The sequence below is a fragment of the Convolutriloba macropyga genome, chromosome 15, assembly GCF_964194025.1.
Source record: "Convolutriloba macropyga chromosome 15, txConMacr16.3, whole genome shotgun sequence".
NCBI classification, from domain to species: Eukaryota; Metazoa; Xenacoelomorpha; order Acoela; family Convolutidae; genus Convolutriloba; species Convolutriloba macropyga.
The window spans coordinates 47,393,730-47,537,908 of NC_134482.1; the positions used below are offsets into that span (position 1 = coordinate 47,393,730).

The 144,179-nt window shown below is 35.8% G+C and overlaps 1 protein-coding gene across 2 annotated transcripts; it reads left to right on the top strand.

Moving 5' to 3' along the window:
- Positions 1-29,547: 29,547 nt before the first annotated feature.
- On the top strand, positions 29,548-106,498 carry LOC142354372 (uncharacterized). 2 transcript variants are annotated; one of them, XM_075406648.1, is made up of 19 exons: positions 29,548-29,799; positions 29,868-30,083; positions 30,553-30,635; positions 30,893-31,203; positions 31,650-31,898; positions 51,725-51,812; positions 52,415-52,455; positions 59,927-60,205; positions 69,985-70,940; positions 71,184-71,512; positions 77,458-78,713; positions 83,695-84,039; positions 94,182-94,364; positions 100,498-100,794; positions 102,545-102,805; positions 103,994-104,068; positions 104,514-104,632; positions 105,090-105,295; positions 105,913-106,498. In XM_075406648.1, the coding sequence occupies exons 1-19, from the start codon at positions 29,626-29,628 to the stop codon at positions 106,025-106,027; spliced, it is 5,583 nt and encodes a 1,860-aa protein (XP_075262763.1). In that variant the 5' UTR covers positions 29,548-29,625; the 3' UTR covers positions 106,028-106,498. The 2 variants fall into 2 exon arrangements, with proteins under 2 accessions (XP_075262763.1, XP_075262764.1); XM_075406649.1 differs by lacking the exon at positions 29,868-30,083.
- The last annotated feature ends 37,681 nt before the right edge of the window (positions 106,499-144,179 follow it).

A 144,179-nucleotide genomic window follows, 5' to 3' on the forward strand; every position in this document is an offset into this window, starting at 1 on the left:
AGAGCCAAATTGGGGAATGTAAATCCGTAGATAGTTTATCTGCTCGTTCTTAAAACTTATGGACACGACAGATTTTGATTTTAAAATAGTATTGTACCTTTTTTCTGGGTTTCCGTTTTTGCTTTATTAGGTGTACTGACTCCTCTAAAATATAGCCTCTTTTTTCGCAAATATCTCTCTAAGTTGGGTTTTTTCGGGCTTTTGACGTTCAGTACCTGTTGTTTATCACTAGTAGACGTATCTAAGCCAAAAAAGTACCATACTTAGGCAGAAAAGGCTCCAAGAAAAGAAAGGCTTTCTCTATGTTTCAAAAAAGTCTTCTCTCGAAATTCTTCTAAATGTCGAGATCTCTTGAATCTGAGATATTTTGGTTTTTTTGGTAAAATATGGTGTTCTTTCATCTGTACCCACTATTTGCACTGCAAATAACGTAAAAATTCCGCAGAATTTCGAAATTTCTTTAAAATGGTAGGATTTTTGAAGAAAAGTCGACTTCGGAAAAAAGAATGCTCTTTTTTTACTTTTTCTCGGCCACCTAGAGCCAAATTGGGGAATGTAAATCCGTAGATAGTTTATCTGCTCGTTCTTAAAACTTATGGACACGACAGATTTTGATTTTAAAATAGTTTTGTATCTTTTTTCTGGGTTTCCGTTTTTGCTTTATTAGGTGTACTGACTCCTCTAAAATATAGCCTCTCTTTTCGCAAATATCTCTCTAAGTTGGGTTTTTTTCGGGCTTTTGACGTTCGGTACCTGTTGTTTATCACTAGTAGACGTATCTAAGCCAAAAAAGTACCATAATTTAGGCAGAAAAGGCTCCAAGAAAAGAAAGGCTTTCTCTATGTTTCAAAAAAGTCTTCTCTCGAAATTCTTCTAAATGTCGAGATCTCTTGAATCTGAGATATTTTGGTTTTTTTGGTAAAATATGGTGTTCTTTCATCTGTACTCACTATTTGCACTGCAAATAACGTAAAAATTCCGCAGAATTTCGAAATTTCTTTAAAATGGTAGGATTTTTGAAGAAAAGTCGACTTCGGAAAAAAAATGCTCTTTTTTTACTTTTTCTCGGCCACCTAGAGCCAAATTGGGGAATGTAAATCCGTAGATAGTTTATCTGCTCGTTCTTAAAACTTATGGACACGACAGATTTTGATTTTAAAATAGTATTGTATCTTTTTTCTGGGTTTCCGTTTTTGCTTTATTAGGTGTACTGACTCCTCTAAAATACAGCCTCTTTTTTCGCAAATATCTCTCTAAGTTGGGTTTTTTCGGGCTTTTGACGTTCGGTACCTGTTGTTTATCACTAGTAGACGTATCTAAGCCAAAAAAGTACCATACTTTAGGCAGAAAAGGCTCCAAGAAAAGAAAGGCTTTCTCTATGTTTCAAAAAAGTCTTCTCTCGAAATTCTTCTAAATGTCGAGATCTCTTGAATCTGAGATATTTTGGTTTTTTTGGTAAAATATGGTGTTCTTTCATCTTTACCCACTATTTGCACTGCAAATAACGTAAAAATTCCGCAGAATTTCGAAATTTCTATAAAATGTTAGGATTTTTGAAGCAAAGTCGGTTTTTGAAAAAAAAGTGGTCATTTTTACTTTTTCTCGGCCACATAGAGCCAAATTGGACAATGTAGTTTCGTAGATAGTTTGTCTACTCGTTCTTAAAACTTATGGACACCACAGATTTTGATTTTAAAGTCGTATCGTATCTTTTTCCTAGGGTTCCGTGTTTGCTTTATTAGGTGTACTGACTCTTCAAAAATATAGCCTCTTTTTTCGCAAATATCTCTCTGAGTTGGATTTTTTTCGGGCTTTTGACGTTCGGTACCTGTTGTTTATCACTAGTAGACGTATCTAAGCCAAAAAAGTACCATACTTTAGGCAGAAAAGGCTCCAAGAAAAGAAAGGCTTTCTCTATGTTTCAAAAAAAGTCTTCTCTCGAAATTCTTCTAAATGTCGAGATCTCTTGAATCTGAGATATTTTGTTTTTTTTGGTAAAATATGGTGTTCTTTCATCTTTACCCACTATTTGCACTGCAAATAACGTAAAAATTCCGCAGAATTTCGAAATTTCTATAAAATGTTAGGATTTTTGAAGCAAAGTCGGTTTTTGAAAAAAAAAAGTGGTCATTTTTACTTTTTCTCGGCCACATAGAGCCAAATTGGACAATGTAGTTTCGTAGATAGTTTGTCTACTCGTTCTTAAAACTTATGGACACGACAGATTTTGATTTTAAAGTCGTATCCTATTTTTTTCCTAGGGTTCCGTGTTTGCTTTATTAGGTGTACTGACTCCTCTAAAATATAGCCTCTTTTTTCGCAAATATCTCTCTAAGTTGGTTTTTTTTGGGCTTTTGACGTTCGGTACCTGTTGTTTATCACTAGTAGACGTATCTAAGCCAAAAAAGTACCATACTTTAGGCAGAAAAGGCTCCAAGAAAAGAAAGGCTTTCTCTATGTTTCAAAAAAAGTCTTCTCTCGAAATTCTTCTAAATGTCGAGATCTCTTGAATCTGAGATATTTTGTTTTTTTTGGTAAAATATGGTGTTCTTTCATCTTTACCCACTATTTGCACTGCAAATAACGTAAAAATTCCGCAGAATTTCGAAATTTCTATAAAATGTTAGGATTTTTGAAGCAAAGTCGGTTTTTGAAAAAAAAGTGGTCATTTTTACTTTTTCTCGGCCACATAGAGCCAAATTGGACAATGTAGTTTCGTAGATAGTTTGTCTACTCGTTCTTAAAACTTATGGACACCACAGATTTTGATTTTAAAGTCGTATCGTATCTTTTTCCTAGGGTTCCGTGTTTGCTTTATTAGGTGTACTGACTCTTCAAAAATATAGCCTCTTTTTTCGCAAATATCTCTCTGAGTTGGATTTTTTTCGGGCTTTTGACGTTCGGTACCTGTTGTTTATCACTAGTAGACGTATCTAAGCCAAAAAAGTACCATACTTTAGGCAGAAAAGGCTCCAAGAAAAGAAAGGCTTTCTCTATGTTTCAAAAAAAGTCTTCTCTCGAAATTCTTCTAAATGTCGAGATCTCTTGAATCTGAGATATTTTGGTTTTTTTGGTAAAATATGGTGTTCTTTCATCTTTACCCACTATTTGCACTGCAAATAACGTAAAAATTCCGCAGAATTTCGAAATTTCTATAAAATGTTAGGATTTTTGAAGCAAAGTCGGTTTTTGAAAAAAAAAAGGTGGTCATTTTTACTTTTTCTCGGCCACATAGAGCCAAATTGGACAATGTAGTTTCGTAGATAGTTTGTCTACTCGTTCTTAAAACTTATGGACACGACAGATTTTGATTTTAAAGTCGTATCCTATTTTTTTCCTAGGGTTCCGTGTTTGCTTTATTAGGTGTACTGACTCCTCTAAAATATAGCCTCTTTTTTCGCAAATATCTCTCTAAGTTGGGTTTTTTTTGGGCTATGGACGTTCGGTACCTGTTGTTTATCACTAGTAGACGTGTCTAAGCCGAAAAAGTGCTATATTTTAGGCAGAAAAGGCTCCAAGAAAAGAAAGGCTTTCTCTATGTTTCAAAAAAGTCTTCTCTCGAAATTCTTCTAAAATTAGAGATCTCTTGGATCTGAGATGTTTTATTTTTTTGGTCAAATACGGTGTTCATTCAACTGTACCCACTATTTGCAGTGCAAATGGTGCAAAAAATCTGCGGAATTTCAAAATTTCTATATAATGTTAGGATTTTTGAAGCAAAGTCGGTTTTGAAAAAAAAAGTGGTCATTTTTACCTTTTCTCGGCCACATAGAGCCAAATTGGACAATGTAGTTTCGTAGATAGTTTGTCTACTCGTTCTTAAAACTTATGGACACGACAGATTTTGATTTTAAAGTTGTATTGTATCTTTTTTCTAGGGTTCCGTGTTTGCTTTATTAGGTGTACTGACTCTACAAAAATATAGCCTCTTTTTTCGCAAATATCTCTCTGAGTTGGGTTTATTTCGGGCTATGGACGTTCGGTACCTGTTGGCTATCACTAGTAGACGTGTCTAAGCCGAAAAAGTGCTATATTTTAGGCAGAAAAGGCTCCAAGAAAAGAAAGGCTTTCTCTATGTTTCAAAAAAGTCTTCTCTCGAAATTCTTCTAAATTTAGAGATCTCTTGAATCTAAAATATTTTAGTTTTTTGGTCGAATACGGCGTCCATTCAACTGTACCCACTATTTGCAGTGCAAGTGGTGCAAAAATTTGGCGGAATTTCAAATTTCCTATATAATGTTAGGATTTTTTAAGAAAAGTCAGTTTTTAAAAAAAAAAAGTGGTCATTTTTACTTTTTCTCGGCCACTTAGAGCCAAATTGGGCAATGTAGTTTCGTAGATAGTTTGTCTACTCGTTCTCAAAACTTATAGACACGACGAATTTTGATTTTAAGGTCGTATTGTATCTTTTTTCTAGGTTTGCGTGTTTGCTTTATTAGGTGTACTGACTTCAAAAATATAGCCTCTTTTTTTCGCAAATATCTCTCTAAGTTGGGTTTATTTCGGGCTATGGACGTTCGGTACCTAATGGTTATCACTAGTAGACGTGTCTAAGCTGAAAAAGTACCATACTTTAGGCAGAAAAAGCTCCAAGAAAAGATAGGGCTTCTCAATGTTTCAAAAAAGTCTTCTCTCGAAATTCTTCTAAAAGTAGAGATCTCTTGAATCTGAGATATTTTGGTTTTTTTGGTCAAATACGGTGTTCATTCAACTGTACCCACTATTTGCAGTGCAAATGGTGCAAAAATTCTGCGGAATTTTAAAATTTCTATATAATGATAGGATTTTTGAAGAAATGTCGGTTTTTGAAAAAAAAAAGTGGTCATTTTTACTTTTTCTCGGCCACTTATAGCCAAATTGGACAATGTAGTTTCGTAGATAGTTTGTCTACTCGTTCTTAAAACTTATGGACACGACAAAATTTGATTTTAAAGTCGTATCGTATATTTTTTCTAGGTTTCCGTGTTTGCTTTATTAGGTGTACTGACTCTTCAAAAATATAGCCTCTTTTTTCGCAAATATCTCTCGAAGTTGGGTTTATTTCGAGCTATGGACGTTCGGTACCTGTTGGTTATCACCAGTAGACGTGTCTAAGCTGAAAAAGTACCGTACTTTAGGCAGAAAAAGCTCAAAGAAACGATAGGGCTTCTCAATGTTTCAAAAAAGTCTTCTCTCGAAATTCTTCTAAATTTAGAGATCTCTTGGATCTAAGATATTTTATTTTTTTTTGGTCAAATACGGTGTTCATTCAACTGTACCCACTATTTGCAGTGCAAATGGTGCAAAAATTCTGCGGAATTTCAAAATTTCTATATAATGATAGGATTTTTGAAGAAAAGTCGGTTTTTGAAAAAAAAGTGGTCATTTTTGCTTTTTCTCGGCCACTTATAGCCAAATTGGACAATGTAGTTTCGTAGATAGTTTGTCTACTCGTTCCTAAAACTTATGGACACGACAAAATTTGATTTTAAAGTCGTATCGTATCTTTTTTCTAGGGTTCCGTGTTTGCTTTATTAGGTGTACTGACTCTACAAAAATATAGCCTCTTTTTTCGCAAATATCTCTCTGAGTTGGGTTTATTTCGGGCTATGGACGTTCGGTACCTGTTGGTTATCACTAGTAGACGTGTCTAAGCTGAAAAAGTGCTATATTTTAGGCAGAAAAGGCTCCAAGAAAAGAAAGGCTTTCTCTATGTTTCAAAAAAGTCTTCTCTCGAAATTCTTCTAAATTTAGAGATCTCTTGAATCTAAAATATTTTAGTTTTTTGGTCGAATACGGCGTCCATTCAACTGTACCCACTATTTGCAGTGCAAGTGGTGCAAAAATTTGGCGGAATTTCAAATTTCCTATATAATGTTAGGATTTTTTAAGAAAAGTCAGTTTTTGAAAAAAAAAGTGGTCATTTTTACTTTTTCTCGGCCACTTAGAGCCAAATTGGGCAATGTAGTTTCGTGGATAGTTTGTCTACTCGTTCTCAAAACTTATAGACACGACGAATTTTGATTTTAAGGTCGTATTGTATCTTTTTTCTGGGTTTCCGTTTTTGCTTTATTAGGTGTACTGACTCCTCTAAAATATAGCCTCTTTTTTCGCAAATATCTCTCTAAGTTGGGTTTATTTCGGGGTATGGACGTTCGGTACCTAATGGTTATCACTAGTAGACGTGTCTAAGCTGAAAAAGTACCATACTTTAGACAGAAAAAGCTCCAAGAAAAGATAGGGTTTCTCAATGTTTCAAAAAAGTCTTCTCTCGAAATTCTTCTAAAAGTAGAGATCTCTTGAATCTGAGATATTTTGGTTTTTTTGGTCAAATACGGTGTTCATTCAACTGTACCCACTATTTGCAGTGCAAATGGAGCAAAAATTCTGCGGAATTTTAAAATTTCTATATAATGATAGGATTTTTGAAGAAATGTCGGTTTTTGAAAAAAAAGTGGTCATTTTTACTTTTTCTCGGCCACTTATAGCCAAATTGGACAATGTAGTTTCGTAGATAGTTTGTCTACTCGTTCTTAAAACTTATGGACACGACAAAATTTGATTTTAAAGTCGTATCGTATATTTTTTCTAGGTTTCCGTGTTTGCTTTATTAGGTGTACTGACTCTTCAAAAATATAGCCTCTTTTTTCGCAGATATCTCTCGAAGTTGGGTTTATTTCGAGCTATGGACGTTCGGTACCTGTTGGTTATCACCAGTAGACGTGTCTAAGCTGAAAAAGTACCGTACTTTAGGCAGAAAAAGCTCAAAGAAACGATAGGGCTTCTCAATGTTTCAAAAAAGTCTTCTCTCGAAATTCTTCTAAATTTAGAGATCTCTTGGATCTAAGATATTTTATTTTTTTTTGGTCAAATACGGTGTTCATTCAACTGTACCCACTATTTGCAGTGCAAATGGTGCAAAAATTCTGCTGAATTTCAAAATTTCTATATAATGATGGGATTTTTGAAGAAAAGTCGGTTTTTGAAAAAAAAAGTGGTCATTTTTACTTTTTCTCGGCCACTTATAGCCAAATTGGACAATGTAGTTTCGTAGATAGTTTGTCTACTCGTTCCTAAAACTTATGGATACGACAAAATTTGATTTTAAAGTCGTATCGTATCTTTTTTCTAGGGTTCCGTGTTTGCTTTATTAGGTGTACTGACTCTACAAAAATATAGCCTCTTTTTTCGCAAATATCTCTCTGAGTTGGGTTTATTTCGGGCTATGGACGTTCGGTACCTGTTGGTTATCACTAGTAGACGTGTCTAAGCCGAAAAAGTGCTATATTTTAGGCAGAAAAGGCTCCAAGAAAAGAAAGGCTTTCTCTATGTTTCAAAAAAGTCTTCTCTCGAAATTCTTCTAAATTTAGAGATCTCTTGAATCTAAAATATTTTAGTTTTTTGGTCGAATACGGCGTCCATTCAACTGTACCCGCTATTTGCAGTGCAAGTGGTGCAAAAATTTGGCGGAATTTCAAATTTCCTATATAATGTTAGGATTTTTTAAGAAAAGTCAGTTTTTGAAAAAAAAAAGTGGTCATTTTTACTTTTTCTCGGCCACTTAGAGCCAAATTGGGCAAAGTAGTTTCGTAGATAGTTTGTCTACTCGTTCTCAAAACTTATAGACACGACGAATTTTGATTTTAAGGTCGTATTGTATCTTTTTTCTAGGTTTGCGTGTTTGCTTTATTAGGTGTACTGACTTCAAAAATATAGCCTCTTTTTTTCGCAAATATCTCTCTAAGTTGGGTTTATTTCGGGCTATGGACGTTCGGTACCTAATGGTTATCACTAGTAGACGTGTCTAAGCTGAAAAAGTACCATACTTTAGGCAGAAAAAGCTCCAAGAAAAGATCGGGCTTCTCAATGTTTCAAAAAAGTCTTCTCTCGAAATTCATCTAAAAGTAGAGATCTCTTGAATCTGAGATATTTTGGTTTTTTTGGTCAAATACGGTGTTCATTCAACTGTACCCACTATTTGCAGTGCAAATGGTGCAAAAATTCTGCGGAATTTTAAAATTTCTATATAATGATAGGATTTTTGAAGAAATGTCGGTTTTTGAAAAAAAAAAGTGGTCATTTTTACTTTTTCTCGGCCACTTATAGCCAAATTGGACAATGTATTTTCGTAGATAGTTTGTCTACTCGTTCCTAAAACTTATGGACACGACAAAATTTGATTTTAAAGTCGTATCGTATCTTTTTTCTAGGGTTCCGTGTTTGCTTTATTAGGTGTACTGACTCTACAAAAATATAGCCTCTTTTTTCGCAAATATCTCTCTGAGTTGGGTTTATTTCGGGCTATGGACGTTCGGTACCTAATGGTTATCACTAGTAGACGTGTCTAAGCCGAAAAAGTGCTATATTTTAGGCAGAAAAGGCTCCAAGAAAAGAAAGGCTTTCTCTATGTTTCAAAAAAGTCTTCTCTCGAAATTCTTCTAAATTTAGAGATCTCTTGAATCTAAAATATTTTAGTTTTTTGGTCGAATACGGCGTCCATTCAACTGTACCCACTATTTGCAGTGCAAGTGGTGCAAAAATTTGGCGGAATTTCAAATTTCCTATATAATGTTAGGATTTTTTAAGAAAAGTCAGTTTTTGAAAAAAAAAGTGGTCATTTTTACTTTTTCTCGGCCACTTAGAGCCAAATTGGGCAATGTAGTTTCGTAGATAGTTTGTCTACTCGTTCTCAAAACTTATAGACACGACGAATTTTGATTTTAAGGTCGTATTGTATCTTTTTTCTAGGTTTGCGTGTTTGCTTTATTAGGTGTACTGACTTCAAAAATATAGCCTCTTTTTTTCGCAAATATCTCTCTAAGTTGGGTTTATTTCGGGCTATGGACGTTCGGTACCTAATGGCTATCACTAGTAGACGTGTCTAAGCTGAAAAAGTACCATACTTTAGGCAGAAAAAGCTCCAAGAAAAGATAGGGCTTCTCAATGTTTCAAAAAAGTCTTCTCTCGAAATTCTTCTAAAAGTAGAGATCTCTTGAATCTGAGATATTTTGGTTTTTTTGGTCAAATACGGTGTTCATTCAACTGTACCCACTATTTGCAGTGCAAATGGTGCAAAAATTCTGCGGAATTTTAAAATTTCTATATAATGATAGGATTTTTGAAGAAATGTCGGTTTTTGAAAAAAAAAGTGGTCATTTTTACTTTTTCTCGGCCACTTATAGCCAAATTGGACAATGTAGTTTCGTAGATAGTTTGTCTACTCGTTCTTAAAACTTATGGACACGACAAAATTTGATTTTAAAGTCGTATCGTATATTTTTTCTAGGTTTCCGTGTTTGCTTTATTAGGTGTACTGACTCTTCAAAAATATAGCCTCTTTTTTCGCAAATATCTCTCGAAGTTGGGTTTATTTCGAGCTATGGACGTTCGGTACCTGTTGGTTATCACCAGTAGACGTGTCTAAGTTGAAAAAGTACCGTACTTTAGGCAGAAAAAGCTCAAAGAAACGATAGGGCTTCTCAATGTTTCAAAAAAGTCTTCTCTCGAAATTCTTCTAAATTTAGAGATCTCTTGGATCTAAGATATTTTATTTTTTTTGGTCGAATACGGTGTTCATTCAACTGTACCCACTATTTGCAGTGCAAATGGTGCAAAAATTCTGCGGAATTTCAAAATTTCTATATAATGTTAGGATTTTTGAAGAAAAGTCGGTTTTTGAAAAAAAAAGTGGTCATTTTTACTTTTTTTCGGCCACTTAGAGCCAAATTGGACAATGTAGTTTCGTAGATAGTTTGTCTACTCGTTCCTAAAACTTATGGACACGACAAAATTTGATTTTAAAGTCGTATCGTATCTTTTTTCTAGGGTTCCGTGTTTGCTTTATTAGGTGTACTTACTCTTCAAAAATAGAGCCTCTTTTTTCGCAAATATCTCTCGAAGTTGGGGTTATTTCGAGCTATGGACGTTCGGTACCTGTTGGTTATCACCAGTAGACGTGTCTAAGCTGAAAAAGTACCGTACTTTAGGCAGAAAAAGCTCCAAGAAACGATAGGGCTTCTCAATGTTTCAAAAAAGTCTTCTCTCGAAATTCTTCTAAATTTAGAGATCTCTTGGATCAAAGATATTTTATTTTTTTGGTCAAATACGGTGTTCATTCAACTGTATCTACTATTTGCAGTGCAAATGGTGCAAAAATTCTGCGGAATTTCAAAATTTCTATATAATGTTAGGATTTTTGAAGAAAAGTCGGTTTTTGAAAAAAAAAGTGGTCATTTTTACTTTTTTTCGGCCACTTAGAGCCAAATTGGACAATGTAGTTTCGTAGATAGTTTGTCTACTCGTTCTTAAAACTTATGGACACGACAGATTTTGATTTTAAAGTCGTATCGTATCTTTCTTCTAGGTTTCCGTGTTTGCTTTATTAGGTGTACTGACTCTTCAAAAATATAGCCTCTTTTTTTTCGCAAATATCTCTCTAAGTTGGGTTTATTATGGGCTTTTGACGTTCGGAACCTGTTGGTTATAACTAGTAGACGTGTCTAAGCTGAATAAACACGTCTACAAAATGTTTGAATAGTCTTTTGCGATGCCTAGTGTACAGCTAGTTGAGAGTGTTGATGATGCGCTACTGATTTCTGTGTTATTTCCCATTCTCTATTACAGATCATGTCCATGAAAATGGAGAGACCATATTGTGTTCAGTAGGCCTTTTCAATTGTTTGCATGGCAACGGGTAATTTTTGGTCGGTTTTCGTTATTTTGAAAAAATGTTAGGATTTTTGAAGGAACGTCATTTTGCTCGATTTTGAATTTTTTCATGTTAAAACAAAAAAATTACTTTGCAGAATAATATGAGCAGAACATACAACCGCAAACAAAAGAGAAATTTCTCGGAAGTTAAAATAGCCGCAGCACTTGTATATATGAGAAAAACTAGCACATCTGTTAGGGAAACTGCGAAACTCTATTGTCTGCCTCGTAGTACGCTTCAGAGGAGGTCAAAACTTAACCAGAAATATGTCCCTAGGGGCAGGAAGCCTATTTTGACGGAAAATGCATATAGAGAAGTATTCAGAAGAAGTATCACTGCTTCATTTAGTGTTGAGGTTCGAAGAATAGCGTACGAAGTTGCATTGGAACAGGAAACGCATATTCCCCAATCATGGATTCAGAATGCGATGGCAGGCGTTGACTGGTGTCTAAATTTTTTCAAGAAGTACCCTCATCTGAAAAAAATTTGGGCAAAGAAAAAAGTGGAAAAATCAGAAAAATTTCTCTGCTGTGTCTGTGAAGAAAGATACGATCGCTCTGATGTTGTTCTCTGTATATCATGCTGTGGAATGAAGTGCATCCATTGTTACAATCCAAAAAAATGCTTGCAGAAAGATATGAACCACAAGTATATGTAGTCTGCAGTAAAGTGTTGGATTAGAGTGATGCCTGTATGATGTATATCGTGTTTACTGCTAAAATGTTGCTTTGTATATATGAAGTGCTTCATCGTTTTTTCGCGCTAATAGACGCTTTCTTTGCAAATTAATATTGAAATTTTGACATTTTTTTATGACAGACAACTGGGCAAAAAAGATAAAATCTTGGTTGTTTTTTGGTCAAAATTAGCGGGGCCATAAACTTGACCTGCTTTGTTTCAAGGTTTTCAAATCAAAAAGCAAGGTCATAAAATTGACTTGCTTCGGTTTCGTCTTGTTCTTGAAAAACTTGGCAGGGCCATAAAATTGACCTGCGTTAGATTGCCAAAATTTGGACTGTTTCTTAAATATTTAATTATTGTTGTGAAAGTTGCATATTGTTTTTCAAATGATGGTGTTGAAAATTTAGAATTAGCTGTTGTTAGGTTTTACTGAAAGCTTTCTTCAACTTTTAATCGTTTCGGAGATTGGACTTCAAAGTTGAGAAACTAAAAAACAATTTTTAGACAATGTCTCTGACTGAAATCATCAATTCTCTCTCCTATGAACCTGAGCAGACGGGACAGCTGCTAAAAAGGGTGCGCGATAATTTCCTGCAATTGAATTCTTTTCTCCAGCTCCCAGATGAGCGGCTTGAAAAGATGGGAATTCCTATTGCCGTGATATATGCAGTGCGTGATAAAGCCAGAGCAAGTGCTAATCAGTTAACCCCCACGAGTTCTTCAAACACACCTGCATCGACGCCGAGCACTTCAGTGTCAACACCTGTGCGAAGAGCTGTAATTACTCCGGAGTCAATTTTGACAAGCACACCAGCAACGTTAGATGAGCTGAAAAAGCTAACTTCGAAAATCAAACCCGAGGTTGACAGCCACAAACTGAAGCTGGCTTCAATTGTTTGCGCGAAGATGGTTGAGGTAGGCTTCGAAAGGTTTTTTTGTCTTTAATCTGGAAGGCCATAAATATGACTTCCATTTGCGCCTTCTTTTCTCCGCAAGTGTTCTTTCAGCTCCATGGAATAAAGCCAAGCACTGAGATAAAATGCCTGTATGCTCAGATGTGCGTTGAGCTTTTCCCTACATACCTTGTTCAAGGCCAAAAATATCCATATGTGAGTAGCTTTATCAAGTTTACGAAAGGACATTGTAATTCCCCTGATATTTTTTTCAGTGATTGTTCTTTCAACCGTCTCACAAAATTGGCGAACACGTTGTCGTGCCTCAGTCAGGAATATTTGAGCATAAGTTAAGAACTCTAAGACAAAAGGAAAAGGAAAACCAACCTCCAGCAGACGATTCAGAAGGCGATAATGGTAAAAAAACAATCATGCTTTTAAAATTGGAACCTGTTTTTTTCATTTTTCTTTCTTCTAGTTGAAGTGACCAGGCCAGTAAAAAGAAAACTAAACGTTCCTGCTAAAAACAAATCAGCTGACCTCTCAGAGCTTAAAAGGTTGTTCAACCGCACTGACCAGTCGTCTGAAACTACACGCTCGTTAACTTTTGCTCAACGGCAAAAGTTTTTGCAGACAACAAAGGAGAGTGTCGATATTGACCAATATTGCTCAGTAATAGGACTCTCCTTCACCAACGCCCTCCATGTTAGTTCCCTAATGCACTAATGCGGTTTTCTCAAATTTCCTATCTTTATGATTTTTTTGCAGGTTGATAACGAATACCGCAGATGGATAAAAACATCTCATGAGGAAAAATTCGAAGTACTCTTCCTTCAAGAACGAGAAAAGATAATTCATTTGGCTGAAAACTCAGAGAAGTTGCCCAGTGAAGCAAGCGAACTGCTAACAGGTTTCTATTTTTCTTGTATTTTATTCAGGTATTTGTTTCTTTGTGGTATAAAAAAAACTTTTAGAAGTCGATCGAAATACTGCTGCGCTTCTTCTGTTGAGCTATCTTGTGCCCCAAAGAAGAACAGTTGGAAAACACCGACTCAGTGACACGGAGTCACGCTCCAGGATGAAGCTGAACTTTATCAGTGAAGCTACTGTAATTATTTTGATGTACCATTCTCCTAAACTCAACCTAACATTTTTTTCTGCCTCCTAAATTTGGTTTTCGTTTAGGATCAAGACAACATTGATGAGTTTGTCAATAAGTAGAAACTCTCCAACGGTGCGATTGTTAAAACTTCAATGAAGGTAGAAACAGATTTTTCCTTACTTTCATTTTCTTTTGTTGGATTTTAAATTTTTACAGCCGGGCCATAAAATTGACCTGATTCTTCACTTCTTAAATTATCATTAAAAAGGTTGAGCCCTCAACAAGAGGCATCAAGTTTGCGCCATGTCATATGCTTAGTTAAGTTGTTTGCATCGCTTGTCTCCTTTTAACAGAACTTCGTCGTCTGCGGATGTGAAGTCGTAGAGTGCGATTCGTTGACATCGGCTGTAGAACTGAGTCACAAGTTTTTCACATGTGTGAACTTGAAATACCCTGGCCCTGTGTCGGTGATTTGGTGTTACCTTGACAAGTTCGTGTGGCGCAGGGATAACTGTATAATGGTGCCAGCAGTTGAGGATTTCGTAAGAGGGCTGAATCAAGCTTGGGAAAAGAAAAACACAGCAGTCGAAGGGCCATAAAAATGACCTTCGCTATTAAACTGCACTTTGCCTGATCTTATCAAACTACTTCGAAAGCCAACAAACTGAGCGAATTGCATACTTAATAATATTTCCAGCAATCATCTTTGTTGCTAATGTTTCGTTTTCAAAGCTCATTCCTATCGTATTCTGTTTCTTGCATTGCTTTTCATGTACCTGCTGATTGCCACCAATATATCTCTAATGAAAAGAGTTTCATCTTCTCTTTTGTATACTATTTGACCGGCACAGTGATTTGTCAGCCAGGTCACAGCTTTCAAGTTTATTTGATATTTCATTTTTAATGGATCTCTCTTACAGTTGATTGTTGTTGTGCTTTATATTTCTTCAGTACTGTTGTTCATGCAAAAACTATTATTCTTCTCAGAAATTGACAGCTTCGTTACTCCTTTTTTAATTGACGCAAGCAAAGAGGAAAGAAAAGGGCGTAAATTTGTTTTTTTTTCAAAAGTTAGACTATAGATTTTGTTTTTGGCGTTTTTGGAATAAAAATCATATCTGCTCATATCTTCGTATTTGAAACCACAAAAATGATAATCAGTTTTAAAAATATTTGTCAGGGCCATAATTTTGACCTGAACAACTTTCAATTATTCGTTTGAAAAATGAACAAATGCATTAGATGCTAGACTGGACTGTCTAATAAATGGCCCGGTATTGATCAGAGCTTTCAAATCTTCAACGATTTGAAATGAAAAGAATTACGTATATGAAAGGAAATGGCGTAAACTTTACTTTTTAACAGCATTTTTTAAGCAGCATCAATTAAAAAAAGACAATACGGGCCGTAAATTTGACCTTCTTTCTTTCGACAGACTAATCGTGGTCGTTTATTGAATTAATCTGTTTTTTTTTTTGCTGAAATACCACAGCCCATTTCTTTGTTTCAGATATTGGAATTATTGGAAAAATGAAAAGAAATTGTCAGGGCCATAAATTTGACCTGATCAGTCTCTTTTTCGTGCGATATCTCAACAGACCTAAGCGTTGTCTTTGCTAACGTTCCTACCAGTTTTCGAACAAATACAAAGATCAGAGATTTTTTGCGAGCTTTCAGGGCCATAAATTTGACCTGACAGATAAAACTGTACTGCTCGCCTGAAGGCTTCTTTTTATACAAAGCTCCGGAGGAGAAAATGCAAGAAGAGATTGGTCAGATTGATGAGCAGTTGAGTATTGAACGTTGTGTTCAAAATTACCCATTGTTAGCTTCGGTAGACTACAGAATCACCGAAGCACTTCTTGATTCGTCAGAAATACGAAGTCATAAAGCCATCAGCTCCGAAAATTTAGTGAACTTTCCTGACCATCTTCCTCTTTACGTTTTTCTTGAAAAAAACTATACTCGATCGTTTGACTTTGTTACTTATAAACCTTGCTTTAATGAATTTAAAAACGACACTCAGCGTGGTCATTGTGGTTTTTCAGTTGTCGCAAAAACAGCCCTGAAAAAAGGACAAATAATCGATGGACTAACTGGTGTTGTTGGTGAGATCAATCATGCCCTGCCCTTCGAGCATGACTTTTCCACTTTTGTCTGTCAATTTACAAAGCAAAGTCGTATAATGCTCGGTCCAATTTCATTCGTTAACCATTCTTGTATACCAAATGCGTCCTACAAAATAAATATTTCAAAACCTGGAGTTGTGCGACTGGCAGCATTGCATTCCATTGGCGAAGGTGAGGAAATCACAGTTTCGTATGGTGCAAAATATTTTGATGTTAATGGTGTATCTACCTGTCAATGCCCTCACGAGACAATGCACGTCCGGAGAAAAATTCGCTCAACGAAAAACAGCAACAAACACGATAATGATATGAAAGCTCAAGTTGAGGTTTTGGAGGACGAGGTTGCACTTGAGGAGCCAGAAGTTGCTGAAAACGTTACATCATACGCGCCACAGGATGCGCATTGTGTAGATAGCCAAATGCAGTGTACACAATCGAGACGCTCTCAAAGGAAATTGGAAACGTTTGAAAGTTTTTGGACAGACTGTTCAAATGATCAGAAAAGTTTCTCCCTTAACTGCACGATATGTGAAATTCAAGTAGATGTTGCCAATATGATGTATCATATGAAATTGAATCACCGCTACGAGGCGCAAATACCTTGTCCTTTTTGTGCTCATCTTTTCGTTTTTGGTCGGAGCTTTGTTCGCCATTTCGACAGTCATGTACCCGAGGTGATTAAAAAGCTTACGCACGAGGAAAATCAAGTAACCAATGGCAATCCTATGAAAAAACAAGAGGAAACTGCTATTTCTAGTCAGCAGAGCCCGCCAATATACTCTCAGTCTTCTCAACTCCATGAAACGGACACAGACGAGGAAAATGATCTAGTGCTGCACAATCCAGATTCCGGCTTTGTTCAACTTTTGCCGCTCCCTTTAGGTGATGACGAAAATGTGCTACCGGTTCGCAACAAAAGGAAAATAGAGTTAAATGAAAACAGAACTTTGCTATGTGCTCAAGAGAAGTGTTTTGTTGTCTGTGGGACGGTTCGGTTTTATTTGAGCCACCTATATTTAGATCACTGCTACGAAAAGAAATTTAATTGTGTTTTCTGTCCTCGTTTTTATCCTCATGTGAACAGCTTACGCAAGCATTTGATTAAATGCCACTCGAAAACAGAGGGAAAACTCAAAGAGCCGCTCTCAGAAAACTCTCCTTGTGATTTCGAAGAGGTTTTTCCTGCAGAAGGCGCTGATGTAAAACTGCAGTTGCTGGAAAAAATTACAAGTGGCTCTGTAGGCGATGATGTTTTAATCAAAGTTCTATCTTCATCCTCAATAACGATTACAAAAGCTTTCGATTTCGTTGAACATTTTGGCGGACTGTTTAGTCAAACAATGAAGTTGATTTTTGAACTTATCAGCTCGGATTCAAAAATTGTCCCAGAGGATCCAACAATTTATTCACGCCTTGCATCGTTGCTCAATAATAGTTGTCTAAAAACTATTAAAAACGTCAGGGACATTCAAAAGTTTTTGGCAACTAAGGAAGTGCATGTTCCAGCTCAAGAAATTTATTTAGGCAGCCGACAAGAAACGATGTTTAAAGATGGAAGGCCGAAGCAGGTACGAATGAAACACAACTTCTATTTTGTTCCAATCTCTGAAGTAATCAAAAAAGTTATGTTGAGAGACGACGCTATTGTTGAGCAAATTTTGGCTTATAATAATTTTCTAAGAAAAATGACAGACGGCAACTTGCTGGTTGATTTGCAACAGTGCAAAACGTTTGAAGAAAACGGTACACCGAGCAATTCCGAGCAATTTGCTGAGATAGAAATTACATCCTTTTCTTTCAAACTATGTCTGCAGCTCTACTCTGATGATTTTGAACCAAGTAATCCAATTGGTTCGCGCAAGCCCATTCATAAAGTTACCTGCTTCTATTGGATCTTGAAAAATTTGCCTCCCTGGCTCAATTCGCAAATAAATCAAGTAAATGTTGTTGCCCTGTGCAATACTTTAGATTTGTGCAGATATGGATATAAACCCGTTCTTGATAAAATAAGTGAAGACCTCAAAAAACTTGAAAGACCTTTCAATGTTTTAACGAAAGGCGGTTCTACGATATCAGTTCTCGGTGCACATTTTTCTTTCGTTGCAGACAATGCAGAATATCACTCTGCATTGGGTTTTGTCAAAAACTTTGCGAAAGGTTTTTGCTGCGAAAGATGTTTTGTTAGCGCTGAAAACTTTAGCAATTACCTCATTGAATCAAGTTGTCCGATTCGCAAAGTTTCGAGTTTCGAGCGACATTTACAAAGAGCGCAATCCACACAGAGACCATCAAAAGGCGTTAAAGGAAAATGCTATCTGGAAACCAGTTATTTTAGTAGTTACAGGAACTGGACGACAGATATACAATACGATCTGTTTGAAGGGGGTGTTCAGTATACAGTAAAATTGGTTCTTCATCAGTTAGTTGTTGTTCAGAAAATTTTCTCATGCGACATGCTTAATTACAGATTAAACTCGTTCGCATACGCCAGAGAGAAAGATGGTAAACCTACTGAAATTGACATCATCAAGTAAGATCAACTTGTGACTTAATAGGTTAACTAAAAATTCTATAATCATAACACTTTTTTGACTTTCAGACTTCGCGATCTCAAAGATCACAGCATACGTGGAAAATCTGATCAGATCTTCACTTTGTTCAGATTTCTCCCCTTGATTATATGTGACCTAATTCCAGAAGTCAACGAACATTGGCAATTTCTTCTTCAATATTTTGAATTGGTCAACCTGCTTCTCTCTCCGTCGTTTCTCGAATCTGATCTCGCTATCATGTCCCATCAGATTAGTAAGTAGATAAATTTTTTCGTGAGATCTGTAGCAGCATATAACAATAAAGGGGGTGAACAGAAAAATAACATAAAGCATATTTGCTGTGTTAACTTTGATTCCCAACCTCACCCTCTCGATAGGGCTATAATCTTTTGTTTTGAAGGAGTTTCGTTTTAGCTACTCACCTGCGATGGTTTAAGCGCTTGTTTCCAGAGCAACCAATAGTGTTCAAACAGCACCGGCTACTACACTACCCGACTGTCTTAGAAAAATCAGGACCTTTCATACATCAATGTGTTTTGAAATACGAACGCAAACATCAGTTTTTTAAGCGACTGGCACATATTGTTTGTAATTTTAAAAACATTTGCAAAACTATGCTTGATCGCCATCAACTGCAGCAGTACGTTTACTGGAGCTCACCTAAAGACCTCAAAGGTCTTGAGTTTGGACCAGGAAAATTTGTGTCGACTCGTGTTGCTTTTCATGAGAAATCTCTAACAGTTTTCAAAATGCGATTGGGCTTCGATTTAGAATGGATCTACGAATGTAAGAGGGCCCTGAGATGCGGCGTATGGTTCAGGTGTCAAGATGCAGTCTTTGCAAGCTACAATTCCGAAACTGATGAACCAAATTTCCTGAAAATCGAAAAGATTCTCAACATTTCCGACGAGCTTTATTTTTTTGGTTCGTACTTGAAAACGTCAAATTTCTCTGAACAGTCTCGGAGTTTTCTTGTTTCTGAAACTTCCAACATTGATCTCCTGAACTTTAACTCCATTTTTGATTACCATTGCTATTCAATCCATCGGTGTTTTGACCAGAACTGCCTCTTCGGGCACGTTGTGCTACGTAATAAAATTGCTTATAACAATTTCCCTAGTTGTGTCAAAAACAATAAACTTTCCTAACTGATTTTCCTTCATATTTATTGCTTGAACTGTTCATAAACTATTTTTTTAAATTTATTTTTTGTTCTCTTTTAAATTTGCTATTAGCTCGTCGCCTCCATTTTTTGAAGTGTTCTAAATTGTTGGGCCATAAAATTGACCAACTTGAGTTCTTTTCGTGTCTTCTCTTCTATTTCTTGGTATTAGCTCGTGACCTCCGATTTTTTAAAACAAATTTTTTAAAGGTTTCGGTGGCAAACGTGTTCTAAATTGTTGGGCCATAAAATTGAACAACTTGAGTTCTTTTCGTGTCTTCTCTTCTATTTCTTGGTATTAGCTCGTGACCTCCGATTTTTTGAAACAAAGTTTTTAAAGGTTATGGTAGCAAAAGTTATCTCAATTGTTGGGCCATAAAATTGACCAACTTGCACTCTTTTCGTGTTTTCTCTTCTTTTTCTTGCTATTAGCCTTTGGCCTCCAATTTTTTGAACAAATTTTTGAATTAGTTATGGTGGCAAACGTGTTCTTAATTATTGGGCCATAAAATTGACAAACTTGAACTCTTTTCATGTCTTCTCATCCATTTCTTGCTATTAGCTCGTGGCCTCCAATTTTTTGAAACAAATTTTTCAAAGGTTATGGTTGCAAAAATTGTTTTTAACTGTTGGGCCTTAAAATTGACCAACTTGAACTCTTTTTGTGTCTTCTCTTCTATTTCTTGCTATTAGCTCGTGGCCTCTAATTTTTGAAACAATTTTTTTAAAGGTTATGGTGGCAAAAAGTGTTTGTAACTGTTGGGCCATAATATTGACCAACTTGAACTCTTTTTGTGTCTTCTCTTCTATTTCTTGCTATTAGCTCGTGGCCTCCAATTTTGTGAAACAATTTTGTTATAGCGATGGTGGAAAAAAGTGTTCTTAACTGTTGGGCCATAAAATTGACCAGCTTGAACTCTTTTTGTGTCTTCTCTTCTATTTCTTGCTATTAGCTCGTGGCCTCTAATTTTTGAAACAAATTTTTTAAAGGTTATGGTGGCAAAAAGTGTTTGTAACTGTTGGGCCATAATATTGACCAACTTGAACTCTTTCTGTGTCTTCTCTTCTATTTCTTGCTATTAGCTCGTGGCCTCCAATTTTGTGAAACAATTTTGTTATAGCGATGGTGGCAAAAAGTGTTCTTAACTGTTGGGCCATAAAATTGACCAGCTTGAACTCTTTTTGTGTCTTCTCTTCTATTTCTTGCTATTAGCTCGTGGCCTCCAATTTTTCGAAGAAAATTTTTAATGTTGTATTTTTAGAAGGTAGTTAGAGACGTACATGAATAAAACTTCTCCTAACAGCACAAATAACAAGTGCTTTTTGGGGCGACCGCCCCTTTTTTTGAATGAGTTTTGTAAAAAAGCAGTACATGATTTGTCATATGAGATCACATAAAAAATCATGTGCCAACACACGATTTTTCAGTTAAAAAGTGACACACGAAAAAATTGCAATTTACATGATATTTCGTGTGAAATCACACGAATCTCTCGAGTTAGCCTTCACGAGTTGTCACGTGATTCATACGATTTTTCACGTAATTTCTCATGTAAAGTCACACGAGTTTTAGTGTGACCCCACATAATTTTTCGGGGTTTTTCACATGATTTTTCGGTAATTTTTACGCAAAAAATCGTGTAAAATTTCATGTAAAAATACACGATTTTTCGTTTGAAAATCCCCCAAAAAATCGCGTGGGCTCACATGAAAAAACGTGTGATTCTACATGAGAAATTACGTGAAAACTTGTGTGAATCACATGAAAACTCGTGAAGGCCAACCCGAGAGATTCGTGTGATTTCACACGAAAAATCACGTAAATTCCAATTTTCTCGTGTGTCACTTTTTAACTGAAAAATCGTGTGTTGGCACATGATTTTTTATGTGATCTCACGCGAGAAAATTTTAGAGTGTTCTACTCATGCGAAACACAACTTCCTCTATGAAGTTTTACTTATGCTGCGTCTGTTTTTGCATAGGCACTGAATATTAGGGCCAGCCAAATTTTAGATTGTTTTTGGTATCGATTAAAAAAAGATTGCCCTTAAGTAGGCTTACGTCAACTTTAATGTCAACTTTAAAACGTTATATATTTTAGTTTGGATCATTCTCTTTTACTGAAAATTCTGGATCGATCAAAACAATCAATCGACCTGTTCTATACCAGTGCGTTTTAAATGTTAGACTTAGTTTGTTTTTGCTCCAATCTTAGTACCCCTAATTAACTGTTAATTACGTACTGTTTGGTTTAAAAAAATCATTTACAAAAATTGTAAACAAAACGTCATAATTTTTTGCCATTTTTATTTTCTTAATTATGTTCTCTTCATTTGCGTCAAATAAATTTTCCATCAAAGAGTTTTTGCACTATCAATTTTACCAATTAACTCTCTACTGTTTCTTGTTACGCTTTTCGTAGTATATTATGGTCAGCTTGCGCAATTTGATTACAAATTGGTCTTATAAATCGAATGTTCAAAGTGTCTCATTGTTATACACAGAACAAATAACAAAACACAAAACTTTACGCTGAAAATTTTCTGATTCCTTCAAATTACTAATCGTAACCCACCAGGCTGGGAGCAGTAAAATAACAAAGAAACAACCATTGTGTTGTACAACAAACTCTTTCGACAAACAGAAACTTCAAATGGTACGCTTTGTTTCAGAAAAAGTGTTACTTTTTAAGTTTCTTTATAACATGTGTTGTTCATTTAGGGTCTTCAATCACTGGCATTTCCAAATCCATAAAATCTCGATTTGAAAATTCCTGCTTCTCCTAGCATTAAAGTAGAAAAGCTCCATTTAAAGTTCATCGCTTTACACTTTACCAGAAGAAATTCAAGTAGATTTATGGTGGAACATTCTCAAATACCCTTGATATGATATTGCAGGTCATCCAAAAGATGAACACATTACAACTTTAATTCGTGGGCAAACACGTAAACACGTGAGGGTGGTACATACTTAACAATTTTAGTAAAAAGTGTGAAAAGTATAAAATTAATTAAAGTATAAAATAAACACTTTTGGTCCCAGGACTATTCCTTGTGGAACACCAAAAGATACAATGGAAGGCAACAAAAAACATCCTATACTAACAATTTGTTGTCGATCTTCTAGATAATCTGAACAGAGAGAGAGAGAGAGAGAGAGAGAGAGTGAGAGAGAGAGAGAGAGAGATAGAGATAGAGAGAGGACAAAAACTTCATCAGCGCTGCCAGTGTTTTCAGTATCCAGGCAGTGTTTCTCATATAAAAAAGGACTTTAACACTTGGGACATTTTTGTCAAGGTTGTTGTAGAATATGAAACCACGAAAAATGATTAGTTGTGGTGCTACGTCTATCCATTCCACTGCGGCGAGCCTTCTTGACTAAGCGCCTGATTTTACAATACAAAATTTGGAACATGAAATTCTCAAAAAAACAATAGCCAGTGACAAATTGGGAAGCAGATTAATCTGGATATAGTTTTAAGAGTCATTTTTTGACACTATTTTGTTAAGTGCTGTAATAGATGACGTTTTCCATTCCGTAGGCCAACAGGAGCACTTTTGATATGCTGATAGATAGAGATAGAATCTGACAGCCACGAAGCAAAAAAGATGGCATTCGGTCTGACCCCATGGAAAAAGTGTCATCGCTTTTGCTCAAATTTTTTTCTGTTTTAAAAATCAAATGCGACTTGTTTTAATTTTGTACTTGGATCTAAAGCTGGAGGTTTTTTTATTATCTATGGAAAGGACTTAAAAAATCATTGAGTTTGTTGCCATCTCATCCTCAGTAGCAAAATTCAAACCGACGCAAGTTTTCACATTAGGAGGGACGTTAGCCTCTCTGAAGTTCCTGAGTAGCCTATGACAGTCCTTCCTGCTCGTCTTTTTAAATTAATAAATACGAAGTCTTGTGTCTTGCTTAGTGGACTCCAAGAATTTTTTCCCAGTTTTTCAATAAATCTGAAAGTTACAAATTTTTCCGAACCTTCTCTTGGCTGCCTCGCTTCTAGTTAATATATGCATTGTCTATGAAGAGCAGAAAAATAGAGCTGCCACACAGTTTTGCTGTTTGTATCAAAACGGAATTTTTTTCAGCTGAGAACGGAGATTTTTTAAATCTTAGAGTGCCATACTAAAATATACTCAAAGGATTCAAAAGGAAAAAATAAAAGTTCGTACAAATAGGACTCTTGACTAAATGCCTCACTATACAACGATGATTTTGATTAACTACGATTGAGAATAATTTTGTTATTATTGATGAGTCGAACCTGAAAAGTTATTGGAAAGTCTTTTTTTGCAAATGGATTGGAATTCAATCTAGAGAAGGGAAACTGATATCCAGGTGGTTCCCACAACAACACGTGTTAAAATTTGATTTAGTTTAATCCCAAAAAATCAATAAAACTTTATCTGAAATTCTAGACGAAGACAGAGACGTTCAAGCGGTCTTAGAAATCTAATACATAAAATTACTAGTACCAATAATTTGCAACTCGAATTTCGAATTCAATCCACGTTTTAGGCAGAGTGTAAAAAAACTGTTGAAATAAGTGTCGACTTCAATTCAAATTGATCGCTGACAAATATTGTCGAGGACAGTGGCAGATTTTATACGCAAATTAAAAAATCAGCTTTGTTTGTTTGCACATCTGCCAATGCCCCCCAAAAAAATCTTTTTATTCTGAAAAATAAAAGACAAGACGGGACGTTAAAGAAGATTCTGCTATTAACGCTTCGCCCTATTTGCATTTTTTTTCTGTTTAGACGAGAATTTGCACTATGTAACCCACCAGGAATGCGATATGCTTATTGAACCAAGATTTTTTTAGGTATAAAAAGAATCGTCTGTTGTATTAATTGGTATGCAAAGATCTAGCGGGAAAAATTTGAATGTAGTTCTCCATTTGTCTCCTAGTTTTGGCAGCAGTTCCGCGATTTCGGCCTTTAGTTCGAAGTTGTAAATGGGGAACGGGAGACGAAACGCAGCGCTTACAAATTTTTCAGCAAGAGGAATCTTAGAATCCCGGTGAAAAATGGTTCCACTTCTCAGAAAGATATTGTACTCATCTGTTGCTTGGGAGTGTGAAGAAACTGAGCATTAAATTCGTACGAACGACGGTATTGAGCTTCAAACTCAGTTGTTCGTTGCACTGTGGTTTGTTCTAGTTGTTGAATTTGAAATGGTTTCTCAGAAACCAAGATAAGCAACTGCATGCATCACTACATGTAGTCATTATTTTGAAGTGAACAATTGTGATAACTCTTTTTTTTGCATGACATTTCAAATTGTTTGTACGTTTGAGGTGAAAATTCAGCAATGGAGTTGATCGGAAGTTTGGAATTTCACTAAGTCAAAGGCAAATGAACTTCCGGAAGTTTTGTCAGTCTTTGGATTTTTCTGTTTCAGATACAAATAACTGGATTGCGAATTTGAGTTGAGAAGGGTAAAACAATGTCATAGCAAATTGGTGACATCAAAATGTTTGTTGACATTGCAAATAATTAAAATTCAGCAAAACTGATTATGACTGTTGAGAGAGACAGCTGTCCACTGACAGATCCAGTAAAGGAATAGTGGCCCTAGAGGGCAAAAAGTGTAGGTTTTGAAAGATAGTAGTCTGAAAATTTTTATTTCAATTACATATAACTATTTGTGGATAATACTGGTGATACTGCATGGAAATAACAGGGCGATTTCTCTTTCAGATCCAATGGAAGAGAATCTCTATTCAGCTCATGTATGCTTCTAAACGATTCGAGCGAGTTCAGGAAGAAGTGTAGCGACCCTACAAACATGCTCATGAAATTTTTAATGCGGAAGCTTTCAAAAATTACATTTTAAAGGCTGCAAACAAAAAAACACTTGAAAGTCACAGCTAAACAAGCTGATTTATGGCTCATTATTTATGAGACAGTATCTGTAAACAATTGTCATAAGGATTTATGGCTTAAACATTAGAACCGATTGTGTCAGAGAATAAATATGATGTTCAACGCTATCGTTGGGACCAAACACTGCGTTTGGGAAAAACAAACAGAGCAAGGACTCTGGAACCAAGTTATCTTGGTGAACGCAAATATAGATAAAACCGGGGTCTAAACCGTTAAATTCGAGTATCACGATTCATAATAGTTTTTAACGCAATTTTTGAAGCTGCCTTTCCTACTTTACACTTTTTTAAAAGTTAACTTGTATTAATTCTTCTTTTAGCTGAAGTTTGCTTTTAATTTCTCAATTCAATTACTTCACCCAATCCGAATTTTTCACAAGAATTCGGAGGACACTTTAGAATCCAAGTTAATCCGAAGGGACTCAATATTGGCGACAGAGATATAGAACCCGGAACAAAAACCCAGTTTTCCGATTATCGGCACGGCCATTGACTTTGTGGAACAGGTAACACAAGTGTTGTCAACACGGCAATCGTTGCTGCGAGAAAGGAAACACACATTCTCGGCTCAAGGATTCGACTGATAGAGGCAAGTTCAGCGGCAGTGACACAATAGGACATTGCAGATAGAACAGAGAAATACACTGAGTGCTGGGAGTGAACTATTTTTCAAGAGAAGGGAAGTCACAGCAAGTCACTGGAAGTGTCTGAGCAGTCAGTGGAATTTCTTTGGTCAGTGATAGTGGGCTGCTTCTTTGGGTGAAAGATCTAGAAGAAGCGAATCCGCAGATTTTTAGGGGAGGAGAGCTGCACTGAATTACCACAAACAACAGGTTAGTTCACAACAAAGGTGCTCTTTGTGTCATTATTATTTGTTTTACAGTAAAAACCGGAAACTGGGGCAAAGAAATGCATTCCTGAGCGAAATAAGGTGAGTATCAAAACTTATTACAGTTTCGGGTTCAAATGATTTAAGAACCCATTAGGATTTGCACTTTTCAATTTCGTAAATATTTTATTGTAATAACCGGAAACTGGGGCAAAGATTTGCTTTTTCTGAACGAAAAAAGGTAAGTATCAAAAATTATTACAGTTTCAGGTTCAAATGATCTAGCGAACTATTAATATTTGCAATTTCCACTTTCGTAAGTATTAGATTGTCTTATCCGGCTACCTCAATCCTTGAAACGAAAATTTTACCCAGTAAAATGGATAAATTCTTTAAAATTTAAAATCGCTCCGACCTTAAAAAGGTATAAGTTTATATATAAATATATAACAGTACTGAGACATAACTGTAAAATAATGGAAGTATCCTAGTAATTTGAGTCAAAATATCAGCGGGTTCCGTATCGAAAATGTTATTGCCGGAGGCTTTCATCGGTTCAAATGATTTTGAGAGCTACTCGACACATCTTGAGCTATTGGCGGAGCTGCAAAAATGGAAACGTACAGAACTTGCAAGCTCTGGCGGAGCAGCTCGCGAAATAGATGAGCGGTTGCACTATTTTGCCCTCCGCTTACAGAAGTCAGCAATTGAGTTCTATCGAACCTTACCGCAGAACGTGAGAGATAGCTACGATGAAACTGTTAAGGCTTTTTGAAATCACTACAGCGAAAAACCGGTTGTTTTCCGGGGACGGCTAGCGCATCGTGTTCAGCACCCAGGCGAAAATTTAACAGATTTTCTGGGGGCTTTAAAGCACTTAGCTCACAAAGCATACCCAGAGGAGTCACAAGATATCCGTGGCCACTTAGTGCTCCGGGGTTTTCTGGAGGGAATACATCACAGTCAGGTTAGGTTAGACCTAAGAAAAACATTAGAAGATAAAGATATGACTGTGGACAAAGCGCTAGAAACAGTCATATCTTTATCTTCTGGAAGCCGTGACAAGAGTAGAAGAAGAGAAACAAGTGCCTCAAATTGCTGCCATTAGACAAGATGACTCAAACAAATCCCTAATCGAGGCGGTTAATGGTTTAGTTCAGAAGTTATCGGGAACTGCTGATGGCAATTCCAGGGAAAGTGGCGGTAACAGCCAAGGCTGGGTTAACACACGATGCGGGTATCAGGGACAGAATAACTTCAACCAAAACCAGGGCAGACCCAATTTGCTAGAAAAAGAAAAAAGTGGATACCCCAATAATGATAAAAACTTTAATAGAAACTCCAAGGATACATGTACTGGATGCGGATAAAAAGGGCAAAGAATTAAACAATGTCGGAACTGTTTTTATTGCGGAAGTTCACAACACAAAAAACGGTACTGTCCTAACAGAAAACCCAAGCAAATGACAGAATCGGCAACTGTTATCAAAGTCTGTTCAACCAGCACAACAAAATGCTTCACTATACAAATACTCATACAAGGGCAAATGAAAGTGGGGCTGGTTGATGGCGGCAGTAGTGTATCCCTCATCAGCGTCGACGCCTTCAAAGCCATAGGAGACACAAAACGAATAGACCCATAAAATAACAGAGTCTTAGCTGCTAATAATACCTCAGTGAAAATCTTAGGAAAAGTTGAAATTTTAGTTCAAATGAAACCCATACAACCCCAATTTTTGCATGAGTTTTTGGTCACTCAAGAAAATCATATCTCGCTTCTACTAGATTTGGACATCCTTACTGATCAAAAGTGTATACTGGATTTAAACGAAAAGATATTACTTTGTGGTCGAGACAAATTCCCTATTCCGCTTATAACTCAGAACGTAAACAACGTAATTCATTTACTCTTCTGTTGGAAACGCTCATAATACCGGCAAGACACGAAGCCTGGGATCTTTTCCGTTTAGCCCCCCCCCCCCAGTACGTTATGCGCCCCCAGTTACAGAACACGTGCCATTACATAGTAATTCATTATGTAAAATATTACACCTGCGTCTTGGGGGGTGCAAATAATATGCGCCCACTAAGCTGGGGGGCACAAACGGAAAAGATCCCACGTGCCATTACATAGTAAATCATTATGTAAAAATATCGAACGTGCGTCTGGGGGATGCAAATAATACGCGCCCACTAAGCTGGGGGGGCACAAACGGAAAAGATCCGAAGCCTGGAGAGACGTGATTGTGATAAATGAGAACGCTGAGGTGACAAAGAAAAGTCAAGGCCTGGTTGAAGGCCTCAAGGACTTTGAAAATTGCACTGGTGTTTTAGCAAGACCCTATGGCAGCATAATGCTCCACTCATTATTAAATCAAAAACTCGACAGCAAACTTCCATCCATGAGTTTCGTATATATTACGTGCACCGTGATCCAAAAGCACGCATCTTATTTGATTTAATAACTGGAATCTCTCTGTTGGGCCTCCTTTATCAGGCTGTATCAATAGAGACAGATGTCTGAATCGCCGTTGGATTTCCCCAATCGTTGCAGTGGGCGATATCCAAAGTAGATCGTATATTGACAATGCTCCTGTACCTGGTAACGTTTTCTCAATCTCTTGTAGTTGTCGTGTAGTGAGCTCTTTGGCGTTTATCTCCGCCTCTAATTTTAACTCTAATTTTCTTACCCTTGAAGCCGTTTTTGAAGTTTTTTCCCGAGCTACTTCCAGCTCCCCCTCGTATTGTTTGAGTTTTTTAAGAGCTGATTTTAGCTCCCCAGACAAAACGTCTGATTCAGTTCTTGCTGACTCGCAGACGAGCCGCATTTGCTGGAGTTGGCATTCCAACTCAACTATTATTATTAGCTTGCTGTAGGTCTAACCTAACCTGACTGTGATGTATTCCCTCCAGAAAACCCCGGAGCACTAAGTGGTCACGGATATCTTGTCACAGATGCTGGCTTGCTGTAGACTCAAGATGGCAGAATATTTATGGCACCAAGGGCGTGAAGCTGCCGGAAATCGAGAATACAGTTGTGTTGCAAGAGGCACACATCAGTGAGGCGGGTAGCCATATTCAGCGGCTGAAAATCTTAGTCAGCCCAAGCCTCCCTCTGTATGACGATACTGCAGAGCGCATCCTCTGCCAATATGAAAACGGGCATCAAAATACACCATACCAATTGTATATTACATACTCGGACATATTAACGTACATACGCACGAGAATAAGTTTTGCTCTTCTGTGCAGCGCTATCATATTTCTCAGAGGGTGCCGTGGTTCCAAACGGCCGAACGACATTGATTGTTGTTGCAGTGCCATAGTGTGGGAGGGGAGACTATATTTATAACAAATTAGCTTGTATAGAAATTTTATTCTTTTGACGCAGCTCTAAAAGAGTTATAGTGCCTTGTCTTTAAATTTATATACAATGCAGTGATGTCAGATGTGATACGGTCAAGAAGGTTTTTCGAAGCTCAGAGGGGAATTGCTGCCGTATGAGAAATGATGCCATTAAAATGTGCATCGACCTGTTCCATTATTTTAGCGTGCAAAAAGTTTATATAATATTAAACAATTCCAAACAAACTTGTGTTAAATTTTCAACTGGTTTCGCTAACTGTTAATTTCAGATTTGGGTAATGAGCGCAGGGTATTTACACTGTGCTCTTGTAATGCTGAAACAAAGAGTATGACAGAACGTGGCAGTTATGGTTATATACCTAGGCAAGTTTTGTCTCGTAGCCAGTACAATGAATTTCAGCGAAGATTGGAGTTGGCGTTCACTTGGCTATGCAGTCAGTTAGACGAAAGTGATTGTCATGGATTGATCCTTGAGTTTACTGAAGTTTTGCATGCTCTAAAGGTTTGGCAAATTAAAAATGTTCAAAATTAGACCGATTGCGTATAAATTTTAATTTTCGATGTTTTCAGGTGAGTGATTTGTCGCAAATCTGCCCAGCCAACTTCACCATTGCATTTGTGTCAGGGCAAGTCTACTGCAATGTATGTGAGCAGCTTTTTGGGTTGTCCATAGCTCCGCGGGAGTTAACCATTTTTGACGAAATTCTGAATTTCTTGTTGGATCGAAGGTCGCACTTTCCTGTGTCATTCTCGCTTTCTGCTCTGACATTTTCTCCGTTGCACCAGGTAATTTTTTTGTTAGATGAAACATAGTAATCAAGCTCTTCGTCAAGCTCTACTTGATGAAACGTAATAATTCAGATTTTCTAAAGGGAGTAGGCTTGTTATTGCAGCATTATAGGCATCAGAAAATTCAGATTTATTATGTTTCGGCCTCCCTCCACCCCCTTTACTATGCCCCCTTTACAAATTATGTGTTGTTTTATAGAAGGTTTCCATGTAAAATAAGTTAGCATGTGCGCTTTGGGACGAAGATATATGCCCACTAATAAGATGAGGGGGGGGGGGGGGTGACAGAATAGATCCAAAAATTCTTAATCTGAGATCGCATTTTGCTTGGGGTTATTATTGGCTCCTTAAATACCTCAACGAAATTTTTAAGGTTCATTAAGATTACCACTATACCAATAGAGTGCTATTCTCGTCTCAAATTGACCAGTTTCGCCATATCCAGGAAATGAGTTGTAATTTGCAGGTCTCTCACTGCGCGATGATTGAAGCCATTATGAATGTGCATATCCGAACTCTGCTAACCTGTGAACAGATATCTTGTTCAAGGTAAATAGTAACTTTCACCCTTCTTGAGCTCTCCACTCTATTGATCGTTGTATTTTTTTCGAGTCTTCTGCTGCGAGCATATTGAAAACCAAGAGAAAGTTTAGTTCTTTCCCGAAGCGCCTCTCCACGAATTTACAGCCCTTTTGTGGTATATTTGCGGTAATGGGGGCTAAGCTCTAGCATGCTATGGTACTAACTTAACTGGGGGGGGGGGGGGGGGGGGCGATAATGGACCTACCCAATTTTTCTGCGTTTAGATACGAAGTGCTATCTGATCCGAAGCTAATTCTGAGTTGGAACCACATAGAAACTGTAATACTCTATTGGATGAACGAAATTACAAATCGTGTCAACAAAATAATTCGTAGCCAACCAGCAGTGACCAAAAGCTGCTTCAACTCGAGACATTCTCTCAACACGAGTTTTGAAACTCTTGGTGTCAATGGCAGGAGTCCAAGCAACGCAATTCAGATTCCTGAAGTGGAAGATGCTGCACAGGGAATTTCAGATGGTCAAACATTACTGGCTGTTCTATCATATCATTTTCCCAATCTGCTGCCACTGAAAGGTAGATGAGAAATAGTTAAGTTCCTGCAACTCCTTGGAGTGTTTTAGGCTCAAACAGGAGCTGGTGTCATAAACGGCTTCTGGAGTCGTGGATAGAGCACGTCCAAAAATTGGGCGTTTCCCATTATAGCCCCACTCCACGAAAATATTGCCCCCCGTCATGGTATAATTACCATGATGGAAGTTATATGACTAGTAAACTTGATGGGGGGCTATAATGGGAAAGACCCCAAAATTTAATACAACCCAAGTGAGGCAGATCGAGTTTCGTGTTTTAAGCATGGTTACGTGACTCTGCAAAAGTAGCTTCAAATTTCTGCCATAACATCTCGAAGCGCTACGCTAAGCGGTTCTCAATAAACGACAGAAGTTCTCAGTAATTTCAAGCGGAGCCACGTTATGTGCGAGAAGTGAGTATCAAATGAACATCGTCTGTTTGTTTTTCAGCTGGAAAGTTCTACCCTCTCATGAGCTTCTCAGACTGTGTACACAATCTGTCTCTTGTCTGTGATTTCTGCACTAGTGAAAGCTACACTCAAAACTGCTCTAATGTCCAGCCCTGGCTCTTAACAGTCGAGGACTTACTCTACCCGAACTTGTCGCTTCGCGTGCACGTTCTCAACGCTCTCGTTCAACTGTATCTGGCCTTGAAGGCTGTCCCGGAACAGGAAACACTGTTGTATCAGTCTAGTCAAAGTACGTGTTTCTAAATGTATTTGTTAAGCTAATCACTTATAAAAAGCAAGCGAACGTCTCCAAATTAGTTTCAAAGACATAGGACAGAGTCGTGTGAGAATTATAACTTCTTGATGTTCATTTTCATGTTGAAAATGTCTCGTGAGTTTCTTTCGTTTCAGCATGGTTTTCACTTTTATAACATTTTTTGAACTTTTTGGTCTGATTAGTTTGCGTGGGCGATAACTGCAATGTATTTTATTGCTCTAAAAACTGTTTGTGGCAAATTAATTGATATTGTTTGCTCTTTGAAGTGCATGTCGCCCAATGAATTCCTTTTTAATAGCCGCCCTCATCTTCTCAGCAGGCTGTTATTGCGCTTCTTATTTTTTTTACTTCAAATAAAAATTTGTTTCAGTTTATCTCATTTTGCCTCATTTTTGGACATTTTGTATAAAATCTTTTTGACTTTTCTGGGCTAATTTCCTTTTTCACACACTCTGCTCAAAGCGCTTTTGAACAGCTGTTGCCCAGCAAAGCAATCCAAAATGAACGGTGTCATAAAAACACAATCAAAAATAGAATCAGCCTAAACCCATGAAGCCCATTTTTAGTTGCCCGCTACTTAAACTTTGTTCTTATTTACCATCTGTAATGCTCAGTGGTGTTTATACTAGACCTGTATAGTCTCATTAAGGAACATGAGTATATTAAACTACGAAATGAAACAAAAAATATTTTCTTTTCTTTCTGCTTTTTCAATCCCGACTGTAATATACCTTAGTCCGGCTATATTATTGTGTTAAATTTGTTGGAGTAATGTTTCCCGCTAATTTAATTAACTACTTAGTAGCATGGCTTTTATTACTTAAATTATTCTTTTCGCATGATTAATTGTTCAGGGCCTGAGCAGTTTCAATATTGCTTCGGAGCAGGGCCGACAGCTATAAGTTTTGTCACTAGAGAAAGAGATTCCAATCTAAGACTGAATTACTTGTCTACTGATTTTCAACTTGACAAACTTGGTTGTGTCGCTTAGATTATTACTTTTTAAGACCTGAGGGCCGTATTTACATTTCAGTAATCACTTATACAAATACATCAAGATTAAATCAAGATAAATAGAACTTCTGGCGCGTGCTGGCACGTGCCGGGCAAATAAGATGAACATAGTAAAGTTTACATTGTAAATATAAATACAGGCTAGCATTGTCACAAATTCCTCTATTATGGGTAAATCAAATAACAAAAGATAGTTAAATGGTTTTTAAGACAAATATACTTGAGAAAGTTTACAGGATGTTAATAAAATAAATATACATTTTATCATCTTAATAAGGCAGAAAAGTGAAGTCTATATATGGCCTTGAGATTATTGCAAGTATAGCACTAAATAAGGCGATCAGTAAAATTGGGGAACAGATATCGATTACTATATAAAACGTACTTTAGGACGTTACACTACCCACGTTTAATGAAAAATTTAGATATAAATTTTTTTTTGATAGAATACACAGATAAAATGTTAATAAGGAGCCACCCTTAAGTTTCTGTCGCGTTTTCGTCAGTTTCCATACAGTCGTTAATAAGTTGTTGAAGAAATTCGGGATTCAGTCGATTAGAGCACATAGAAATTGTTGATTTTGATCATCTATTCGGCAAATTGGGCTTTTGTGTAGTTGCAGAGATATCAACTTTGTGATCGGTCATTGTTTTAAGAACGCATATTTCATTGTCAAGGTATTGAATTTCTTCCTCGATTTTCAGTAGACGTGCATCTATATTGTTATCTATGTTTGTTTCTCCAACAATAGTCATCAAATTTTTCATTTTATGGTCAAGGGACTGTATCTTTGTCAAGTCACTGTTTGCAACCGAAACTACTGGTTTAAGAGGGATTTTTCCATCGGAGAATTTCATAAAATTGGGGGTTATTCGTTGGAAAAATTTGATCTTATGATACAGATACATTACTAGAATGTGAAGGAGAAGATTTCCAATTAAGACTGTAATAGTCAGAGTAAGGGAAAGCTTTATTGGAACATAAGATTCTAACTTGTCGACCAGAGACGGCTTCAGGAGTTGCATTTTGTGGACCAAAGGGGCTGCTATTTTGTCTAAATCGGCTTGTTTAAGAGAGTCAGTTGTGCTGATCATTTCTACTCTCAATTGTTGAAACAATTCAATGTTAGCATCTGTTTTCGACGTAAAGTAAGGGAGTTTCTCAATTTCCGGTAACGATGAAATGAGGTGTTGAAGAGGGTCAGCAAGTTTAACATCGATTCGAGTGGCTGGAATTGTTTGGCAACTCGAGAGGTCCGGTCGGATTTTGATGTGTTTGCTGATCAATTGGATTCCGCATTGGAGAGTTATTATGCAGAGTTGACATCCCTCCTTCTCTTCACTAGTTGGCAACGAGGCATCGTTCAAATTGTATTCTCTCCACGTAAATGGTTTTGCGCTCATGATTAGCCAAATCCCGTAACCGAGATTTCTGGCGGTTTCAGGCGTTGGGAGCATTACCTTTTCTGTTTGGCATACAGAAAGTGCAACAACTGTCGCGTGAAAATAGAGTGTTGCTAAGCAAGACGATTGTGCTAGATGGGTCTCCATAGTTTCGTTGCATATACGATAAGTTGAAGATCCTGGACAGTTATCGAGTTGTTGTTGGGTTAATGTAGTCGTCTCCATGGAATCCTGCGAAATTGCCATGTATGGACCTTCGATGATCCATTGAAGGGCTTCTTTAGGATCCTGTTGGGGCATTGGGATGACGTGTGCACTGTACACGTGAAATGAAGTTTGACGGGATGCTAGAGGAATTGCTAGAGTCAAAAGTAATCCTTGTTCAACGGTAGCAATTTCATAAACAAGTTTGGCATCATAATATGACATGAGATCCTTCATGGGTATTGCTAGTGACAAACGATCTGTTGAATGTTGCTGGCTATCATGGACTGAATCTAAGACGGCTATTAATGATTCGCGGGGAACTAGTGACATTGGTAATCGTTTATCTAACAGAATGGGTATGGAATTTAAACAAATTTATACTATAGGCATATAAAGCTGATCGATAACTTTTGATGTCGGCGTATAAAATTGATAACAGTGATGCTACAGTATCGAAGTTGAAATTTAATTACTGATTTGAGAAGAGCATTTGTGTACAATCTCGTAATAAATGGAGATTTTTCTCGAAAATATCGAATTGATCTTGTACTACTTTCCAGTTTTGATTTTGATTGTTTTGCATTTCCTGTTGGATTTCCGAAACTTTACCAATTTCATTAGAGATAAGAAAGAATTTTTCATTGCTGGCAGACTCAACTTCGATTACATAATCAGTAAGGACGGATGCGTATTCGTTAAGTCGTGCAATATTTTCTGCATTTTTGCGTCCATAATTTTGGCATTTTCCGAACAATCCTGTTATTCCGCATCCTTCTGAACCTGCCATTGAGACACCGAGGGATCCAAATAGTGCTATTCCAGCGACTGCGGCGGCTGCTGCTACTGGTGCTGCACGCTTTTGTCTGCTTCTTTGACAGTTTTCTTCTTCAGGGCTTAAAAATTTCGCGGTAACTTTACGCATATGTTTCACTTCGTTTTCTGCTGATTTTGTCTCATTTGTGATCTTTGAGAGCATCCAATCCAAGTTGAAAGGTTTATTAGATGAGTTAAATGGCTCGGAGATGTTAACTGGGCACAAAATTGACGGTTGTGTCCACATAGTTGCTAGTTTTTCTAGCATATCTTCGATTTGTTTCATAATAAAATCGTATTGCGGGAAAGGAACTAGGAATTCAACGTTAACGAACTTCTCTGCGAGTAGAATCTGTGATTCTTTGTGAAAAAGAATTCCTTTAGTTACCGCTTCATATTTAGTTGGGGTCTCTGTATTAATAATTTCAGAAACTAAGAAAAGAGAAAAAATGAACAAATTAGTGTCTTCATCGTGAGAAAAGTAAAGTGTACTGTAAGTTGAAATCCAAAGCAAGTGACGTTCAATAGAGACCCGATGTGTTGTTCTACTAATATTTGTCTCAATTGTTAACATTACCATACTGAGTTGTTGTTCATTTGATGGTAAATAATTGCTCTAGCATTTTATATACAGATTTCCAATTATGGTGATGTTGATGTTTGATTTGTAAATTATCACAGTTTCTCCCAGCTGCACGGGTCGAGTCAGCGCTCAACCTGAGCCAGGGGGGGCAAATAATTAGGTTCTTACAGCACCATTTCCCAGCAACACGGGTCGAGGTTGCGCCACTTGCGGCTAATAATGCTACGCAAGTAGGGCTAAGTGTTTTCGAGTTTTTCAGATTGCGATCATGTGTTTCAACATTACCGTGTTAAATTCTGTCTTAACATGCTGTCCGAATGGTACTTTTTATGGAAAGTTGGGTGTTTTGACCAAAGCTGTGATCCATCAATGTAAATCTAAGGAAGAGGTTATTGAACAATGTTCAGAAGTGGCAGTGCTCCTAATTGGTTTGATGTTTCTACTGATTTCAATTCATATCAGCATATTATGTGGTCTGAAGTATAGCGGGCGTTTTCGGGGATTATTTAACAGATTTGCCAATAGGGTTTTCGATTGGAGAAACTATCTCCCTCGGTTTATTTGAAGATATCAAATCAAGTCATTGAGTTATTCAAGTGTAGAGTTCCAAGAGTTTTAGCAGCAGTTTCCTAGAATGACTGATATGTTGCTTAATTTGCTTGAAGTTAGGACTCTTTTTAAACTATGTGTAAGGATGTCAGCATGTTTTTGTTTTGCCATTTAACAGTTGAAGGCATTTAAATGTTGTGCATTAGAGGTCAGTCGCTTTGAGCAGTTAATTTTGCATGGCAGTTTATAGCATAGCATGACTTTTACGTGTTAAGAAAGCGCTTCTCTAGCGTGTGTATAGTGTCATTGTTCAGTGAACAAGTGTTTCCTTGTGGCTCTACGGAAAATTGTTACTCAATTTTGGCTTATTTAGTTTATCATTGCACGTTAACCACAGTGAGTTCTGGATTTCTCATTTTCTTTATAAAGTTGTTAATTTCAGATAAAGATGGATGATTTTTCTCAGAAATGCAGTAATTTGGTGAAGATGGGGTGGAACAATGATTTTGAAAAGTTTGGCATCAGACGTTTACCTTGTAGGAATGACTGGGAAATAGGCGATAACGACGAATTTCCAACTGAGGAGAAGCATTATGCATGGAAGCGTGAGCTGATGGACAAGTGGAATGGTGGGCTGATTACCAATCCTGAAATCTTTATTCTTGAGGAGGAAGGGGTAATTAGTGCTCGGAATTCTGGCGTGGATTACGGTTAAGGTGATGCACAGACAATCTCCTTTGAACTACCCCGTCAAAAAGTTAACTTCGAAGAACATCCCGCTGTTAAAGTAATGAGTGCTGCCAGTATTGCTACGAGAGGCGCATGGTGTACTCTGGGCCATATAGAATGGGGGGTGAGGAGTCAGTTGCAAAGCTCATCTCTGGGTCAAAATTATGGATTATAGCGACGAATGTTGATGCTGGTGAAGCTTTATTCGATCTGACTTCTTTTGACCTCTTATACGACTTTCTCACAAAAGGGACTGATCGTCGAGGAACGGAGAGATCTAGAATGGAAAACCATCTCCATTTTCATGTCGCTGAACCTCTAGACTTATTAGTACAACCCAGTTTTGCCGTGCATGCTGTTATTACGGAGCCCACTTTTAGTCGGGGTAAACCTGTTTGGGCGGTAGTTACCGGCTATGAAGCTTTTGCTAAGAAGGATAGCACAACAGTTCGGGGTCGCGGTGTGATAAACGATTTTTGTTTGGATGTATGGAAAGGTCAAATTGTGCAGGAAATGCGATTATATTCTGAATTGGAACTTCTGCCTCGTCTGAAAATAAATGATTACCGGAACTCTATCAAGGGCTCACCCGAAGGTGGGGAGCTTCCGTCCTTTATAGCTGAAACTAACGTCAGAAGTCACATATAGATTCTCCTTCGCGGTGGGTATCCATTAAAGCAAAGTTTGAGTGAGATAAAACCGAGAGTTGTGAAGAAGCCAAATTTTCGTTCCAAAGAAGTAGCTGTAAATAATTATGTTACAAAGTAAACAGAGCTGAGTGCTGACGGGAGAAGGGACTGGCCAAAGTGTTTTCTGGAGCTATTGGAGGAGAAGTTGTTGTATTAAAAGTCACCGCATCCTATAGGTTGGTGAGACATTGAATTTATCATTTTTCGTTTTAAAAATATTTATGCAAACGGTGTTTGCATAGAGGTTTATCGCGTATCTACCCGAGTTTAGTGCAATTGTACATTTGAAATCGGTTAATAAACAGTCGACGGCAATTGTAGCAGCGTGTAGATCGCGCTGTTTCTATCAGAAACGCAATTTGTTTGGCAGTTAACAAGTTTCACAAAATTAAGCCGTTTTTTGCGGTCTGACGGCCGCTAGTAAATCATTGATAATTCGACTTTTAGTTCGAAATTGGGAAATCCTGCCCACAGGAGTCTAAGTTATAATCAGGTGCGTCTATTTGTGTTTAAAACAAGTAGTTACAAGTGTTCTTTGGTTCGGGGGGGGGGCGGGTTTAAAGTTTTGGAGAAATTTTGACGGATTGAATTTTTGGCCATTCAGACGGTATAAAATTATGAAAAACTCTTCAATCACGTCGTTTTTTGGACTGATTCATTAGTTCGGAAGCCAATCTCAATGGTGGTATAGTTAGTTTCTGTCAAAATACTTTTTTTTGAACTATGAGTGTTTTAGTTGATTTTTGAGCCGTTTTTCATGGGTCGGATTTCCTCGAATTCAGGTCGCCAGTACTCTTAGCCAAAATGGCCTCAGACTCGTTCCTGGGGCAACTGGACCCTGGTTTGTATCCCTGGGGTTCCAGAAAAATGTTTCCGGGCGTCTGAAGGCCTTTTTTGGTGCTCTAACTTAGCCATTTTTGGAGGGTAACCAATGTGATATCAATTTTGGATCGTTTTCTGGAAAGAAGTTCATTTTTCTCCAATATTACATAAACTAGCCTCATTTTTGGTTCCTCAGCTTCATTGGCAACATATGTAGAGGCGATGGATGTACTTTGTGTTATCTAAAGTTGATTTTTGCTAGGGTCATTGGAGATAAACCAATTGCACGTTCTACATTTTTCTGTTTTCGAACTTTAGGCGCTGTTTTTAGGCGCTTTAAGACATGATAATGCGCGTCAAATGGTTAACTGGCCATTGCACATTATCAGTTAGTGGCCGTGTTATAGTTGTATAGGTGAATTTCTACTGGGACCGAAAATACTTCAATAATCTGTCGTAAAACACTTTTTTCTGAAAGTTGATCGAGACCACATCCGAATTTTGGTAAATTTATTGAGCGTATGTTGTGCTTCAATATAACAAATCGTAGTGTGTGAAGACCAACTGAGAGGTTGTAATAAGTAGGTTTATAATAGTAGTTCTCTTTCGTGACCAGATTGAAGATATATCGATTTAAATTCGTGTCATAAAATGAGATAACGGAACCTATTGGTGGTTTTTGCGCGAATTCTTGACTTTGCAGCATTTCGGGGTAGTATTTGACAATTTGCCAAGTGAGGCCTTTACTCATCTTCATATTACTTGATATGCAATGTGCGAAAGAGCGTCTGGAGTTGAGAATATCACCTCTATGATGGAAGAAATTGGCTCTTGTTTTTCCGATTTCAATTACATTTATGTTTGAAATAGTTTGTTTGCTCTTTGACTCGCTTCGGGTTACCCTTCTGTTATCGGCTGTTGAACCTCTTTGATATCTCTTAATGCTAGATCGGACTTGGTCTAGTTTTGTTTCTCTAGTTGGAGTTTGGTCCCTTCTTGATCTGCGCGATGATTCTGCAATTAGTTGGTGTTTTTGTTCTTTTGTTAAGATAGGTGGCTGTGTGGGAGATTCGAGCAGTCGTGGCGTTTGTGAACGTGAACCGTAGCGTGCTACTGGTTCCCAAGATTCAAATTTTCTGACTCCTCTCATTTTTGCAAAGTTGACTCTGTTTTGATTGCTTCGAGTGCTTGGTCCCGGTTGTTGTTCTGTATCTTCTTCGTCGTTTGCTCTAATTCTTTCGCTCTCGGCGGCTGCAGGGAGGCTTTCAGGGTACTGAAATTCTTCTGTTATTGCAATAATCTCGGGGCTATCTGAAAGGCTGGCTCGGGGTGAATTTTCTTGCGAATTTCTTGGCGAATTCATTGGTGAAGGTGTTCTAATTTCCGCTGGCGGTATTACGGGTATTGGCGGTATTACCGGCACTATCTGAGGTACTGGTGCTGCCAATGGCGTTGCAGGGGCTCTATTTAGAGAAACAGTTACGCCAAGGCGTATTTGTGAAGGTTGAACTGTTGCAGTCTTTGAAAATGCGGTACTTTGCTCCTCTTCTAATAAATTTGGGATATACTCGTCAAATAATTCTGGCTCATTTCGAGTTGTTCTTCTGGGAGGATCCGCTTCAAACTTTGCAGGATCAATTTCCTGTATGTCTTCTGGTGGCTCTGTCAGTTTGATAGGTCTTAGTCTGATCCGATGAACACATTGAGTGTAATTTGTTCCTGTTTTTCTAATAATATAATTTGAATTTGTTAAGACTTTTTCGACTCTTATAGAGTGGTAGCCATGTTTGTACTGCTTTCTGGGTAAAATCGTTTTGCCTTGTTAAACGAGGGTTTAGTAGTAAATAATGTGAGTGCAATTTGAGTGGCTGTGCTTCAGCTTTTTGATCGTAATAACTTCTGTATCGCTGTTAAGAATCTAAAAGTCTTTGTTTATTTTCGCCAAATTTTTGAAGCATTGCGTCTTGTAGCTGCGAAACGTAATCTGAATTGACTTCAACTGCTTGCATTGCTCCTGTGGAAAAACGGAGATCAAGGGGTTTAACAGGCTCACGTCCATGAAATAGAGTTGTCGGACAACATTTAATTGAAGAATGATACGATGTATTGTGTATAAAGGTTGCAAGCGGTACATACTTGTGCCAATCATTCCACTGTTCATTGAAGTTGAGTTTTAGGATCCGTTTAAGTGCTGCGTTGGAGCGTTCCACTACTCCAATTGTCTGTGGGTGTTTCAGCGTAGCATGTTTGAGTTTAACTTCGAGTAACTTCGTTAATTCAGCCATTAGCTTTGAGGTGAAATTTGTTCCTAAATCACTCAGTAATGTACTAGGTAAGTAGCTATGCTGGAAGAAAATCTTCACAAGCTCTCTGGCATCTGTGTCGGAACTACCATTTGTCATTGGTACTGCAAACAAGTACTTCGTAAACACGTCAATTCTACTAAGAACGAATTTGTGAATTGAGCCTTTTTGTTCAACTAAGTCTATTTGCATCATTTCTCCGGGGAATGACTGTAGTGAAGATACAGGCTGTGATGGTGGTTGCAGTTGCTTGTTCGTTGTTTGCTTGAGCTGGAGGCATGTGATGCAATTTTTGATGAAATCGATAAAATGTTCAGTAAAACCAGGGTAGTAAAATCGTTTTCGGAATTCTTGAATTGTGCGAAGTATTCCCAAATGTCCTCCTGTTGGTGAGTTGTGTAGTCTATAGATTACTTCTTTCCAGAGATGCTTTGGCAGGCAGTACTGCTTGAGAATTATTTTGCCTGTGTCATCAAAGAATTGTCTGTATAATGTGTTGTTTTCAATTTCCAAACGGTCAAACTGTTTCACGTATTTCTTCAATCGTCGGGATGCATACTTCAAGTTGCTTCTTAAGCCGTTGCGTTTCCACTCAATTGCCTGCATGATCTCCTCGTCTTTTGTCTGCTCGCTCGCCAAATCTAAAATTTCTTCTCTATCCGTCAAATCATTCAAAAGATCAGCTTGGTTCGCATATTGTATTGCGTTAACTTCCGCACGCTTCAACTATTTATTTCATCTCCATTCTCTCGTTTTCGTTCAATATATGCGTCATAAAGTCCGAGTTCCTGTAGTTGTGAAACGATGATAACTTCTTCCATCTCTGATTCAGGGACAAGGTTCAAGTGGTCGATATTCGAAATGGAAACGTCAGGTGATTTTGCTTCAGATTCAACATATTTCACGGACTGGTACTTTGTCTGTTAATTTGAGGGACAGGCTGGCTCCTTTATCCGTCTGTACGCGTGAGAGAAAATCTGCTGCATAGTTAGCTTTGCCAGGAATATGGGCAATAACTATGTTAAACGAAAGAACTCTGTCCAGAAAGTTCCATAGTGATGGAGGAATGGTTTTTGACTGAAAGAAATGCGTTAAACTTCGATTATCCGTGAGTACAATTACTGGATGACTAGATGCCCAGATGTAGTGGGAAAACTGGTCTAATGCAAAATAAAGTGCTAGGAATTCTTTGTAATAAGTTGAAAACTTCAGCTGTGCTGTCGTGAAGAGTTGTGATCCAAAAGATACTGGAGCATAGACTTTCTTTTCCTTTGACTGCTTTCCTGTCACGTAGTCTTCAACCATAAGCACAATCCGGCTCCGTAGTAGCTTGCGTCACAGAGAAGGACATATTGTAGGCCAGGTTTAGGCAATCTGAGCGTCATCTCTGTTGCTTCAAGTAAATCCTTTTTCACTGTGTCTAATGCATTGTAATGTGTTTCTTTTGCTTCAAAATTGATTCCTTTACGTAACAATTGATAAAACGGTATAAGCTTCTCGCCTAAATTTGGGATGAAATTTCTGAAGAACTGGGCGAAGCCAATTAGTCTTTTGACCTGTTTAGTTGTTCTTGGCATCGTAATCTTCTTTAAAAACTTTTTGATTTTCTCTGCTTGTGGGGATATTCCCTCATTTGTAATTGTACTGCCCAGAAATTTGATTGACTGTGAGGCTATTTCGCATTTTTTTTGGTGACAATTTCAGTCCAGATCTTCGGATGCAATCGAAAATTTTCCTTAGACTAGGAAGTAGCTGACTAAATTCTGTTACTGCACTCCCAATATCGTCCATGAATTGTGTGCATATACCGGCTGCTTAACAAGGGTCTAGATAATGGCGAATGAATGAGCAAAAACCATTGACTGATTTGCTAAGTCCTTGAGCTAGACATTTGTACGCGTAAGTTCTTGATGAGAAATTGAAAGCTAAGAGTTGTACTGAGGTGTCGTCCGCCATCTGTACGCAATGGTAAGCTTGCGAGCAGTCAAGTTTTGTGAACAATGTTTTTCCTGCGAAATGACTGGTTGCATCGGCCATGTTTGAGATTGGGAAGTTTGTGCTGTGGTAGTCATTTTTAAGTAGGTGGTTGACTCTTCTCAGATCAACTAAAATTCGCAGTTTGCCTGACTCTTTTCTATGGGCAAATAATGGACTACTGTATTTAGACTGTGACAAAGTTGTTATAAGTCCATAGTAGTGCATTAATGCTAATTCAATGTGCAGTTCGTCTCGTAGATGTATTGGAGTTGGAGGTCCATGTTCGTATACGGGTAAGTCATGCTCTGGAGTTAGCTTTATTTTCAGTTCCGTATTGTATCCAACGTCAAATCGGTGTTTGGCGAAAATGTCACAATATTCAATTAATAAATGCTCGCATTCGTCTATTTGCTTTTGATTTAATGGCGAATTTTCCCAGTTGAATTTACTGAGAAAGAATTTACGGTCTTCTTAATTACTGCGTGGATCAACCTGCTCCAATTTTTGGAAATTTAATATTTGGTCGTAAATTTCTTGTTGTAACAACGGCAAACTACTTGGGTCCTCGCAAGTTTCTGGTGTCGGAAACTATAGTTTACTATATTCCGGTGGAGGTCTCCTAGTTTGGCCTGGTTTGTGTTGGGTAAAATCTTGGATAAGCTGGATCAATTCCACAAAATAATCATCTTTATTTCTTGATTTTGCTAACGTTATCAGTTGTGGGTCAACTTGTATCATGTGGTCGGCTTGCTCGGTTGAAAGGATTGAGAATCTGCCTACCTCTGTTCGACTATTGATTGTGATAGGGTGCTCAGTTACGTTTAGGGCAGAAACGTACAATGCATTATTCTTTCCTACAGTACTTAGCGAAGAAGTTAGTGCAATCTCTGTTTCTTTTTCAAGAACTTCATTAGGAGTGATTACTCCACTTTTGTTCTCAAAGTGATCAGTTCTGTCTGATAGACAGCATTCCAGGAAGATTTGCTCGTTGGGCTGTTTTGTGTGCTTGTTGTTCGTGTAAATGGGAATCTTCTTATGTCTTACTGATCGTCGCTTTTCGTTTACAGGCTTGATTTCATTAATTTGAACTGTCAAATCGGAGAATTGAATAAGGGCTTGTTTTGGGCTAATTGAAATATCATGCTTGACAAAGAAGGGGTTGCCAAGGATGACCGAGTTTGTTGTGGAAAGGACAAGGAAGTCTTCATCAAACTCTCTGTGAGCGAGTTTAAATTTAATTTCGGCCTGTTTCTCTATTCTGACTAGTTGTCCTCCAGTCATTTTGACTGAAATACAATCTGGTTGCTTCAATTTGACCGCATTTTTCTCAGTTTCGGTAATTTCTTGGAGTAATCTCTTGCTTATGACATTTGCACAAGCGCCGGTGTCAATTAGTGCTCGACTGCTTATTCCGTTATTAAATTTAATTTTGATATAGGGAAGAAGGGATGATCTCATATTTGGGTTTATATTGTAGAGATTAAATAGTTTACGATGCTGCTCTATAGATTTCGTGTACTGTTTGCGACTTTTGGGCGTTAAGGGTGGCTTTATTCGTTTTTTGATTGGCGATTAAATGGAAATGAGGTTCATCTATTATTAGTTCTACCTCTCTGAGAACATTGACTTGATCGGTGATTTGGATAACCACATGTATAACAGAATGTACCACTGGATCTAGTCACAGGCATATATGGGCTGGTAGGCATGCGAAATTGTGACTGAGGTGTGAAATTTCGAAGATAAAACACTTGAGCATTAGTGTTTGGGAATCGGGATCTCGGATTTCTATTAAAGCAGTTTCGACCTCTAAGATTACTTTCTCTGTAAGAGTTTTTATACATTGGACTTGCATAGTTATTTTGACTTGCATGGTTATTTCTGGGCGTGTAGGGCGCCGTGGGGAATTGTCCCTGTCTATTAAATGATTGCTGGGGAGAGTGGGTTACATCTCTGTGTGTTGTTGTTTCTATCTGTGCCGCCGTGATGCGGTCATCAATTGTTTGAAGCCTTTTGTCTATTGAATCTTGCGTCTGGTTCAATTTAGAGAGCGCATTTATCAAGTTGTCGGACACGGCATTATTGATTTCATTAAACCCAGGATAGTCATCTTTTCTGCACATGTCTCTAATTGTCATCTGTTGTCGAGCAGTGGTGTAAAGATCGGTAACAAGCGTGGCTGGTGGTTGTTCCATCAATTTTGATCGCAGCCATCCCGGCATAGCTTTAATGAAGATTCGCTTAACTTGTTCGTTCTTGTTGTCCTCCGCTGCTTGCAATCTAGCAGCTCGTGCGGCTGTTTCTCCGTCGAAGCGTGCGTGCTCTGCTCTATCCCCTGCTCCTCCATCTCCTGGAAGCGCTAACGCTGCCATTGCTGGTAGATTTGGCGTTGGGTAGGCACGCTGGGCCTTCGTTTGTAAGTTCACTAGAAAATTTTCGGGGCTGTCTGTTTTTGGGTCAAATCGCAGTTGTTCTAACTTAAGAACGTGTACTTCTTGAAGATCTTGATTCGCGAAGTGGTCCCTGAGTGCTGTGAGGCTTAGCTCAAGATCATTTCTGATTGCTTCGGGCGACGTTTGAAAATACCGTAAAGCAGCGTCTCGGAGGTGGAGTTGCAGAAAATTTGATTGTTGGTTGGCAGGGATTGCTGCGACACCGATGAAACCGATCGGAAAAGGTGCTCGAATTGGCGGAAACTTTGGTTTTCGGCTCCGCTATAGGGCTCTAGTGTTATTTGGGCATTTGCGGCCATCTTAGTTTCTCATAGTTTTAAAACTGCACTGAATGAAATTGAAGGTGATGATCTGGATGGGCTGGGAATGCAATTATTCAGAGATTACAATGAAGAGAGATTCAAAATCATCTAAATCAAGGTCATAGCCATGGGTCATGAGATGTCTAACTTTAAAAAATTCACGTGCTTTTTGTCGCAAAGGCTTGGGGATGAATATTAGTAAGGCGCGTTTGTCGTTAGAATTTTGTGAGTTAAAAGCACAATTTGTTTTGTTTTATCAGATACAAAGGCACTAATAACTGTTGAGACAATAAGGTTGTTAGTTTGGGGGCTAATGAATTGTATGTAGTTACAGTCTACGTATTCCACAAAATGATTTGAATAGCGGCACTTATTAACAACAGGGAGTATTTGGGTATTATATAAATCGTGGGAAGGCATTTTTACTTAGCACCAAAATTTATATGTTCTGACTCACAGTTTCCAAATTGGCTCGGTTTTGTTACCAGTAGAGGGTTTCATTCTCTCATTTTGTGTATGTGTCTCAGTGTGATGTCACTGTCATTGGGCGTCACCTTCGTTTAGACTCCAATCTCTGTTGCATTGGCAATTGATAATTGGAAAGAAAAGCTAAAGGCGCTGTCTGTCATGAAGAGGTAAATGAAGAGTGCTGTGATCAGATAATAAGCAATGATGAAGAAGATAAAGAATGCTGCAGTAAAATATAAACAAAATTTGTTGAGAGACATCGATAATGGGACAATTATAAAGTACTAACTTTAATTAGATTCTCCGCTTTCGAATATTAATTGAGTTTTAAGGCTTTCTAAGTCGAGATGCATTTCCCTTTTTATGTGCCTAATTATTGCTTTGAATTCATACTGATTTTCGAATGATACTATTGCAATGAGCCTGTCTCTATAGTCTTCTCTAAGTCCTACAATAAAAATAATGATTAATTTATCTTCAAGGAAGATAGAGTACGTTTCTGCGGAGGTATTTCCGATGTTGGGGCTTCCGTAGGAAAAGAGTGTTAAATCAAATTTGTGCAGTTGTCTAACATCATCTGAATCGTGCAAATAAGTTAGTAATGTTTTGAATAATAATGGCATTAGAAAAAAGAAACATTTAAAAGATAAACAATTTTTGTTTTTTGAAGGAACTAATTGGAAAAGCTGTCTACACTCCTGTCACCATGTAATATACCTTAGTCCGGCTATATTATTGTGTTAAATTTGTTGAAGTAATCTAATTTAATTAACTACTTAGTAGCATGGCTTTTATTACTTAAATTATTCTTTTCGCATGATTAATTGTTCAGGGCCTGAGCAGTTTCAATATTGCTTCGGAGCAGGGCCGACAGCTATAAGTTTTGTCACTAGAGAAAGAGATTCCAATCTAAGACTGAATTACTTGTCTACTGATTTTCAACTTGACAATCTTGGTTGTGTCGCTTAGATTATTACTTTTTAAGACCTGAGGGCCGTATTTACATTTGAGTAATCACTTATACAAATACATCAAGATTAAATCAAGATAAATAGAACTTCTGGCGCGTGCTGGCACGCGCCGGGCAAATAAGATGAACATAGTAAAGTTTACATTGTAAATATAAATACAGGCTAGCATTGTCACAAATTCCTCTTTTATGGGTAAATCAAATAACAAAAGATATTTAAATGGTTTTTAAGACAAATATACTTGAGAAAGTTTACAGGATGTTAATAAAATAAATATACATTTTCTCACCTTAATAAGGCAGAAAAATGAAGTCTATATATGGCCTTGAGATTATTGCAAGTATAGCACTAAATAAGGCGATCAGTAAAATTGGGGAAAAGTTATCGATTACTATATAAAACGTACTTTAGGACGTTACACCGACTGTTTTCTGTCTTTTCACTTTCTGAGCTGAAGTTGTTAATGAAACCTTTTTTGAGCTCGGTGCTGTTTATGCGTTAATTTAAATACTACAATCCTGGTTTTAAACATACTTTCACCAAGGAGCTCTGGCGTTATTTTTCTAATAATAAGTAAATATCATGTCTATTAAATAGCCGCCCTTATCTTCTCAGCCGGCTATTAGTGCGCTCCTATTTTTTTAAATTACGATCTGATGTATTTGGATTATATTGGTGTGCTGTCTTTTTTAAGGATCTGTTTTCAGCCTTTTCGACTTTTTCTCGTCAGTGAGAAGTCAAATTTGAGTGGTTATTTTAATCACGCTGGAGTTGTAAAGGAGCGAAAAGCAAGGTTTGAGGCGTGATTTTGTATTCAAAGCGGCGTCAAAGTTGAGTGAGAAATCGGTATTGGAACAAATTTTTGGTTTATAGAGGAGAATTTGTTTCCATTTGCGGCAATTTGACTTCATGTTTCTTCTCCCCAGTACAATTCAATTGATACGTATGCATTCTAATTGGGGCTATATACAATTGCTTGAATAACTCATCGGGCAGCTAATGCTTTTCTTTATGAGTTTGCCACTAACTGTTGTCATGAATTATAAATTGAATATTCGAATTTTGCACCTTTTTTATCTCTATTGTCTTTCCAAATAGTATTAATAATGACAGGTCTGTTTGTTGTGTGATAAGGCATAAATGAAACTATCTAGTGGTTTGAATTCATGGCTAGTGCTTTTTCATGACTTTGACACTATTTTTTCAAAAATTTTAAATGAATTTTCAATTTTCGACTTGTTTGACTTCTAGTTCTGTTAGACTTTAATAGCATTAAGGACAGGTCTCATTGTTTTCTATTGAGGCTTATTTAAATCAGTTTCATTTTTTCAATTCGAAGCTAATGTTTTTTTTACTTTGACACGTTTTCGTTGTTTTCAGGAAACGTTACTGAATTTTTGAGTTCTGCGTCTCATTGGTTAATAATCAGGCATAGATAAACCTAAATGGTTGGAGTTCATGGCTAGAGGGTTTTCATGACCTGGAAACTATTTGTTCTCAAATTTTCTTTTTGAATTTTTAAATTTTGCTTCAATTCTAGTTGTTTTATCATTTAATAGCAGAAAGGACAGGTCTCATAGTTTGCCTATAAGGAGTATTTCAATCATTTTTGTTTTTTCAGTTCATTGTTTTCTTATATCTTAGTTTCATTAGTGACAGGTCTCGTCTGTTTCTAAGAATGCCCTTTTTGACCGAATTAATTGTTTCAGGTCACAGATTTTGATTTTTATGACACACGCTGTTAATTGTTTAAGAAATTGTTGTTTTTCTGAGTTGGTGTTGTATTTATTGCTGTGTTATCAGCTGGTTTCAATTTTGACAAATCTCATCGGCTTCTAATGTGGTTTAAGTTAATGGAAATAGTTGCTTCAAACGGAAGCTGTTGCTTTCCGTGACTTTTATATTATTTGTTTTAAAAGAGTATGAGAGCGTTTTTGTTTTTAATTGCTCTTGGACGCAGTTCATAGCAATTATTGTAAACGTGTGTGTCTGCAAATTTTTTGCTTGACAATTTTGCGATTTTCTAGAACTTTCTTTGACTTCTCAAGTGACTTTTTTACTCTTTTGTTTATCATTTTTGAGTGATCTCTAGTGCTCCGAAGTAAAGCTTGTTGCTAATATAAAATCGGTTGCAGCATAGGAAAATTAAGTGACTTGTAGCGCAATGGTTAGTGCGGGTGGACATGGATCGGGAGGTCAGTGGTTGGAATCCCGTTGGGGTCGAGATTTTTCGCACCCATAAAGAAAAATTGATCTATACTAAAGACCGTGAATTAAATTGGCTCACCTGTCGTTCAAGAGCATTTCTTCCGACATTTGTCGGTTTATGTTTTTTTGCGGAAATTGGTTGCTGTTTAAATCATTTTGTCTAATTTTGGCAGGTTTTTTGGTTGCTGTTGAGGAATAAGTGGATCTATTCAGTTGCTTGATTTCTTATCAATTGTTTTTTTTTCATTCTGGCACTTCCTCTTCCAGAAGTTTCGTGTTAGTTTTATATGCTTTTTTGTGGTCTTATCGCTTAATCTCAAAAAATAACTTCTTTTTTAGAACTGCTTCGAGAAATTTTTTGACATCTAAGTCTTAATCTGCTGTGGTTAAGGATGTCGGCATATAGTTTAAGAGGTTCTCTTAACTTTTGCCTCCCCTTTTGCCTCGTTTTTTTTGTCATTAATTCCCACATTGTCGTGATTTTGTGTACTCAATCTTAGGATTTGTTATTGTCAAAGTTTTGTTATTGTTGTTTTTAGGTGTCTTTTTGTGCATTTTTAATCATATAGGGTCGAGGGCGTTTTGTCTATCTTTGCTTGACCTTGCTGTTAAAATGTTATTTCAGATTGTATCTCAGGAGTTGTCCTGATGCCGTTTTTTTTTCACTTCACCGAATAAATTTTCGCTGTATCTCATTCCGCCGCTCTTTCGACGTTTTGCATGAATTTTTTTCGACTTCTATAGGTTAGTTTCATTCTTCGAGCAATCTGCTCAAAGCACTTTCAAACAGCAATTGCTTAGCAAAGCAATCTAAAATGAACGAAGAAAAACGAAATCAAAAATAGAGACGGGCCAAACCCACAAAGTCTGATTTTAAATGCCCGCTGTTTGAACTTTGTTCTTATAAGTCTTTGTTACCATGTCTAAAGCTTATTGGTATTGTACTAGACCCTGTATCCTCTCACTAAGGAAAAAGAGTATGTCTATCTACGAAATGGAGTTCGCACTTTAAAGTTTTTATACAAAATTCTTTTTTGATTTCTTTGTTTTTCAATCCCAATCGGGGTTATGGGAGTCAATGGTGGCTATTTTCCGGCAATCTGCCGGGTATGTTTGTTGTTTCGCCCGTCTCTGATAGACTAATATCAAGCAAATTTTCTCATACAGGCACTGTATTAACTTCAACTATGTAATTCTGCTATTTTTCTCAGGGAGAATTGCTATTTAATTCATACAGACCCCGTTAATCTATCTCGTCATAATTTGATCGAATAGTTCATTCAAATTATTTTTCTCATAATTTTAGAACAAGAAACATGTGTGTCGGAACAATTAACCAAATGTTTTTAAGGTTTGATTCTATAATAACAAGCTTGATGATCAGAAATTTTGATCTCCAGAACTCTTATTATTACGATCCTTTTTTACGTAACGCATTTTAGAAACTCTTCATTTTAGAAACTGTTCAAATATCAACTGACACGCGAATCACATTAAAGCGTGTCAGTTGATATTTCGAACAAAAAAACATCTTTCAATGTTGCTTTTTTCTCTCTTTATAGTTGCAAATATTAAGTCTTTCACTTATAACATGCGCAATATAAATAACACAAGTACTTCAGATGTTTGTCAGCCTTAAACTGTATTTTGAAGATCTATGAACGAGATGAAAAACAAATTTGTACGTTTTTGCATAATTCTTGCTTTTGAATGTCAACTTCTGACCTGACGGCTAAATATAATTTTGCATCAAAATGAAAAAACGATTGTTGAACTCAGCATGACTTATGCATTAGCAATATTGTTGATACAGTACTCTATTTTCACATAGTTATGTTGGTACAATTTTAATAGCTTTACAAACTTAAGCTATCCTTTCTTACCATGAGAGAGAGAGAGAGAGAGAACTAAAGTTCCACAAAAAAGCGTCAGCTTGCGCTAAGTTAAACTGGTAGCTTTAAGTAATAATAAAACATACTTTGAAACAGTGCAAAAGAATTAGTATGCGAATATATTGGATGGATACACACACCATAGAACAGAGAAAAATAGAAGAATAATAAGTTAATAGTTTAGAGGCTGTAGTCAGTTTCAAACTATCGGATTTTTTAAATTTCATCGTTCGCCGATTACTACGTGAATTTGGGTCCTGCCTTTGCTAGATTTATTATTCATTTAGTTGACGATTTTTTCAGGGTTGCTTATACGCTTTAGCATACTATTGGCGCGCTCTGTCTTTGGCATAAAAAAGAGGAAGAATTTTATTTTGGAATTAGTTTTTATTGGAAAAGTTCGAGATTGTTACAGGTTTGAAAAGCAACTCCGAAGACAGCATTGGAAGTCACGAAGGAGATACAGACTCGCTCAATGGGTACAATTTCTCGCAGAATTTGAGGTATGCCAGGATTATTGTGTTATTGGACACCCCTCCCCACCCCCTCGCCTACCTGTGAGCAAATTGAGATCTTCAACCTGCCCACGAGATATCATATCCCTCTATATTTGATGTTTTTAAACCTTTTTAATATGGCGACAATGATAATGAGAATTTTAATTGAGTCATTGTTAGTTACAGCAATGATATCAAGCGCACATAACAAGACTTACTGAAAAAATGCAGCAGTACCAAGGTACTTCGAATCAGAAAAAGTTTGATATACCATAAAGGATATGTATCAATTGAAAAGGTTAGTCCCGCCTCTTATTAAGCTTTACTACCCGTAACATCTTTGGTGCAAAACCAATTAATTTTTTTTCACAAATGTGATGAAAATAAAACTTTCGTTCAGAGAGGATAGGAAAAGGCTCCGAAATCTGTGTTTATTAGTCTATCTGCTAAAGTCGATGCTTTGTGTTCCAATGATAGTTCCATGCTTGTGTTACATAATAGGAAGCCATTGCAATAAAAATATTTATAACACGTAAACCAATCCAATTATAAAAATTTTTCTTGTTCTATCTATTGGGGAGACTTCTTGATCAATGATACTGTTTCAGATCGCAATCCATGCATTCCTTTAGCAGACCTCAAAATCAAGGTGAGCACTGTTTTTTTGCTTGTTAATTGATTAATTAGCTTTTCATTACGTTGCACAGCTTGAAGTCATTAAGAATATTAGTCCAGTTGGTCTTTAATTGCTCTTGAACGCAGTTCATAGCAATTATTGTAAACGTGTGTGTCTTTTTTTTTTATGCAAAATTTTCGCTTGACGGTTTTGACTTTTCGAGTGACTTTTACGCCCTTGACTTTTTGCATTTCGCGTGATCTAAAATTCTCTCTCAATCACAATTTCAAGCAGCTGAACTCAATTGGCGGCAATTTAATACTAAAAGTCAAATAAAAAGTGCGCCGAAACTGGTGTCATTTTTTACTTTAAATCTTAATAGTGGTATATGTTAACCTCTAATATGGTTATTTGAAGCCCACTATAGAACTTCTTAGTCCCATTTAGGCTACTCCTCCCTCCCCCCCCCCGACTGAAGCAGGCTGCAATTGATTAGAGCTCCCACTAGTCGTTCAAGAGCAATTCTTCCGACGTTTAGTCGGTTATGTTTATTATAGCTGCGAAGCTGTAAGCTGAGCGGAGCTATATTGCGGTGCTCTTGTTTTTACAATTCACAGAATTTGAATTGTAATGGGGCTCTGTCTTTTGTTTAAGATCTGTTCACATTTTCATGGTTTTTGAAGTCGAAATTGGATTATTGATTTTGGTCACGCCGAAAGAGGAAATAGAGCGAAAAAGCGAGTGGTTTTGCGGCGTGAAATTTATTCTCTCTAATTTTAAAGTAGAGTGAGAAAACGGTGTTTGAACAAAAATTCGCTTTCTCGCTAGTGGTTTTTTGTTCACATGCGGCAATTTCACTTGGGTTTTTACTGTTTTTTTTCGTATTTTTTTGGATCGGATTTTTTTTCTTAATGGTTTTACCAATTCATTCACAGTTCTATCCGGGCCTAGTTTTTTGTTTGAATCAATTTTTCATTTCTCGCTGGTGTTTTTTTGTTCACTTGTGGCATTTTGACATTGTTTTTCCGTTTTTTTATCTGATTTTTTTTAGAAATGATTTTACCAATTCACTCATAGTCTGTTCTAGGTCTAGTATTTTTTGTAGTCCATAAAAATTCTTTGAGTTGTCCGTCAGGACTTGTCCTGCTATGTTTTTTTAAGATCTGTTCACACATTTTCATGAATTTTGAAGTCAAATTGGAGTAGTGATTTTGGTCACGCCGATACAGGAAGTGGAGCCAAAGGCCAGTGATTTTCCAATGATCAAATCTGTATATAGAGTGAGAAAACGGTGTTTGTACAAAAATTCCCTTTCTTGCTTTTGGTTTTTTGTTCTCGCTGGCGGTGTTTTGTCGCTCATTTTCTGTTTTTTTTTAATTGATTTTTTTTAGAAAGGTTTTTTACAATTCACTCATAGTCCGTTTTATGTCTAGTGATCTGTTTACTCAATGAAAATTCTTTAAATTGTCCGTCAGCACTTGTCCTGCTATGTTTTTTGTTTCGTCGTCTGACGCTCTTTTTCGTTTTACATTCGTTCACACAGCAAAGCTGAAAAAGGCAAAATTTCTGAATGACTTCTTCCGCTCACTAACGGCGTTTGCGCGCGTGACGTCATTTCTCACACTTTTTAGCAAATGTTTTTTGCGTGATTAGATTTTGATCATATGTGACTTACCTCACTCAATAAAATGACTTTTGCACTTTAAAACTTAAGTTTGATTTGAAAGGTCAAAGTAACTCATATGTGCAGTAAAGGTCCCTAATAAGAGGCTTCTGCGGGATGAATTTTAACAAGCTTAATTAATTTATCGCTGAATGTTTTTTACCTAGCTTTTTGAGAGGCGTCTTTTTTTTCAATTTAGATCTTTCTCTGTTTCTATCTCTTATACAGCACGCAGGTCTTTTCTTTCGCAGCTATTCCGGAAATCTGCCGGCTATTTTTGTATTTGAGGACCAAATCTCTGCACCAAATCATTGGTATCCCCAAATACAACACTATTAAAGTAGCAAGAACCATGCTATCACTTAGTAAAAATCATGGCGGGATCTACTCTGCCCCCCTCGGATTTTTTTCTAAATTGTTTTCCCAATCCATTCATAGTTAATTCTAGGCCTAGTTTTTTGTTACAAACAAATTTCCATTTCTCGCTAGTGGTTTTTGTCCACATGTGGCATCTTGGCATTTATTTTTGAATTTTTGATCTAATTTTTTAGAAAGTGTTTTTCGAATTCACTCATAGTCCCTTCTAGATCTAGTTTTGTTTAGTCAATGAAAATTCTTTGAATTGTACGTCAGGACTTGTCCTGCTATGTTTTTTGTTTCGTCGTCTGACGCTCTTGTTTCGTTTTACATTTGTTCACACAGCAAAGCTGAAAAAGTCCAATTTTCTGAATGACTTCTTCCTCTCACTAACGACATTTTCGCGCGTGACGTCATATCTCACTCTCATTAGCAAAGGTTTTTTTGCGTGATTAAATTTTGATCACAACTGACTTACCTGATTCAACAAAGTGAGTTTTGCACTTTAAAACTTAAGTTTGATTTGAAAGGTCGAAGTAACTCATATGTGCAGTAAAGGTCCCTAATAAGAGGCTTCTGCGGGATGAATTTTAACAAGCTTAATTAATTTATCGCTGAATGTTTTTTACCTAGCTTTTTGAGCGGCGTCGATTTTTTTTTCAATTTAGATCTGTCTATGTTTCTATCTCTTTTATACGAGCTCTATTCTTTCGCAGCTACTCCGGCAATCTGCCTGCTATGTTTTGAGATTTTTCGTACGAAATTTTGGTCTAATCGTTTTTACTATCCAAAGTATTCCCATTGTATTGGTGTGTTTTTACGACACGAAGAGGAGTATTGGAGAAGACTTTTTAAATCATTTTTATTCGGGTGATTTTTGAAGCAGAAATTGAAACGCGTGAAAATTTTTTGTTTTTAGTGGGATTGTTGAAGAAAATTTTAAAAAAAGGAGATTAAAGAGTTTTTTGTTTTTACCACTGTTTAAGAGAGCGCGAGAAATTGTGACCTTTAAAACTGCTTTTTAATTGCTCTCAAACGAAGTTTGTAGCAATTATATTAGTCCTGTCGATCTTTTTTTTTATGCGATTTTTCGCTTGACCAATTTTTCGTCTGACGCTTTAGACTTTTCGTCCTCAAAAACGGGATAAACAGGTAGCGCCCAGCGGGCATTATGTGCTCTTAGAGCCTTTCAGGTCTGTTTCAGCTCAAACTGTCTTGGAGACTTATACTTATACTTATGGTGTGAGGGGAGGTTCTTAGAGGTTGACACCCCCCCTTTGTTGACCCCCCACCCCCACTATTGGCTCCAACCCCCCCCCACCGCGCTTTTGCCCCCCCCCCCCCCCACCCAGTGCTGCCCCCATCAGCCCCCGGTGCATCCCCCCCCCCGTGGCTAGCTACTGACCAAGCCAACCGCTCGCCGGTCGTTTGAGAGCAATTCGCCCGACGTTAGTCGGTTATGTTTTCCTTTTCTGTTTGTTGAGAGGTTCGATTTTCATATTTCAAGTTTTTTGGCTCGTTTTGATAGAAGTTGGAGGTTTCTGATGTGTTCAGCTGTTTTGCCAATTTTTTAAGAGAATTTTAGCGATTTTTCACCTCTGTTTTGTTTTGCTGCTTTAAGTGGGATTTGAAAAGAAGGCTACTAATTAAGGCGTGTTTAGAAACCAAGTGATTAGAGTTTCGTTTGTTTATATTGTTTTTTTGTTGAGAATTATGAGACTAAGAGAAATTTTTAACTTTTTTCATTAATATAATTTTTCTATGGTTCTTTGTGTTTTCTACAATCTTCCCTGACAAGTTCCCTGAACCATTATGACCTCTCAGTTGTTTTGCGAGCATTTTATGCTCTTATTTGCTTGGTGGATTTATCCTTGGCTTTGTGTGCCCTTGTAAATTTCTCATTCTAATTATTTAATTCCAGTTGTTTTCAATGGCTTTTTTATGAATTAACTCCAAACGTGAGTTCTTATGAGTGTTTTTAGTATATACTATTTATTTGAGGGGGTGAGTTTTGTGGCAGACAAGGCTTTTGGAGTTGCTTCCGGAATTCCTCCGGCTTTTTAAGATCTGTTCACGCTTTTTTCGGCTTTTTAACGTCCTTGAAGTCAAATCAGAAATTAACAGTGGTGATTTTAATCATTTTGAAGTACCAAAGGGAGCGAAAAAGTGAGTAGGTTTGAGGCGTGATTTTTTTCCAAGTACATTTGAAGCAGAGTGAGAAGTTGGTATTTGAAGAAATTATAGGTTTATGAAAGCTGTTTTTTCTCGTACGGCAATTTTTCTGTTGTTTTCAGTGCTTCTTCACTCGATTGCTATTAACTTGATACATGCGTTTGCTAATGGCGCCGGTTTGCAGTTGATTGAATTAATCCAGGTGAAGCCAATGCTGTTTTCTACTTTGACGATATTTGTTACCGTAAAATATTAATAACTACACCCATCGTCTCAGCGGGCTTATTATAGCAAGCCTTTTTTGTCGAATAAAAATTAAAAATTTGTTTCCCTCTACCTTAGATCACAGCTTGTTCAGCGTTATGCACGAAATCTTTTTGACTTCTCTTGACTATTTTATTCTTCGCTCATTTTGCTCAAAGTGCAGCAGTTGCTCAGCCAAGCAATCTAAAGTGAACGGAATCAGTATGGAAAAACGAAGTGAAAAACGCATCGGTATCAAAAATAATTAAAAATGAAAAACAAATCCTGCTGGGTATGTTTGAAATTTTTGGTTTTGCCCCTTTTTGAATATTATCTTTGTTGACTTATCACGTAGTATCATTAATGACAGAATCCTTGGTTTCTAATGATACAGAATAAAGTTTATTAATTGTTTGTGTTCCTTGCTATCGGTTTTCAAGGCTGAAACCATTTGTTCTCAAAACGTTTGAATTATTTTTGAGTTTTGCGTTTATATTAACTTTTTATTGTCTTAGCTTTTTATCTCATTTACGACAGGTCTCATAAGTTGCTAATGTAAGTGTTTTGAATCCATTTAATTATTTCAGTTCAAAGATAATTCTTTCAGGAGATTTTATTGATTTGTTCTCCATTTGTTGTATTCTCTTAGTCTACTTATTTACAGGTTACATTGGTTGCTAATGGTGACGAAATTAATCGTAATAATCGTACCCGTTTTTAGCTCTTTCCTTTGACTTCTACGCTTTTCGTTTTCAAAAAATTTACTGGTTCGTCAATTAATCACATTAATGGCAGATTTAATCGGTTGCCAATGAGTATTAGGTGAATCTAATAAGTCGCTTGAGTTCACAGCAATCGTTTTTAAAGATTTTGACACCTGCTTTCCGAAAAATAAAAATTGTTTTTTTTGTCTCAATTTTTTTGTTATGGTCTTTTCAACCGTCTCAAAAAGAACGAGATTTTTTTCACTTTCAGGTGCGGCGGAATTTTTTTAAACCAATTTGTTGGCTGCAACTATTAGCTAATGATTTCGTACATTGAGATACCATTTATTTGAAACGTTTAAGCGAAGGCGAATCTTGCCGTCATTTGTAATTATATTGTCCCTTTTTCAGCCATTAGAACTGCTGAAAATTGTTTTGAGACTCTTTAACTTCTTTGATATGCTGTGTTTAAGAGATTTAGCTTGTTATTAGCAGGTTTTTGTTATTTTCATATTTTCTGATTTTATCTCTTATTTTTACCGCCACTGGTTTTCAAAATTTTTGATTTTGGCCAAGTTTCGTCAGTCTTCGCCTCTTTTTTGCTTTGTCTCTCAGCGATTACCTCAAATTTGTTCTATCATGTACTTTTTTAAGGAAGCACTACTGTCAGAAATTGTTGTTATTTAAGAGATTTTAAAGCATTAAATCTTGAAAAAAGAATTTTTTTATTGTTTTTGATTTTGTTGATTTTTGCGCATAAGGTCGGGGGCTTTTTTACTGTCGTTGTTTGATGTTGCTGTAAATTGTAATTGTAATTTCATTAGTGTATTCAATTCTGTTGTTCTGGACTTGTCCTGCTTTGTTTTTTGTCTGGTCATCGTGTTTTGACATTTGATCAGTTGTTCTGGACTTGTCCTGCTTTGTTTTTTTGTCTGGTCATCGTGTTTTGACATTTGATCAGTTGTTCTGGACTTGTCCTGCTTTGTTTTTTGTCTGGTCATCATCAGTTGTTCTGGACTTGTCCTGCTTTGTTTTTTGTCTGGTCATCGTGTTTTGACATTTGATCAATTGTTCTGAACTTGTCCTGCTTTGTTTTTTTGTCTGGTCATCGTGTTTTGACATTTAATCAGTTGTTCTGGACTTGTCCTGCTTTGTTTTTTGTCTGGGCATCGTGTTTTGACATTTGATCAGTTGTTCTGGACTTGTCTTGCTTTGTTTTTTGTCTGGTCATCGTGTTCTGACATTTGATCAGTTGTTCTGGACTTGTCCTGCTGTTTTTTGTCGGGTCATCGTGTTTTGACATTTGATCAGTTGTTCTGGACTTGTCCTGCTTTGTTTTTTGTCTGGGCATCGTGTTTTGACATTTGATCAGTTGTTCTGGACTTGTCTTGCTTTGTTTTTTGTCTGGTCATCGTGTTCTGACATTTGATCAGTTGTTCTGGACTTGTCCTGCTGTTTTTTGTCTGGTCATCGTGTTTTGACATTTGATCAGTTGTTCTGGACTTGTCCTGCTTTGTTTTTTGTCTGGTCATCATCAGTTGTTCTGGACTTGTCCTGCTTTGTTTTTTGTCTGGTCATCGTGTTTTGACATTTGATCAGTTGTTCTGGACTTGTCCTGCTTTGTTTTTTGTCTGGTCATCGTGTTTTGACATTTGATCAGTTGTTCTGGACTTGTCCTGCTTTGTTTTTTGTCTGGTCATCATCAGTTGTTCTGGACTTGTCCTGCTTTGTTTTTTGTCTGGTCATCGTGTTCTGACATTTGATCAGTTGTTCTGGACTTGTCCTGCTTTGTTTTTTGTCTGGTCATCGTGTTTTGACATTTGATCAGTTGTTCTGGACTTGTCCTGCTTTGTTTTTTGTCTGGTCATCATCAGTTGTTCTGGACTTGTCCTGCTTTGTTTTTTGTCTGGTCATCTTGTTTTGACATTTGATCAGTTGTTCTGGACTTGTCCTGCTTTGTTTTTTGTCTGGTCATCGTGTTTTGACATTTGATCAATTGTTCTGGACTTGTCCTGCTTTGTTTTTTGTCTGGTCATCGTGTTTTGACATTTGATCAGTTGTTCTGGACTTGTCCTGCTTTGTTTTTTGTCTGGTCATCGTGTTTTAACATTTGTTTTGAGAACCGGGATAAGGGTGAAGCGCGAGAGAATTAAGTAGCTGAGCAGTTCACTAACAGCTTTACTAGTCTGTAAGTATGCGATTCACCGAAACGCATGAGGAGACTTAAATTCGTGGTTTTTAGACCCCCTTTAAACCTCTACCCGTAGCGTTTGGGGGCAATTCAATAATCCTGTAGCAAAGTTGCCGTTAGTTCTCTACGCGTAGCGAAGTTGTCGTTGGGTTAAGTTCAATAATATGTTCACAGCTTCTATGGACCCGGCAGGTGATGCCTTGATGGAACTGGAATCGAGGTGGAAGCAACAGAAGTCTTCTCGACCTAATTTGATCTCCCCTTCGCCAAGTAGCCAAATGTCTCTCGCATCTGCTACCAACTCGGAAGTGAACTTAAATGTGGGAAGAGATAAATCACCGCGCAGGGTGCAAGAAGGGCGCGATGGAATGACGATAAAACGTGATAAAGGGAGTACAACCCCGAGGAAAGAGGACCGGAAACCAAGAATTCCATCCGAGGATTCGGCTTTGGGTGAGAGTTCTTGTTTTGAAAAAAATAAAAGTGAAGTATTTGACCGGAGCAGCTATTAGAAGCATTTTAGAGTTCTCAAAATAACAAAATTCGTATGTGCGTGCAGTTTTTTTTGCGCTATATTTATCAATAGCCGCTCAGCGATAGCTGGGGCTATTATTGGCCTTCTCTTGGTTTTTACAATTCAAAGAATTTGAATTGTATTGGGGCGCTGTCTTTTTTATAGCTGCGAAGCTGTAAGCTGAGCGTAGCTATATTGCGGTGCTCTTGGTTTTTTTTTGTTCCGTCGTCTGACGCTCTTTTTTCGTTTTACATTTGTTCACACAGCAAAGCTGAAAAAGTCAAATTTTCTGGATGACTTCTTCCTCTCACTAGCGGCATTTGCGCGCGTGACGTCATTTCTCACTCGCTTTAGCAAAGGTTTTTTGCGTGATTAGATTTTGATCACAAGTGACTTACCTCACTCAATAAAATGACTTTTGCACTTTAAAACTTAAGTTTAATTTGAATTTGTTTAAGGTCAAAGGAACTCATATGTGTAATAACGGTCCCTAATAAGAGGCGTCTGCGGACTGAATTTTAACAACCTTTATTAATTTATCGCTGAATGTTTTTTACCTAGTTGTTTTGATCGGCGTCGATTTTTTTTTTCAATTTAGATCTGTATCTGTTTCTATCTCTATTATATGGCACACAGGTCTATTCTTTCGCAGCTATTCCGGCAATCTGCCGGCTATGTTTTTAAGATCTGTTCACACATTTTCATGATCTTTGAAGTCAAATTGGAGTGGTGATTTTGGTCACGCCGAAACAGGAAATGGAGCGAAAAAGCGAGTGGTTTTGCGGCGTGAATTTTTTTCGCTCTAATTTTAAAGTAGAGTGAGAAAACGGGGTTTGAACAAAAATTCGGTTTCTCGGTAGTGGTTTTTTGTTCACATGCGGCAATTTCTCTCTGATTTTTACTGTTTTTTCGATTAATTGGATCGGATTTTTTCTAAATGGTTTTCCCAATCCGTTCACAGCTCATTCTAGGCCTAATTTTTTTATTTGAATTAAATTCTAATTTCTCGCTAGTGGTTTTTTTGGTTCACATGCGGCATTTTGACATTGATTTTGTGTTTTTTTCTTATTTTTTTTATCTGATTTTTTTAAAAATGGTTTTCTCAATTCACTCATTGTACATTCTAAGTCTAGTTTTTCTGTTTAGTCAATGAAAATTCTTTGAATTTTACGTCAGGACTTGTCCTGCGATGTTTTTTTTTATTTCTTCGTCATGATTTTTGTTACGACCATATGACGTCACAGACACTTTTTGTTCATTCGTTCATGCAATTTCAACTGAATTGCATGTGTGACGTCATTTTTCGCTCTTAGTGGAGCGATTTTTTGGTCACACTTGACTTACCTCACTCTCAAAAATGACTTCCTCAATTTGAAATTGACTTTTATTTACTTTAATTCGAAGAGATAAGGTCAAATGGGTATGTGTCACTCTAAATGAAGGTTATTTGAGATCAGCTAATAGCTAATAACAGATCAGCCTTCAATGAGAAGACGAATTTTTTTGGTCTGTCTTTTTTACTGTTTTTTCTTAGACTGCCGATCTACGAATCTATTGCGGCTATTTTCTGGCAATCTGCCAGCTATGTTTTAAAGTTTTAAATGCTCTCGAACGAAGCAAATGCTCTGGAATTTTTGCGTGATCGATATCGCTCGCACTCAGGATTTAAGCCGACATTTTAATACGGGGTAATTTACTACAAAGAATCTTTTTTATAGCTGCGAAGCTGTAAGCTGAGCGGAGCTATATTGCGGTGCTCTTGGTTTTTTACAATTCGAAGAATTAGAATGGTATTGGCGCGCGGTCTTTAAGATCTGTTCACACATTTTCATGATTTTTGAAGTCAAATTGGGGTAGTGATTTTGGTCACGCCGAAAAAGGAAAGGGAGCAAAAAAGAGTGGTTTTGCTGGGTGAAATTTCTTCAGTCGAATAATCGAGGAGAGTAAGAAATCGTGTTTGAACAAAAATTCGTCTTCTCGCTAGTTGTTTTTTGTGCTCATGCGATAATTTCACTTTGATTTTTACTGTTTTTTTTTAATTTTTTGGATCGAATTTTTTTCTTAATGTTTTCCAATCCATTAATCTTTCATTCTAGACCTAGTTTTTGTTTGAACCAAATTTGATAGTATCGCTATTGGTTTTTGTTTGCATGCGACATTTTGACATGGATTTTCTGATTTTTTTTTCGATCTGGTTTTTTCTTAGAAATGGTTTTCCAAATTTACTCTAGGTCCGTTCTAGGTCTAATTTTTTGAGTAGTCAATGAAAATTCTTTGAATTGTACGTCAGGATTTGTCCTGCTATGTTTTATGTTTCGTCGTCTGACGCTCTTTTTTGTTTTATATTTGTTAATACAGCAAAGCTGAAGTGAAATTTTTTGAATGACTTCTTCCTCTCACTAACGGCGTTTGCGCGCGTGACGTCATTTCTCATTCTATCTCTAGCAAAGGTTTTAAGTTCATTTGCGCGAATGGATTTTGATAATACGTGACTTACCTCACTCTATAAAATGACTTTTGCACTTTTAAACTTAAGTTTAATTTGAATTAGTTTAAGGTCAAAGGAAGTCATATGTGCCGTAAAGGTCCTTAATGAAAAGGCTTCTGCGCAATGAATTTTAACAAGCTGTATTATTTTTTTGCTGAGTATTTTTTAACTAGATTTTTGAGCGGCGTCGATTTTCTATTTAGATCTGTTTCTGTTGCTATCTCTGTTATACGGCACCCAAGTCTATTCTTTCGCAGCTATTCCGGCAATCTGCCGGCTGTGTTCAACCTAAGTCTCTGAGTATTAACCGAAATGAAAAGCAATAAGCAAATAGTTGATAGGCGTTTAAATGTTTACTTAAATTTAATTGCAGTACGAAAAGGGTGAAGAGCGTTTTTTTTTATTGGAGCAGTATGGCTTCGGCTCTGTTTGACTTCGGCACTTTAATGGATTTATAATAGCCGCTCTCATCTTTTCAGTCGGATAGCTTAGTCTTTTTTGATCTGTACGTTTGTTTGAAACCAGAAGTGAAATGTGTGAAACTGTTGAGATCAAATTGCTGACGAAACCTGAAGAAGCGAGAGAAGAGAGTTTGGTTATCTGTTCATGTCGTTTTTAGAGAATAGTAGGTCTGAAATTATTTTTGATCACGTGGGCTTCTGCAATGGAGTTTTGAATGAACGAAGTTCGAAGACATTACTATTGTAAACGTGTCTTTTTTATGCAAAATTTTTGCGTCACTCTTTAGTTCTGGGTTTTTGGTTCTGTTTTATTTCTCGAGCAACTTGTCACGCGTGCCTTTTGGGTGATATAAATTGCTCTTATTAAGAAATTAAATCTGTTGCTGAAAACAAAAGCTATTGTAAGATAGGTTAGTACATGGCCCTGATGGCCGAGTGGTTAATGCTTCATTTAATTACGCCGGAGTGTAGCAATTCGAACTCTTCCGTGGTCGGGTTTTTTGCACTCATAACATGTTATATAGGCTACATCCACGTCTGAATTAAATTGCCCCCTCTTTGCTTTCAAGAGTACTTTGTCCGATGTAAGTCGGTTTATATTTTAGTTTTATATACATTTTTTTTCATTTAAAGGCTTTTATCTCAATTAGTGTCGGTGCCTTTAGGAACATTTTTGACTACCTTAAGCAAATATTAGACTTTGATTCAATTTTCAGCTGTTGTTTTTACGTACTGCCTTGCTTCAAGCTTTTTAAAAGTTTTATCAGATGCTTTATCAGTTTTCGTCATTTACTTTTCTGATGTTAATTTTCCAATTATTTTTTAAAAAATATTTTGGTTAATTTTGTTAAAGGTGCGTTAAATCAGTGAAGATGGTCATTTTTTACTTCGAGTCGTTTGTGGAATTCTTTCGGTTGTTTTATTTTGGCTGAACAGGAATTGGCTTTGCTGTACCTTGGTTCACAGTTTGTACAACTTTTTGCATGACATCTTTTTGACTTCCCTACGCTAGATTCACTCTTCTGCTCAAAGTGATTTTAAACAGCAGATGCTCAGCAAAGCAATCCAGAATGAGAGTTGTTATTGAAAAACAAAATCAAAGATAGAAACTGGGTATAAAGTCCAATTTTAGATGCCAGCTACTTGAACTTTGTTCTAGTGCGCCAGATCTTGTCTTAGTTGCCATCTCCAATGCTTATTGGTACTGATAGTTATGATAGCCCATGTTCTCTCTCATTAGGGAATATGTCTTTCTACAAAATGAAATTAAATTAATTAGCCTTTTAGAATTTCTTTTCTGCAACAAGCATTTTTCTTATCTGTTAATCCAAATCCGGTTTATGGGAATCCATAGCGGCTATTTTCCGACAATCTGCCTGTTATGTTCCAGTCTGTCAGGAAAGATTAATAGGGAGTTTTTTTCTAGTCTTGTTAGTAGCCGCGAAGCGATGGACATCGTGGTTTTTTTTTACAATTCAAAATATTTGAATTGTATTGGTGCGCTGTCTTTTTTTAAAGATCTGTTCACACTTTTTTCGGCTTTTTTCACGTCAGTGAGAAATCAAATTAGAGTGGTGATTTTGGTCAAACTGAAATAGTAAAGGGAGCGAAAGTTCGAGTAGGTCTGAGGTGAGACTTTTTCGAAATACCTTTAAAGTGGAGTGAGAAATTGGTGTTTGAACAATTAGGCGATTTTTGAGATGGATTTTTTTCAGGTGCGTCCATTTGACTTCAGTTTTCAGAGTATCCCCTCCTTCAGTTCTTTTAAGACGGCACATATGTGTTCTAATTGTGCCTATTTGCCTTCGCTTGAAATTATTATGGGGCAGCTAAAACTTTTTATGACTTTACCACTATTTGTTGCCATAAATTATTAGTGAATTTTAGATTTTGCCCCTTTTTGAAATTATCTGTTCTATCACTTAGTATCAACAATGACAGATCTGATCGGTTGCTAATGAGGCATAAAAGAACCTAATTAATGGCTCGAGTTAATAGCTAGTGGTTCTCATGTCTTTGACACTACTTTTTCTCAAAAATTTTGGGTTTTTGATTTCTGCAATTATTTATTGTACTTTTTGATCTTTTATCTTTTATTCGCAATGGTGACAGGTCTCTGATGATGCTAATTTGGGTAACATTTATCGCATTAATCGTTTTTGTTCAAAGCTAGTGCGTTCTATAAATTTGTGTTTTCAATAACAATTATCGAATTTTCTGAGTTTTTCTTAACTTTAGAAAAGTTTTTCTTCTCAACTTTGTCGTCTTAACTCTTAATATCATTGTTGACAGGTCTCATAGGTTTCTAAAGGAAGCTTCAATGAAAGCAGGTTATTTCAGCTCATAGCTAATGCTTTTTGTGACTTAAACGCTTGTTCGTTGTAAAAAAAAATCGTAGTTGTTTTTAGGTTTGCTGGTATTTGTACTTATTGCTGTCTCATCACTTAAACTCATTGTTGACAGGTCTCAACTGTTTTCATTGAGGACTGAAGTAATTGATGTAATTGTATCTTTCAGTAGCTGTTGCGTTCTGTTACTTTTATACAGTGTTTTCAAAAAGTTTCAGCGAGTTTTGTTGCGATTTTTGTATAATTTTGTCTTACATTTAATATTATTCGTGAGAAGACCCATCTATAATAAATGACTGTTTGATAATAAAAAATAGAGGAATTTGGTGTGCAGTTTGAGTTAACAGCAGTTGTTTTTTGATGTTGATCCTGTCTTCAAAAAAAAATAAGTTGAAGTTTTAGACTTGCTTGTTTTTGTTGTTCTGTTGTTTTATTGCTTCGTCTCATTACGAACAGCTCTCATTTGCCTTCTAAAACAGAGTAATTGATTATGAGTTCAAAAATTAATCCATTTCTTTGAATTGTATTTCAGGACCTGTCCTATGTTTTGTTTTAAGATTTTTTCACACCTTTTTTTCTTGACTTGAAGCTTTGCAAGCGGAATAAACAGGTAAAGCTCGGCGGGCCTCAATAATCAAGGCCCGTGGTCGCGTTTATTTGTGCTTCAGATGCCTAGATTGGTGAAGCTACTGGGAAGGCCGTAATTCAAGGTTAAATGTCATTTTAGAAGTTTTTGATACCAAAATGTTGCAATTTATCGCGTTTTTTCGTCATTTTTTGAATTTTTTGTAGAAGTCGGTCATGGTCTTCCGCTTGAAATACTTATTTTCATTGACCATTTTAGGAGCTATATGTGTTGGTAATAAAAACATAAACACGCAAATTTGAACTTAATTTTTACAAGTTTGATTCATAATTTTTGATTTTTTCAGTTTTTCAGCCCTAGGTGTCAAGGAACCTCCTCTAGGGTTTGATAGCAGGTTACTGCAATAGTAAGATGGTAGGAGAATGGTTTCCAACAGTTTAATTTTACAAGTTTGAGCAATTTTTTTGATAAAAACTTGCATTTTTTTTAATTTCTCGACTTTTATTGGCATTATTAAATTTTTCCAGCCCCGAGTGCCAAGAAAATTCCCATTATTTTTTGTTAAAAGGCTACTGTAAAAATTTTGTTGGTTATTAAATGGTTTTCAACATCAAAAAATATCACAAACTTTAGCAATTTTTTGATTAAACTTGAATATTTTTCAAGTTTGAAAATTTATCATTTTTTATGCTTCTGCAGTCTCAAGGGACAAGGAACCTCCTCTAGGTTTGATAATAATTAAATGCGCAGTTTCTAATTGCAATAAAAGGGTTTTCAACTGTTATATTCACAAATTTTTTTCAGTTAAAAAAACTTGCAATTTTTCAACAGCGAGTTTTTCTGGGACCATGGGCCCAGGAACCTCCTTTAGGGTCTGACAATAAGTTACTGCTTGTTAGCTGGAGGTAATGGATTGGTTATCATTATTTTAATATCACGAGGTTCAGCAAGTTTTTGACGAAATTTAAAGTTTCCAAATTTTCTGAAAGTTATCATGTTCCAAATGTATCGATCTTGATGAGCCACTGAAACTATTTAAGGCTTAAAATAGGGATACTAGAAAGTATTTATGGACAATGCAATGATTCTGAAGATATTAGTATCACGAATTTTAGCAAGATTTTATTAAAAATTTGCTATTGCTAAATTTTGAAATTTTTCGTGTTCTGAGTTTAACGATCTTCACTGGCCAACGAAACTTTTTCGGATGGGTTACATGACAAGTCATCGGATAGGTTATCTGACAGAGCTTCACAGACAAAGAAATGGATTAAATTTTTTGCGAAATTTTGAATTTTTAAGTTTTGCACTTTTCAGTTTTTTTGAAACTTGTCATGTTTCTCGTCGATCTATCTTAGTTGATAATAAATCTCTTTCAAGGCTTGTATGTGAGTTAATGAGTATATTGAATTGTGTCATTTTTGCCCTCTAGGGTAAAAGCTGCCAGAATTTTAGCAATTTGTTTGATTATTTTAATTTTTTTTATTGGTTTGATTATTTTAGTTTCTCAAGTTTTGAGATTGTCGTTTTGGCTGGGATTGTTCAACTGATCTGCTGGTCATCAACAATAGTTCTGTATTTCATTCAATTCTTTGGATTGTATTTCAGGACTTGTCCTGCTATGTGTTTTTTTTTTATAATTCGTCTCCATCGATGATTCTTACGACCTGACTTCTTGGAATTGACTTTTTCAATGACTTCAGTGACTTCTACTGCTTTACAGTTAAAATTTGTGTGCGTGAGGTCATTTCTGCTTTTAGGTCAATTGCATGACTTACCTCGCTGAAAAAATGACTCCTGAACTCACTTATGGAATTTTAAATTTTATGAATGTTTACTAGTTAAAGATCAATAGTGCGCATGTAAGTAGTGCCAAACTTATACGCCCTAATTCTTGAGTATTAGTCTTGAGTTTTTCATTTCGAATATCAATTTTGAAAAAGCTCTTTTAGGGCTTTTTCCTTATAGAGCGTATGTGTCTCATAAAAATTACAGTCCGAATCTAACCCAAAAAGTCTAATGGTCTATTAAAGGACTGGTGGTCGATCTGTCTATCTTATTTTTTGAGTTGGTTCATTTCCTGGAAGGCCACAAGCGTCTATCGCAGCTCTTTTCAGGCAATCTGCGGGCTATGTTATTTTCAGGAATAGCTCTTTTGTCGGTTTTTTCTGCATTTCATTGTCTCAAAATTTTTTTTTTACAGTTTACGAAACTCGCATAATTACAACTGTTTTGACGATCATTAAATTGTACTGCTATGTTTCAAATCATAAATGCATTGGCTTTTACAATTTATGGAGAGTAATTTAACAAGATTGGTTTTGTACTGCATCTTCAGTGATAAGTTGCTTTTATTTATGTAGACTAAATGTCGATGAAAAATTCGAAATAGTTCTTGAGATGAAAGTAGCTTTCTCGATATTTGTTTTCTGTTTCAATTACGGTTATGTGTTTTCTGATTTAACTGTTTTCTTTAATTTTTAGAAAGTTTTTTTCTATTTTCTAATTTGTTCTCCAAATCCATTTCTAGTGATTTTTAGGTCTAATTTTTTGTTAAAGAAGTCAATAAAATTTCTTTAATTGTAGTTCTGTATTTTAAATTTGTCGTCTTCATCGCTTTTTGTTACAGCCGTCTGAGTGCCTAGAAGTCAAACAGCGACTTTTTGGTTACAAGTACCTTGTAGCAGCGGTCCCTTTCTGTGTATTGTCTATTTTATAGCATACATGACTCACCTCTCTCAATAAAATGACGTCTTCACTCACTTATTAAATCTAAATTGAGAACTGAATCTTTACTTGAATTGTAATAAAGGTCATCCTTTTATTTGAAACTGTCCGCCTTCCTTGTTTGAAAGATAGTTGGTGACATTTAATCTGATGATTTACGGACAGATACCATTTGAAATTAGGATAGCGATTTTTTGTGGGGAACTTTTTGACGTTGGCCTTGATGGCTAGCTCAGCTAGCTGTTTTGCGGTTATTGTCTTGCAATCTGCCGGCTATGTTTTACCTGGACAGTTCTTAGTTCTGCCATTTACTGAGGCGATTATCTGCCCTGTTAATGCTAAATTCTATAGGAGAGAATTTCAATCTGCTCACCACTCGACGCTTGAAAGATGTCCCGAAGTCGGTACTGCTGCTCTAGAGAAGAAATGAAATAATTTTCCAGCAATCAGCTGGTTAATTTTCAGTTTCTTGGGTTTTCGGGGTTTTCCTTCAAAGTTTATGAGCTTTAATAAAAGCTGAAATTAAGAGTCAGTATAAAAATGAGGTTGCGTGCTGAGTTTATCAGGTGTTGGTAACTTTGGCTTTACTCTTACTGAAATTCAAGTTATTTTTTTACTTTTCCTGTTTATTAACGTGAGAAATTGCTCAAGCTTAAAATGTGTTCCATTTGATTTCGAATACTCTATAGCTGAATTGAAATAGGATCAATTTGGATCATGTAAAAGTGTTTTTGTACAGGTAATCGATTTTTTTTTTCGGTTTACTATCAGCCTTTTCATATTACCCCTTTACTATAACCTTCAATCATTGTTGCAATTATTGGGATTCTGTTGGACTTCTTAATGCTGATCAATTCAACTCCTCTAGTTAGCTTCAAAGTGTACAGCAGTTCACCAATGCTGCCGAGGAACGATTTATGATACATAGCTTCATTTCTTGAGAGACGACAATTTTGGGAAGTTTTATCCATCTTTAATGCTCAATCATGCATCGCCCACTCAGGCTAGCCTCACTATGCTTAAGGCGGCGGCCTGGTCTAGCGACGATATCAAGTGCAATAAATGGCAAGACAAAAGTGTAAATTTTTTTATTTGTAAGTTTGTTCAGGTACATCGAGCTCGCCGTCTGAGGTTTCTACGAAGACGTCATTCTCGAACAAAAAAGTCAACAATCAAAACAATGGCCAACAACCCCCCATTCGTTTAGAACAAAGTGATGAAACGTCATTGCAAGTAGAATCCGGCGGTAAAACATATTCACGCCGAAGTGCAAGACCACAAACCCAAAGGCTATCTGTTCACGAATTGACCCAAGCCTACGAAAACGATTTGAGACCTCTGTCGGCCATGAAACAAGGTCAAGAAAATTTGATGGTACAGAATAATGAGCAGAGATCTAATCACCCTACGAATGACGGGAAATCTTCGGGTAATTTGACGTCGTTTGGCAGTCAGTCAAATTTGCGGGCGAGAACTCAGAGCAAGAAACGTCAGGTTTCGCGTCCAAAAAGTGCTCTAGACGAACGAATTTTCTCATTGAGTAACCAGAATGATGGTGAAATCTCGGCTGATGACGTCAACTCGGATCCAGAGATTTCGATGGCGACCTCTGGACTTTCGAAAAGATTTGAAGAGGGCGCCCAAATGAGCAGCAGTGCTAAAATGACTGCTATAAAGTTGAAAATGGAGCAACAAAGGAAGTCTATTCAAATGGAACGGGCGAGAACAGAAGCTGCGAAAAATAAACAACGACAAACATTGGGCAAAACAGCGTTTATGCGAGTTATTAAAGGTAGTAACAGTAGTAATAACCAAACTGAAAGCGATGATTGTCGAAGCACTGCTGACGACAGTGAATTCTCAGTTAGCGATTACTCTCCTGAAAAATCGCAAGTAGTTATGCGACGTCATAAAACTTCCGAAGATCGCCAGAGTTTTGCCAACAGGCGACAACGAGCCAAGAGCTCAAATCTAGATGCAGTTAATTTGCAGTATAACGGTAACCCAGATTTTGAGAATTTCCGAAACGATTCGGCAGCGAGCTCAAGGCGCGTCTCGGCTGAGGTTCGTAATAAATTTATTTTTCCCCGGAAAATTTTTCATTTGTTCACACCCCCCCCCCCCCCCCTACCTCGAGAAATTTTTTAGATTTTTTGGGGAACCAAGCGCCCCTTTTCGTGGAACATAATTAAATTTGTTTAAACTAATGAGTTAAAAATGTTTAAACTAATGTGTAAAACTATCGATTTGACAAAAAAACTGATGAACAATATTTGTTCCCGACGACTCAATGTTGTACTGCTTAAGGTTCAAACTTCTCTGAATTTCGACGAGCAAAGAAGTGCGTCGGCTATGCACGGAACAGGCCAAAGAATTCGACCTGTTAGTAATTACATCGAGCGCGACGACCTGGAATCGTTCACGAGCGGTATTGGCTCCAACCAGAGTACTCTACGAAGGACGAAGGCATTAGCTAGACCCTCAACTGCTTATGGTGATATTTTTCAGCGTAATGAGAATGAAAATGGAGATTTTGGTGATTTGGTAACAAGTTCAGTGGATTTGAGGAGTTCTCTGGAAAGAGATATGCTGATTGAACAGAATCAAATTTTGGCTCGAGAGTTGCAGACTTTGAAGTTAGTGAATTTTTAATTGCCCTTATTCGAAATTTGTAGGAATCATATTAGTCCTGTAGTCTTTATGCGAGTTTCCGCTTCACCGATTTTTTGTCTGACCTTTTTGACTTTTCGTCCTCTGAAACGGGATAAACAGGTAGCGCCCGGAGGGCATTAAGTTCTCATAGAGCCCTAAGCCTTACTATACTCTAAGAATGCGATTCGCCGAAACTGTTTCATGGCTCCAATTTAATGGCGTGGAGGGCGGTTCTCCATCTGAAAAGTTTGACCTCCTCAGTCACCCCAACCTCCCCCCGCCATCAGCCCCCAGAACCCCCCCCCCCCCCCCCCCCCCGTCAGCACTCCCGTTGTCCACCCTCGTCCAACTGTTGATTTAAACTTTCCATCTAGCCTTCGCAAACTACCCCCCAACGCTTGCCCCTCCTCCCCCCCCCCCCCACACACACACACACCGGTCACCCCCACTTAATGCTAGCATCTCTAAGCCCCAGCTGGCTTCTACCAAAGTCAACCGCTCGCCGGTCGTTTGAGAGCAATTCGAACTACGTTAGTGGGTTATGTTTGGTTGCAAGTTACTTTTCCGTTTCTCCATGTACATTGACTATCTCCATGTACATTATGACTTTCTATAATCAATTGCTCAAACATAGTTTGAAGCAAATATTGTAAACGTGTCCCTCTATCGTCTAATTGAGAAGCAGGAATAATCGTAATTATAATAAGCGAATAAGCTACTTCGTCGAATAAAAATTGGTTCCGTTTTTCTCACTTCACAGCCTGTTTAACGTTTTGCGTGACTTTTTTGTTCTCTAGGCTAGTTTCGTTATTCGCTTGTTCTACTAAACGTGCTTTTAAACTTTAGTTGCTCAGCAAAGCAACTCAAAACGAAAAGAGTCAGTTTAAAATAACGAAATCATAAATAGAATCGGGATAAACCCATAACACTCAATTTTACATGGCCGTTACTGGATCTTTATTTATAGCTGCAAAGCTGTAAGCTGAGCGAAGATATATTGCGGTGCTCTTTGTTTTTTGTTGTCTCGGCGTCTGACGCTCTTTTCCGTTTAGCATTTGTTCTCACAGCGAAGCTAAAAAATTCAAATTTTCTTTGACTTCTTCACTAACGGCGTCTGCTCGCGTGACGTCCTTTTTCTCTCTAGCAAAAGTTTTTGCGTGATTAGATTTTGATCATAGGTGACTTACCTCACTCATTTGAAATGACTTTTGCACTTTAAAACTTTAAAGTTTAATTCGAATTTGTTTCAGGTCAAAGGAACTCATATGTGCAGTTAATGTCCCTAATAAGAGGCTTCTGTGGAATAATTTTTTTAACAAGTTTTATCTATTTATCGCCAAATGTTTTCTGCCTAGCTTTTTGAGCGGTGTCGTTTTTTTTTTAATTTAGAGCTGTATGTTTCTGTCAATATTGTATGGCACGCAGGTCTATGCTTTTGCAGCTATTCCGACAATCTGCCGACTATAATCTTATTAGTATTAGTTGCCGTCTCTATTGCTTATTGGTATTGATACTATATCCCCTCACCAAGAAACAGGGGTATGTCTAGCTACAAAATGACATCCAAATAGTTCTCATTTTTAATTTTTTGCAGAAAAATTAGTGTGGTTATAGGAATCAATGGCTACTATTTTCCGGGTATGTTAAATAATTGCTTTCGAACGAAATTAAAAGCTTTTCTGTAAACGTGTCCATCTGTCGGCTGCTTAAGAATCTGGGTTAAGCGTAGTTATAATGAGTGGATGAGCTAGCTGAACGAGTTGTGGCAGTTCAGGGAGCAAAGATTTTTGTCCGTGCAAAAGTTTGCAGCAATTTATCGATTTTAAATTCCATGTTTGATCATGGTGTGTCACTTCATGGCCTCGAGAGAAGATTGAAGATTGAGCGTCATGGTTGAATAAGAATGTCAACCTGATCTACAGCTAATCTTAGTGCCATTGATCAAATGCCTGTCAAAAATTGTTACACGCCTCATTCAATAATTGCAGGTATCATGGTTTATATTCCCCTCCTAGAACGCAGATCAATTCGCAGCTTTGGATATTACCGGCACCACCCCACTTCAATTTTTCTAGCCTCAATTCAAACGCGGCGGATAAATGTGGTATCGCCCTCAGTCAAAAGAGCAAAATCAAGACGGGATGATCCGATAAAGCCCGGTCATTAAGTCATTGAAAATTAGGTTATCAAAGTTCATTCGATTGGTATTAAGATTATTAGATTTCAGTTTAGAAGCTGAAATAAGTGTAGTTTTAGAACCCAAGTGAAACTGCACGCCAAATTAGAACACTTTTTGACACTGAAAAAAAAAACAAAAAAATTCGGTCAATTTATCTTTTTTACTTTCTGTTTCAATCCCGATAATCATCAAGCGCATCAGCGGCGGCTTTTTTCCGGCAATCTGCCGGCTATGTTTAGAATTGAGACTTGAAAGTTTACGTTTTCCTAGAATTTAGTTATCCTAATCTTTGCAATGGCTTTTTGAAGTAAAGGTTTCAATTATGATTCAGTCTTTTAACAGTTTTATTATAGCTGCGAAGCTGTAAGCTGAGCGAAGCTGTATTGCGGTGCTCTTGGTTTTTTTTGTTTAGTCTTCTGACGCTCTTTTTTCGTTTTACATTTGTTCACACAGCAAAGCTGAAAAAGTCAAATTTTCTGAATGACTTCTTCCTCTCACTAACGGCATTTGCGCGCGTTACGTCATTTCTCACTCGCTTTAGCAAAAGTTTTTAGGTTATTTGCGTGATTAGATTTTGATCATACGTGACTTACCTCACTCAATAAAATGACTTTTGCACTTTAAAACTTAAGTTTAATTTGAATTTTTTTAAGGTCAAAGGAACTCATATGTGCAGTAAAGGTCCCTAATAAGAGGCTTCTGTGGAATGAATTTTAATAAGCGTTATTAATTTATCGCTGAATGTTTTTTACCTAGTTTTTTTGAGCGGTGTCGATTTTTATTCAATTTAGATCTGTATCTGTTTCTATCTCTATTATATGGCACGCAGGTCTATTCTTTCGCAGCTATTCCGGCAATCTGCCGGCTATGTTTATAATAAGCGAATAAGCTACCAGAACAAGTTGTACAAGTTGAGATTGAGGGAGCCAAGATTTCAGTTAATGCAAAAATTTTGTAGCAACTTATCAGTTTCTAATTGCTCTCAAACGAAATTGTCCTACCAACTTATTGTCTGATCGTTTTTTGTCTGACCATTTGATTTTTCGTCCTCAAAGAGGGGATTAACAGGTAAAGCCCGGATGGCATTAAGGTATTTTAGAGCCCCTTCCCCCGAACTTGACCTCCACCGCCTCATTCCTGTAACCGCGCACGCTCACACCAATCCCCACACCCTCAATGCTCATTGCCTACCCCCTCCACCTCATTCCAACTTTAACCCCGCACGCTCGCCCCCACCCACCCGTCAGGCTCATCCCCCCCCCCCCCGCCTCGTCAAGCGCACCCCCTCAATAAAGCCAAAGCTAGCATCCCTTAGCGACAGCTAGCTACTGACGAAGCCAAGCAATCGCATCTTTTTGAGATTAATCCGCCCGACGTTGGTCGTTAGTCGGTTATGTTCAGAGAGTTTTGTTAAGGAGTTTTTGTTTCGATTAAACTATTTACAAAAGAATGGTTAACTTCATCTCCAAAAACAAACAAACTCTTTTCTTGTAGACAATTTGGTTTTCGCTCAAAAAGATCATGTATTCATGCCATAGCTGAAATAACCTAAAATATAAGATTGTCTATGAATAACAAAAACCCTTGCGCATCAGTTTTCCTTGATATAACAAAAGCTTTTGATACCATTGATCACTCACTATTACTCAACAATTTAGAAATTTTTGGTTTTAGGGGCCATTTTACAATGCTTATTCAGTCCTACCTCAACAACCGCCAACAATATGTTTTCTTCCAGTCCAAGGCCTCTGAGATAAAAAATATTAAAAATGGTGTCCCACAGGGCTCTCTGCTAGGCCCACTCCTCTTCTTAATTTTTGTAAATGATCTGCCAACAAATACTCAAAAATCGGAAATCACATTGTTTGCTGACGATACCAACGTACTTTGTGGTGGAAAAGATATTGAAAAAAAAATTACAGATAGCATTACGGAGGCGATATTATGGTTCAATGAAAAGAAACTTTGCGTTAATTCTAAGAAATCTCAGTAGATGTATTTTGGTAAAGACTTAGGGCTTAATTTGAACCCAATTTTACCAGATTGTGAACTACAAGAATCTGTAAAATATTTAAGTATAACTCTTGATAGAAAACTGAATTTTGAATTTCATAATCAACAAACTTCATAATCAACAAACTGTGATTAAACAGCATCTGCGGTGTTTTCTATAGAATTCGCGACTATTATCCAATTTCAAAATTGATACAGTTTTATAAAGTTTTTGCTAAGCCCGTGATCTCTTACGGTCTATTGGTTTATGGCTGCACAAACAAAAAGAGACTAACAAAAATTGATATGTGCCAACGAAAAACTTTGCGAGCCATCATCTATCGAAAGCGGACAGATAGCCTTTCAACATTACTACAGAAAACACAAAATACTGTTTTTGACTTATAATTTCTTGAACTTGTGAAGGAAACTGTTGAAGAAATTGCAAAGAGATCTCCTTGCTCTTTCATTGATCTTGAAAACGTGCCATCCTGTAAATACCACACACGGAACCTCAAAAAAGGTTTAATAAGGCAGGTCAAATTTAATAATGCAGCACTTGGAAACTCACTGCGGTTGAGGCTGACTAAGACTCATAATTTTTGCAAATCGAATTACCTTTTTCCCTCAGATATTGAAATTCGAAAAATGAATTCGAAGTAGCTCAAAAATTTAGTAGATCAAATTTTCGAAAACTACCTTTTCGACAGTAAGTCTTTTTTTACTTTAATTTTTGGCCGATTAGTGGCTGAGGTACAAACTAACTCGTTCTTAGTTTTCTGGAAAGTAAAATTTAATTGATGAGTTTTTCAAAAGGGACGTCACCTAAACTAGCTGTAAAGCTTATCTGACGGACCTCTTGAAAACGTTTATAGTTATTAATTGTAAACTGTTTTCAAGGAACTTAATTTAATTCGATTAACCAGTACCCTTAAATGGCTCGCGATATGCTGGTTTTCTCTGTTTTGTTTCATTTGACTCGTTCAGTAAGTACTTCGCATTTGAGCTTTCAATTACCAGTCAGATCAGTTGGCTCAAATCTCAATTGAAATGATTTTTTACGGAATTTGGGTCGTTCAGCTAAAAAGTTCTGGATGTTTAAGTTTTGGGAACCTTTGGTTTGTCTAAGTTCCTTATGACCGTGATTTTGCTGCAAGAACTAAATCAGGAAATTCTCAAATCAGCCGTGAGACCCTTTTTTTGATCACACTGGGATAATATAATTCGTCAAATGTAGTTTAATGACTACAGCAGCCTTTCCTCAATCAGATAACTTTTCACAAATTAAGGTGAATCATCATTTTAAAATTGTTTTTCAGTGTCGGTGAAAGAAGCTCAACTCAAATTTAATGTTTAAACGAATGATAAGATTTTGATTACAGAAACATTTGTATTTTTTATTTCGTATTTTCCTTTGTTATTGCTATAAAGCCACTTTTGTGTGAATTATTTCACCTGTCAGTTTGCTTTATGGAGTTTTGACTTGGTTGTTTTGTTTTCACTTGATCCGAACACTTCAAAACCCTGTACCATTAAATGCTACATATCGTATGCATGTCTGAAAATAAGGAACTGGTTAGTCTCTATACCTCTTCCATGGATCCTGCTATTTCTCTGGGCTTTGTAGCCAAATATTTTGCTAAGTTTACGTTGAAACAGAAAGCTTCTGTTTTTGACATTGTCATGTTTATCAACCATAAAATTACATTTGGTTGTTCTCCGACCTTTTAACATAGGTGGCCTTTCTTAATGTTTCAGACACAAGTTCGCTGTGGAACTGGAAACACGGAAGCTGCAATCGGATCAATTTGAGATGCAAAGGAAAGCTGAGCAAAGTTTGCAGCGAAGCAGAACTGACTTGACAAGTCAAGTCTACGCTTCTCAACATGTCCCAGCTCATCAAAATACTTCCAGGATTCCACCAACTTGGAATCAAACAGCTCATGGCATGGTTCCCAATGATAGGCTGCCTCCGGTGTCAACATCAGTTATGAATCATAACCAAGTTAACCCTCTTGCGGGGCACCAGTCTTTAAATCGTCATCAGAGCAACCCACCTTTCAATCATGCCTCCGTGCAGAACCCTGCATCGTCAATGTACCCGAATTACGGAAGTCAACAAGCATTTCCAGTTCATCATGGGAACCAAAATTTTCAATTGGCCTCTAGCAGACCTCAATCTATGTATGCTATGCAAGGGTTGCAACCGCCATACGCTGTTCATGATAATGAGGCTTATCATAACTTTGAAACTACTCATAACCAGGAGTATCATTATGAAACTCTGCATGGATCCCATCATAACTACTACCATCAACATCCACCGCCTGTTAGTAGCCACAACCCGTATGCACAACCTCCCACTTCGGTTTATCAGCACCAAGTTTACTCCTCGAGTCAAGTTCCAGTTCAGAGCCAGTCGAACATGTCTGAAAACCAACAGAATATCTCGAATGATGGTCAATTTTTACGAAGTCGATCTAATTCTGCGCTGTCAAGCAACTTGAACACTTCGCCACGGCAAATGTACGATGTTGCGTCGAATGATAACGTTAGCAATATGAACGCGAACTTAGCAAAACCGAAAGCCAAAAGACCACTAACTCTTGATATGAGATCTGAAAAAGGTAACGCGAAAGGTAATGAAAAGAAGCAAGGTGAAGGAAATTTAATGAATCGTTCGGAAAAAGACCGGGCAACGGCCTATGACTCGTCCAGTGCAATATCTCCTTTAGATCCAGACATCCGGATCAGTTCCAGTGTCGAAGTGACTCCAGAAAACAGCCCTGTTCATCAGAACAGATCTCTGGTTTCGGACACTAAAATTAGATCTCCGCAGAACCCGAATAGCAGAGTGCAATATGACAGCGGAGACGGTACGCTTAATACCTCGAATTTAAACGGTGCTTCAAATCCATATCATCAGAAGGAAACTTCTAACAAAGAGAAAAGTTCTATTTCACCAAACCCAGTTTTTGATGATCCGCCATCGCAGCCATCAGCTCAAGTCAATCGTAAGTATCCCAAAAGCTGTTCACCCCCTCCTCCGCCGCCTCCCACAATACCATTTTGTCCTATCGGATCAGTGGAGCTGGGACTCAAAACCGGCTAGCCCATCGATTACCGTATTTAGTTCCTAATAAGCCCAATTTTTTGGGGTAAGAGTTTCACAATGGAAATTAATCAAAACATTATTAATAGCCGCCCTCATCTTCTCAGCCGGCTATTATAGCGCTCCTAATTTTACAATTCAAAGAATTTGAATTGTATTGGGGCGCTGTCTTTTTTTTAAGATCTGTTCACACATTTTCATGATTTTTGAAGTCAAATTGGAGTAGTGATTTTGGTCACGCCGAAACAGGAAATGGAGCGAAAAAGCGAGTGGTTTTGCGGTGAAAAGGGTGTTTGAACAAAAATTCGGTTTCTTGGTAGTGTTTTTTTTTGTTCACATGCGGCAATTTCACTCTGATTTTTACTGTTTTTTCGATTTTTTGGATAGGATTTTTTAAAATGGTTTTCCCAATCCATTCAGCTCATTCTAGGCCTAGTTTTTTGTTTGAATTAAATTTATATTTCTCGCAAGTGGTTTTTTTGTTCACATGCGGATTTTTGAGATTTTTTTAAATGGTTTTCTCAATTCACTCATAGTCCATTCTAGGTCTAGTTTTTCAGTTTAGTCAATGAAAATTCTTTGAATTGTACGTCAGGACTTGTCCTGCTATGTTTTTTTACTTCGTCGAATAAAAAAATGTTTCGCTTTACCTCATTTTGCCGCTTTTTCAACATTTTGCGTGTTCTTTTTGACTCTTCTAGGCTAGTTTCTCTCTTCTCTCATTCTGCTAAAAGTGATTTTGAACATCAGTTGCTCAGCAAAGCAATTCAAAATGAACAGAGTCAGTATAAAAAATTGAAGTCATGAGTAGAAAACGGATAAACCCATAATGCCCAATTTTAGATGCCCACTATTTGAACGTCGTTCCTATAAGTCTTAGTTACCATCTCTTATGCTTATTAATAGCAGCCCTCATCTTCTCAGCCGGCTTTTATAGCGCTCCTATTTTTTTTTACATTTCAAAGAATTTGAATTGTATTGGTGCGCTGTGTTTTTTTTTCAATCGCATCCTAATTAACTCTATGCCTAACTAAAACGGAAAACTACACTCGTTCATGTGTGAATATCAACGATCTCTTATTGAGATTGTATCGAGACTTCATGAATTTGACTATTGAAACTTTTTGAAACTGAAAATGAACCAAAATTTGGCAGTTTGTTTTTGACCACATTTCGTGCAATATTTCACACGCACTCAAAAATTCTATCCTTTGCTTTGCCATGCGTCTGCAAATTTGTAAATAAATTTAAATTTCACATTTAAAAAGCCTCATATGAGAAATTTCGGGCGTTTTAACGCCAAGTTACAGAATTACATCGTTTATTGTTTGAGATTAATGTTTGTGTAAATGCGTAATTTCATTCTAGATATAGTAGTGTTAAATGAACCCTAAATCTTTTAGTATATGGTACATAGGCTTTTCTCTCTAACCTTTCCATTGTTTATAAATTTGTATTAATTCAAATTCAACAATTATCCTCATTATTTTGAAAGTGCCATTAGAAAGTTAACATCGACTAGAAAGTAGTTACATCGAGCAATCCTGGTCAAAGCTTGTCAACGAAAGGTCCTATTTTTAATGGCCGCCCTCATCTCAGCCGGCTATTATAGCGCTCCTAAGTTTTTTTACAATTCAAAGAATTTGAATTGTTTTGGGGCGCTGTTTTTTAAGATGTGTTCACACATTTTTCAATGACTTTGATCTTTCAAAACGGGATAAGCAGGTAAAACCCAGCGGGCATTAAGTTTCATTAGAGGCCCAAAGTGGGCTTTAGTAGTACTTCAAGTGCTTATAATGGTGCAGTTGCCTTATAATGGCCTTAATTTAATGTTAAAAGGTCATTCTTAGGAGTTTTTGGTCTCAAAATGTTGCAATTTTTCATGTTTATATGTGATTTTTTTGAGTTTTTTTGATTGATTAGTCCTAAGTTGAAGTTTTTAAAAGTTGATGAAGGCCTGTTGCGAGACAAAATTACTTGTTATGACCATTTTATGAGCTATATGGTTTGGTACTACAAACACGCAAAATAATAGTAATTTTCGCAATTTTTTTCAGGTTTTTTTGAAAACTTTGTCGTTTTCTGTGTTTTTAGCCTAGGGTGTCAAGAAACCTCCACTAGAGTTTGATAAAGGATCTGATGATAGATAACTGCATAGTTTCTGGTGGTAATGGAATGGTTTTCAACTTTTTGCCATCATGAATTTTAAAACTTTCAATTTTTTTCATATTTTTTAACATTTATTGTTATTATTCAATTTACTTGAGTCCCAGGGGCCAGAACACCTCATTAGGGTTTGGATAATAAGGTACTGAAAAATTTTTAGTTGCTATGGAATAGGTTTCAATTTTTGGATATCACAAATTTTAGCAATTTTTTTTGACAAAATTCGCATTTTCAAGTTTTTGAAAATTTTCGTTGTTTTCTTCCGTTTTTCTAGCTTCAGGGACCAGGCAATCTCCTTTGAGGTTTGTTAATACGGCACTGCATAGTTCCTAATAACAATGGAATTTTTAAACATTTTTTTCTCGAATTTTAGCATTTTTTGATAAAAATCTGCAATTTTTTTTAAGGTTTCCTAAAGGTTGTCAGTTTTTGATATTCGTCCATTCTCAAGTGCCAGAAAACCAATTCCACGTTCTGATAAAAAGTTGCTGCATGGTTTTTAGTTTCAATTGATTTGCTTTCAACAATTTAACCTTTCGATTTTAAGAAGTTTTTTGATGAAATTTGCATTTTTTTCAAGGTTTTTGAAAACATTTGTATTTTATTTTTTTCTTGCCTCAGTAGCCAGTTAACCTCATCCAGGGTTCGATAGTATGTTATTAAATAGTTGCTAGGTGGCAATTGAATGGCTTTCAACATTTTAATAGAACGAATTTCTATTTCTTGAAGTTTGAAATTTTTTCTAAAAAATTATTGCCTATCGATCTATAAGCCAATGATTTTTTAAAGCTTGGAATTGGGTTACTGAATAGCCTCTAGAGACACAGAAATGATTCTGAAGATATTTATATCAAGATTTCAGCAGCCTGTCCTTATAATTTGCAATTAGTTTCTTTTTTTCTCGATTTAATCGAACTTCAAGGGCCAATGAGTATTTTTCAGGTCTTGCAGATATAATACTGGACGCATTTCAGAAACAAAAATTGGTTTTGAAATTGTTTTTGTAATAGGTATTTTTAAGGGGAAAAATTTTGCCTTAGGTTTAAAAGCTTTTTAAAAGAGCTTTAGCAATGAGTATATTTTTGTTTAGTTTTGATTCTTTTAGTTTCTCAATTTTTTGATGATTTTGTTTTTGTTCTGGCTGGCATGTTCAATTGTTCTACTGGTCAGGTAGAGTACGTCTGAGTTTTTCATTCATTTCTTTGAATTGTTTTTCGGGACTTGTCCTGCTGTGTTTTTTTACTTCGTCGAATAAAAAAATGTTTCGCTTTACCTCATTTTGCCGCTTTTTCAACATTTTGCGTGATCTTTTTGACTCTTCTAGGCTAGTTTCTCTCTTCTCTCATTCTGCTAAAAGTGATTTTGAACATCAGTTGCTCAGCAAAGCAATTCAAAATGATCAGAGTCAGTATAAAAAATTGAAGTCATAAGTAGAAACGAGATAAACCCATAAAGCCCAATTTTTGATGCCCGTTATTTGAACGTCGTTCATAGAAGTCTTAGTTACCATCTCTAATGCTTATTGGTATTCATAGTAGCCCCTGTAGCCTCTCTTGAAGAAACAGAAGTACGTTATGTTCAACTACGAAATGCCATCAAAATAAATCGGACTTAAAAAATGTTTTTGTACAAAAATCTTTTTTTTTCAATATCTTCTATTTTTTCAATCCCAATCATGCTTATTGGAATCAACGGCGGCTATTTTCCGGCAATCTGCCGGGTATGTTATCACTTTAGATGACATTTAAAACGACCTTGGAATTAACTATTAATTCTTGACTTCACTTTGGTTTTCGATTAAATTTTTGGTGCCTCGATTTCTTAATAATTGGCTTTTTTAAATTGACGTTTTGCCCATAATATCCAGCTGCTTGAATTAATTGGTGTCAATCATAGCTTACATGGTTTCCCATTCAATCCGTTTTCAAAAATTTCTTTGTTTTCATTTTTGTACATTCCTTGTGTTATACGAGCTTTTAAATGCTTTCGCCATAGATGTCATTGATGCGTTTGCCCATCTCAATTGAGGCGAAGGCGATTGATCTAAATGTGATGAACCGTAGAACAAAGCAACACTTTTATCTTCATCATGTTTCTTGTATTTTGTTGCATTATGTTGCGCCCCACTGGCGTTTTCCGTTTGCATAAACATGCTCAAAAACAGAATGGGATGGGTTAGTGTAGATTGTTTACGTTTTTTAATAAGGCTCTTTTTAAATTTTAGAGTATTTCTCACTACACCCAACCCCTGACACATAGTGGGCGTAGTGCGTATAATGCACCCTTCATTACTGTAAACACACCATAATAATCGGAACGATTTCTTATTAATTGCTCTTGAACGAAGTTCATAACAATTATTGTAAACGTGTTGGTTTTTTTTTGTGCAAATTTTTTTGCTGGACCATTTTGCGTTTTTCTTCTAGAACATTCTTTGACTTCTCGAGTGACTTTTTCTTGCTTTCGTTCTTCATTTTTGAGTGATCTCTATTGCTCTCACTCCAATTGCTAATATAGAGTTGGTTGCAGCAGTAAGGGCCAAATAGCATAGTCGGTAGTTGACATGGTAATAAAGCGGGAGGTCAATGGTTCAAATCACGGTGGGGGTCAAATGAATTTGCACCTACCTATCATTCGAGAGCAATTCTTCCGACATTAGTCGGTTTATGTTTATTTCTTCGTAAGGATCTCTCCCCAAATTAATTTGACTTGTTTAGAGCCCAAGAAAGCAGAAGCGTTCTCAGTCAACTTCTTCAATTCACCATCTACAAACAGTGCGTCACAACCACCCCCACTTAAGAGCAACAGGTTCAACAACCCACAGAGACGCTCAAAAAACACAGGCGACAAAACCAAGCCATTAAGTGCGAATGCACACCTGTCCAATGATTCGAACCATCAAAAGCAGGATAAAGATTCCGGAATCGGGTCCCATAGCAGTGCCAGTAGCAGAAGAGTTACAAGTGCTCCTACTAGGAGTAAAGAGATTGGCCAGCCTAATCGGGAAGAGTTTTCTACTTCGAGCAGTACAACCGTCGATGAAGCGTTGAAAATTGTTCAAGGTCAGTATTCCTAGAATTTTTAATAGCCGCCGTCAGCTTCCCAACGGCTATTCTTTAGGCGCTCTCCTTTTTACAATTCAAAAATTTTAATTGTATTGGTGCACTGTCTTCTTTTTTCAAGATTTGTTCAGGCTTTTTTCGGCTTTTTCACGTCAGTGAGAAGTCAAGTTAGAGTGATGATGTTGATCACACTGAAACAGTGAAGGGAGCAAAAAATCGAGTAGGTTTGAGGCTTGACTTTTTCTAAATACCTTTAAAGTGGAGTGAGAAGTTGGTGTCGGAACAATTCGGCGGTTTTTGAAATGGATTTTTTTTTCAGGTGCGTCAATTTGACTTCTGTTTTCAGAGTTTCCTCTCCTTTAGTGCTTTTAAGACGGTACATTTGTGTTCTAATTGCGCCTATTTGCCTTTGATTGAATTCATTAAGGGGCAGCTAAAACCTTTTATGACTTTGCCACTATTTTTTGTCATAAAATATTAGTGAATTTTAGATTTTGCCCCCTTTTTTATCTGTTTCATCACAAAGTATCGTCAATAATAGGTCTGATTGGTTGCTAATGAGGCATAAAAGAACCTAATTTATGGCTCGAATTAATAGCTAGTGGTTTTCGTGTCTTGAGTGAATTTTTGAGTTCTGCGAGTATTTATTTTACTTTTTGAAGTCTTATTTAATATCATTGGGGATAGGTCTCAGATGCTGTTAATAGGGGTTAAGTTTATCGATTTAATTGTTCTTGTTCAAAGCTAGTGCTTTCTATGACTTTGACACTAATTGTTTTCAATAATAATTATCAAATTGATAGAGTTTTGCGAGTTTTTCTTCTCAACTTTGTCGTCCTGGTATCATTGTTGACAGGTCTCTTAGGTTGCTAACAAAAGGCTTCAACTAAACCAAAGCAATTCAGTGCATAGCTATGCTTTTGCAAATATACGCTTGTTCGTTTTCAGAAAAAATCTTATTGCTGTCTTATCACTTAGTCTCGTTGATGACAGTTCTCAACGGTGGTGATTGAGGACTCAATTAATTGGTGTAATTGTATCCCTCCGTAACTGTTGCGTTCTGTGACTTTTATACTAAGTGTTTTCAAAAAATTTCAGCAAGTTTTGTTTCGATTTTTGGTTGTTTTTGTCTTATTAATTACTCTCAAACGAAGTTTGTAGCAATTATATTAGTCCTGTCGGTCTTTTTTTTATGCCACTTTTCGCTTGACCGATTTTTCGTCTGACGCTTTTGACTTTTTGTGCTAAAAAACGGGATAAAAAGGTAGCGCCCGGCGTGCATTAAGTGCTCTTAGAGCGTTTCAGTTTTCTTTTAACTCAAACTCTTTTGAGACTCATACTTATACTTATGGTGTGAAGAGCAGTTCTCGAGGTTGAAGACGCCCCCACTGTAGACCACCCTTTTGCCCCCCCACCGCGCTGTTGCCGCCCCACCTCGCCCCTTTATCAGCCCTAGGTGTCGAGGAACCTTCTTTAGGTTTTAAAAATAGGTTACTGCGTAGTTTCTTGTGGCAATGTAATGGTTTCAACATTTTACCATTACGAATTTTAGCATTTTTTTGACAAAACGTGCTATTTTTTTTCAAATTTACGTTTTTCCCCTTATTCAGGTCTTTCCAGACCCAGTGTCCTGAAAACATCCTGTGCAGTTTGATAATAAGTTACTGACAAATTTTTAATGGCAATGCAATAGTTTTTCAACTTTTTAATGTCACAAATTTTAGCAATTTTTTGATAAAACTTGCTTTTTTCAAGTTTTTTTTTTAATTTTTTTTGTCGGTTTTTAGATTTTTTCGGCCTTGAAAGCCAAGAAACCTCCTCAAGGGTTTTAAAATAGATTTCGGGATAATTTTTAGATTAATGGATTGTGTTGCAATATTTTAAAATCACGAATTTTAGCATATTTTTGATATTTTTCGCCATTTCCAATTTTTTAAATATTTATTGTCTTTATTCAGATTTGTTGAGCCTCAAGGGTCAAAAAGGCCTTCGTTAGGGTTTGATAATAAGTTGATGGAAAATTTTTTTTGGCCATGGAATAGTTTTCACTTTTTTAATATCAAGTTTGTGCGATTTTTTTAAAACTTGCAAGTTTTTTGAAATTTTGCGTCATTTATTAGGTTTCTCTAGCCTCAAGGGCCACGAAACCTCCTCTAGGGTTTTATAATTTGTTACTGCATAGTTTATAGATGTTATGGAATGCTCTTCAAGATTTGAATATCACGAATCTTTAAATTTTTAAAAAAATATTTGCATTTTCATGTTTTTGATTTTTTCCGGCAACAGAGGCCCTGGGAACTCCTCCAAGGTTTGATACTAAGCTGTTGCATAATTTCTAGAGTTAATGGGATTGTGATCAACAATTTTTATGTCTCCAGTTTTAGTGATATTTAAAAAGCTAAAAACTTTTAGTTTTAAAGTAATAAAATTTAAACTTTTCAAATATTTGGAAAATTTTTGTGTTCCAAGCCTATGGATCTTTTTGAGCCAGTGAAACTATTTCAGGCTTGAAACAGGGATACTGGATAGTAACATCTCTGATCCTCATTATCAATGAGTTATTGTTGAAATGTTTTTATTATGAATGATCTAACAGGCACTTTTAGGAAACCCTTGTTAATTGCTCTCAAAAGCAATTTTTAGCAAATATATTAATCCTGTTTGTCATTTATGCAATTTTTCAATTGGCCGATTTTTCGTCTGACTCATTTGACTTTCGTATTCTGAAACGGGATAAAGAGGTAGCGCCCTGAGGAAACTAAACCGTGGCTAGTCAGTTCGCCAGTCGTTTGAGAGCAATTCGCCCGACGTTAGTTGGTTTTGTTCATTTAATATTATTAATGTGAGGACTCATGGACTTTTGATTACAGGTTGCTAATGAGAAATAGAGGAATACAGCTGTCAGTTTGAGTTCCTAGCAGTTGTTTTTATGTTGATCCTCGCTTTTCAAGAAACAAAAGTTGTAGTCTTGCTTGTTTTTTGTTCTTGTGTTTTTTTATTGCTTAGTCTCGTTTTTAAAAGCTCTCATTTGCCTTGGCAAACGGACTAGTTGATTGTCGGTTCATAAATTAATACAATTATCCGAATTGTATTTCAAGACTTGTCCTGCTATGTTTTTTTTTTATTTTTCAAGATCTGTTCACACATTTTCATTTTTTTGAACTCAAATTGGAGTACTGGTTTTGGCTGAGCCGAATCATGAAGTGGAGCGAAAAAGCAAGTGGTTTTGAGGCGTAAAATTTTTTTGGCCTAATTTAAAAGTAGAGTTTAAAGTAATAAAATTTAATCTTTTCAAATTTTTGGAAAATTTTTGTGTTCCAAGCGTATGGATCTTTGAGCCAGTGAAGCTATTTCAGGCTTGAAACAGGTATACTGGATAGTCTCTTGAGACAATGAATTGGTTCTTAAGATATTAGTATCTTGAATTTTGGCAAGATTTTGTTAAAATTTGCAATTTTTTCAAAATTTTAAAGCTGTTTTCTTGCCCTTTTCTGAGTCTTACGACCATTAATGGCCTACAAAACTTTTAAAGCCTCGGAGATGGGTTACTTGACAGAACTTTCGAGACAAAAAATGGTTTTAATTTTTTTTGCGGAGTTCAAAACTTTTTTTATTGTGCCTTTTTCAGTTTTTTCTATATGATTTATTTATTAACAAGGTTAGAAAACTAGAAGTTGCAGTGTCGAATTCAATCATGGAAGATATTCCTGTCTCTTTCTCTCTCTCTTTCGGTTGGGGTTCCTTTCCTTCTTTTTCTCGTTCACGTTTTATCTCTCTCTCTCTCTCTCTCTCTCTCTCTCTCTTTGTTGATTCCGCAATTCAGCTGCTGTTATGTGGCGTAATATCACAATCTCTGATCCTCATTATCAATGAGTTATAGTTGAAATGTTTTTATTATGAATGATCTAACAGGCACTTTTAGGAAACCCTTGTTAATTGCTCTCGAAAGCAATTTGTAGCAAATATATTAATCCTGTTTGTCATTTATGCAATTTTTCTATTGGCCGATTTCTTGTCTGACTCATTTGACTTTCGTATTCAGAAACGGGATAAAGAGGTAGCGCCCTGAGGACTCTAAACCGTGGCTAGCCAGTTCGCCAGTCGTTTGAGAGCAATTCGCCCGACGTTAGTTGGTTATGTTCATTTAATATTATTAATGTGAGGACTGGACATTTAATTACAGGTTGCGAATGAGAAATAGAGGTATATAGCTATCAGTTTGAGTTCCTAGCAGTTGTTTTTGTTGATCCCCTCTTTTCAAGAAACAAAAGTTGTAGTCTTGCTCGTTTTTTGTTCTTGTGTTCTTTTATTTCTTAGTCTCCTTTTTAAAAGCTCTCATTTGCCTTGGCAAAAGGACTAGTTGATTGTCGTTTCATAAATTAATACAATTATCCGAATTGTATTTCTTCTTGTCCTGCTATGTTTTTTTTTAATTTTTTAAGATCTGTTCACACATTTTCATTATTTTTGAAGTCAAATTGGTGTACTGGTTTTGGCTACGCCGAATCATGAAGTGGAGCAAAAAGGCAAGTGGTTTTGAGGCGTAAATTTTTTTTTGCTCTAATTTAAAAGTAGAGTTTAAAGTAATAAAATTTAAACTTTTCAAATATTTGGAAAATTTTTGTGTTCCAAGCGTATGGATCTTTTTGAGCCAGTGAAACTATTTCAGGCTTGAAACAGGGATACTGGATAGTCTCTTGAGACTATGGAATGGTTCTTAAGATAGTGTCTTGATTTTTAGCAAGATTTTGTTAAAATTTGCAATTTTTTTCAAAATTTTTAAGCTATTTTTTGTCCTTTTCTGAGTCTTACGACCATTAACGGCCTACGAAACTTTTAAAATATCGGATATGGGTTACTTGACAGAAATTTCGAGACAAAAGTGGTTTTGATTTTTTTATTGCGGAGTTCAAAACTTTTTAATTTTGCCTTTTTCAGTTTTTTTCTATATGATTTATTTATTAACAAGGTTAGAAATTTAGAAGTTGCAGTGTGGAATTCAATCATGGAAGATATTCCTGTCTCTTTCTCTCTCTTTCGGTTGGGGTTCCTTTCCTTCTCTTTCTCGTTCACGTTTTATCTCTCTCTCTCTCTCTCTCTCTCTTTGTTGATTCCGCAATTCAGCTGCTGTTATGTGGCGTAATATCACAATCTCTGATCCTCATTATCAATGAGTTATAGTTGAAATGTTTTTATTATGAATGATCTAACAGGCACTTTTAGGAAACCCTTGTTAATTGCTCTCGAAAGCAATTTGTAGCAAATATATTAATCCTGTTTGTCATTTATGCAATTTTTCTATTGGCCGATTTCTTGTCTGACTCATTTGACTTTCGTATTCAGAAACGGGATAAAGAGGTAGCGCCCTGAGGACTCTAAACCGTGGCTAGCCAGTTCGCCAGTCGTTTGAGAGCAATTCGCCCGACGTTAGTTGGTTATGTTCATTTAATATTATTAATGTGAGGACTGGACATTTAATCACAGGTTGCTAATGAGAAATAGAGGAATATAGCTGTCAGTTTGAGCTCCTAGCAGTTGTTTTTGTTGATCTTCTCTTTTCAAGAAACAAAAGATGTTGACTTGCTCGTTTTATGTTCTGGTGTTCTTTTCTTTCTTAGTCTCATTTTTAAAAGCTCTCATTTGCCTTGGCAAACGGACTAGTTGATTGTCGGTTCATAAATTAATACAGTTATCCGAATTGTATTTCAAGACTTGTCGTGCTATGTTTTTTTTTATTTTTTAAGATCTGTTCACACATTTTCATTATTTTTGAAGTCAAATTGGTGTACTGGTTTTGGCTACGCCGAATCATGAAGTGGAGCAAAAAGGCAAGTGGTTTTGAGGCGTAAATTTTTTTTTGCTCTAATTTAAAAGTAGAGTTTAAAGTAATAAAATTTAAACTTTTCAAATATTTGGAAAATTTTTGTGTTCCAAGCGTATGGATCTTTTTGAGCCAGTGAAACTATTTCAGGCTTGAAACAGGGATACTGGATAGTCTCTTGAGACTATGGAATGGTTCTTAAGATAGTGTCTTGATTTTTAGCAAGATTTTGTTAAAATTTGCAATTTTTTCGAAATTTTAAAGCTATTTTCTTGCCCTTTTCTGAGTCTTACGACCATTTATGGCCTCCAAAACTTTTAAAGCCTCGGAGATGGGTTACTTGACAGAACTTTCGAGACAAAAAATGGTTTTAGTTTTTTTGCGGAGTTCAAAACTTTTTTTAATTGTGCCTTTTTCAGTTTTTTTCTATATGATTTATTTATTAACAAGGTTAGAAAACTAGAAGTTGCAGTTTCGAATTCAATCATGGAAGATATTCCTGTCTCTTTCTCTCTCTTTCGGTTGGGGTTCCTTTCCTTCTCTTTCTCGTTCACGTTTTATCTCTCTCTCTCTCTCTCTTTGTTGATTCCGCAATTCAGCTGCTGTTATGTGGCGTAATGTCACCATCTCTGATCCTCATTATCAATGAGTTATAGTTGAAATGTTTTTATTATGAATGATCTAACAGGCACTTTTTGGAAACCCTTGTTAATTGCTCTCAAAAGCGATTTGTAGCAAATATATTAATCCTGTTTGTCATTATTTTTCGACTGGCCGATTTTTCGTCTGACTCATTTGACTCGTATTCAGAAACGGGATAAAGAGGTAGCGCCCTGAGGACAATAAACCGTGGCTATCTAGTTCGCCAGTCGTTTGAGAGCAATTCGCCCGACGTTAGTTGGTTATAATCATTTAATATTATTATTGTGAGGACTCATGGACATTTAATCACAGGTTGCTAATGAGAAATAGAGGAATATAGCTGTCAGTTTGAGTTCCAAGCAGTTGTTTTTGTTGATCCCCTCTTTTCAAGAAACAAAAGTTGTAGTCTTGCTCGTTTTTTGTTCTTGTATTCTTTTATTGCTTAGTCTCATTTTTAAGAGCTCTCATTTGCCTTGGCAAACGGACTAGTTGATTGTCGGTTCATAAATTAATACAATTATCCAAATTGTATTTCAAGATTTGTCCTACTATGTTTTTTTTTGTTTTTTAAGATCTGTTCACACATTTTCATTATTTTTGAAGTCAAATTGGAGTACTGGTTTTGGCTACGCCGAATCATGCAATGGAGCGAAAAAGCAAGTGGTTTTGCGGCGTAAAATTTTTTTGCTCTAATTTAAAAGTAGAGTGAAAAAAATAAACGGTGTTTGAACAAATTTTCGCTTTCTCGCTAGTGCCTTTTTGTTCGAATGCGGCAATTTCACTTCGATTTTTACTGTTATTTCGATTTTTTGGATCGAATTTTCTAAATGTTTTTTTTTTCAATCCATACATAGTTCTTTCTGATCCTTGTTTTTTGCTTGAACCAAATTTCCATTTCTCGCTATTGTATTTTTGTTCACATGCGGCATTTTGGTATTGATTTTTTTATTTTTTTGATCTATTTTTTTTGAGAATTGGTTTTCCCAAATCACTCATAGTTCGTTCTATCTATAGTTTTTGTTTTGTCATTAAAAAATTTCTTTGAATTTTGTCAAGATTTGTCCTGCTATTTTTTTTACTTCGTCAAATAAAAATTTGTTTCCGTTTTTAGTTCACAGCCTGTTTAACATTTTGCGTGACTTTTTCTTCTCTAGGCTGGTTTTGTTATTTGCTCTTTCTGTTAAACGTGCTTTTAAATAGTAGTTGCTCAGCAAAGCAATTCAAAATGAAAAGAGTCAGTTTTAAAAATTGAAATCAGAAATAAAACAAATAAAACCGGGATAAACCCATAAGACCCAATTTTACATGGCCGTTACTTGATCTTTGTTTATAGCTGCAAAGATATATATATATATATATATATATATATATATATATATATATATATATATATATATATATAAATAATGTGGTGCTCTTTGTTTTTTTTTGTCTCGGCGTCTGACGCACTTTTTCGTTATGCATTTTTTCACACAGCAAAGCTGAAAAAGTCAAATATTCTTAATGAATTCTCCTACTAACGGCGTTTGCGCGCGTGACGTCTTTTTTGCTTTCTCTCTCTCTCTCTCTCTCTCTCTCTAGCAAAGGCTTTAAGATCATTTGCCTGATTATTATATTTTGATCATAGGTGACTTACCTCACTCGATAAAAGGACTTGCACTTTAAAACTTTAATTCGAATTTGTTTAAGTTCAAAGGAATTAATATGTGCAGTTAAGGTCCCTACTAAGAGGCTTCTGTGGAATGATTTTTAACAAGCTCAATCAATTTATCGCTAAATGTTTTTTACCTAGCTGTTTGAGCCGTGTCGATTTTTTTATTTAGATCTGTATCTGTTTCTATCTCTATTATATGGCACGCAAGTCTATTCTTTCGCTGCTATTCCGGCAATCTGCCGGCAATGTTCTCATTAGTATTAGTTTCCGTCTCTATTGCTTATTGGTATTGATACTATATCCCCTCACCAAGAAACAGGGTTACGTCTATCTACAAAATGACATCCAAATAGTTCGCATATTTAATTTTTTGTAGAAAATCAATGTGGTTATAGGAATCAATGGCTGCTATTTTCCGGATATGTTAATAAATTTCTTTGGAACGAAGTTAAGTGCTTTTGTGTAAGTAAACGTTTCTATCTGTCGCCTACTTAAGAATCTGGAATAAGCATAGCTATAATGAGTGGATGGGCTAGCCGAATGAGTTGTGGCAGTTCAGGGAGTAAAGATTTTTGTTTGTGCAAAAGTTTGCAGCAATTTATCGGTTTTAAATTCCATGGTTGATCATGGTGTGTCACTTCATGACCTTGAGATAAGATTGATGAGCATCATGGTCGAATAACAAATATTGTCAGCCTGATCTGCAGCTAATCTTAGTCCCATCGATTAAGTGCGAGCCAAAAATTTTTACAGGCCTCATTCAATAGTTGCAGGCCTCATGGTTTATATTCACCTCTTAGAACGCAGGTCAATCAGCAGCTTTGGATATTACCGTCACTACCCAACTTCGATTTATCTAGCCTCATTTCAAAGGCGGCGGATAAATGTGGTCTCACCCTGAGTCAAAAGAGCAAAGTCAAATGAGACGGGATAATCCGATAAAGTCATTGAGATGAGGTCATTAAGTCATTGAGAATTAGGTTATCAAAGTTCAATTGAGTGTTTGCTAGCTGATATCGGTATTAAGCTTGTTAGATGTCAGTTTGGAAGCTGAAATAAGTGTAGTTTTAGAACCGAAGTGAAACCACTCAAATTAGAACACTTTTTGACTCTGAAAAAAAAAACAGACAAAAATTTGGTCAATTTATCCTTTTCCTTTCTGTTTCAATCTCGATGTGCATCAAGCGCGTCAACGGCGGCTTTTTTCGGCAATCTGCCGGGTATGTTTAGAATTGAGACTTGAAAGTTTACGTTTTCCTGGAATTTAGTTATCCTAGATCTTTGCAATGGCTTTTTGAAGTAAAGGTTTCAAAATCATTCAAAGTCTTTTCACAGTTTTATTTGAAATCTTTTCTGTTTGTGCCCCCCCCCCCCCGAAAGTGTTAGTGCAATTTGAAGTGTTTTTCATAGCTTTTTTGGATTTAGTCCTCTGATTTACAAAGAGATATTTGAAATATGTGAAAACCGTTTGTGCAAGCACCCTCCCCCTTCCACCTCCACTACCACCAGTACGTTATGCACCCCCCCCCCCCCCCAATTACAGATCACGTGCTATTACATAGTAGTTCATCATGTAAAACATAGAACTTGCGTCTGGGTTTCCAACTATTATACACCCTCTAAGCTGGTTGCTAATTTCTAAATGTGTAAGGAGTTTTTACATTACTCAATTTTTTTATGCTAACGTTTCTACATTAGCCTGTCCAAGGCAGTGGCGTGCTTCTTTGTATATTGTCGATTAATTTCTTCTTGGAGGAGGAAATCAATTCAAAGTAAGTTTAATCTGAAGTAAGCTAAGATTTTGTCCCAAAAGCAAGAATTAAAATTGATACGCGTATTTGTTTCAATTTTTAAAAGTTAAAAGTCTAACGGCTTTTTTGCAGTCGTTCTTTCATTTATGTCATAAGTTTTCATTCATTTCTGGTAATTAGGTCTACCGCTGTCGTGTTTTGTAATGGTATTTTTCAAGTTCAAGTCAACCTGAGAGCAGAAAACAGTTGCTAGAGCTTCTGAATTTTGTTCCAGAAGGAGAATTGAGCAGCACTATAGACTTGGGCAGACGCAAAGGAGGCTTGGCTCTCGTCATAGATGTTGACTCTTTTGGCACCAAAAACTCACCTCTCACACCGGGTGGTGGAACCCCAAAAGACAGCAGTGCAGCGTCTATTGTGGCCACTGAAGGGGCCAATACTCAGTCGCCACTAGTTGGTAAGTGAATAAATTTAGATAAATGAAGGTCTTGCTTGTATCTTGTTACTAATCCTTGTTGATTTCTGAAAACTTTTTTGCCCTAAATCATGGTTTATTAATACATTTTCCGTATCAAAATCGATCAACTTATCATTACGTCGCCAATCCAACATTCTGAACAAGCAAATTTGCTTGCTAATATCAGCATTTTCCGCTCTCCCATGTTTTAAGATTAGGCGTTATAGGTTTTTGCGGACAACAGTGATAGTGAGGTAAACCATTGCAAATTTAAAATTGGGAATATTTGCCGGTGATGTCCGCGATTGCGGAATTTGATGACACGCGAGAAAGGCGGACAGATTTTTGTCACTATTGTCCGGCAATTTGCGTCACTAACATCAGCGCTAAGGTAACTACTTTCCGCGCACGGCTTCTAAAACTGATTAAAGGAGAAAAAGTGGGAAATAATTGGTTCATATCAAAATGCAGTGAGGGGTAATTATAATTTTAATCCGTCAAAGTTTTGAATATAAATTAAAGGTTAAAGTGCAGTGATGACGATAGCCCTGCTCACGTATTGCGGACGTTGACATAAAAAAGTGTTTTTTCCGAGAACAGTGACGGAATTTTTTAAGGATTGTCCGCCATTTTGTCACTATTGTCCCACAATTTAAACATTTTTCTCCCACGCAAGAATGGGTGACAATATGTCGCCACTCGTGTACGCAAATGCAGACTTTGCTGAATTGGTAGGATTGGCGACGTTATGATCATCTAGAGATGTTACCACTAATGGCGTATCCAGTAATAAACATGATAGTAGAGTCACATATTGGGGTAACAGACTGGCAGAGCCAATCGGCTGAAACGTACCTAAGCGCTGAAACTTTTGATATCGCCTAAAATGGTCATTCGTTTGAGCGTATTGAGAACTCGCCGAGAATGCTCCAGAGGTCTCAAATGCCAAAGGGCTAAAATGAATTCTAACGTTGCTAAATATATCTCTTGCCTCCTGTGTTTGGAAGAACTCAGGACAGTAGCACATTTATCCGCCGCGTTTGAAATGAGGCTAGATAAATTGCATTGGGGTATTGACGGTAACAATGAAACCTAATGGCTGTGTGGTTCTAAGTGGAGAGTATAAACCATGAGACCTACAATTGTTCCATGAGGCTTTTAAAAATTTCTGGCTGACACTTGGTTGATGGCACTAAGATTAGCTGTAGATCAGGCTGACACTCTTTCGAATATGAATAATCGCAGTAATTGACGATCTTGTTAATAGCCGTTGCCAGCCTCTCAACGGCTATTATTTAGGCGCTCGCTTTCTTACAATTCAAAAAATTTGAATTGTATTGGGGCGCTGTTTTTTTTAATTGCTCTCAAACGAGTTTGTAGCAATTATATTAGTCCTGTCGGTCTTTTTATGCGATTTTTGGCTTGACCGATTTTTCGGCTGACCCTTTTGACTTTTGGTCCTCGAAAGCGGAATAAACAGGTAGCGCCCAGCTGGCATTAAGTGCTCTTAGAGCTTTTCAGCTCTGTTTCAGCTCAAACTGTTTTAGAGCTCTGTTTCAGCTCAAACACTTATACTTATGGTGTGAAGGGCGGTTCTTAGGGATTAAAGACCCCTCCACTGTTGACCCCCGCCCCACTATTACCCCCACAGCACCCGCGCTGTTATTCCCACCCCTGCCCCACTGTTGTCCCTCCCCCCATCAGCCCTCGTTGCAACCCCCCGTTTCTAGCAACTGACGAACAACCGCTCGCTAAAAACACGCAAATTTATACTATTTTGCAATTTTTTTCAAGGTGTTTGTAAATTTTTGACATTTTTTGATGGCTGGGTGAGCCCTAGGTGTCAAGGACTCTCACTAGTTTTAATAATAGGTTACTGTATAGTTTCTAGTGGTAATGGAATGGTTTTACATTGTTTTGACAAAACCTGCAATTTTCCCTTATTCAGGTCTTTCCAGAACCAGGGGCCAGAAAACATCCTAAGGGGTTTGATAATGAGTTACTGACAAGTTTTTATTGGCCATGGAATAGTTTTTCGACATTTTAATGTCACAAATTTTAGCAATGTTTTTTATAAAACTTGTTTTTTTTTCAAGTTTTTTTTGTAATTTTTGTTTAGTTTTTTTGGTCTTAAGAGCCGAGGAACCTCCTCTAGGGTTTGAAAATAGGTTACGGTTTTTTTCTACATGTAATCGAATGTCTTACATGATTTTAACATCCCGAATTTTAGCATTTTGTTGACAATTTTTTGCCATTTTTTTTCAATTTTTTTCGACCTTTTCAGTCCTTATTCAGGTTTTTGAGCCTCAAAGGTCAGAAAACCTCCGTTGGGGTTTGATAATAAGGTACTGGAAGATTTTCTGTCATTGATTAATTTTCAACTTCTTAATATCACAAGTTTTAGCAATTTTCTTTTATAAAACTTGCAACTTTAAGTTTTTTGAACTTTTTTCTTTTTTTTTGGGTTTTTTTAGCCGCAAGAGCCGCGGAAGTTCGTGTAGGGTTTGATATTATTTTACTGCATAGTTTATAGTTGTATTGGAATGTTCTTCAAGACTTTAATTTCACGAATTTAAGCAATTATTTAAAGAATTTGTAATTTTATGTTTTTGATTTTTTTCTGGCAACAGGGCACTGGGGCCTGATCCAAGGTTTGATATTAAGCTCCTGCATAGTTTCTGGAGTTAATGTGATAATTATCTATGTTTTTTATGACTCCAGTTTTACTAATTTTTTGATAAAATTTAAATTTTTTCATTTTTAGAAAGTTTTTTATGTTCCAAGTGTATGGATCTTTATGAGCCAGTGAAACTATTTCAGGCTTGAAAAAGGGGTACTGGATAGCCTCTAAAGACATTGAAATGGTTCTAAAGATATTATTATTTTGATTTTTAGCAAGATTTTGTTAAAATTTGCAATTGTTTCCAAAACTTTACAGTTTTGTCCTTTTCTGAGTTTAACGACCAGTACTGGCCAACTAAGCTTTTTAGGTTCAGAGATGGGTTACTTGACAGAACGAGACAAAAAATGTTTTTTTACTGCGAAGTTGAAAACTTTTTTTTAAGATTTTGCCTTTCAGTTTATATTTTTCTATGTTTACTAACAAGGCTAGAAAACTAGAAGTTGCCGAGTCGAATCCCATCATGGAAAATATTCCTATCTCTATTTCGCCACTCGTGTACGCAAATGCAGACTTTGCTGAATTGGTAGGATTGGCGACGTTATGATCATCTAGAGATGTTACCACTAATGGCGTATCCAGTAATAAACATGATAGCAGACTCACATATTGGGGTAACAGACTGGCAGAGCCAATCGGCTGAAACGTACCTAAGCGCTGAAACTTTTGATATCGCCTAAAATGGTCATTCGTTTGAGCGTATTGAGAACTCGCCGAGAATGCTCCAGAGGTCTCAAATGCCAAAGGGCTAAAATGAATTCTAACGTTGCTAAATATGTCTCTTGCCTCCTGTGTTTGGAAGAACTCAGGACAGTAGCACATTTATCTGCCGCGTTTGAAATGAGGCTAGATAAATTGCATTGGGGGTATTGACGGTAACAATGAAACCTAATGGCTGTGGGGTTCTAAGTGGAGAGTATATTCCATGAGACCTACAATTGTTCCATGAGGCTTTTAAAAATTTCTGGCTGACACTTGGTTGATGGCACTAAGATTAGCTGTAGATCAGGCTGACACTCTTTCGAATATGAATAATCGCAGTAATTGACGATCTTGTTAATAGCCGTTGCCAGCCTCTCAACGGCTATTATTTAGGCGCTCGCTTTCTTACAATTCAAAAAATTTGAATTGTTTTGGGGCGCTGTCTTTTTTAATTGCTCTCAAACGAGTTTGTAGCAATTATATTAGTCCTGTTAAAAGTTTTGTCCTTTACAGTTTTGTCTTTTTCTGAGTTTAACGACCAGTACTGGCCAACTAAGCTTTTTAGGTTCCGAGATGGGTTACTTGACAGAACGAGACAAAAATTTTTTTTTACTGCGAAGTTGAAAACTTTCTTTAAGATTTTGCCGTTCAGTTTATATTTTTCTATGTTTACTAACAAGGCTAGAAAACTAGAAGTTGCCGAGTCGAATCCCATTATGGAAAATATTCCTCTCTCTATTTCTCTCTATCGGTTAGCGTTTCTTCCCTTCTTTTTCTCGTTCACGTTTTATCTCTCTCGCACACTCTATCTCTCGCTCCATCTCTCTCTCTCTCTCTCTCTCTCTCTCTCTCTTTTAATTGATGCCGCACTTCAGCTGCTGTTATATGGCGTAATGTCGTCATCTCTGATCCTCATTAACAATGAATTATAGTAGAAATCTGTTTATCATAAATGAATTAGCAGGCACTTTTTAGGAAATCATTGTTAGTTGCTCTCAAAAGCAATTTGTTGCAAATGTATTAATCCTGTTTGTGTCTTTTATGCAATTTTTTGCTTGGCCAATTTTTCATCTGACCCATTTGACCTTCGTCTGCAGAAACGGGATAAAGAGGTAGCACCCAGTTTGCATTAAGTTTTCTTAGAGCCGTTCAGCCCACTAGTCTTCAAGTATGCGATTAACTATAGTCTTCCCAATTCACTCATAGTTCTTTCTAGGTCTAGTCTTTTGTTTAGTCAATGAAAGTTCTTCGAAATATACATCAGGAGCTTGTCCTGATGTACTTGTGTACAACGTACTTGTTCTGCTGTTGTTTTATTTCATATTTTTTTTGGTTCCACCAACGTTTTGTCACTTTTTGTCGTCTGACCATTCTACTTTTTGACCTCGAAAGGGATTAAACAGGTAAGGCTCTGACAAAATTAAGTCGTTGAGAAGTTCTTTTGGAGGCTTACGGGTTGATGGTGCGATTGGCCGTTTTTCTGGCAATTTGGACCCAAACACATGCCAACCTCCTTTGGCCTTTGTTCAGGTAAGCTTAACTTAGCCTACCTAACCCCGGCTAGCTGCAGACAAAGCTGATCGGTCTCTAATAGTTTAAGACAAATTCGTCCGACATTAGTTGGTTGTTTGGCATTTTTTGCCGTATGGGAGCTGTGTGTTCTTAAAGAGTTCGAAGGTTGTTGGAAGATATTAAACCAGTATCAGATAACTCTGCGATGATTCTGTGATTGTTTGCTGTTACCGAGTTTCTAAATATTTCCTCTGTTTTTGAAGTTACTAATACTTAGTATTTTTTTTATTGTTTTAATATTAAATTGAGTTTGCTTACCGATAATTATTTTTCAATGATGCTGGATGTATTAGTGTGCATTAGTCAACGATTTGACAATGCGCTTTAAAAATGAGTAATCAACTGCGCTAAGTGATGGATTTGTTTTCGAATAAACACATGCTCATGTGTTTAATTTAATGGCTTTAAACGAAATTCGTAGCAATTGTTTTGAGTCCTGTGGTCTTTTTTATGAGGTTATTCTCTTGACTAGTCTTTTGTCTGAGCCTTTTGACTTTTCGTCGTCAAAAACGAGACAAACAGGTAAAGTCTGGAGAGCATTAGGTTCTCTTAGAGTTTGACCACAACCTGTAACCCCCCTCTCAACCTCGTTCCACGCGTAACCCCGCACAGTCGCGCTCAGCAACCCCCCACCCTCCCTCGTGCTCATTCCACCTCAATTAAGATAAAGCTAGCCTCCCAATGACGCTGCTAGCTAATGACGAAGCCAACCGCTGGCCAGTCGTTTGAGAGCAATTCGATTGATGTAGTCGATTACGTAATATAATTCTACTTCTCACCTCGTTTCAATTAACCCCCAATACAGCACTTGGAATTACAAGTATGTTTTCTCATAATTAAGTGGATAAATTAATACCATTTCGGGTTGTGAGGGTTTCGTCAAGTCCCACGGCCTGGGAAAGCACGGACAAATGATACAGTACCAATGTTTATACTACAAATTTTATAGCGGATTAAAATGGGGGCGAATGGAGAGAGGGAAGAAATTATAGGGGTGAAATGATAGGAAGTTGAACAAATGGGGGTGAAAAAGAGGAACATCGTGTTATATAGATATTTATTCGGTTTGGTTGCGTAATGAAGTTGTTCAATAATCCAATAGATTTAGAATTCAGGAACCCCTATTTCTTTTAAAATCAGAATTTTATTCCCTATCGCATAACATTTCAATGGTTTCAGATGACCAGAAACGTAAAGAGCGCGAACTTCAATTTCTGCGACGCCAAAACGAGAAACAACAGCGTGATTTGGAGAAACGTCGTAAAATGACAGAACAAGCAAATCAACAAGGTCAAGAGCGTCAACTTAAGGAATCCTTAGCCCAGGAGCAGAAGAAACTGGAGGCTGCGGCTAGGAGAGAGAGGATAATGGCGCAGTACTTAGAGAAGAAGCGGCAGAAGGAACTGGAAGAGAAAGGGCTGGCCTCAAGTCACGGACAGGCAGTCGCTAAAGGAGTTATCGGCGGTGGACCGCAAGGTAACCCCTAGTTTGGCCCAATTCAACAAACAAGATAAATTGCGCTGTGTGTGCATTAATTGTTTAATAGCCGCCCTCATCTTCTCAGCCGGCTATTATTGCGCTCGTATTTTTTTTTTACTTCGTCAAACTTTTTTTCGCTTTACCATTTTGCCGCTTTTTCGACATTTTGCGTGAAATCTTTTTGACTTCTCTAGGCTAGTTTCTCTCTTCTCTCATTCTGCTAAAAGTTAATTTGAACATCAGTTGCTAAGCAAAGCAATTCAAAATGAACAGAGTCGGTATAAAAAATTGAAGTCAGAAATAGAAACGGGATAAACCCATAAAGCCCAATTTTAGATGCCCGCTATTTGAACGTCGTTCCTATAAGTCTTAGTTACCACCTCTAATGCTTATTGGTGTTGATAGTAGCCCCTGTAGCCTCTCTCTAAGAAACAGAAGTATGTTCAACTACGAAATGCCATCAAAATAAAGGGGACTTAAAAAATATTTTTGTACAAAAATCTTTTTTTTTCAATATATTCTATTTGTTCAATCCCAATCATGCTTATTGGAATCAACGGCGGCTATTTTCCGGCAATCTGCCGGGTATGTTTTGAATGCTGCCTTTTTCATTGGTATTTGTCAAAACAGGTATCACCAAATATGAAGTATGCCTGGATCCTTATTAATGATAGTTGAGAGCTTTCGTGCAAAGAAAGCATTCAATTTAGTCGTAGTTTCTTATTATAGCTGCGAAGCTGTAAGCTTGGCGGAGCTATATTGCGGTGTCCTTGGGGTTTTTTACAATTCAAAGAATTAGAATTGTATTGGAGCGCTGTCTTTTTTCAAAGATCTGTTCACACATTATCATGATTTTTGAAGTCAAATTGGAGTAGTGATTTTGGTCACGCCGAAACAGGAAGGGGAGCGAAAAAGCGAGTGGTTTTGTGGCGTGAAATTTTTAACTCTATTTTCAAAGTTTTCGCTTTCTCACTAGTGGTTTTTTTTGTTCACATGCGGCTATTTCACTTTGATTTTTACTGTTTTTTCGATTCTTTGGATCGGATTTTTTCCTTAATGGTTTTCCCAATCCATTCATAGTTCATTCTAGGCCTAATTTCTTGTTTGAACCAAATTTCCATTTCTCGCTAGTGGTTTTTTGTTCGCATGCGGCATTTTGACATTGATTTTCTGTTTTAACTTTTTTTTGATCTGATTTTTTTAGAAATGGTTTTCCCAATTCACTCATAGTCCGTTCTAGGTCTAGTTTTTTGTTCAGTCAATGACAATTCTTTGAATTGTACGTCAGGAATTGTCCTGCTTTGTTTTTCGTTTCGTCGTCTGACCCTCTTTTTCGTTTTACAATTGTTCACACTGCAAAGCTGAAAAAGTCAAATTTTCTTAATGACTTCTTCCTCTCACTAACGGCTTTTGCGCGCGTGACGTCATTTCTCTCTCTCTCTCTCTCTCTCTCTCTCTCTCTCTCTCTCTCTCTAGCCAAAGTTTTTGCGTGATTAGATGTTGATCATACGTGACTTACCTCACTCAAAAAAATGACTTTTGCACTTTAAAACTTGAGTTTAATTTGTATTAAATTACGGTCAAAGGAGCTCGTATGTGTTATAAAGGTCCCTAATGAAAGAGCTCTTTAGCTCTCGTTTGAGAGCAATTAGCCCGACGCTAGTCAGTTATGTTTTGGAGTTTAAGACCCTGCTACCCAACGATTCAATTATTTTAAAATCTGCATGTAACCAAACTGTTGTTCCAGGATTTGCTTTTGTGACTGCCGGAGATGGCTCTTCTGGCAAAACGGGAGGCGGCGGAGCTCCTAAACTTGGCACTCCAAAGCATAGATCTAAATCAACCACGGCTGATAATACATCGGCAACGCAAGGGTCTAAACAGTCCAGAAGCAGAAAGGGAAGTGCGAGTGACAAACAACAGAAACAGAAGTTGGAGCGCAAAAATAGTGCAGGTGGCGGAGGAGGAATGGCATTGTCACGAAGCAGGAAAAACTCGGTGGAAAATTGTGAGTAGTTTTGATTTTCATCAATTTTTATCAAAAACCACTGGATGTATGCTTAACTACTGTTATCTATAAAAGCAAACAGAGAACAGAATCATTGTCTAACTGAATGTTGCAATAATTATCAGATTTACAATACAGCAGAGATACTATAAATCGAATTTTACGCCATTCTGAGTAATTTTTAATGTACATTACATCTGTGCTACTATCGTTATTGGATGTAGTTAACAACAAAAACTATGACGCAGTTCTGTTGAGCACATTTTTGTTAGTTCTGTGAACCTAAATGTCCTATAATGAAATAATCACCCGCTTTTTTCTGCAGCCAGCAGTATCTTGGTTGTAAAAAAATTGAAGCGTTTTCTGTAGAGAATGTTGGAAAGTTGTGTGTGTTAGACACAGTCTCAAACTAGCCTTCTTGGTAGTGTTAAGAGTCGAAAGACCTTATTAATTGCTCTTGAACGAAGTTCATAGCAATTATTGTAAACTTGTGTGTCTTTTTTATGCAAATTTTTCGCGTGACAATTTTGCGCTTTTCTTCTAGAACATTCTTTGACTTCTCAAGTGACTTTTTCACGCTTTCTTTCATCATTTTTGAGGAATACCTAGTGCTCAGAAGTTGCTAATATAAAATCGGTTGCAGCATAACAAAATTTAGTGACTCGTAGCGCAGTGGTTAGTGCGGGTGGCCATGGTTCGAGAGGTCAATGGTTCGAATATCGGTGTGGTCAAAGGTTTTTTGCACCCATAAAGAGAAATTGATCTAGACTAAAGACCATGAATTAAATTACCTCGCCTGTCGTTCAAGAGCAATTCTTCCGACATTAGTCGGGTTTATGTTATGGTATATAAAACCAAGAAACATCAAAATTTAATGTACGATACTCAAGCTGGTGCCCAGACGGGTAAACTGTGCCCATTTTTTCCGGTCATTAGGTGCACTTTGAAGCAAACGCCCCCTGCTGAATGAATTAAATTTAACTTATAAGTTTTGCCTAACTGCCCTCTGTAAATATATTTTGATTTTGTTAAATTGCTATATGACTCTACAGGCCAGCATCACACCCACAAGTAGAAGGCTTTCTGCTTGTCCTTCCGTGAGTATATCGTTGATGCCGTCCTGACCTTTTTCCCAATGTGTATTTATTTTACTCTAGATAAATAATTTCAATTATTGTTGTTTTTCAGTGCTAAGTGACGGCGAATCGATAGTGTCAACTATGGATAATTGGGATGCGAAGTCTGAGTTCAGCGAGTATAGCGGTAGGGACTATTTCAAGTTATTCCTACAGCTTACCAGAACCATTTTAAACTCCAAATTGCAATTTATATTTTCTTCGAACGAACCAAGTTTATCAATTATTGTTGTAGTTGTCTTTTTTTAAATGCAAAATTGGGTAAAGATCAAAGTTTTTTTCCCCAAGTGTACAGTTTGTCATGGCACTATTGTCAACATAATATATATGACTAAGTCTTGTTTATCGTTAAGTATTTTGCATTTTAACAAATTTTGAAATAGCTAGAGCTGCGAATGATGATAGAAATTAGAAACAAAATACCTATACAGAAAAAAAATGGCAAAAGAACATGCAAAATGACTGAGAATTAAAAACGGAGGATAAACTAACGAAAGAATCATATTCGAAGTCCGCATTCTGTGAGCTATACTGAGCTTGTTTCAAATTATAATTTCATTTGGTTGTTTCAGGTCCGAAATTGTTTGTGAAACCGAGCAGTAAGAGTAACAAGCAGAAGATTCAGAATGCCATCACACAGTCTGTCTTTCCAGGTGCTGTCAACAGTGAGATGAAGAACAAGATTCTGCAGGTAATATTATCGGTAATGTCTCACTTATTTTTTGCGTTTGAGGAACAAATCTCTCTGCACCAAATCATAGGTATCCCCCCAAATAATATAACAACCCTATTAAAGAACCGTGCTAAAATGCTATTACTTTGCAAAAATTATTGCGGGATCTTTTCTGCACCCCTCCCCGCCCCCAGTGTTTTCAATGTCTCCGATAACGAGTTGCTATAAAGCACGTTACTATGTAAAAAATAGCACGTGCGCCTGGGGGGACGGGTCAAATATATACCCACTAAGCTGGAGGTGTGGGGGGCATGAAGAGAAAAGATCTAAAATTTAGTTAATATTCAAGTGTCAATGAAATTAATTTGAAGTGTACATTTTAATTTACAAAGATAATTTCGAAATGTGAAAACCGTTAAAAATTTATTTCTTAATTTTCCCCATACAATGTGACGCGTTGAGTATGGTTGTTTAGCAACTGGACGTCGCCTGTGTAAGTGGCGGATCCGATGTCAGCGAATCGGGAGCAGGGAAGCATTTCTTAGTGCTGTTCAGAGACCACAGTCTCAAATACAGAGCCATCTATCTATGTGACGGTGACTGCTCTCAGGGGGTCATTACAAAAATTGTCGGTATGGGTCCGACGAGTGTCAAGCTCAACATGATACAGGATCTCTACAAGTAAGATTCACATGATAAAAATTTGAGTCGGGGTAACTTTAAATATTTCACACCGAAATGGAAGTTTAAATGTAAATTAATAAATTCTTGATCAATTTGATCTCCAAATCTATGAAAGTTTTATAGAGTTAAATCGGATTCAATAAATCACATGACAAATGTTAATGTTGATGATGATGATGATGACCTTTTAGGACTAAGTGATGTATGTTAAAATTTATGATACTTGTTTACACTATCTGTTCACCCCCAACGTTATTCCGTAATATTTGAAGTTCAAGTCCCTACTACCAAATGAGGATGACTTCTCTAGACTTAAGATAGCTAAGCCAAAGCGAGCCCGACGCTGGTCACTTGAGAGTACTTGGTTCGACTTCAGAACTATTTTTTAAGATCGCAAGTTAAATATAATTTGATATTGATGGGATTCAAATTTGGTGTTTCTCGCGACTTTCTGCTGGAGTATATTAAATGCAATGGGTTTGTTTTAATGCTGAGTATATGCTTTTTTCTGAATTGGACTACCGTAACTAAGATTTTGTTGACTTTGACATTAAAGTAATTTTCAATTGTGTTGCTCTTTATTGTATTGTTACAGTCTCAATGTTTTTTTCCAGGTACGACAGTGGAGGCAAACGTTTCATCCAAATTCCAGCTAAAACAATGTCAGTGTCTGTTGATGCATTTACAATTCACAATCAGTTATGGAAAAAGAAATCAATCGCATCCTAATTAACTCTATGCCTAACTAAAACAGAAAACTACACTCGTTCCTGTGTGAATATCAACGAACTCTTATTGAGATTGTATCGAGACTTCATGAATTTGACTATTGAAACGTTTTGAAACTGAAAATGAACCAAAATTTGGCAGTTTGTTTTGACCACATTTCGTGCAATATTTCACACGCACTCAAAAATTCTATCCTTTGCTTTGCCATGCGTCTGCAAATTTGTAAATAAATTTAAATTTCACATTTAAAAAGCCTCATATGAGAAATTTCGGGCGTTTTAACGCCAAGTTACAGAATTACATCGTTTATTGTTTGAGATTAATGTTTGTGTAAATGCGTAATTTCATTCTAGATATAGCAGTGTTAAATGAACCCTAAATCTTTTAGTATATGGTACATAGGCTTTTCTCTCAAACCTTTCCATTGTTTATAAATTTGTATTAATTCAAATTCAACAATTATCCTCATTGTTTTGAAAGTGCCATTAGAAAGTTAACATCGACTAGAAAGTTGTTACATCGAGCAATCCTGGTCAAAGCTTGTCAACGAAAGGTCCTATTTTTAATGGCCGCCCTCATCTTCTCAGCCGGCTATTATAGCGCTCCTAATTTTTTTTACAATTCAAAGAATTTGAATTGTTTTGGGGCGCTGTGTTTTTTTAAGATGTGCTCACACATTTTTCAATGACTTTGATCTTTCAAAACGGGATAAACAGGTAAAGCCCAGTGGGCATTAAGTTTCATTAGAGGCCCAAAGTAGGGTTTAGTAGTCCTTCGCGTGCTTAGAGTGCTGCTGCTGGGATGGCCTTAAATTTTTCATGCTTTTTAATAGCCGCCCTCATCTCAGCCGGCTATTATTGCGCTCCTATTACGACTCGAAGAGGAGTATTGGAGAAGTCCTTTTTTTAATCAATTTTATTGGAGTGATTTTTGAAGCGGGAAATGAAAAGCGTGAAAAAAATTGGAGTGATTTTGTTGCTGAACAAAAGTGAAGAGCGGAGCGAAAAGAGCGGTTTTTGTTCATACCGCTGTTTTCGAGAGAGCGAGAAATTGATGTGTGAAGAAATTTTCTCTAAGCGAGCGAAATTTTTTTGTTCACGTGCGGCATTTTAAAGCAGTTTTTTTCCATTTTTTGGTTAAGAGGTTTCGTTATGATTTTCGTTCAGTTTTAGGCTGGTGTAATTAGTGGTTTGAAGGTTTCTGGAAATTTATATGAATTTTATGCTACTTCCGAGGTTTTTCATGTATTTTGCTGATTTTTGGGCTAATTTTTGCGATTTTTTGACCTTTGTTTTGTTTTATTAAGACCCATATTACTGAGCAATTTTTAATTATTAAATAGTTGCAGTATTGTGGATACGAAGCAATTTTTTGTTGAGAAATATGACGAAAAATAGCGAAAATTAGAACTATTTTGCTTAATTTTTCGCAGTTTTTCGTTTTTTTTTTCTGTACTTTAGATGAATTTCATATACTATTATGACTTGCCTGTTGCTTTGCGAGCATATGTATACCCTATTGGCTGAACAGAATTTTTCTTTGGATTTATGTGCTTTTGTAGTATTAAAAAACTTAACTTTTTCCAATGTTTTAGTCAAAGTTGTTTGTAAGAGCTTATTTCTTCCTGATTGGCTTCAAGTATTTTTAAAACTTCTTATATGTGGTTTTAGTAGGTACTAGTTGTGTTGATGAAGTACTGTTGATAGAGATATTTATTTCGGGGTCTCATTTGATGACAAATTTTGATCAGATTTTTTATCATATTTTAAAAGATTTGATTTTTTTTCACTTTTTTTTTATGGTTTTGTTTCAAGATACTCCTAAATTAAAGGAGGCAAGTTTTGTTTGATGAGTAGTTGGATGGCATTTAAGTGGATTTCTACTTCGAGTCGTTTCTGGAATTCTTCTGGCTATGTTTTTTTTTCGTCAAACTTTTTTTCGCTTTACCATTTTGCCGCTTTTTCGACATTTTGCGTGAAATCATTTTGTCTTCTGTAGGCTAGTTTCTCTCTTCTCTCATTCTGCTAAAAGTGAATTTGAACATCAGTTGCTCAGCAAAGCAATTCAAAATGAACAGAGTTAGTATAAAAAACTGAAGTCAGAAATAGAAACGGGATAAACCCATAAAGCCCAATTTTAGATGCCCACTATTTGAACGTCGTTCCTATAAGTCTTAGTTATCATCTCTTACGCTTATTGATGTTGATAGTAGCCCCTGTAACCTCTCTCTATGAAACAGAAGTTTGTTACGAAATGCCATCAAAATAAATCGGACTTAAAAAATGTTTTTGAACAAAAATATATTTTTTTCAATATCTTCTATTCGTTCAATCCCAATCATGCTTATTGGAATCAACGGCGGCTATTTTCGGGCAATCTGCCGGGTATGCTTTGTAATTTTTTGAGTTTTTTTGTTTGAGTTTTTAAAAGTTGATGAAGGCTTTTTGCGAGACAAAACTATTTTTTATGAACGTTTTATGAGCTATATGGTTTGGTACTACAAACACAAACACGCAAAATAATACTAATTTTAGCAATTTTTTCAAGTTTTTTGAAAATTTTTGTTGTTTTGGAGTTTTCCCAGCTTCAGAGGCCACGGAACCTCCTTTAAGGCGTGATAATAGAGTACTGCATAGTTTCTAGTAACAATGGGTTGGTTTTAAACGTAATTTCATGTCTCGAATTTTAGTTTTTTTTTTTGATAAAATCTGCATTTTTTCAAAGTTATATAAAGTTTTTGTCAATTTTTGATATTTTTCCATTCTCAAGTGCCAGAAAATTTTTTCCACGGTCTACGTTACTGTTTCGTTGTTAGTTTTGAGTGGATTTGTCATCATCAATTTAACCTTTCGAATTTTAGAAATTTTTCTGATAAAATTGCAATTTCAAGTTTTTTTTTAAAACATTGGTCTTTTATTCAGTTTTTCTTGCCTCAGTAACCAGATAACCTCATTCATGGTTTGATAGTATGTTATTAAATAGTTTCTAGTGGGGCAATTGAAGGGTTTTGAACACATTAATAGAACGAATTTTTATTTTTTGAAATTTGAAATTTTCAAATTTTTTTTCCTATCGATCTTTCGATCTTTTTCAATGCTTGGAAATGGGGTTACTGGATAGCCTCCAGTGATAAAGAAATGATTCTTATTATCACGATTTTCAGCAACACTTCATTAAAATTGGCAATCGATTTCATTTTTTAATCATTTTCTGAGTTAATCGATCTTGAAGGGCCAATGATTTTTTTTCAGGTCTTGCTGATATAATACTGGACCAATTTCACAAAAATTGGCTTTGAAGATGTTTTGAAACAGGTATACTTAAATGGATCAAGTTTTGCTTCAGGTGTAAAAGCTTCAAGAGTTTTAGCAATGCGTAAATTTTTGTTTATTTTCTGTTTTTGTTTTAGTTTCACATTTTTATGATTTCGTTAATATTTTGGCTGGCAATATTCAATTGATCTGCTGGGCAGGTAGTTTCAATTCTTCGATTTGTAATTCAGGATTTGTTCTATGTTTTTTTACTTCGTCGAACAAAAAAATGTTTTGCTTTACTTCATTTTGCCGCTTTTTCAACATTTTGCGTGAAATCTTTTTGACTTCCCTAGGCTAGCTTCTCTCTTCTCTAATTCTGCTTTGAACATCAGTTGCTCAGCAAAACAATTCAAAATGAACAGAGTCAGTATGAAAAATTGAAGTCAGAAATAGAAACGGGATAGACCCATAAAGCCCAATTTTAGATGCCCACTATTTGAACGTCGTTCCTATAAGTCTTAGTTACCATCTCTTACGCTTATTGGTGTTGATAGTAGCCCCTGTAACCTCTCTCTATGAAACAGAAGTTTGTTACGAAATGCCGTCATTAGATTGACAAACTATAAGATGAATTTGGCTATTGTAACGTAACTAGGTGTTTGTCTTTTTTATGGAAAATTTTTGCTTTTTTTATACTGTATCTAGAGGAAAAAAATCTTGGTGTTTTACATGGGAATGGTACAATACGAATCTAATATAAATCGAGCAGACCATATATAATTCGAGCGAATATAATTAGCAGATAAAAGTTGGCTAGTAACTTTTGCGCCCTTTCCTTTTTCTCTTGACGTAATCTAAATTTCTCTCATTCGCAAGTGCAAGCAGCTGAACATATGTGGCGGCAGTTCACTGCTAAAAGTCAAATGAAAAGTGCTCCAAAATAGGTTTAGTTATTTCACTTGAAATTTTATTAGAGGTTATAGTGATATAAGACTTCTAATAACGTCATTTTAGGCGCCCCTTGGTGAACTTAGTTACTCGCGCACCCTAGCTCAGGCACAATGCAATAGATAAAAACTCCCACTAGTTCGAGTGCCTTTCTTCTGACTTAAGTCGTTTTTGTTCGTTTTTCGAGTTCTTTGATTTCTTCAATTTTAGACACCTCAAAACTCAAGCAAGTTTTGTTATTTTCAGGCTGCTCATGTTTTCATGCTATTTTGATATGTGTGATGTTCTTTATGCTCAATGTCGCTAGATGAATTGACTAATTTGTGTTTTGACCATCTGAACTTCAGGTTGCTCGAAATCCTTTCACGATCATTAGAGGCCAACGCCTATAGAAAAGACGACTGGCGAGCAGTTCACGCAAAAACGACTATTTTCGAAAAAATTACAAATATTGACTGGTTTAGAAAATATGCATCACTTTTTCATGAAAGACGCTTTTGCACAATAAATTGTTATCACAAAACGATTTGTTGATATTTCCTCATGCTAAGGAATTTGTACATGAGTAGTAAACTTCGTTTAATAATCTGAATGAAATGGAAGCCGGTTTTTTCTCACCTCCGCAGTTTATATATAGGCCTAGATACAGAAATTTGTAAATTTACTTCATTTTGGCACAAACAAAGTTTAGTTTCGTGTGAATCTAATATGTTAATTAATAGCCGCCGTCACTCCAAACGGCTTTTATTGGGCGCTCCCTTTTTTACAATTCAGAGAGCTTGAATTGTATTGGGGCGCTGCCTTTTTTAAAAATCTGTTCCTCTGTTTCAACTGAATGGTTTTTAAATCCATTCACGCAATGAATTACGCAAGATAGTGAATATAGTCAAGGTCAAAACAGCAAAATCAAAAGAGACCGGATAAACCGATGAAACCTGGTCATTAAGTCATTCAGAATTAGTTTATCAAAGTTCATTAAGAGTGTTTGCTAGCTGAAATTGGTATTAAGCTTATTAGATTTCAGTTTCGGAGCTGAATTAGGAATATTTTTAGAATCCAACAAACCGTACTCCGAATTAGAACACTTTTTGACACTGAAAAAAATAGCACAAAATTGGTCAAATTATCTCTTCTTTTTTTCTGTTTCATTCCCGATGTGCATCAAACGTGTCAACGGCAGCTATTTTCCGGCAATCTGCCGGCTTTGTTTTGTTTTAAATTGCTCTTGAACGAAATTCATATCAATTATTGTAAGCGTGTTGGTCTTTTTTATGCAATTTTTTTGCTTGAGCAATTTGAGCTTTTCTTCTAGAACATTCTTTGACTTCGCAAGTGGATTTTTCACACTTTCGTTTTTCATTTTTTGTGAACTTCATTGCTCTCACTCCGAAGTAAATTTTATTGCTAATATAAAATCGGTTGCAGCATAACGAAGAGTAAGGCCTGACAGTCGAGTGGGAAGTGCATCTGGTGAAGAATTGGGAGGTCAGTGGTTCGAACCCCGGTGGCTTCAACTGTTTTTTCATCCACCTGTCGTTCAAGAGCAAATCTTCCGAGTTTAGTCGGTTTAAGTTTTCAATTCTGTGGCACCACAAAGTTTGAAATGCGTTAGTGCTACCCTATCTTCGGAGATAAGTTCAACTTGTCAAAATGAGCGGCTTAATTTGATGGGCAGTTGAAGGTCAAACCTACTGGAGTTCAATGGAACTACGGTATATTATTTCTTTCTCGGTTGTGGGATAGCCGGGCGCATTGTCAACATTTTTTCCTCAAAAGTATACGTTTCTGTTTATTAGTATTTGAATTGCGCAGTATGACTAAGGGATTCAAATAAACGCTAAATTGAGTTAAATTTGAATAAACTAGAAATTGTTTTTCCAGAAATTTCATTACTCAATTTCCAAAATTTTTGGCAAAAACTGCTGTACTTGTTTTTATAGCTGCGAAGCTGTAAGCTGAGCGGACCTATAATGCGGTTTTTTTCAATTCAAAGAATTTGGATTGTATTGGGGCGCTGTCTTTTCTTTAAAGATATGTTCACACATTTTCATGATTTTTGAAGTCAAATTGGAGTAGTGATTTTGGTCACTCCGAAACAGGAAGTGGAACGAAAAAGCGAGTGGTTTTGCGGCGTGAAATTTTTTCGCTCTTTATTTAAAGTAGAGTGAGAAAACGGTGTCTCAACAAAATTTTTATTTCTCGCTAGTGGTTTTTTGTTCACATGCCGCAATTTCACTCTGATTTTTACTGTTTTTTCGATATTTTGGATCCAATTTTTTTTCCAAATGGTTTTCCCAATCCATTCATAGTCCTTTATAGGTTTAGATTTCTGTTTAGTCAATAAAAATTCTTTGAATTGTACGTCAGGACTTGTCCTGCTATGTTTTTTGTTTTGTCGTCTGACGCTCTTTTTTTGTTTTACATTTGTTCACACAGCAAAGCTGAAAAAGTCAAAATTTCTGAATGACTTCTTCCTCTCACTAACGTGCTTTTGACGTCATTTCTCACTCTCTCTAGCAAAATTTTTTGCGTGATTAGATTTTGATCACAAATGACTTACCTCACTCAATAAAATGACTTTTGCACTTTAAAATTTAAGTTTATTTTGAATTAATTTAAGGTCAAAGGAACTCATATGTGTAATAAAGGTCCTTAATGAAAAGGCTTCTGCGCAATGAATTTTAACAAGCCTTATTAATTTATCGCTGAATTTTTTATATAGCTTTTTGAGTAGCGTCGATAACTCTTTCAACTTATGTCTGTATCTGTTACTATCGCTATCATACGGCTCCAAGTCTATTCTTTCGCAGCTATTGCGGCAATCTGCCGGCTATGTTATTAGTTTCAAGATCTCCAAAATTTTGAGAGTTAACAATTTTAATGCTAGAACGTGGTGTTGTTCAAAAAACGCAGCCATCACCAATGGATTTTTTTTGGGATTTCCCTACTGTTGACTGCGTTAGGAACTAACCGGCTTCAAACAAAAGATGCTGTTGAAATTGATTATAGGAAATGTTAATTAATTTAAGGGGAAAATTTTAGTTGCCAATAAAATTTTAAACGCTGTGTTTAATTCCTTCCAATTTGTGTTGAAGAGAAGAACTTTAAGCATACAAAGAGTGCGCGAGAATTTCATTACCAATGTCCAAAATTTGGTCTTGTGTTTTGCAGCTCAATTGCAACGCTATTATTGGGACCATCTCAATTACATGGTTCTCGGATGGCTTTGTGGCGCGATTGCACAAACATCCCTGAATTTTGTCTGAATTTCACTAAACGGTAATTGTATTGAATTGGTCGCTAACAAAAATAGATTATCAGTTGTCAATGTTTTTTTTTTATTTTTTACAGTGCAATTATTAATTGAAATTATTAGTATTAAATCTACGTCGTTAAACGTTTCTCCAATTTAAGGTGAAAAATTTAATAAACCTGTCCTCCACTGAGCTCGCAATCACAAAAACGTTGAACTGATTACGACAAAACTTTCAAGTCACAACAACTTTAAATCCTAAAGTCATTGGGCAAAAATCTGTTTCTCTAAATTTATGGACAATCCTTATACCAAGCAAAATTGAGCATCGCAAAACAAAATTTTTAGATCTCCAACGTCTAGTGTGCCTTTCAATTGCTGTATCTAATTCAAATTGCAATGCGTCGCACTTAATTTTTTATTTTAAGTAATGATCATATTGGTTTAAGAAACTGTACAAAATTTGGTACGCCTTTCTGTCAAGTAGCAACTCCCAAACATGATGCGCTATTTGGCTTGAGTAAAAGTGTCATAGTAAATGTTGTTTTACTATGTCAAAATTACAGTTTGTCAAATCAATTTTTCGAAAAATTTGAAATTTTTTTCAGGTAATGTTTAGAAACTGTCTTCATTCAATGACGGCAAACAAGTCAACAGCCTAATTTACATGATCAAATTCTGGTTTTTTTTACTGACAATTAAGTTATCATACGAAAAACAGTATGAATTTTCAAAACTATTAGTTCGTATTCAGTAGGTTTATTGATAACATAAAATACCGATTCAAGTCTATGCATTCTACCGAGATCAGAAGTTACACTGGAAAGTTGTAAAAGTATAGCTTGACACATAGTAAATTTCTTTTTTGGCCCCCCAATGTTTATACGCCACCCAGTTACAAATTATATGCTATATAGCACTTCACTATGTAAAAAAAACAATCTACAAGGTATTGAAATGAACGTGACATTAACCGCCGATCATCGGTTTAATTCGATATGTAGATTTTTTTTGAACGCTTAGAATAGGTTAAAATCTTCTGCATGGTTTTTTAATTGCTCTTGAACAAAGCTTGAACAAAGCTCTTGAACATTGCACATATGAGTTCCTAATTAAGGTAAATGTGTTTTTTATGCAAAATTCTTGCTTGTCTGATTCGACTTTTTGAGTAATTTTTACCCCCAAAACTTTTTCAGTTTCCGTGATCCAAATTTCTCTCTCATTCAGAATTTTAAGCAGTTGAACTCAAGTGGCGGCAGTTGTTTACTAAAAATCATATGAAAAGTGAGCCAAAATTCTGTCGTTTTTTCACTTTGAATATCATTAGTGTTTCTAGTGGTATATAGTAAACAAATTGAACCCCCCCACCCAACTGAAGCAGGGTGCAATAGATTAGCTGTCCCACAGTCGTTCGAAAACAATTCTTCCGAGTTTGATCGGTTATGTTTTTATGTAGCGGATGGATAAGATTGTTTCAAAAGGTCTTCAGCGGACTTTGAGTTGCATCAGCAGAACAGTACGCTTTACTGCCATGTTTGTCTATCTTTTGCGTTAATATCCAATTTACTAGGCGGATATTAGTCTCAGAATCCTCAATGAATTGTGTAGATTGTTACTACACAATTACCATATGAAATAAAATTTCGTGGAGTCGTTTTATTGTTATATTGTTTCACCAATATGCCCCTAATTATTTTTATTTCATGAGGTTTTCTTATAGTTGGTTGACTTTTTTCTATTAAGTTCTTGTTTCTTTTTGCATTTGCAGCATACATAACCAAAGTAATTTGAGATATCACAAATATTTCATTGTTTTGTCTTGTTGAGGCAATCCATTTTCAAAAAATGCAACAATTGATATTGTTGGTTCTGCTTCTCGCATTAGTGTTAGTGGTTCGCAAGTAATAGTTTGCAGTTTGTCTTCTGATTACTTAATTTTGTTCATGCCAAGAGAAATGGTCTCTATGTTAGTTGAAGATGCATTTTTTCTGATATTAACGTTGCTTTTTCGATGAGCAATGTTATTTTTAAGCAGCGTTTGGCGTGTACTGTCTCACCGAACAAGTGCTTTTCATTATCCGGTATTATATTGAGTAACGAATCGCTAACTTTGATTGCGTTTTGATTCGTAAGATAACAAACTTCTGCTTGTAAACTTAGTTGCTCAAGGAAGTGCTCAATTAATTCTTCCTTTCTGCTCAAAAATTTAAAAAACGGTATCTACCTATCGTAACCTTGCTTGGTTGAATGGAATCTTCTCAAGATTGCCTGCCAAAACGCCGTGATCATAAAGTTATCGTTTATTGAATGCAGATTTCTACTAAATTGAATGCAACCCGTCTATCATACACTTGTACTCTATAATATAAAAAAGTTCAAAGCAAAAATAATTCTTTCTCTAAAATTTTCAGTTATATTTTGCTCTCATATAATGCTGCTGAACAGATTTTTTCAATAGAAAATGGTACAAATTAGTCTGTTGTTCTTGATCTACTGATAATTAAAACCCATTGAAACCCACTGATGACTACGAAACCCATTAAAGCCTGCATCAATTTTTTCAGAAAACAAACAGACATGCAAACCGTTACACATTTTTAATGCGTGTCGGCTCGCATTCGTTTCTTTTCCGGTAATTGTTGATGCAAACAAGAATGCAAACAAGAGCTGGTCTCAATTATCTTGCTTGTAAGAACTTGTTTTTGTTTCTCTATAAGAAGATCTTAAATTTTTAAACTATATGCTCCTGCAGTGAACAAATCAGTTCTGCTATCAACTGCGTAGCCAACATTAAAATCAGCTTATTTGAGCGTTACCTGTGGTACTATTTTTAGTAATAGGAACGTAACTTTTCAATAGAAACCAATTTCTGATCAGTTTCTTCCCTATAAAGCAGTTTTCTTTTAAAGAGTTTCTGGAAATGGGGTGCAATTGCTGTATTTTTTTAGTATCAGATTTTTTACGGAAGGCTATGATAGTTGATTTGAAGTTATTAGAAATTGAACTTATTTGTTTTTTAGCATAGTTCGTTGGGCCAAAATGAAGACCCAATTTGGGGTTTCAAATGCAACTCTGCTGCTTTCTCAGTTAATGAATCGCTTCTGGAGATGTATGGATGTTTTGATTTGATAACCATTATTCATCATGAATTTTGGAAATTAGTGACTTGAAAATTTAAAATTTTAAATTTCTTTTCCTGTTCACGTACTAGTCGTTGCCTATTCAAATAATAAATGTTTGTAGTTTTGGAAAACTATTTGAGATTGCAAGTTTTTATCCTCTCGTTTTTGTTTGAAAGCAAGCTACTGAGATCATTTCTGAAGCAAGCATAAATTGCAAGGCAGCAAATTACTATCACTAGTAAAGTAGCTCTGATGTATTAGAGGCCTGAATTTGTTGAAAAACATAACTGAGATAAAATAGAGAGTTTTTAAGTTTAACAAATTGTTTATCATTCGACGATTAGGACTATTGAACATTATATGCAAACGCACATTAACGATTTTCCATATTATTATAAAGAAATTGAAAATTTTGCCAGAAAATCTGGTCGTCCAATTAAAGGTTCAACGCACTGATACAAAATCGGTCAACTTACTGCGGCTATCATTTCTTAATTCGCAAGTCAATCCGAAACGCTTAGCTCCCTTTTTAAAAAGTGACAGTTTTTTCAACGGTTTTTGTTTCACACGCAGCTAAGAACAGCGGGAGATTATAGATTCATAATCTCTGGATTTTCATCAATCTTTATAAGAAGACATTTTCTGCCACTTAAAACAATGTGAAGTTTTTTCGCGCTGTCAATTTAAAATTTTTCGCAAATTTAAAGTCTTCTTAAAGTCGTCAAAAATTTGCAAATAATGGCTTTTATGTCAAAATTTTGTTCCACTTTCATTAAAATTTGACTACTATTTTTTCACTACTTTCACTCAATTCATCGTCTAAAATTATTTTTCCAGTTATTTTTATTTGCCATGCAAAATCGTTTGAGTATTTCGGTCCGAAATTTGATTGTAAAAAATAGTTAATCATTAATTACGCAGAATTTTAAATCCTAATCCTGTAGATTGGTGAAACGATAAATGAGTGTGAAAGAGGTAAGCATATCCACGAAATATTAAGGGTTTAAATAGGGAAAAATTGGGAATTTATGGACGCGATTCAAAGTCTTTTTCAATACAGCAAAGCAGGTATGCATTGTTTTAATTTTTTGTAAGTTCATTTTTCTGCAGAATTTTGCTAATTTCGCCCAAAAATACGGGGAAAAGAGCCCAAAGGCAGCGACCTTTGGTGTGACACACAAATGCATAAAAACTACGCGCACTCTTTTCAAAGAAAATTCAATTCTTACCCACACTAGCGGGTTATGGTTCATTTTGCCCCCTCAATTTTATTGATAACCATGCATAATATGTTCACATTTCTATTCAACTGCGTCACCGGGTATTATTATAATGAATTTAGTTATACTAGTGTTTTATTATAAACCTATATGACCCGATAACCTGTTAGATTTGTATCAAAAATGTCTAATTAGTTCCCGATTTTTGAGAACTCGATGGGATTATTTTAGGAAGTTGATTTCAGAATTAATTACAATTTCGATTGCAATATAATGTTGTCAATTTTCGACAATAGTCATATCTATTTTCAGAGATTGACCTAAACCGGACATTTTTTTACGAAATTAAGAATAGAGCAACTAATTTCTCTATAAAACAGGTCATTTTCAATTTGATGTTTATTTTTAATCAGCTGTTGCTTCCCCTCCATTAACTACAGGTTAGTAATTGCAATTAGGAGCCTGTCTAATAAATAACACTATTATCAGATATATTTCCCGCATTGTTGTTTTCGATAGATCAGTTTCTGAAAAAACAACAGTTTTTGTTCATGACCTTTTTAGTTTGAGGTTTGTCGGGAACAGTTTAAACACGCTGATTTTTTTCACTCTGTAAAAGTTCGTATTTGGTTCCTCGTTTTACTTTGCATAGAGAGCACAGCTTTAAAAACGCTATTGGAAAAACTATTAAAAAATTTTTACGGCTGATTTTCAATTTCTAGCTGCACCGTATGAGCCGTTGGCTGATTTTTCAAAAGTTGTTAAAATTTTATGGAAAAGCATTAATTTAAGTGATAAGTGATTTTTTCTCTTTGAAACCCAACTGTAAATTTTTAGTCGTCAGCAAATGTAACTTATTGATCTCTCAACATAGCTATTTCTTCCCTTCTAAGCAAGCGCGCTAAGTCTTGTCAAAACAATAAACTAGCGATTTCAGGTCTCTGCTCGAGTAGCTTGAGGAAGCGCTAACAGTGTCGGGTTTCCGCTAAAAGATGCAATAATATCGCCAGCAGCTGACATCTGCACGCGCAGCTGGCAGTCTTACAACATTTCCTGTTTCAGCTCTGACTTTACTCGAGGCATTTTTTTCAATTTGAGTTGTACCGTGATTTGAAAGTATCATAAATATCATTATCATTAACTTTAATCGAACTCTGATTGCAACTTAGTAAATTCAGCAATGAGATATGACATCTTGTAAGCCTGCAAGCTGGTTGAATGTGAACTTCCGGTGAAATTAATGCACCTTTTGGTGGAAACCCCGCGCTGTGAGCGCCTCCTCAAGCGAGATGCATTGATCTCCTATAATTCATAAAAACGAGACGAAGCACTTAAGAGAACCGATGACACCAAATTGATATTGTTTCCAGAGGATATTGCAGTAACCCAGTTTTTCATTTGATGATTGTGTTTGTTCCAGTCCGCAAGTGAATGCATGCAATTTCAATTATTTTTTCAATGAATTATATGTACTAATTGTAAAAACCAATTTTATGAGCCCTAACAAGCTACATAACACCTATCATGGGTGACCTATTATATATCCAATTTTTAATAATAATTTTACAAATAATAAAGTGTTTTCAAGTAATTTATGAGCTTTTCTGTAATTAATTAAGCTACAACGGAAATAAAAACGCAATTTCTAAGTAATTAAAATGTCCTTACGATCCTAGTCGAATGATGCCGAACAGCGGCACTATAAATTAAAAGGAGACTAAAGTGTGAGAAAAAGCTAAAAAGATTAGGGTAGATCTGTACATTACAGTGGAAATATCTTGGGCATTCGAAAAATGAAGTTCTGTATTATGACTTGAAGCTCAAATGCCTTTGAATGGGTGAATGGCTTTTTTCTGGTTGTCTCTCAAAGGTTAAATTTTATATAACAGCTAACTATGAATGCCCACCCTCTAGCACAGCAACAGACATTCGGGTTTCCCTTTAAATATTGAAGGTTATCCATTAAAGATTATCTTAGATGGTATAAAAACAAAAAAGCAAAAAGAAAAAAACTAAGAGAATGGTTTCAAACATTCTTTTACTGTTAAACTGAACTTAACTGGTCAACTTAAGCATGTGCCTACATATTGAAATGACATCAAGCTATTACGATTACTTGCGACCACATTCCTCGATTTTTTCCGCATAGTGTTGTCTATTAATTTTCTGTTTTAGCTGAATAATGAAGAATCATCGAAAATTCGACGGAATTGAGTTTTACTCAGATTGTGTTGAGCAAGTGATTATTATAATAACAAAATATTTTGAGAAATACTCACCTAAATTTACCAGATATTAACAGGCACTTAAATGTTTCTGCAACAAACTTGCTTCATAAAACTTTTCCGAATAAGACAAAATTCCATAGTCGACCGATTGTTTGAGTTTCAGTAACTTTCTACCAAAAATTGGCATCTGAGAAGTCTCTTGGTCATTTCTATTATAACCATCTTCACTTAAGCACGCAAAATGGCTATGAGTTTTTCAAGCTATAAGTTTGTTTGCTAGATATTGCCATCAATATGGCAACAACTTTTTGTCAAAGAAGCTAACTCGGGGGGGGGGGGGGGGGGGGTTGGAAAACTTTTTTGGAAACTGGAAATTAATTGTTACGCTCCCAAGGAGCTTGCGACTCCTGGTTTGAGATTTTGTTATCGTTCCTTATTTTTTGTAAGGCGATAGTTTTGACTATTTCGTGTCTTGTGTTATTTTTGTGTCTTTCAGTATCATTTTTCTAAAGTTGAATTTCGGCTGAATTGTCGTGGTCGATAACACGGGTCAAAGAATTCAGTAAGTTGAATTTTAAATTAAATTTTGATCTGAAAATATACAAAAATTGGCTTGTATTTATAGTGGTTATCTATGCGAAAATATACAGAGAAAATTTAGATTAGCTAAAAATATTTTACATGATTGGCATGTGAATATATCTTAACTCCGAATCCCGGAGGTGATTTTCTATTTTCATCAACATTTCATGAGAATCATATATGGCTTGGGTACAATCAAGTTCATTAGTTGGAGGTCGGTGGATGTTAAAATCAGGTTTCTGTTGGTGGGAGAATTTGCGTCTGACATATGATTGATAGGTCAATAAGATAATGATAGCGCCAAAACAAAATTAGAATTGAGTTTAGTTTTGTGGCCATTACTTATCGACACAGCAATAAAGTTCGTCAGGTAAGTTCTTCTTTTGTTCTTTGAAATTTTAATAAAGAAAACTTCTAAGTTTCTTGATGTTTCTTTGAAACTATCACATCCTTCCTCCTTTTTAAGCAAGTTTGTGGGTATAGGTTCTCCAAATCTGTCGGGTTGTTTTCTGTTTCTTGTTGATGTTCGTGAAGGCTCTGAGGTTTCGGGTTGTTGGTGCTCTGCAGATGATGGGGCTGCAGAAGCTTCATCTTGAAGTGAAGGTCCCACATCTCTGCTCTGAAGTTGTTGTTTTGATTGAGATATGGTCTCATCCACTGCTGGTTCAATTTTCACATTGTCCTCGTCTAGTCTCGCAATTTGGTTGTCGCTCACTAGAATAGTCCGTGCTGAGTTTTTGGGCTGTATGAAAGATGTGTTCAAGCCCTTCCTGATGATGAAGGCAGCAGGAACTGTCTTTGTGTTTTCGTTGGCCTTGAATAGAATGGGTTCGCACAAGTCGAAATCTGCTATTGCTGGTAGTCTCACTCTGCGTCCCAACAGGAGTTCAACTGGAGTTTTGCTCCTCGTCTTTGAAGTGTTGCGATGTGTCATCAGTGCCCTTTGCAGGAATGCTCCAAATGACACATTAAGGTTGGGACTCCACGCTTGAAGTGCCCGCTTCACTGTCTGAACTGCTCTTTCAGCTAGTCCATTAGCTCTTGGATGACAGACGGGTGATTCTATTTTCTAAATTCCCAGTGATTCACACCACTGTTTAAGGTCACCACCTACAAATTCTGAACCATTATCAGATACTAATGTTTTTGGTATTCCGAATCTTGCAAAGATTTGATTAAGATATATTTTAACTGTTTCTGATGTTCTATTTCCCGCGGGGAAGGCTTCTATCCAACCAGAACCCGCGTCAACAATTACTAAGATATTGCCTTGGTCCTTAACATAACCCCAGTCCATGTGGAGCCGTTCCCAAACGTCGGCTTCTGGCCACGTAGAGACCATTTTCCCAGGCTAGGCCTGTTCAATTGACAATTCTTACATTTACTAACAAAGTGTTGAACGTCTTGGGTAATGCCAGGCCACCATGCTATCATTTTGACTGATGCCTCAGTTGTATTCTTTCCGGGATTTGTCTCATGCGCTTTTGCCAAAACCAAGTGTCGTAGTTTGGGTGGAATGAAAGGAACAACACCTCTGAAGATGATTCCATTATGTAAAGTAAGTGCACCTTTCTGTTGTTCGAATCCTTTTTCCGCTTCTGAACATTGTTTCCAATTTCCGCTTTTGATTCGTTTCATTATGTCCTGGAAGAGTCTGTTTGTTCCAAGTTCAGTTTTGATTTCTGCTTGGGTCATCAAATCACTGTGGGCGAAGTAGATGCTATTGATTGCGAAGCACACTCGATCATTGTCCGATTCGTCTTCGCCAAAATCCATTCTGCTCAAAGCATCTGCATGGGGTATCTGCTTTCCTGGTGTGTACCTCAACTCATAGTCGAAACCCATTAGAGCTATTGCCCATCTTGTGATTCTCGCTGATGCTGTCTTCGGGATCTCCTCGTCTGGTGCAAAGAGATATTTGAGTGGTTTGTGGTCAGTCTGTAGGGTAAATCGTCTTCCAAGAAGGAATTGCTTCAATCTTGCGACCACAAAGACAATTGCCAGTGCTTCCCGCTCTATGTTCGAGTAGTTTTGCTCCGTTGGAGTCAATTTTCTCGATACATATATGACTGGATGTCCTTCTTGCGAAAGAACCCCGCCAATGGCTTTTTCGGAGGCGTCAGTAGTAACTGTTGCTTCTTTTTGTAAACTATATGGCTGTACAAGTGGGTTAGCACATAATTCTTTTTTTATGTCTTCAAAAGCTTTTTGTTGCATTTTGCCCCATGAGAAATCGCTATTTCTCATGTTATTTAAGGGTAGCATTTTGGTTGCAAAATCAGGAATCATTCTTCCGTAAAAATTAGCTAGCCCAACAAACGATTCGAGTTGTTTGTTGTTGGTTGGTGCTTCTGCATTTTTTATTTTTTCAACATGTTTGCGATCTGGTGCTATTCCCTCCTTTGAAATGGAGTATCCCAAAACTAACGCTATTGACTGGTTTTGAGTTAGATTTTTTTCTCATTAATAGTAAAATTTTTCTCACGTAGTCGACTCTTGACTGCAAGCATTCTCTTGTCGAACTGCTCCTTGGTAGTTCCATACACCAATACATCGTCTTGAAAGATCACAACGCCTTTAATTCCTTTGAGTGTTGAATCGATGCAATTCTGGAAGATTGAAGAAGAGTTTTTCAATCCCTGAGGAAGTCGGCACATCTTGAACAGTCCCTGAGATGTGTTGATTGTGCATATATCTTTAGCTTCTTCGTCAAGTTCAATTTGATAGTAGGCATCTGAGAGGTCAATTTTGCCAAAGTATGAGGCCCCATGTAGGTTGTGGAAGATCGTCTCCATGTCCGGTATTGGGTAGTCCTCATCCATGACCTTGCCATTGATGTGCACTTTCAAGTCCACGCAAAGTCTCAGTTCTCCACTCTTCTTTCTCTGCCACACCACTGGAGATGCATTAGTGACTCCCCCTGGCTGTACCGGTTCAATGATGCCTTGTCTGACCATTTGTTCCAGCTTCTCTGTGACCTTGTCTTGAAGAGGTAGAGGTATTTTTCTGGCATTGCAGAACGTCGGCTGTGTTCCTGGTATCAGCTTCACATGAGCTTTGTAACCTTTCACCGCAGGTAGGTGCTCGGCTGTGATGTTGTTCACGCCGTGCTTGGGTAGAAGGTCTCTACCAAGTAGTCCAAATTCTTTATCAGACTGCACAACTGCAAGTTGTTTTTGAGTGAACCTGCTTCCGTTCCACTCAACGTCACAAGTAAGTGATCCCAGAAGCTTTAATTGATGACCATCATAAGCTTCAAGATGTCTTATCTTACCATCCAACTGAGGTTTACCAAGCTCAGTCCATATTTTTGATGATATCACTGTGCTATCTGCACCAGTGTCTACCTGCATTTTTACTTTGCAGTTATTTATTGAGATATATTCCCATGTCACAGACATGCTAAATATTTGTTCTTTAGTATAAAACATTCCCATCTCCGATGCTGGAGATGCTTGCTCTGAAGAAACATTTTCTTCTTCGCAAAATTTATTCTGTTTATTGTACTTACCTGAATTTGGTTGGGGTTTGCTTCTACACATTTTTGAGAAGTGTCCCACCTTTTCACAGGTGTTGCATTTTTTACTTAGCGCTGGACAGGGTCTACTAGAGTGTGGCTTACCTCCACATCTAGTGCTCATGTTGTTGTTTTTATTAGCCGTAATTTTTTCATTTGGTTTTTGAAAGGTCTTTTTGAAGTTGAACCTAACTTCTTCTTTCACCGTAAAGGGCTTATTACCTGATGAAGATCTTACAAAAGCCATTGCTTGTGAACTGTAAACTCTCGGTCATTTCAGTAACCGACATTGCTGGTTTTGCTTTAATACCGTCTAGTAGTCTAAGTTTTGCTTCAGGGTCCCTCAAACCTGAGATAAACTTTATTTTTACCAACTCCTCTTCGGGGTTGGCCGCTGTTTTCAATTTTTGGAAGTCACAATAGCGTGCTTCTTCTCTAAGACGTGCTAAGAAGTCGTCGTCTGACTCCTCTACACCTTGGATTACGGACAGAAATTTAGCCCTTTCTGCCGTTACTACTCTCTCTTTAGGAGAAAAATAATTTTGAATCGCCAATCTGATGTCTTTATACGGAGTGTCTATCAAATTCCTAGGACTCATTAAGCTCCTAAGTTTAATAATTGCATCTTGCCCGCACATACTAAGAAAGAGATTGGTTACCTGTAGGTCCTGTACAGTATCATCGGTGTTGACCTTGTCCTCTTTCTTCTCTGCGCGACATTTCGCCACAAAAGACATAATCCACGCAGTAGCTGATTCTCCATTCTGTAGATCCAAAATTTGTCTGTCTTTAGCTGGTCTGGACACCATTGTCGTGGTCGATAACACGGGTCAAAGAATTCAGTAAGTTGAATTTTAAATTAAATTTTGATCTGAAAATATATAAAAATTAGCTTGTATTTATAGTGGTTATCTATGCGAAAATATACAGAGAAAATTTAGATTAGCTAAAAATATTTTACATGATTGGCATGTGAATAGATCTTAACTCCGAGTCCCGGAGGTGATTTTCTATTTTCATCAACATTTCATGAGAATCATATATGGCTTGGGTACAATCGAGTTCATTAGTTGGAGGTCGGTGGATGTTAAAATCAGGTTTCTGTTGGTGGGAGAATTTGCGTCTGACATATGATTGATAGGTCAATAAGATAATGATAGCGCCAAAACAAAATTAGAATTGAATTTAGTTTTGTGGCCATTACTTATCGACACAGCAATAAAGTTCGTCAGGTAAGTTCTTCTTTTGTTCTTTGAAATTTTAATACAGAAAAATTCTAAGTTTCTTGATGTTTCTTTGAAACTATTTCGTGTCTTGTGTTATTTTTGTGTCTTTTTCAGTATCATTTTTTTAAAGTTGAATTTCAGCTGAATCCTTTTTTACCAATCGGTTTGAAATGTGGTTAAGCAAAACCTGCAGCGTGTCCAAGTTTTCTACTGTTATAGCTAACTCGATCTAAAGCCTAACTGTCGTCTAACAACTTTGCGGTATACGCTTATCATTTTATGCTAATTTGCCGGACCGCATACTACCATATTTTGCACATTTTTCTGAAAAAATCAATAATTTTTATAGAAAACAAAAGAACAGTCCCTAAAGTTGCAAACCATTCTTTCCCAGTTTTCACTTTAAATTATCGTGACTGGTTACTTTGAATTTTTTTGCCTGTCCATAACTTTTTGTTTTTGTTCCTATTTTCTATCGTTTGCTGAAATTATTAATGGTAAACTGTCTACCCTAACCATTTAACAATCTGTGTCTGGCCTCACGACAAAAAATCTTGATGAAAGGTAGGTTGAAAAAATTCACTTTTGAAAAAAGGAAGCGCAAGCGGCAAATTGACTACCCACCCTAAAAATCAGGCAAGTATTGGCGAAACAAATCCACCGTTCAATGAACTTTATCTTTTGAAGTCAAACTCATCCCCAATTTGATCAGGCGCTTTGTGAGGAATTTTAACTTACTTTCCCAATTTTGGAAATAAACAATTTTAGGGTTTTTTTCATATCTAAGCCCCTCAGTTCGCCAAGCCTAGTGGGCTTATAACCTGCTACGTATAGACCCCATTACCGTGAACATACAATAATGGGGGGGGCTATATTTTTATAATTTCTTTGGGGCACTAGGGGGGGGGGGGGTTGGATAATGGGAAAGACCACAAATTTATAAGAAGTTGGTTTAATAAAATGCATGATAGTTATCATTTATTTCAGTTTTAAAAGAATTAAATCGCGGCAATATTTCAATAAGCTCATGTTCCGAAAACGGCAAGCTGCAGTTTTCGGAACTTTTTAAATCTGAACATTTAATTGTTATAACTGAAAACAGGTGGTGGAAATATGACTCGAACTGTAACGTCTGGGGGGGGGGGGGGGGGTAGGTTACCCTGAAACACGCGTTTTGTCGAATTATTTCGCAGCATACCGCATTTAATCGTACAAGTTCGAATTATGACCAATTTTTTGTCTAGATTGTCCGATTGTGGACAATTTTTGTCTGGACCACATTGTTCATATTAGACTGAAATTTTAAAATTACTCCAAATAATTTGAATGCTGACCATACCGTCTACGATTGTATAATAAACCATTATTACACCCTTAAATTTTCCAGCCTAATTTTGAGCCTAAAAAATTGACTGTAACTAACAACAATCTGAAAATGGTGTCAGGAAAACTTCTACTCAGTTGCAATTAAGTTCTCTTTTTGTTTACTTTGAATGAAAATTTTCCAGGAGGTTTTGAAAACTCTTTTGTTTATTTTTTTCGGGTTTTATTACAGAATGAAGTCGCGTTCTTTGTTCATACCTTGAATAGAACTTTGTTTATAAATTCCAAAGTTCTTTCTAATAAACAAGTTCTTTCTTTTCTTCAATTTCAAGACGAATTATTTTCAAAGTAGTATCAAAATGCGGATCTGGTCGTTTGCCACCCCCACCCCCCCCCCCCCCCCCCACCCCCACCCTGTACACTTTTTGCGCCCCCCAGTTACAGCTAGCACGTGTCATTACATAGTAAATCATTTTGTAAAAATTTGACACGTGCGTCTTGCGGGGGGGGGGGGGGGGGTTGCAAATAATATTCACCCACAAACAGAAAAAATCCCAAAATACTTTTACTTGCATTAACGATGAGTTTGTAAATAAAATAAACAAAGTATTTTTTTCATGTAATATTGCTTCAGATTTTCGCTTATATGTTTGCTTTCAACTTTAAGCGGTTGAGAATTTCAATTTTAATTTGAGCCTTTAGGATGACATAAACTCAAGAGTCGAAGTGATCATGCGCCCCTTCATCAAAAGTAATTACCCGGGCGATTTTTTCAGTTCAAGATGAGCCATTTCTTTCTTCTTTCTTTTTCTTAGCTGTCATTTTACTCTTACTCCCCATTTGAGGCTATCGCTTTTTCTTTCAAAATAATATATATAAACATCATATCAACGGCTACAAACCTGAATTGGGCTAAAATGTAGATTAAAATGGATGAAAACATGTCGCGACAGTTGAACGAAAATTTTATTCACGCGGGCAAATTTTCCTTTCTGCTTGATTACCCTTTTGATGCTCTATATACTACGTCATATAGATTTTACTTACTCCAGGATAGAAATTGCTTACAGACGTGGAAAAGTTAAGCCAAATTGTCTAGCGGATGAAAGATTTAATTATTTTTCCTTAAAAGTCTGTCTAGCTGAATAATTAGCTATGCTGTCATACCTTTTTGTTGTTGCGGGTTGTTATCGACTTGGCTGGTTAATATTATTATCTCTGGTTACTGGGAGTCTTTTTTAACCTCGTTAGCACATTTTGTTAGAATGGTGAAACTATCCATTTCGAAAGAATTATAAAGCGCATTACCAAGAAAATTTACTGAAGTAAATGCTGTCTAAAGATTTATGATTTTTTATACCGCTCAAATATTTGTTTTGAGTTTAATGAATTATTGATTGGGAGGTTTGTTTCCACATTTTCAAAAAAGTGCGAGAACTTTAAGCTAGCCCTAAAATTTGCTTTTTTAAGGGAATCCAAGGTTAGCGTATGGGGCATCCTTTGAATTCTCCTGGCCTTTAAAATTTTCCTAATAGCAGTAATTTCTATGAGTTTATCTTTCTCGAAAAAGTTTCTCACAGTTTGTAACCATATTTTAGCTCATTTTACATAATTTTTGGAAAAACTTTTTCAAAAATTATAAATTTTTCGAGGTCATCTCAGGACAACCATTATTTTATCTCTCGAGCACTGTCTAGAAGATAAAATCATGAATTAAGAAATTGAAGAAAAAATCTGGAAACAAAAATGGAGAAATCAATGAGAAATTCTTTAGCTCTTTTGAAACTTAACTGAATTCTTATTTGTTGCGCCAGTTTTCTGGTCTTTTTGCAAGCGTCATTAAAATATTGAGATAAAAGAGAAATTAATGGGTTCCTTGGTTCATTGTCTGCCATGAAATCTTATTAGAAAAGTTGCAAAAGTTATACAGGTAACTAATATCAAAACTGCGAAACTGAAAAAGACTAATCGTTTTAAGTATAGCTTGGTGCAGAGAAAAAATTGATCGATGAGAGATCACAAATTGCTCTTATTGTTCTAATGGATTGATAATTTTCTTTGCATGAACGAGACAAAAATTAATAAAATACGAAGAAGGATATGATTGAATTTTTCTGGATTTGACAACATTTATTCTGACAATTAAATTACTTTTATTTTGGAAAAACCATTGTAGTTTTCATTAAACGTTTCATGCTCTGAGAGTTGGTTGATCATTGCGTACTCTTTTCTTATTGTCTGCAGTATTTGAATTGTATTTTTTAAACTAATTATTAACACGATGGACAGTTTTTTGGCAGATTCGTCCAAAAAGTTGTCTTATAACAACTATTTTGAAACTTTCTTTTTAAAAAAATTTAACTTAAGATTATCGTCTTGCTTAAAAGCAAGCTTGTAAATCACTAAAAAATCATCTCGTTTTTTGAATGATTCTGACGCTATGGAGAAAGTATTCAACAAATTGTTAGTTTTTCTCGAATTTGTTCCTTTTGTTTCTCTATTTGGTATCATCAATGATTGGTATTTTTGGTTTCGCTCTTTTTCAGAAATTATGTTACCTTTGATAGTCAGTGCATTCAAATACTTTGCAACAGTTCAACACTTTGTCGTTTTGAACGTTTTTTATTTTTAACCAAAATGATTTCGTTTTATATACATAACCGCAATACTGACTAGTCATATTTGCTTCCCAAAAGTTAAAAAAACAATTCGAACCCGATATCATTGACTTTCGAAGCTTTTAAAGAATGCCATGCCTATTGTTTTTTGATAGTTTTGGCGGCTTTGTCTTTCAAAAAATTTCAACGAATTTTTTGACAATCACAGTTTTTGATTTGCTGTCTCACTCATTATCATATCTCCAAAAAATTGCAGACAATCTGAAGTAATTCAAATTTTTTGAACCTATTCGCATATAGATTATGGTTCTAAAGACGTTGATAAGATTTATTTTTAGAAACTTTGTTCAACTTTTCTTCAATTTTAATATCAATCCTCCTTTGTTTTCGCTCCTTTAGATTAGTGTAAATTTTGTATTTTACGCATCTCCATAGAATAAGTCTTAATCTGTTAAACATGCTCAATAAATAATTTTGGAAACTTTTTGTTTTGCTACTCATTTCTAAAAATATATTTGAAATTGCTAAATTACTTGTTAAATTTAATGTCTCATAATTTTTGATATTTTACATTTCAGACAAAGATAATTTTTTTTCATCAGTTTTTGTTATCTTTTTTCGATCAGGTACGTTTCTGATTCTTTTTGAGTTCAAAAATTGTCAAAAGGTAATTTTTCAGATATGTTCTGTTTTTTTTTCTCAGTTCTATAGGGCAGATTTTTTTTAATTTTTCAAAAATTTCTCTGGTGGTTGCATCGGCCGTGAAGAGCACTATACGGCTTGTTTTTCAAAACATAGGTTCTGTTTGTTTTTCTCTACGTTTTCTCTTATATAAATTTTTGTTTCGCTGCAGTTACTCTGCCGTTTTTTCATTTTTCTGACCATTCGGACTTCCCAAAAATAGGGCAATTAGTTTTGAATTTATTTGTTGGCTTAAATATGTGATAATAATGCATCAAAATTTACATACATATCTGGATTCATCCTAGTGCCTGGGAAGCACGAATTATTTGAGACATCCATTTTTTGGGTGGTAGGTACTGAAGGTAAATGATGAAAATTCTTGGTATAAAATCTTTACCTATACCTTTCTTTATAACAAATGAGATAGAAATTATATAATTTTAAAGTTTGCAGGTGCTTGCTTGAGCTCAAAAACTTTGTGCGTAGTCAAAACTTTCTACAAAATAATCTTAGATGCCGTGTTTTGAAGCATTTTATGCTTTCAATTGCGAATATGGTAACCTTTGGTTCGACAAAAATAATCGTGAAAGCGTTCACTTTCATTAGATTGTTTTCTTTACTCAAAAATCAAACCAGATTTTTGTATAAAATTTTTTATAAATGTTTTATATTAAACTTAAGATCGATCTCCAATTGTACTGAAAAATTTTCGACTGATAAAGATTCTAAAAAGTTAATTCACTTATTCCACACACAAATGACTCGACTTTCTCTTTTTTATGACAGTTTGACAAAAAGTTTTTCATCCACATTATGCAGCTATTGATAGTATCAGATAACAACTTTTTATTATCGTTAAATAACCATCGTTAATCATCATCTTTTGATGACAATCTGTATAATTAAATAATTAAATCCGGTTTTGCTTTTTATCGGCTAGGTTACGAAACAGAACGAAATAAACATGTTCCGTTTCAGACTTTTTGGCTCTCAGTCTTTTTTAATCAACACTCTTTTTTCAAAACTGGATTTTTTTTTACAATTTGGAGCAAGTTCTTTTTTTATTTCAGGCAATGGTTGTGAATATGAGCATGCGCGTATACACCACTATGAAATCTCAAGTTGACAATTTTGTGTTAAAAATCTAGCCCGTTTCCTACATTGGAATCGTAATTAGAAAACTGATTTTAATTTTTGTACATGATTGCAAATTTTTTGCACACAAGACTATTCAAAAAACTATCAATTTGTCCAATAAGTTTTTTTCTGCATTTTTGGTAAGAAAAATTAGATATTGGCAGCTAAATTGATTCAAGCAATCACTGAAAAAACTGAAAGCCATAGTTTTGCTCAAAATTAGGGCTCAATTTTTAAAATATTTGCACAATTAAGATCTTCAAGTTTTATAAAAAAAATTGCATCCGTAAATATTTCTTTGAAAATCCAGCACTTACCTGATACTTCGGTGATTGGATGTTGCTTTTAAAATATATTACTTGAGTCTAACATAAGTTGATTCAACGATAGTGATTAATTAATGAAGGCAACAATTGGACAACTTAAAAACCGAATTTTAAAAACTCTTACTAATGTCAATGTACTTTGAGCATAATTTTTTGTAGGAAATAATTTCACTACATTGGTATTTTAAATTTAGCCTCGAGGTTAAAAACTGGGTTATTTGTAGTCTCCTTTTAATTTGTTAAACCGTCTTTTTCCTCGGTTGCAGCTATGACCATTTGGTCACTCAACAAAGACTCGCCAAAGGATTTTTTGGTGGTTTATTTGACTCAAGATCTGAGTATTTATAAGTGACGGGATAATTTTTTTGGTTGTGGATGATTTTTAGTTTTATTTATTAAAAATTTTGAGATAATTTTTTGAAGCGAGTTCTGTCACTCTCCGACTTTAATCAATTACCATTTTACTTACTCATTTGCCTTATCAATGCATTTTTATTTTTAAAAAATTTTAGATTTCATACTCAAAATGAAATTATATAAATGTCACCCAAGCTGGAGTATCACAAAGCTATATTACTTCAAAACTTCGAAGTGAAAATTCGAACGTTGTTTCGGAAAAGAAGTTTTGAAAATTGAAATCGGACTATCATTTTTTATGAATTGCACTTTTTTTAAATCTTTAAGTTCTTTCCAGCGAAAGATCTCATCAGAATTCTACGTTATGTTTACAGCTTTTAATTCTTTTCACTTAGTGGCTCAGCACCAAATTTCATTTTTCCGTTTTTTGATTATTCTCTAGAGCCCTAATTGTGTGACCTTCTTGGTATCATTTTGATTTGGTATCATTCTGATTTGGTTTAAGAGAAATAGATAATGAATCTTGAGTCGCAAGACCTAGAAAACTTGTCCGTTTTTTCGTTTTCAAAAAACAAAACTTTTTTATTTAAAATATGCTTCAATTTTTGAAAAAATTGATATACCAGATCACTTAAAATTTGAGTAACAATCTCATTTTTTTGTCATAAAAGTGTTGAATACGCTGAAATTTTAAAAGAAATGCGCTGAATGCGCTTAAATTATTAGAGAAAGGCGCTCAATGCGCCAAAATGCTCTGAATAATTGATTTTGTTTTGAAAAATTTAGCTCAAAGTACTTACATAACAATATGCTAATTATTAAAGGAGTGCGTTGAGATTTTAGTGGATTTTTTAATTGTTTTGATGCTTCTCAGTGCTTTTTTTTGCACTGATACCCAATTTTTCTACAATCTTTTTTTAAATCTTAGAATAATATTTAATGTTGCGTAAGAAAGGAGCTGAAATGCGCTAATATTTGGTAAGAAGTGCACATAAAAGTTAATGCATTTTTGAAAAAAAATTAGTGCATTCCAATGGTTGGTAGCATTGATTCCCAAAATTTCATAATTTACATTGATCTAAAGATAAAAATTTAACGTTTTGTAAGAAAGCACTGAAAAGCGCTGAAAATATAAAATGGCGGTGATTTTCTAGCGTAATTTTAATATAAATTTAGTGGTCTTCATCGCTTTGTAGCATTTCCTTGTGTAACGTTTTTGCACGGAAAGTTTTAATTAACCAGCGCATTTTTGACAAAAATTTGAGAACTTTTCTCGGCCAGCGAATTGCTCAACATTTACCTAATGAAAAGAACTCTTATTAGCCAATTATTCCTCTTAGACAAAGTGCTATTGGTACTAAAAGTGATATCAAAGATCGTTTGTGCCGCTTGGAACCGGGTGATCAGCTAAATCTTCATTTTTTATTGTTTTGAAAACAGGTTTCCAAAATAATTGTTTTTAAGCCAGGTCAATTTGACATAGAGAAAAACCCAGGCTGAGATCTCAGAACAAATTTTGAGTTTTCCAAGCCAAAATTAACGCATAAAGGTGCGTCGTGCGTTCAAACTTCGGTCTGAAAACTCAAACAAGCACACAAATGTCTGGAGATCGGTAACTTTGAACGCGCAAATTAGTTTAATTAATGGTACTTGATTATTGAAATTATTATAACCAACAAAAAAGGATTTTATTAAAATCTTTTATTGTTAGTTTTATTAAATGCAATAAAATCAAGTAGTATTATTCACACTAATCTGCGCGTTCAAAGTTACCTATCTCCAGATTTTCGTGTTCTCATTCGAGTGCTCAGACCAAAGTTTGAACACACGGCGCACCTTTATGCGTAAACTTTGGCTTTGAAAATTCGACTATTCATCTGGGATCTCAGCCTGGGTTTTTCTATGTCAAATTCACTTGGCTTAAAAAGTAATTATTTTGGATGCCTGTTTCGAAAACAAGAAAAAATGTGAAGATTTAGCTGATCACCCGGTTCCAAGCGGCCCAAACGACATTTGATATCAATTATAGTACCGATAGCACTCCGTCCTCCGTCTAGGGGGATTAATTGGTTAAATAGAGTTCCTTTCATTCGGTAAACTTGGAGCGTTACCGACCAGATATGTCCAGGTTTGAGTTTCGCAAATAGTTTAAAGTTCTTTTAAAATTTTTTTCCTCATTTTTTTTTAAAATTAGTTCAAGGCGGCGTCACAATCAAACTTGAATCTTGATTGAAACTAATAACCGAGCTAGTCATCGCACATATTTTCTTGCAATCGCTTTAACATGTTTTTTTTATTTTTAACTCTGTTAGAGGCTATGGTCTCATCCTGCTTTCAGCAATACTATACCCCACTGATCTGGAATGGCGGGGGTAGGGTAGGGAGAGTGGTAGGGAGAGGGGTAGGGACTGGATTGACATATTGATTGACCAACCGACCAATGAATTCAGAAGTGCGCAAAATATTCGCAATGCGATTCAAATGTTCGCAAAGTGACCCGCAAAATGTTCATTAAAAGTTGATGTGTAAATGCGGGCGGATATTTTAGGAGTTAGATTAAAAATAATCCTCTACGCCATTAGGAACGGTGCTGGAATTCGATTTTATCTGGCCATGCCAGACTTAGCCAGCTTCTGATTAGCATTGATAGGCTATAATGCGCTCTGAGAGATTTTCTGACGGACCAAAATTTTTAGAAGTATCTTTTCTCTGTTCGCAGGTTTATTCACACAATAAAAACCCTAAAAAAGATATAAATGAATGCAAATGAGTAATTAAAATGAGAAATAAATTCCATTTTTGAGAAATGTTTGGTTTTCTTTCCTAACAAATTGTCGACAATCTTGTTTTGTTAGTCAAAAACCTTAAGATTTTGTTTTCAGGAACTTTTGTTTAACTTTAAAAAACTCATTTAGTTGTCTGTTGTAGCAAACTCGAAAACAATCCTGTGCTCAGACATTATTACACAAATTTCAGGAAAGAGTTGTATATTGATTTTCGGAGCTCGCCAAAACATTTATGAAACGTTAATCTCTAAAGCAAATTTCTTGAATGCTTTCACAATCTTTCATTTTTCTGAATGAAGTTATCATCCTTTATATAGAAGCAAAATAAAATGTTAAATAACGTTAATTTTTTGGGAAATTTTAAAAATTTTAAGTAATAGTGATTTTTCACAACAATTTTTAAAGTAATTGAACTTCTTAAACGCAATAAAATGATTAAAGTTCTTTCCTCGGAATGCAGTTTTTTCCACATCATCGTTATTTTTATTTTGAAAATTTATCTAAGAGAGTAATGTGTATATGGGTACCTCCGCAACATAGAGCCGCAATACGGTACCCATATGCACTTTACTCTAATTCACTTTATATATCCACTACTCTATATTCACTTCTTTTATATTTCAAATCTATCATTTCTTGTCTCACTTAGTGCAAGCCACTAGTACAGAGTTAAGCTGGTAATTAACAATTATCAGACGGATAGTTCGGGTTCTATCCCCACTGACTCCAGTGGACGTCCCCAGATACTAGTATAAAACTAGTGAGACCGTGTAAAAAGCACGTAAAACCAATTTGCGAAAAACTTGAACAAAAAAACCAGCTTAATTCTTTTATAATTTTTTAAAATTTTGCAATCATTTTTTAAAAACAAATTATATGCGAAGCAACTTCACTGGTAAAACCTAAATTCACCATTACTATCTCTAATACCTTTATCATCAAATGGATCAATAGCTATTTTATATTGTTCTTTAGTTTCTAAATGATATTTATTACTATCAATAGTATAATTAGTTACATATTTAGTTTCACCTTCATATATAGCATTAGTATAATCTTCAATAGTAATCTGTTTTTTAATAGTGGCCTTAGTTATACCTTTTAACTTTTTCTCTTCTTCTCTTTTAGCAGTATTGTAACAATATGCTTTAGCTTTAAGGAAACATGCTTCTATAATAGTATCATTGGGTAATTCATCTTTCATCTTACTTATCTCATTATTATGTAAAATATCTCTTATCTTATTCATTTCCTTTTCTATAGTACTATCTAATGGAATATTTATGTTTATAAATATACCAGCTGTATCTGTGTAATGATAACTACAATCTAACTCTTTCTCAAAGTAATAATATATAGCTTTATACATAAACAGTTTAGCTTTTTCTAATATAACAAAACCAATATAATTAAACTTATCTAACTTAACATTACCTCTTGTTTTATGTACAGCCGCTAGATCATCATCAAACTCTACAGAATATTTGAAACCAATATTTTCTACTAATTTAATTTATCTATCTACATCATTAACCAACTCTACATCTTGTTTATTATATACATTCTCTATTGTTTTTCCATAGAAGGCATTATTCATTAACTTAAAGAACACATTCCCAAATTTATCACCCTTAGCTTTAGCCTCCTTTCTTTTCTTAATATTAAATTCAATATAAGGCTTTAACCACTCACTCTTACTATACTCTAACTTTTGCTTAATTGTAATATCTTCCAATTTCAAACCATGATCTAAATACCAATCTAACATCTCTCCATCAATTACATAATCTACCTTATCCGTTAACTTTAACATTAACGTCTCATTAGGTTTATATCCTTTCTTTTTATTTACGTTTTGATAATCTGTAAACTGTCCAATGTTTGCCCTAGTCTTTTCAGGAAAGAATGGATACTTGTTTGTTTTCTGTTTCAAGTCATCATTATACTTTATATCAATAGTGTAGATATAACCCCTAGTAGAGCTAGAGCTAGTATATATTATATCACATACTTCATTCTCACCAGTAGGTAAGGCTTGAACCATAGCAGAAGCATATAATGTATTGAAGTCTAAATAGTTTAAATAATTCTCTTTCCCAGCATACTCAGGATCTATACCTTTATTCATACATTTTACATGACAATCACCTAATACTGAAGCTAACCAACCTCTAATACCATGTTGTATTGTATCATAAATATTAACTGTATTTGCTTTATAATTCTAAAGTCTAACATTAGTATATTTCAACCCACACAACCAGGTTAACCCAGGAGTAGAATATGTGTAACATGGATCTATTTCATAATATTCTAAACACATAGCTCTAAATTTTTCAAATACATCAACTGATAACAACACATCTGTTTTAAGATATAACATCATATAATCCTTTATTGTCTCACATTTAGTATCTTTCCAACAATCAATTGCTTGCTTATATTCTTTATCTGTAATACCACTTTGTTTCAACTTAGAATAGAATGCTTCCTTAGGTGGTAATGTTTTTTCATGTAGTTTATCTATACTATCAAACCATTCATATGGGAATATACCTTTAGGTCTTTCTAAGCCACATTTGTTTAATGTTATACATTCTTCATTACTCAATGTTTTACTTATAGCATCTAAGCTAAGTGGATGGAAGAACCTAAACATATCTAATGCTTTAGCATAACCCATATCAATACTAATATAATTCTCATCAGTTTTATTTAATACTTTTAGTCTAACTTTCTTTGCTAGTTTAGTTATATATAGATGATTATCATAATTAGAAGAATTAAATGCATACATTGGTACAAATGTGTTTTTAGCTTGGAGGTTACATTTGTTGTGAGCATAACCTCTGAATTTACCATTTAGATGATCATGATCTCTAACGATGTCTTCACCCAAATTCTCATTACAATAATAACATCTATTATATAACGGAGTAATAATCTCTTCTTTCAATGGAATATTTATACTAAATATATCTTTAAATAATTTATTATAATGATCTACTCTATCCACAAACCAATCAACTACTTTATCACCACAGTTACATTCATACATATCTTCTAATATATCAGGATAGTCACTTTTTATATATAAACCACAAGCAATAGGAATGTGTTTACCATCTTTTATTATACATTCAAAATCATAATACATAGCAAATGGTACTCTGTTTTTATAACGGAACTTATCAAACTTTAGGTAATCATCTTTATGGAATGTTCTTCTTCCTACATGTTTCTGTGTATTACAGAATTCTAAATGTTTATTTATTGCATCTTCTGTTCTAAATGATACACAACATTTTAGACATGGATAACATATATGTTTAGATGATTTTCTTAATAAGAATGATACATCTTTACATAGGAAGTAATGATTATCCCAGTATAATATATTACATCCTTTAGGATCATTATGATTAATTAATACAGGATTAAGATTTTTTTTATTTAGATTAAACACATTAAATAATATTTTATCTTTATTCAGTTCTTGTATTTTCTTTAAGTGATAATAATCATATGGGGGTGTAACTCCTATTGGTAATTTTATCTCATTAATATATTCTGGTTTATTATAATTACTAACTCTACTGGGATTATGTGGCGCAGAATGTAGATAAGCAATTAGACACCATAGCAAATACTTATTATCAGTATTATGTATATTAAGTATATATCTAGATGTAAATGGTAACTCAGTATCACATCCACCACTAGGATAAAACCTATGTATACACATTGTCCTTTTAACAAATCGTTGCATACTCCATCCAGATTGATTCATTTTCTGTTCCTGCATTCTTGTCTCTAGTTCTCCATTCAATAAATCCAAGTCATGTGCACCATTATATTGCCTAGTCATTAACCTAAAGGTGAATTCGTTTTCTTCTAACTTATCATCTGTAGGTTTTGTATACTTAACTACATCAAAGGTGTTAAACTTAATATGGGGATGTTTGTTATGCAATGACTCCAGTATATTTAAGAATTTAGAATCTTCATAATTACTACTAGTTATTATTATTTGATTATGCTTCATGTTATGATCTATTCCTAACTCACTAACTTTATCTCGCCACTTCTTATCAACAAGTTTTTTCTGATTATTATTTTCTTTATGTTCTTCTGATTTTTTGTGTTCATTTTTATTGTTATATCTATATTACATATATTGCAATATCCTTCAGTTATATCAGTGAAGCTGCTCGGTTGATCTTTAGATATATTATCTTTACTCTTACCTGTAACATTATCTAGATGCATCTTTGTTTTTAAATGTTGGTCAACACTATATTGACTCAGACTTGTCTTACATATTACACAATCAAACTTACTCCCATTCTTTACTATTTCCCCAGTAACCAATCTTACCTTGTTCCTATGTTTTAATGTTGTTACATGTTTGTTATAAGCAGTATTATTATCAAGACACATATCACAACTATCACAATACTTTATTCCTTCTTCTGGATTGGTGTAGCCACTTCGTGTATACTGCTCATCTCACTTTTGTTCTATATCTTTATTAGTAACTTTTATTTCATCCTCATTAGCACTTTCAATAATTTTATTTCTATTATATAATCGCTCATTCTTTTTATGTTTAAGTGATTGAATGTGTCTGTTATAATTCTTTCGAGTCATCTCTTCATCACATTCTTCACTTCTAATCCTATTTGTTTTAGGCTTTTGAACATAGACAATATCATCAAATGAGTCTAAATCTGAGTCCTTTTCTTTATCATAATCTACATCTCTATCTTTATCTTTATCCTTATCCTTATCATAACCTAAATCCTTATTGGTGTAACCACTTCGTGGATCTAAATCTGGATTATATTTTGCTTCTGCCTTTAGCAATGACTCACGCATATCTTCTTCTCTTTGTTTTAGTTTTGCATCTTTTTTATCATATGTTTCTTTTATTTCTTCATTTATTTGATTAAACCTTCTGATTGATTCTAAAGATTTTTCTAATTCTATCTTTTGTCTTTCTTTATCAATGAAACTGCTTCGCAGATCAGTGAAACTGCTTCGCAGGTCTACTGGTTTATTTTTTTTTAACATTTGGACCGCCATACTAGAAGCACTGGATTGGACTTGTCCATGGGATTGAGCTTGTCCATGGAATTGAGCTTGTCCATGAGATTGGACGTGTCCACTTGCAAATTGGGCTTGTCCATGAGATTGAGCTCGCTCACTCGTGGAATGAATGTAACCGGTATAATCTTGTTGATTCATTTTTATATGCCAAATTTTGAAATAATATTATTTATATAGCTTTTCAAAAAAGATTAGTACCAAATGTGATAAATGTAAAAATAAGGCTTGGAGTTGTGATAAATGTCAAAGTAAACCATTCCAATGTTTCATATGTAATGAAATCATAACATATAGAGAAAAACATAATCATATGGTTGTTCATTTTAAAAATCCCAATCAATATTTAGTATGCAGAATGTGTAAAGTAAATAAACACATCTCTCAGTATAGATTTAAACATTTCTTTTGTAGGCTATGCATATATCTCCATAGATATAGGTTTCATCATACAAAAGAAAGGTTCTTAGAACATGCAAAGAAATATAATATCCATGAAGCTGGTTCCCAGATCAGCGAAGCTAGTTTCCAGATCCACAAAGTGGTTTCACCAATCAGCGAAGCAGTTTCACTGATCCACAAAGCTGGTTCCCAGATTTAAGTAAAGCAATAACCAATTATAATATGTTTATTAAAGAATTAACAATTAATGATGATAGAAAGTTTATTGAAGCCGCTATTAAATTATATAATGTTTGTGATAATTATTTTTATAAAAATGACTAAACTAGAAACACTTATAAAATTAAACATTCTAGAAAAACAAAACAGAAAGAATAGATTAGAAGATAAATTAAAACAACAAGAATATTCTGGAGAAATAGAAGAGTTATTTGATCCTTTAACTAAAACTATCAGAGAAACTGCTTCGCAGATAAATGCAAACAATGAATGCAATCTAGCATTAAGTGAACAAACATTAAGAGCAATAGATTGGCAAAATCAAGAGTTAGATAAACATACTAAGATGTTCGAGCAAGCTGGTTCCCAGTTTAATGAAACTGCTTCCAGGAAGGGTGAAACGTTAAAGGGGACTCAAGATATAGCACCAGTTTTTGTTGATACAAAGACAGCCAAACTTCTTCATGACATGGGGGCTCAAACTAAGCCTCAATTAAAATTAGAACTCATAGATTTACCCACTAGGAGATATAAAATGAATGGTGTTGATATAACTCTAGAGCAGGGTGCATTTCTAGTTAGGGATAATGTATATGAGTTTTCAGAAGGTTTTACTGATTTTCTTACTAAATCAAATATAACATATGATAATATTGAGGAAGATGAAAATAAAATTAAAAGGTTTTTAAAGGATATTGGATATGATTTAGGAAAGGGGGATAAGAAAAGCGCTAGATATAGAGCAATAAAACGTATAATAGGGGCAAAAGATGATGTATATGGTAGGGGATTAAATAGCAACCCAGATCAACAAAGTTGCCACCACTACGTGGATCAGGGACTCTGCTTTGCAGATCCAAATAGTTTAATTGAAAGATTAGAACTATTAATACTAGAAACAAAAGCTGGTCATAATGGATTACATGATGAAATGCTAGATATATCTAAGCAACTATTATCTATGAATATTATTAATCAAGACCAACTAGATAATTTTGTTTTTAACTATGGTAAATAGGTGAAACCATGACTACGTCCATGAGCAAGCTCGAAACCATCAGGGGACCTGCTTCGCAGATGACTACATCCATAAAAAAAAGTGGAAAAACAACAACAACAACATCAACAACAACAACAACAACTAGCTAAAGAAGTATTCAGTCCTCAAATAACAAAGTTTAGAAGACAAAGAATAATACCATTATATAAAGATGAAACATGGTCAGCTGATTTAATTGATAAGTCATCTCTAAGTAAATACAATAATAATTGTAAGTTTATATTAACAGTTATAGATATATTCACAAAATATGCATGGGCTATTCCATTAAAGAATAACTCTGGTTTATCTATAACTAATGGTTTTAAAACAATCCTATCAGAAGGACGAAAACCAGAAAAGTTATGGGTAGATAGAGGTAATGAGTTTTACAATAAAACATTTACATCTTTACTTAAAGAATATGAAACCGGCAAAGCCGCTTCAGGGATCAGTGAAACTGCTTCGCAGATAGAGCTATATTCTACTTATAGTGATTTAAAGGCTGTATTCATAGAGAGATTTAATAGAACATTATTACACATAATAAATAAACCAATGTTCATCAATGGCGATGGTAATTGGGTAAATATATTAAATGATGCTGTTGTAACATATCACAATAACATTCACTCAACAATTAATATGACACCAGTTGACGCTTCTAATAATCCCGATAAAGTTAAATACACTTTTAGTTTTAAGAATATTAAGGGTAAACCTGGCTACGCCCAACCTAAACTTAAAGTTGGTGATTGTGTTAGAAATGCAGATAAACGTAATATCTTCTCTAAAGGTTACACTTCTAATTGGAATAGAGAATTCTTTAAAGTGAATGAAGTTCTAAAAACACAACCACCAACATATAAAATAGAAGATATTAGTGGAGAGATAATAGAAGGCAAATAATATGAACAGGAACTATTGAAATCCGAGTTTGATTTTGAATCCAATAATAAGGTTTTGGAATCAATAAATATAGACCTGCGGTCCTAAGTCTAATTATAATTCTAAGTCTAAGTCTAATTGTAAGACTAATGATAAGTCTAATTACAAGACTAATTATTATTTTAATTATATGTAAACAAATACAAAGATGACAAGAAACAGATTCAATCAAGCTAAACATAAATCAACATCAACATCAACATCAACAAACAACTTAACACTAAGTAAGGCTCGCGGGTTATTCCCAGAAGATAATGATAATATTGATATGAAGGATACCTATAAAATTACAAATGTACATCCTCCGATAGATGAAAAAGATGTTGTTAATAAAGAGTAAGGTGACAATAACTTATTATCCTCTTCTAAAAAAATAGACATTTTAAGTAGAAACATAACTGAACTAAGAAAGGGTGACTTTGATAAAGTTACAACTAAAACATTATAATAATGATGAGTATAATGAATTTTTTAAGTTATATGAGGATTATAAGAAGAATAAGAAAAACAAGCTGAGTATTTTTTAGATTAAAGACAATAGTGCTTAGTTATAACAATGTTTTTAGTAATAATAAAATTACTATTAATATTTATCCGCGAAGCGGTTACACTGATTGATAAATATATAATCATAATCTTAGTTATAATCATAATCATAAACATAATAAAATCATAATATAATCATAATCATAATCATAATCATAATCATAAATATAATATAATCATAATTATAATCATAATCAAATAATTATCTTTTCTTTGTACCTAAGTATAACCCTCTTCCTTTTTGTACTACTTTTATACCTTCACCAGTAGTTGCAAATTTAATTAAATCAGGTGTAGCCGCTAGAGCTGCTTTAGGGTTTCTAGATGCAGCTGCACTTCCTATTTTACTTGCTATTTCTAATGCTCTTACTGGATTATTAGCAACTTTCTTTCCAAAGTTAACTGCAGCCCTACCAACACTTTTAAAGAAATCTTTAAGTCCTTCTGCTTCTATTGTTGCATCAGATACTGTCATTGATTTATTCCTTCTACATAAAACACAATTACTTTTTAACATTTTAGTACCTTTTGAAGTGATAGCTCCTCTTATATTAACAGTACCACTATAATGTCTACCTCCAACACAAAATGAATTAGTTTTGAACTTATTTAAAAGACTCATTTCTATATATAAAAAATAATGGAAGTTAAAAAGTATAATCCTTTTGTTGCTATTAAACCCAGGCCTAAGGTTAGGCCCAAGGCTAAGATTAAGCTTGAAGCTGGAGGCTTAGCTCTAGAGAATAAAAAGAAATTAGATATTGTTTATGCTAAAGGTTTTGTTATTACTAATAAGAAATAGTTGGGTATTAACTAGAGTAACAATTAGAGCTGACTAGCTATAAATATAAGTATAGGTATATGGTTATGTATAAGTATAAGTATATAATTATAACAATAACTATATTATACTATAATTATAATTATCGCTAGAGTTATATCTAAAATTATAATTATCGCTATAGTTTTATCTAAAATTATAATTATCGCTAGAGTTATATCTAAAATTATAATTATAATTCAGACTTAAGTTATAATTATGATATAATATCAACCACCTTATTACCATCACTACTCACACTAATAACCTTTCTAGTTAATACTAATGCATGACATGTAACATCTGCAACTGCAGCACTAAATTTAAAATTAAGTTGTATTGGTTGTGGACCTATATGATCCCTTTGATATCTAGTATCGAATACATATATTCTACAACTGCTTTTGAATGTTCTATGATTTATATATGGTTTTATATTATGTGGTAGCCCATTATAATCTTTATTAAGGCTAACAATCTCTTTAAAAGCC

What these genes read in the sequence shown, in the direction of transcription:
- LOC142354372 (XM_075406648.1), top strand. Translation starts at nt 29,626, where the DNA reads ATGACAGAACGTGGCAGTTATGGTTATATACCTAGGCAAGTTTTGTCT. An exon ending in AATTTCTCGCAGAATTTGAG is followed by an intron (nt 51,813 to 52,414) that starts GTATGCCAGGAT and finishes ATACTGTTTCAG; the next exon opens with ATCGCAATCCATGCATTCCT. An exon ending in TGAAGAACAAGATTCTGCAG is followed by an intron (nt 104,633 to 105,089) that starts GTAATATTATCG and finishes ATGGTTGTTTAG; the next exon opens with CAACTGGACGTCGCCTGTGT.